We start from the raw sequence: 142,720 nt of genomic DNA on the forward strand, positions 1-142,720 counted from the left end.
TGTTAACATTCACTGTGCCGTTTTTATTATCAGCCTAGTGTTGCCGTACATGCAGCAGGTAGAGGCCTTTTCAGTGTTATGAAGGACTCTTCCCTTGCTGCTCTCGTGTGTTACTCAAGTACTAGTTAGCACTAAGGTGGCAGGAGAGGAGCCCCGAGCTCGTCGACATCAACAACAACAACAACAACATCAACAAACAGGAATTGATGGCGAGTGTTTATTATCTGGTTTAATTGCTCCTCATCTGGAGGATCTGACAGTTGCGGTTAATGAGAGAGGGAGAGGAGGCACGCGCTGTTGGCAGCGAGCTTCATAGTGTAAGACCTGTAAGTGCATGTGTGTGTGCGTGTGTGTGTGTGTGTGTGTGTGTATGCGCGTGTGTGTGTGCGGTGAAAAGAGGATAGACCACATTCCAGCTAAACGGAAGCGACACAGAAGATGTGGGAAATGTCAAATTGTTTATCGAATTACAAAAACAGGCCCCTAAATCAGGAATTTCAAGTCCACCCTCCAGCCTCCTCTCACGGTAACCTGTGTGTCGTTAGCGAGCACGCTCTGCAACAAATAGGCCTACACCTGTGAACCTGTAGACACATGCACACAATCACACACCACACTAGCCCATGTGCAGTCTGTGTACGGTAATTAGATGCCAAGTGAAGACAGGATATCTCTGAAATCGAGCCTCTTCCTCAATTTTTCATCTGGGCTGCAGCAGGCCTGGCACAGGGCCAAGCAGAGACCTCCCTGACATTGTGCAGTGTCACGCACACACATCCAGGCACGGTTTAGCAAAGAAAGCATTAAGAGCAGCGGGCCTTCGAGCAAGCGGGGATGCTCAGAGAAGGCCTGGAGGACAGAAAGAGGCAAACATGATGTAAGAATGAGTGAAATTGTGTATTTACTCATGATATTGCCCCTCCATTGAATGCCATCGGGGCCAGACGCACACATAAACACACATATAAACACACACCACCACAGCCACCATCAGAGGCTCATTGCCCCATTCATAAATTTCTCCCGCTGAGGAACACGGGCATTTCTTAAACAGGGCATACCCGCCCGCCCCTTTTACTACTCACAGCACAGCAGGCCCACATGGGAACAATTAGGGGTGTACGAGAGTTTGGCGAAGGTCCGTAGCAACCAGCTGCATCTGTTTTTATTTACCTTTTGCTCTGGTGCTGGATAATGTCATGAGCACATCTGCTACTGTGCAACGTAACCGTGGTTACATGCGTGGTTGACCCATGATTCTGTAATTACCCGCCGAGCGAGATGAAGAGGCCCAGCAAACCACTCAAAGCCGCACATAGCCTCCTTCCCCCCGTTGCTCCCCGCGTCTCTACAGTGGCATGAAACCCAGCCTGCCACGCCAAAAATGTGGTGCTGAGAGCGAGTAGCTGGAGAGCAGAGGATGCTGAAGTGGCATTTAATGACCAAAAATTGTCCACAATAGTAATTTTGACTTCATTTTGGTGTCTTTAGATAAATTTTCAGTTAATGCCACTCCCTTTCTATTATAAAGGATCATATGGGGTTACTCTCAAATAAGCTGAGGTGAGATACACTTATTAAATTTCCTGATATGATCTGATGGTTTGTTTGTGGTCCAATGGCACAAGCTGTTTGTCTTGTTGTTAGACCACTTTCGGGAGGTCAGACTACACTGAACATTAACTAGAAATATTAAATTTTTGCAGCTTCATGGTGGCGTCTGCAGATAAGTTGAGCGAGATCTAATCATGAGAAACATGTAATCCAAACAATCATTTACTGTAAATGTCTGCACAGAGTGTTCCTTGTTTAAAGAAATGATGTCACCCATACACAACCGGTCACATCAGGAAACTCAGATTAATCACAGGTGGCAAATTCAGTCGCAGGTTTGAGCGAAGGAAGATGTCTACAGCTGTGAATTAAACATCACCAGCGAAAGTTTTCGCTCTCTCCTAAGGTCTTGTCTGTGTTTGAAATTCTGAAAGTTCACATTATTAAGCATCTTTACACAGTAAACCTCAAAGCGGCCAATCAAGACAGGACTTGTTTATAATAATGATGAGTGATTATGAGCAATAACAATGAAGACCATATATGGATCACTTCACAGAAGCAGTGTGAGTGGGGGTTGGGTGCCACCATGCTTAGCATCTCCCAGATGTGCAAACCATATGTTCTGACTGAAATTAAAACAAAAAAGAAACACTGAAACATGAAAGGGATTTTTAACTTTGTAAAGACAGTTAACAGTCGGTACAGATAGAGTAATGGCCGAGAGAGGCCACATGAAAGAAGCGGGGATGTTGGCGTGCTTTTTGCACCAGTTATTCCATTTCCTGCTCATAAGTTCACTGAGCAGATGGGGACCAAAGGCACAAGGAAGTTTAGATTTTCTGCCCCACAGCCCATTGTATATGATGCATGTAACTGCGTAACACTGCACTGTTATCATTTACAGACGCTTGGGTGCATACCAGGAGGTCACAATAACAAAGGTGGAAAAACAGCGGTGGAAACAAAAGTTAAACATCTTCCGTCATTTTAGTCACTAGAATTTTGATCATACCTGTGATTATGTATAGATACATTTAAAGGTAGTAATATTCAAAGCAACTAATTAACTATACTGGCAAAGATGCCTACTAGATTTAAGTGAACTTCCCTCTCTACTACATTTTGCATTGCTTAGGGGTATTTCATGAAAAAGCAACTGAGATTGAAAATAAGTCCACTGAAAAACATGTAAAACTGTTTAATTCAGAAAAAGAGAATTTGCAGGCAGGCTGTCGGCCCATCAAGAGAGTTTTCTGAAAACAAATTCAATAGTGCCCTCTCCTGTTGATTCAGGATACTGCAGCTAAGCGACATAAAGCAATACTACAGTAGCTGAAACACTGTTTAAATTCAGAAACCTTTGTTTTTCTTTTGCAGAAGAAAAAACAAAGCAAAGCATCAGTTTCCCCTTAATAAACATAAAACCTCTGAAAGTGTGAGATTCATCATTCTGTGTTATTGAAAACCTTCATTATGAGCGTCTGTAACACAAGGTTTCTCTAAGAGTTGGCATCAGCTGTAACAACTGCAGGGTCTTCTCTGCATCAGCCTGTTGTGCTGCTCGGATAGAGACGTGTTTATTTAACGCCTGCCTTGTCTGTGTCTGGATAATGTCCACCTGCAGGCAACGGCTGGCAGAGGTCTGGCTGTATTTCTGCTTGTATAATCAATCTTCACAGCACTAACTGACCACCGCATCACCTTTCAAGACTGCAAACAGACGTGCAGCATGTGGTACCAATGAGAATTTTTATAAAAGATGTTAATCAAAAAAGCTGGTGGATTAAAGCATTTGTTCAAAAAGCTGAAACTGTGTTTGAGGTCTAATTTGACAAAAGATAGTGGACATGATGTTGCAGAATTTGGCAAAATACATAAGTTGGATAAACATGTTTCATTTGTGACAGTTATTCATACATTTTCCTCAAATTTTATCTGATTTTTGCTCCTCACAAATCTCAATATTTGCTTTTTTCAATTTATTTACTGTCTAATTTCTATTTATTGCTGGTCACTACTGTGTTGAACTGCTATTGCTCATTTGTTCAGGTGCAACCACTGTGAGGAGAAGTGATGCTGATGACTCAAGAAAATCTGTCTCCGCTGAAGCATTTACGGTTGCATTTTGAAAATAAAAAAAGCTTGTTTCAGACACATTAATAGAAGGAACGGCGTCACTGTCAAACCAGGAAGACAAATTCTCACTTTGACTCTTTGACATCTCATCAATGTGGAAATTAAAACTGCTGGCCTCCGTCTGCGTGTTAGGGGAATTAGTTGTGGAAAACTCAACACTCATCTCTTCGAATGGAGCTGTCTCATTCAGTTTTCCTGCAGGGACGGTGGAGCGGTCCAACGACGGTTGTTCAGAAGTCAAATTCATTACTTTGAAGTTGAGAGTGGATAGGGCTGTAGAGGTATGATTTCACATTTTTATTGAAGGTAAAATCAAAGGTCAAAAGCATCCAAAAGCATCCAAAAGCATCCAAAAGCTGTATTTATGGCCTATTCTTCTAATTTCATGTGGATTTTTAGTTGAAGTAGCTGGGTAACATTATTGGATCATTTTTTACACAATTTTGCACACTCTACCTTCCTGAGTGATATTCAACCAGCTTGACTTGCTATTCAACCCAAACATGTTAACATTTTTATATTTTTGTGACTGTAAAAACTGTGATTGCAAATAGAATCTCAATAATGAGTTAGATAAGATCGCAGGTTATCAAATACCGGTCAAATCGAGATATGTTTTAGTAGTGTTATTAGGTGATATTGAAACTGCAGCTAAAGGATAATACTGTTAAATATGATAAAGGCAAAGTAAAGTTAATATAGAAGTTGATCAATATACTGTTTATATTATAAGCTCAAAATGTTGGGTTTTTTTGGCCTGGCTATTGCTTTTTGTTCTTGATTTTCTTGTGATATACAATATATTTGGGGATTTTTCTGTCAGTCACTTTTCTCTGAACTTCTGTCTCACTTTAAACTGTTTGAAAGGTGGTAAAGTTGAATGATTCATTGACTGACTCAGCAGCAAACAAAAGTAACTGCCTGGTGTGACTACAGTAAAAACCTTTCAATGGCCAGTGGTCAAAATAGCACCCAATAATTAATCACCACTTTAGTTTTACTGTGCTCATCAGCAGGACACTCACCTGTGCATGGCAGTGTGTTCTCCATGGTCCAGTGCATTTTGTGATTCGTCTCTTTGAAGGTGAGCACAACATCCACCCTGTAGAACGGCTGCCAGAGTTGTTTGTTGTCTGCGCAGGCCTGTAAAACAAACCTGGTTTAGATGTTTTACACACATTGTATTTATGCTCTCAACATGTCAGAAACTGACCCAACTGCATTACACAGAATGTACCACCATGATGATTTATCTCTGGTTTGGAAATGTTGTCTCAGCACTAACCTTGGTCTGGAGGATTTGGACTGCAGGAATGATCAGTGTCACAAACTCACTCGTCTCGTGCACAGTGAAATGATCTGTCTGGTTCACTGACACATTACTGACTGTCAGTGTTTCATTTTCATCGCTGCCTCGCTTGGTCAAACCCATGCGGCGTTTGAAAATGTGCAGCACGGTTTCATCTGCTGCAGAAGTCGTCACTGAAATGTACATCATGGATAAAATGTTTTACTGGGATCAGTGGTGGAATAATACATTTATTCAAGTGCTGCACTTAAGTACAATTTTGTGTGTATTTGTACCTTACTTCAGTATGTATTTAAAATGGAAATATTGTGCTTTATTCCACTACATTTATATGACAAATATAGTTACTTTTCAGATTTTACACAATGAAAAACATATGATAAGCTTATGAAAAAACCATTCACTCTTATAGATTAACTGAGTGGTTCCCAACCTTTCTGGCTTATAACCGCTTACAAAGAGCAGTGTCTATAAACTTCTCAGATGGCTCCATTTAAATAACAGTGTGAGGCCCAAAGATATTAAATTATCCAATATTTCACAAAAAGCTATGATTAAAGAGAAGCCAGAATAATAAATACAAATTTAGGCAGCAGGACTTTGTTTTTCCTCTTTCCAAACCTCATTAATCATCTTTTGATGCCTTTTGGAGTTGAAAAATCACTGGGCTAAACTACGGAACTGTATATACAATGTAAACAAGACTCATTTGCGATGTGATTTAGGTGAAACTAAACTAATTAAAACTAGCTACACCTCGGCCCAAACACTAAAATACCACTTTCAAATAAATGCATCACTAGTAAGCTATATGTGATAATAAATCATTTTTACTTTCGCTGTTAATACTTCCCTAAGTATGAGTTTGGATGCAGGACTTTTACTTGTAATGGAGTATGTTTACATTGTTGTATTGGTACTTTTACATGACCCTTACATACTATTCAGGTCAAATTTAACCCATTTTATTTAGGAGCGCAGTAAAAACACTTTTGTTTTCACCTGAAACTTTATGACTTTTCCTACAGTGACCCAGAATATACCAAAGGGGAAATATTTCAACATTTACACATCTTTGCACATGCGTTTGGAGTTAATTTTGACCTGTATTTTTATGACTTGTATTCTTCACATTCAATAAAATTCACTTTAATCATTTTGTTCTGCTGTTCTCTTGTTTTAGGTAATGATATAGTGTGATTTTGATGTTTTTTTCATCATAAACAAATCATGTCAAACGAATAAACTCTCCGAAAGCTTAATTAGGGATGAATCTGACAATCATTAATGACTGATGAGGTATTTATGAATGAAAAATAGATTTGTGGTTCAGAGGTTTGGTATAAAGAATAATTATGAGGAGATACTGTGAAGAGTCAGGTTAAGAACAGTATGTAAGGTTACGTAAAGGATCTGAGTACTTCCTCACCCTTTGACTAGGATAAACCTGTTAAAGCCACATGTCATAATGTGTCAAAGAAAGTAACTTCCAGCTATAATTCTCTGCTTGTTACCCACCTTTTGGACACGTAGCTTCCATACTGTAGGCGTACTGACCACTGACCAGCTTCAAGGCCAAGAATTCACCTTCATTTTCCATCACCTGAGTTAACCAAAGACAGTTCAAAAATACAGTGAATTTCAGTTGTAATGTTGTTAATGGCCACTAGGTGGCAGGATTTGTTGTGCTTTCTTACTTTGACAGGGCTCAAGACTTCTCTCCTTCTGCCTTGAACTGTAATGTCTGGTCCGTTCATGTCGATGTTCAACTGGATCAGACTGACATCCTCCAGAGATACAATCAGGTGATTATTCAGAGACAGTGACCAGTGCAGCTGTAAGACATACAGTACCCAAATATGCACAAAAAGTCAGATACAGATAATCTTTCTCTTTCTCTCCCTCATTCATACACATGCACAAATATATTTGTTTACATTTATAATGTAATTATATTTTTAAGGACTGATTTCAACAAAAAAACTGAATTAAAAAAAAAAAAAATTACTACCTCATTGTTCCAGTTGTCATAAGGAACTTGTCTGGTCACCTGAGAGAACATGTGCAAAACTTATTAGAATAACAAAGACACCAGAAATATTTGGTTGACCTTAATTTTATATCCATATTTGTGATTTTATATCATTATTTGTTATGTGTATTGTCATTTTCTCCAAGTTTTAGTCTTACTATGTTCTCTTATTTTGATCCTGTCAAACACTTTCCTGACATTGTGTTTTAAAAGTGCAACACAAATAAAACTATTATTACTAAATGTAGTCAAATGAAAACAGAGAAAAGTTGATCTATATGCAATGATCTCTAATCAGCAATTACCTGAATGTAGTCTGGGTCACACTGGATGTGCTCTCTGCTGGGTAGAACAGAAACCACGGGACACTTCATCATGAAACTGTGAGGTCTGCCTCCGAACCGACTTATCCTCTTGACCAAATTCAGTGTGAGGACATGGAAGCTGTGCTGAACAGTCAACATATAACCTCTGGTTATTGTCACCACAAAGCCATTAAGGTCAAATGTCAGAATTAGTGCATGTGCATTAAACTTTTGTTTTTAAAAGAGGGACATACTTGTTGCTGGACAAAACATCCGGTGTAACTGACTCTAAAGATAAAGTTCTTGTCAGAGTCTTTGTGCAGTGAGAATCTGCAGGCAGACAGCTGGAGGTTGAGGTGATCCAGAGATGCAAAGTTGACTTGTAGAAAGCAAAAGGAGATTTAGAGACAACACGTTTTATTTCATATTAATTCTCTGTATTTTGTTGCTTCATTGCGTCTGAAGATTTACCTTGAATCCGTAAGGCCCCAGACAGCCAGACCCCCAACCCTTCGATCCTCGCCCTGTGGATCCATATCTCCATGTATTCCGAAAAACATGCGACATCTCCCTCTGAAAAAGCAAGTATTTTGTGACATACCATGTGAAAACACTGTTAAGATTTGCATTTCTAACATAATAACGATTTACCTGTTAATTTTGCTGTTGAGATATCAACCCATTCTCTTTTCTGAATGGAAAGCACAGTGATAAAACACTGGAAAACACTGTTGAAAAGAAGGCAGAGTTTAGCTTATATTTAGAGGACAGTCAATAGTTTAATTCCACATTTGCACAACATTATGTACTCACATAGTTTTAAGCAGGATGCCAAATCTTATCTGACCCATGTCACATCCACTGACATAAACTTGAGTGGGTAGTCTGAGACCAGCCTATTTGTAGGTGAAGTGACTGATGTCACTGGGGAGGTGCAAAACAGGTGTGTTTACTTTAACATGTTAAAAGCAAGTGACAAAAAACTCACAATGATCACTGTTTCCAGCAACAGGGTTTAAGGCAGTTGTAGACATTTAACTTGTAAAGCTTTTTGTCATTTAAGAATTTTTGATGATGATTTTTTAGAAATTAAAGTACAGATTCACAATTTTTAAAGCCTGTCTTAAAACAATAGTCAGGTGTCCAAATGAACATTGAAACAGGTTTTGCTCCTGTGCATACTGACTATTATAAGATCCCCTTCAAATGTGCTTACAATGTAAGTGATGGAGGTTCAACATCTACAGTCCTCATTTTGAGCAAAAATGTAGTCTATCTGAAGATAATATGAGGCTTCAGCAGTCAGTTAGTCAATAAAGTGGATGTCTTCCACAGTTGCAGCCTTTTTATTAAAATTTCCCTTGTTGTGTCTTGACGGAGGCTGTTTCCCTGTTCAGCTGCAGTGGAAGGAAAACAAAAAAGAAAGGAAAAAAACAAAGAGAGGGAACAAAAAAGACTAACTTTGAAAGATATTAACTTGATTTGACTAATGTAGACAGCTTTTAAATACATTTTTGCACAGGAAGGGAACTGTGTTTTTTGTCCCCTGTCAATTACATTTATATAAAGGATCTCTTAATGGTCAATATGAACAGGAGGAATGATTACAGCAAGAAAAACATGTGTCAGTGTTCATTTGGGCACCTGACTATTGTTTTAGGACAGACTTGAAAAATTGTGAACCTTTCCTTTAACTCCTTAACATCCAGAAACACCCATATTCATCTTGATCCTGCTCTTCACTCAAGCTATAGACCTAAACATTTCCTCAGAGTTCAGCCTGACATATTTCAACCACCAATTAATGTTCTGTGGTTTGAACGATGTTTGGCTACACAGAATAAGTTTATGATGGCTGGATCACTGGTGGGTCAGCTGGATGTTGCATTCGCACCCTTTAAACTTCATTTCTGGCCTTCATTTTTGGCCTTTTATGTTTATCATAATCATATTTCATCATAATCATATCTTAATCAAATCGATATAAACGTCAGCGAAATTATCCAAAAAGATAACTGAAACACATATATGACGAAGACATCTACATTTCACATGACAAGTGGTTGCAGGATATAAAATATTGTTTTTTCCCCCCTTCCATATATTTTCTCAGTGCGCACCTTTGTTTGGAGCTTTAAGGTTAATCTTTATGGCCAAACATCAAAGGGTAAACCATGAACTTTTAACATTGCCTATTGCAAGCTATGAAAAACGGCACGATTAATAAAGTTAACCAGATATCATTTAAGAGCATTTTATAAAACGCTAACCGATAACTGGCGATCTTAAGTCAAGCAATTAGCAAAATATATTTAATTGTAATTTTTTTGTATCCCCGTAAAAAACTGAAAAGTGTGCCCTCCCAACTGGATGATGTCATTGCTAGAATGTGACCAGCCATTTTGTTAGCTAGCTTGAGAGGTTAGAGAAAGGTTAGCAGACACGTTTAGTTGCAAATATGTTTATTCTGGACGGTTGACTTCGTACTTAAATTTCACCGAATACGATAACTAGTTGGTGTTGTTATTTACGTACAATTTTCCGGTCACACGGTCGTAGAAAAGAGGGGGACTCGTGCAGTTGTTGACAGTAAACACGGCGCAAAAGTGGATGGTCATTCATTTGAGTTTGCTAGCCTGTTAGCCAGCCAGCTAACTTGTTTTTGCTGTCCAAACGGTCAGCTTTCATGGCCGCCAGCGATTAAATGTTATAGAGTCAGGAGTGGAGAGAGTGTCGTCGTTTCACAGTTTCTGTCTCCATTGCTTTACCCAACCAGGAGAGATAAACTTCACTGAAGATCGATCATCTCTGTTGTTGTGTTTACCAATAACTCTTATCAGCTGACTGCACTCGGACCGGCGCTCAGCCATGTCAGAGTTGTACATTCGGGTGGCTGAGGATGAGAGCGAGGAGCCGATGGAGATCCCCTCAGAAGACGACGGCACTGTGTTGTTGTCGTCGGTGGCGGCTCAGTTTCCAGGGGCATGCGGGCTGCGGTACAGGAACCCGGAGTCCCAGTGCATGCGGGGGGTCCGGCTGGTGGAGGGGGTCCTGCACGCACCCGAGAGCGACTGGGGAAACCTGGTATACGTCGTCAATTACCCCAAAGGTGAGACAGGCTCCCATTATTGTGTTTACTCTCTGTGGCCAACCCTGTCCTCAAACACTCAGCGGCCAGTTATTATGTACACCTAGCTACAACTAATCAACATTATCCACAACTTTATAGACCAAACAACTGACCCAATCAATTAATCGAGAAAATGATCGACAGATTAACACGACGCTGAAATTAGCTTCCGCTTTGGGATTAAGGGGAAAATTAAGGGAAACACAAATATTGATATTTAACGGCTGATTCTCAGTTTTTCACCATTTACACTTATATAAGAGTGTTAGACATTGTCACAAAAGCCTTAATACTTTTTAAACCCACTTTCAGATTTGTGAAACCTTTATTTTGCTTATGAAAAGGTCGATTTCACTGCTTTTTTCCCCCATCCAGACCTCATTAGACCAGGTCCAGATCAAATCTAGTCCATGTCAAATGTGGACTAGATTAACAAGGAGCCTCCAGAGACTCATTAAAACTCACTTTCAGATTTGTGAAACTTTAATTCTATTTGGTCTAAAGTGGTCTGGATGGAGAAATATCTGTGAAATCTTTTTTTTTTTTCATAAAGAGAATTAGGGTTTCACAATTAAAGGTTTCACAAGTCTGAAAGTGAGTTTAAACAGCGTTAATGCTTTTGCTACAATGACTAAGACTTTTTCTCAAGTGTAAGTGGTGAAAAAATGGCGATTCCACTGCTGAATATCAATATTTATGTTTCCCTTAACTTTTCCATTAACCCCAAATTGGAAGCTGCGAATCGGAAGCTAATTTCAGCCTTGTCAGATTAGTCGATAATGAAAATAATTGTTAGTTTCAGCCTCAACGCCTCTCTGCAGGACTGTTGTATTAGTTTTAGCTGGGGGTACCTAATAAACTGGCAACTGAGTGTGTTTTTGGTCTGGCCCAGTGGTTCCAATGAAAGAACATCTTTATGCTGCAACATGCAATGATGTTTCAGACTCTTTCAACTTTTTGGTCACAGTTTCGGGAAGCCCTTTCATGTTTCAACATGAGAAAGCCCCTGTTCACAAAGGGAGGTCCAGAAAGAAATGTTTTTTTCTGAGTTTTCTGTGGAAGAACCACATCCAACACCTTTGGGATGAACTGGAATGACAACAGTAAGACAGTAATGTCTGCAGCCAAGTCCTGTGGAAAGCCTTCGCAGCAGAGTGGAGGCTGTTATAGCGGCATATTAATGTCCATGGTTTTGGAGAGAGATGCACAACAACCACATATGGGTGTAATGCTCATTATCCACATACTTTTGGCCATACATTTTACCATACAATGCCATACATTGACTTGAAATCTCAAAATTGAAGTTAAAACTGATGGTCAGGCCAGTGCCTTGCACGGCAGCTCCACCTTGTTCAGTGTGTGTGTATGAATGTGTGAATGAGAGGCAAAAATTGTGAAGCGCTACTGTTAAAGTAGAAAAATGCTGTATAAGTGCAGTCCATTTATCATGTACTGTATCTTTATTGTTGTGTGTCACAGTCGCCACCAGGCAGCAAAGGGCTCAGAGGGTCAATTGTTTCATCCTCCACCTCATTTCAACAGGATTTGTATTTACATTTGATCAGCTCTTTTTTTACTCATGTAAGGCACCACATCGATTTGTTCTTAACAGATAACAAAAGGAAGATGGATGAAATAGACGCTGCCTCAGCTGTGAAAATCAAAAGGGGCTTTCAGAAGACATCAGATCTCATTGTCCTCGGGCTGCCATGGAAAACAACAGAACAAGACCTGAAAGATTATTTCACTACCTTTGGCGAAGTCATCATGGTGCAGGTATTGACGTCTCATCTGGCTCCAATATGTACCGTCAAATGTATATTTATTTTGCGTTACTATATTTTAATAGCATTTATTCTATTTTCTTCTTAGGTGTGGAGTGTATTAATAATATTTAGATTTCAGTTAAAAGCAGTAATAATGCTCACATTTCCTCTTTGTTAACTCCAGGTCAAGAGAGATGCAAAGACAGGCAACTCAAAAGGATTTGGGTTTGTCCGGTTCACTGACTATGAAACGCAAACCAAAGTGATCGCTCAGAGACACATGATTGATGGACGATGGTGTGACTGCAAACTTCCCAACTCAAAGGTATTGTGGGCGCCCTGATATAAGATTGCCTTTAGATCAATGATCAGTCGATAAGATTTAGGTGGTCGTCTGGATTCCTGCAAGATGTTTTTGTTTAGACTTACTCGTTAATGTTAAGTTCATTTGTTTGTTGGGAAAGTATTAATTGGGGTGGTTAAACAGTTTTGTATTTACAAGTTACTGCATGAAGATAAACTGCAAGCATGGAGGCTGAAAGTTGGTAAAATTGAAAAATTGTTCAGCACCGACAGTTTTTGCTCTCTACCTTCTAATTTGACTGTGAATACTTATAATGATTACAAGTCTATAAGTTTTGAATTGATACATTCATACTATAGCTGTAGCATGGATGAAAAACATCTGCTCTGGTTTTGCAACTTTAATGTATGTCACCAATGATTGTTAGATGTTGGAAAACTAATTTAATTCATCGTGGTGCCTCTTTGTCCTCAGGCATGTCCTGATGAACCCATGCGGAGCCGTAAAATCTTTGTTGGCCGCTGTACAGAGGACATGACCACTGATGAACTGAGGCAGTACTTCATGCAGTACGGCGAAGTCACTGATGTCTTCATCCCCAAACCTTTCCGGGCGTTTGCATTTGTCACGTTCGCTGACGACCAGGTAAGATTCTCCATAAACAGCTGAGTTTGAATATTTTTTTGGTAGCATAATAATGACTGTAGTGACAATCTCCTCCTCGTTGTTATTTCTCAGGTCGCCCAAGCCCTGTGTGGAGAGGACTTGATCATCAAAGGAGTCAGCGTGCACATTTCCAATGCTGAGCCCAAACACAATAATAGTAGGCAAATGATGGATCGCGGGCGGTTTGGGGCTGGTGGGTTCAGTCAGGGTTATGGCAGTAATCGTGGTGGGCTAGGCAGTGGTAGTAGTGGGGTTAACTTTGGGGCTCTTGGTCTTAACCCAGCAATGGTGGCAGCTGCCCAGGCAGCGCTGCAGAGCAGTTGGGGAATGATGGGCATGCTGGCTAACCAGCAGGGTCTGACCACAACGGCAGGCACAGCCACCACAACCCGAGACCAGACCTATAGCTCTGCCAGTGCCAGTTACAGCAGCCCCAGCTCAGCTAGCCTCGGCTGGGCTGCAGGCACTAACACCCCCTCCAACAGTGGCTTCAGCTCCGGCTTTGGCACCTCTATGGAGTCTAAGTCTTCTAGTTGGGGAATGTAGATAGCTTTGAGTTCACCTTTTACTGTTGCTATTAGGCTAATCTGGTAAGTATACCCAGAGGGGAACTGCTCATATCTTATGTTCCTATTGATTAAAAATACACTGCCTTTTATGTTGTTGAAGAGGAAATTTATATTTGCGTGTGACTGATTATGTAGTCCTGCATTGAATGGGTGAAAAGTGTAGTTTGTTAGCGGAAGCTGCCACATCACCTTTTTTGTTTTTGAGAACATGAGATGAGATGTGCATGCAAGATTAATATTTATGAACATGCACGAACATCACAAGAGCCCCCACAGCCCCTTGTAAAAATGGGCTTGAAATATTTATATATCTGTATGCAGTTGATTGCATCTTTTTGTTTGTTTTTGTTTGACGTCTGATGGAAACGCCTTCATGAAAATCTCTTCTGCAGTTCACCAACTCTTTCCCAATTTCCCGGGAGGAAGCGCCTCATTGGCAGCAATGTTCGACCGATCTCAGTATCAATTCCCCTCCTCCCATGTGTAAATGCTTTGCCATCAAAGAACACAGCTTCACTCTGCATATACTGTGTTAGACGGTGGGTGTTGTCTTTTTTCCTCTCCCCTTTTTATGGATATAGAAATCTTGTCTGCTCTTGTCGCTTTCGAGATCAATGAGTGGGATTGATGTTGGACAGAGTGAGACTGAGAGTGAGCGAACGGGAGAGCAAAATGAAAGAAAGCAAGTGTGAGAAGGACTGTTTGTGCAAATTTTTTTTTTTTTTTTTTTTTTTTTAAACGACAAATGCCTGCGAGAGTTGAGAAGAACCTGTGGCTTTGTGCGAGTGTGAGCGGAAGAAGCACGAGTGTGTTCCTAATGGCCATCACAAGGACATTTATTGCATCTCGAGATCCTTAAGGTCTCCTTTCTCTCATCGTTTTCTATCAACTTTAATTCTTTAAAACCACAGTGAAATGTCAAGTGCTATGAGTATTTGTATACTTTCTTAGCTTTCTCTTGCTGTCTGATTTGATGTGAATGCTGTGTCTGGTTGTGTGCTTTTATTTTCTCCTTGTTATCACCCTCTCTGTGTGAAAATGTGCCAGTGAAGTCTGTGTGTTGGGGGGGGGAGAAACACTGTGGGAGCTTGAAAGTGTGTTGAAGTTTGCGAGTGAGCTCAGAGGTTGATGTGGTGAATGTTTGACATGTTCCCATTGAAAGTTTGTGTTTGAAGTAGTTACGAATGCATTTTCTATGTTTTGTGAATCAAAAGGAAGTCTGAAATAAAACTGATTTTGACTAGGTATAATACCCTCTTGACAGTGACTTATTTTTTTGACATTAAATTAATTGAACTGCCAACACTTTAATTCACATGTATAGGGACCTCGGACACGGAACAATGGAATCCAGGTTGGAGTCAGTAATGGAGGAGCTGAAGACATTGTTGGTCGGGCCGGCACAAAAACCAACAATGGAATTGCTGCTTGACCGCCTTAATCCTGAAAAGGATCATCTTCAACCTCACTAGCAAGAAACCTTGGACCATCCCAAAATGAAATTTAGAGCGGACCGCACTCAATTGGGCTGAGGTATTTGTTTATGCCTACAAATGTCACAAATAGGACCAAAAATCACACCTGCAGCTTGGCAATGATCCTACACCTGTGAAACACAAATCCTGCCTTTGATCTCAGATGCACCTCTGTCAGTAAATGCTTCATTCTTTGTCCTCGTGACAGTCACTGATAACAAAATGGGAGTAATTAACTTCTCAATGTCGTCAAGAAGAATTCCAATAAGGCAGGAAGTGTTGTGTGTTTTTCTGTTTACCTTGATTGTAAAATGGTTGGAATGTATGAGCTGAGGATTTTTAAAGGGACACTGACAACTGATTGAACATGCCAGCAAGAATTCACACTTTGTGTATTGAAATATTTTAGTATTGCGGTGCAAAATAAAAGTTTTGAGTTTTTAATCACCTGTCGTCTCTTAATGTAGACAAAATGTGGATTAGTACTTTTAGTATGTTTAGTATGTTGTTGTTTTTTTTTACTGGGCTTCACTTCTAGCTGTTATTGTTTTACAGTAGAATTGGTTATTTTCCGTTGTTAGATTTTATTTAGAAACTTTAGATTTGTATTTGCACTTTGTAATATTGATGCTGGCTGGTTAGTATGTGTGTAGTTTTACCTTTCTGCCTGTTGGTGATGCTGATGTGGCAATTTTTAGACTCCAAACTCACCTTTTATATGTTGTAATCTATTATTGATAACCTCTTGTCTATAAAGGGTTGTGAGAGTTTTTGGCAGCACAATTGAGGGCTTGAAGTTTCTATTAAGACTCATAAAACCCCCTGAAATGAAACCCGTTTTAAAAATGGAAAAAGTGTCTTCCTGAAAAATACTCCAAGGAAGCTTGTACAATATTGGATGCAATGCAAACCTAAAATACATTCCTGCTTAATGTTGTTAACCGTAGATATGAAAAACACCTTTCAGTCGGGATTCAGAAAATAGTGTGAAATCTGTTCCTTGACCTGCCAGCATCTTTTTTTTGTCTTCTAATCTTTGTAGTCTGTTTCATACTGCAAAGTTGAACTTAAAGTTAAAAAAAAATGTCAGTAAAAAGACCTGTACATTATCATCCGTTACTCCAAATTAAATGATAAAAGGTAGAATTTAAAAATGTGAATGGTAAAATACAAAAAACCTTAAACAAAAAATTTAAGCAGGAGCTGTATAAGATATGTTAATCAAACCATTACCAAAAAAATATTTAAATGCAGAGTTTGATTTATTTACAGAAAACATTGTTCTCTCCTCAGACAATTATCAGATCTGTGTAATGGAATTGAAATTGATACAAGGCCTTGAGGGTCGTTAATCACCTACATGCTCAAAGACAAGTTAAAGACCATTATGGGCCACAAACAACCCTTTTATAACTTCAGGCTTGCTGCTGTTAACATGGGAACACAGTGTGAATTGGTTTGCTTTCTCCCACTGCTAGCAGGTTGTGAAGGATTTCCAGAAGAAGATCTTGCAGGGTGGTCTGACCCGGGAAGCGATGTGGTTCCTGAGGGTCCTCTCTGCTCGCTTCTCACTGAGGTACTTCACTGGATCCAGGTACCCGAACCGTAGATCCATCATTCCCGAAAGCATCCTCTGCTCTTTTTGCAGCCTCTAATGAAAGACAAACTCGGGCTCAACCTTATAAAAATTTCCAGCAATGATGCAGATGATGCAGCAGACACATCAACACAGATCAGATCATTGCACTGTCTGATTTTTCTTATAATAGTATAAAAACTGCACAAAAGCTCAGAGAAATCAGCAGATGAAATGTTAATTCAAGTAATAAAGAGAACTATTAATTAAGAGGACTATGAACTCACCTGGTTGCGTAACAATCCTGGGTTGTCATTGGTTGGTTGAGCATGAATTATTTCTCTTAAGGTACACAGCATGAAGACCAGACAAACTACACTTGCAATTGTTCTCATGATGGCTGCTGTGTTCAGTCTGCTGAAGATCAGATTTGAACCACTGCTGCCTGATTTATAGGCCCTCACTCACGACTGTGATTCAGCTGACATCAGAGGTACAATTATCCGAATGAAGCAACTCTCCATGTACCCACGCATAGTTTTGTCATCTCCATATTTATCCTTATTTAAGATTCACAGTTTAGTGGAATCATCTGTTGAAAGTTGTACATGTTTGTTACAGTTGTCATACGGTATATACTTTATACAATATTCAGATCAGAAAAGGGCTCAAACCTGAACATCAGTCACATAAGTTATTTAGTTTTATTCTGTACATTTAAGAAATTAAGAGTACAAGAATACAAAATGTATATTTCTCCCATGTACCTATAGTGAGATCTAGCAATGCAGATAGTTATTGTTTAATTTTCTCAGGTTTTGAGAAAAATATGAGTTGGGGGGGGATACAGTAAAAAGAGTTCCATTTAAAATGTACTTGAAGAAAAACGTGAGAATTTTTTTTGTATGTTTGGAAACCTTAAAATTACAAAATGTTATTGTTTGTTATTCATAGCAACGGTCTGCTAATCAGAAATAACAGACGGTAGAATGGCGGAATTGACCAATCAGAATCGAGTATTCAACAAAGCTGTGTAATAATACCTAAATATAAACTATAAATATTAAAAGTACACTAAAAATCTCCTCGGTTACAGCAAGACTAGTGGAAGTACAGTTGTTGCATTCAGAAATAACAACTGCCAGATATAACCATTAATATTTGGTTCTAGTTAAAACATGTTTTTCCCAATTTTTGGAATTATTTGCCTTTAAATTAAAGTAAGTCCACTGTAACACAACTTCTGTCAGAAGTCTCTATCAGTCTGTATTTCCTTCTACTTCCTGTCACGCAACAAAGTCACATTTTAAGCAACTACATTAAAATTCAGATTCTGATATTCACTGTGTGGCCATTTAGTTTGGTGATCTCGTACAAATCAGAAATCCGGGACGTTGAGAGCTTTTGATCATCATACTGTGGTGTCGCCTTACAGCCTCAGTCTGCAGATGACTCAGCGAGCTCATCCTCCACCTGCACTGCCTTCACTGAGCTCTAATAGCCTCTTGTGCTCTAATGCAACCTCCGTATGGCATCAGGCCTCATTAAGAATACAAGGCCCTAATTGTAGAGAATGTTCTGTCCTTTGGATTAATTAAGCATTAGAGGAAAAGGACAGGAACACAGCCGTTTATTAACCAGTGGGATGAACCCAAATAACAGAGTAGCACTAATTTGATAGAGGGCCTCTCTGAGGGCTGGCAGTAGTGAACCTCACTCTGATAATGGAGCGGCCTGTTTATGGTACTTGAAGAGTATGCACTGTATGTAGCAGGCGTATGAATGACAGTGTTTATAGTGTTTGCTCTGCTGTGTTCCCCCTCAGGATCAAAGCTCTAATATCAAGAGTCAAACGAGGAAGGTTTTTGAAGTGTCCTGGGATTGTTGAATAGGAGAAGCTTGACGTAAACATCAACCTGGCAATCACCAAAGCTGTGGCAGCACAGGTGCACTGAGGTGAGACTTTGTTTACGCTTTAACAGCAGGTGTAATAACAGCTGTAACACACTCCTGTCAGGTACAACATCCTTCACCGCAGTGGAGGTGAAAGCAGCGCTGTTAGCACATTTATCAGAGCCAAGATCAACAACATCCGCTCCCTGATGTCCAGCTCCTCCTCCTCCTGTCATCGACTCTCTGTCTGGGAGCTTGCCGTCTGTACTCCATTTTACTGGCGTCATGCAGAGTCCCATCGAAGAAATCCTCAGTAAGATGAAACCCTGTACCTGTGCCCTGGAACCCATTCCCACAGCTCTGCTCAAATCATTCATCCCTATTATCCCCCACCTTAAACATAACAACCTATTTGAAAAATTCAATTTCAGGTTTTTGTTCAGCACACAGCACTGACAAAGCTCTGCTCAGGGTTTTGAACGATCTGCTGATGGCAGCTGGTCCCCTTCTCTCCTGATTGTCCTTTACCTGAGCTCTGCATCTGACACTGTGGATCACACTATCCTCTTATCTCTTATCTCCACACCACCATCGGACTGTCAGACTCTGCACTTAAGTGGTTTCACTCCTACCTTTCTGGTAGGACTGAGTATGTGAGGATGCAGGTCTAGATCCCTCCCTGTCACCTGTGGTGTTCTGCAAGGGTCGGTTCTCCGGCCCATCCTCTTTACCCTCTATATGCTCTTTCTTTGACGTGTCATCAGCAGACACAGGAGGTCTTTGAATTGATATGTGGATGATACTCAGCTGTACATCAAAACTGCCCTTCTGCAGCCATGTCACGCCTCAGCACCTGTCTTGACGAGATAAAGGACTGGATGAGCACAAACTTCCTCCGGCTCAACAGCAGCAAAACTGGAGCTCTCCTTGTTGGCAATCCCCCCATACCTTGGGGCGGACGACTGACGGCTAGGACATCCCCCTTTCCTCCTCAGTCACTAATCTGGGTGTTTGACCCTCAGCTGACATTTGGAGACCATATAAGACATCTGTGCAAAACCTCTCTCTATCATCTCAAAAACATCTCATTTCAGTGCTGCCAGGATCCTGATGAGAGTGCAAAAACACAAACATATAACACCAATAATTTTGTCATTGCACTGGCTCCCTGTCTCCTTCAGGAACCTCTAAACCTCTGAACCTCACCCTCAGATCTGCCAGCAGCTTGCTCCTTCAGGGCCTCCAGTACTAAGCTCTGCACCACGGTGGGTCAAACCTTCTGCTGCATCACTTGTGAAACAGCCTTCCTAACCATCTGAGGGCAGCACAGACCCTAGACTCTTTTTTTAAAAAAACCTTTCTATTCAGGAAGGCTTTTTCATCTTCTTTATGTTGTGTGTTCTGTACTTTCAGTTTCACTATGAATGAAAAGTGTGGTACAAATTAAATGTATTACTATTATTATTATTATCTCAGCAGCTGACAGCACAGCTGAGAATCCCTTGACAAGGCTTTTTAGAGAGCAGCAGGAGTGCTAAAAGGAGAAAATGAAGGGTTTTTCTTTATACACGCTCCTCTGGGAGCTACCTTTTCTCTGCCTTAACAGACTTTCATCAGTGTGACGATGTTTTCTGTCACCAGCCTCTGAGCTATTCTCATATTATTATTATTATTTACTTTTTTCCCCAAAGTATTACTGCCTGTACATTTATTCTCACTGTCAGAGCAGCCACTCCTCTGACAGCGTAGTTTGTCTTACCTTTCGTTCTTTAGATTGTAATTTGGCATTTTGCCTTTATTTGGATAGTAGAAAGTGCAGAGAAACATGTAACATGGGTAGAGAGAGAGGGGTATGACATGCAACAAAGGTCCATGGCTACTGGGGCTCCCCTTCCTTTTGTTTTGACTAGGCAGACATAATCTAGACCAGTGACTCCTAACCTTTTTAGCCAGTGATCCCTTAAAATGAAGCAAATGTAATGAAGCAAAGCAATGCAAGCAAGTATTTTATGTCTCTATAAGACAGCCAACAGTAGAGAGATGGCAGGAAATGAAGGGAGAAGATGAGCAATGACATTCAGTGAAGGTCTCATCCGGATGCAAACTGGGGACGCTGAGGTTCACAATCAACACCTTAACCCCCAGGCCAAAAGGGCACCCCATGAAGTCTGCTTATGACCCCTCATCACTAGTTGAATATGTCTGAGTTTCAAGCATTTTAACCAAAGACAGATTTTCTTCTCTAAGCCTCTCAGGTTTTTTCATTTGAATAACTGTTATAGGCCTGAAGCAGTAACCTTAGCCACCATTTCAAAAGAAAAAAGTGAAGATCACAGACATGTGAAAGAAATCTATTTTTTCCTGTTCCATGAATCATTTTGCAGCCCCTCAGCTTTACCTTGCCACCCCTTAGTGTGTCCTACCCCGCAGTTTGGAAACCACTGATCTAGACTCACACAGAAATTGAGCAGAGTACTGCATGAATGTAAAGATACATGCTTGACTCCCTTCTTCTTCTATAAAATGTCATAAACAGCTGCTTGAATTTGAAAAATGATACATGAAACAGACCGAAAAGTCTGCACACTGTGACTTGTGACCAAAAAACCCACTGAATGTTATACAATGTCAGCAAATTCACAAAATAGTGTTTACTGGAGGGCTACTTTGATGGTACTGGTGTTCATGTTATTGTGTCCAGCCCCTCTATATTGCCTATATGTGACCAAAACTGTGAAGGGTTTTTCAGTTTCACTCTAATGACTTTACAGCTTGGTCTCTTTGTATAAAGGAACATGTTTCAGGATCTTAGTGCCACCTACTGGACCACCACTGAAATGACACGATTGAGTAAACTCTTCACATTGGGCCATTAGTTGACATTTAGTGTACATTTAGTTTAATTTACTTGAAAATATTTTTTCACTATTTTCTAATGAGCCACTGTATCTTCATGAAGGAAACAAATCTGGCACATGTTATTCACTGACTGTCTGACCATGTTTATTGTGATGAAGATTAACTTTTAAAATATACATATAATTTTTCAGTAACTGAAAACAAATTTATAGGATTGTTCAGCCTTGATGGATGCATGTTAGGCTTTAATGATGATGTCATTATCTGTGTACACACTGAATAGGCCAGTGACTCAAAGTGTTTACCATCAGGCCCTTTAAACCGTAAATCCCGTCTGTGCATCAGACACCTTACATCACCTGTTACCTAATTTAGTTCTACACACAAACACATCTCAATCCTGCTTACAGCACCTGGAGAGTAAGGACCATACAAGCTAATTATAAAGGGATTGAAATCTTTATTTAGCCTAATACAGTACAGTGCAACGGTTCACTTTAATCCAGTGTTAACACTGTGAACCCTGGGCCAAACATGACTGGCAAACATTAGCCTGATAGCCAGTATTATATCCATTGTATCCAGATGGAGTTCACACTTTGTTGCTCCCCCTCTTGTGACCGTGATAAAAGTCGCTAAACCAAAACACACGGGGGGAGAGTTTAAAACACACATAATCTATGATTCCACTTCATGATAAATAAAACTGTAACAACACATCTTTGAGAGGAGTAAAGTCAGATTAAGGTGGTTGTTGGGGTGGGTAGGTCTTAAATAATCAGGCATGGTTATAGAAATGGAATGTGTAACACGTCGTCTTTCACAGGTAACTTCCCCTCGTCCTCTGCCTCCCGTCTTGTTGGTGTTTTAGCGTGTTGTGGAGATGGTTCTTAAGCATTGTAGGATGAAGAAGAAACATTTCCACCGTGGCCTGTCCAGTTGGTGTGGATGAATTTACCCGGGTTTGACAGCAGTTCATATGTGTGGGCTCCAAAGTAATCTCTCTGAGCCTAAAAACAAACAAAACAACAAACAACTTCTGATACCCGAATTTCTAAAAATTTTGAAAAGGGGAGTTCAACTAATTATTAATTTAATTACTATTTAATATGTCAATCTCCAAATTGCTTGCTTTGTTAAAGCAACAGTAATTCAATCTATGAATTACGGAAAATATAAAAAGGGAAAAGCAACAAAAAGCAAATTTGCATGTTTGCATAATAAATGACTTAAACAATTAACTTATCAAAACTGACTGATTGTTTCAAAACATGTTTTATGGTTGTAAAATTAAACTGAGTCCAAGGACAGATGAGCTACAAACACACACTGCACCATGTCAGGGTCTAAAAGCCCCCACATCCCAACACAAACACACGTGATCTCTTCTAATCTGATATACTTCCACACTCGCCCATATGCTCAGTGGGCTTTGCTCTGCAGCTTCTACTGGTGTCTTACCTGGAGGAGGTTGGCTGGCAGCTTGTCATGTCTGTAACCGTCATAGAAGGACAGAGCTGTGGTGAAACAGGGCATGGGGATACCGTGCTGAACTCCAGTGCTGACTGTTCTGCGCCACGACTCCTAAACAAAGAAAGTAAAAAGGTTAATAATTTAGCAAAGTTCTTGTTCATGTGAGGCCGAGAACAAGAGGTCTTCACGAGGCCACGCAATTCTCGGTGACTGAGACAAGACTTGAACCAGCTTGTGTCCGAATTATATTCAGTCTAATCAAGTTCAGTACAGTCCACTTCTATTGCAGTGGGTCTGTGTGATAATATGTCTAAAACTGAGTGGATCAGCTCTGATCACATGCTGCATCTTAATCATCACAGGAGGAATTTTTGTTCAGGTAGGTTTTCTATAGGTTTGTTGATAGGAAGACCTCAACCAGGAGCTCTTAAAAGGTCTTAAAAGGTCTACTATGCAGGATTTGTTGGTTGGTGTTTGTAAACACACAGCATTCAAAGTTGGCCCCTCCTAACCCGGCTCAGAGAGAGAGAGAGAGAGAAAGCAGCAGTGGTTGAGCAAGGTGGGGGGTGAATGAAGGAAGCGAGCGGTACTGACGAGAACAACCGTGAATCAGATCAATAAAATGTTATCTTCTGATTGTTTCACAGCGCCTACGTTGTAAAGCACAAATAAACACACCCACACCTCCACACAACCCTGCAGGAAGGTGCCGCATTGCTGGATTTTTTGTGAATGCAGAGCTTCATCCTGTCTGCTGTGGCCTCTCTGCTCTGCTGTGTGTGTGGAGACAGCGATGTAACCTGGTCACTACACTATGCGCTGTTATTAGCTCGGGGCAACACGCACACTGGCCAAAGGTTGACATCCAGAAGTGTCCTGAACACAGCAAAATAATAAGAAAATACAAGCAGAAGGCAGAGTCTCTGCAGATAAATACACCACTACACACGTCTAGTGGGTCATCAGTTTGTTTTGTTTTGTTTTTTTTTTAAAGGAAAATCCTGCATAGTATACCTTAAAGTAGTCAGCTGTCTTTTTTCCTCAACAATAGGACTAGATTTATGTTTGAAAACTACCTGCCTAAAACAGCATCTAAGATAGCTGACAATTAGAGCTGCAATGATTAGTCAGTTAATCAATTTGTCAATAAACAGAAAATTAATCTGCAACTGTTTTTCAAGTTAAAATACGAAACATTCGCTGTTTTAGACTCTCAAATGTGAGAGTTTGTTGCTTAATTTGGGGTTTTGAACTGTCGGTTGGACAAAATAAGAAATTTAAGGATGGATCCAGGATGGGTGTTTTTCACCATTTTCTGATGTTTTATTGACTAAATGATTAATTGAAAATAATCGACAGATTACTTGATAATAAAAATTCTCACTAGTTCGAGCCCTACTGATGATTAAGTCAACAAGTGGTTCTGTTGCATCACTCCATTTCTTTGTAAAAGAGGAAATAACTTGTTTTGTGTGTCTTTGTCAATGCTGCCATTGCAGGTTGGTCTTGTGTCATTTCCTTGTTCCTCATACCTGACAGTCCTGCACAGCATTACTGAAGAAAGAGTCCAGCAGCAAGTTCTGCAGCTTAGCGTCTCTGTCAAATGCCTCTTTGATTTTACCCAGGAAGACACTAGTGGGGAAGAGAAAGAGAAGAAATAACTACTTAGATTCTGCTCAAAGTAAAGGGACATTTCATTAGATAACTTAAATTTAAAAAAAATCAATTAATTTTATCCCTACATAGTGTAACCAAGCTTCCATTCAAATAAGCACAATGACCTTTTGAAACTTGTTTCCACTGGTCTGCTGGAGGCTACACACCGCAAGTCGTACTGAGTGTATTTGATTTAAGTTTATGCAACGTCTTTGTCAGATTGCACACAGCAAACCAATGTCACAACTTTTATTTCCTCATTCTTCTCTCAATCTGATTTAACAGGAAGGATCATATTTTCTTTGATGTGCATTTCTCACTCCAGTATTACAACACAGGACAGTGATAAAGAAAGTTCATAACTTCCTTTATGGGACTACATGACTCCCATCCCTCCTGACCTAGAATTGTCTTAAAGTTACAATGAAAACTTTCTAAACTATTACAAATTGACTTGCATCAATAAAAAACTTCTCCATTTTATTCTTCTCTCTTTCTGAAGTTCTCTATTTCACCATGTAACCACTTTTTTCACCATCAATGTGAAACACCCCTGTTGACAGAATGTTGCAAAAGGCAGCAGTGAGGCAAACTTGTGACATGAGGACACATGAGTTCAAATGTACCTTCGGATGATGCAGCCTCCTCTCCACATCAGTGCGATAGCGCCGTAGTTGAGGGTCCAGCCGAACTCGATGGCTGCCTCTCGCAGCAGCATGAAGCCCTGAGCGTAGGAAATGATCTTGGAGGCGTAGAGGGCCTGGAGAAAAAACAATTTATTTACTCTGATATATCTGATATAGTGACAGTGACGGTAAAAAGGGCATACTTTACATTTATAAATGATCAGATGTAGCTAAAACTTGCATGTTGGCAGAGTGGTTGCATGTGTTTGTAGTCAGCTGTAAACTAAGAGCATCATTGTTTCGTGCATCTACAGCACAGATGCAGATCACACAGTACTCCTACTACTACTCATTTCACTACAACCAAATTTCGAGTGCTGCTGCAGTAGTTTATTTTTATGCATCACCTCCAGAGGTTGTGTGCATCCTAACAGGAATAGTTTAAAATTAAAAGAATTATGAATACAGATGCAATCTTTCAATGCAATGTCACCAGCATCAGTCCACCATGTCTTGAGCTAAACTGCAGTTCTGCAGATCTTTACAAGCTGACAGAGGGGTAATATCATGAGTGATAAATGGGATCATTTTATTTATTGAGTACAAAAAAAAATCCAATCCAAATTAAAACCTTTGTGAAGAAACTTCTGGAACATGAGTTTCTTAGTAAAGCTTCTCAGTAACTGTGACACTGACGGTTTTCCTGGTCTGCCATGATACAGTAATAACACTTTTCATTGCATCTCTGGCACTCTAACAATATCAGTTTCATATTTCGGCCAGTCAACCCTTCTCTCGCCAGATTTTGTGCTTTTAACTGTTCCACATACTCTCCTACGCTGTGTGTTGTACCTTTCTGATGTCCTCCAGGAAGGCAGCCTTGTCACCACTGAATTTGACCCCCTGTGGCCCTGAGAGGCTGCGGCTGGCCTCCACTCTCTCATCCTTTAGAGAGGACAGGCATCTGGCAAAGACAGCCTCCCCTGAGACACAGAGATAGAGGGAGAGAGAGAGAGGAATAGAGAGGGACAACAAGGTTAGCTCCCTGAACATTATTCGTCACACAAAAACAGAGCTCTCTGAACATGAATAGAGGAGAAAACTGTTATTTAGACTCGCCTAAACCTTGCAAAACAAACGAGTTTGCAGGCTACACTGTATACACTAATAAGCTGAACTGGTCACCGGCTCACAGCTATGCTGCAATCAACAACATGCTAAGATAAACACGATGACCAAGCATCTGCATGACTCAGTACAGTAATAATACTGCTGTAAAAGCAGGACTTGAGATCACTACTGTACAAAAAAAGAGAAAGAAAAAACAAGGCTTGCCAGTTGGCAAATTAAACAACTAGAGTTGCATTACTACAAGGAAAGAGCAAAAAAAAAAAACAACAAAAAAAAAAACTGCTGGGTGAGCATGACTTGCTAAAAGCTGCAGAGCTCAGTGATGCAACCCACAGCCAGAGAGGGAGGGACAGACAGAAAGACATACATTGAGAGAAAATGTGTCCAGTGAACTATCCTGGTGTGGAATGTGATCCCTGTTGGGTGCAAAAATCCACCCGAGCATACTGTACCGGCCTGTTGGACTGCTACACACACACACACACACACACACACACACACACACACACACAGGCTCAGCTCTCACACAATGAAGCCTTTTGTACTGCCTCTATCTCTCTCTATCACAAGAGCATCTACAGCACTGACAGGGATTAAAAAAAAACAAAAACAATTAAAAAAAAATGAATTTGAACAACAGTTGCAGGGGTTTGGTAAGTTTCTGTTGCTTAATATCGATGCTACATTGTTGAACTCTTACTTAAAAGTTCATGTACGTTCCTTTTAAATTCAACTATTCACTTTAAAAACTGTCTCTTTAGAGGAGCATCCACTCTGTAGAGCTAATATAATGACACCTATTGTGTTGGATTATAATGTTGCTCCCTGACCTCGAGCTTGTCCACGGCTGTTTATGAAATACGCTGTCATACAGTCAGAGCAAAGAGCAAAGCTGCAGAGAGTATCACAAATCCCCCTTATGTCACTTCAGATGAGCAGGCCACCAGAAAAGCCCTCAATCTTCTTAGAGTCAGCCGCATATCGAGCTCACTCCCTTAGAGGAAACTACCTGGCAAAGCTGAACATGATCATTAGTCCTACTGACTCTTAATTTGTTGACGCCATGGTGAAACTTTAACAGGTGTGACGTAATGCCTTTTGCCTCGAAGGAAATCAGATACTTCCTTGTCTACAATCTCCTTTCTTCCTCTTACCGATCAGAGTGACAGGTGTGCCGTACTCCAGGGCTGAAATGGCCGTCCACTTCCCTGTGCCTTTCTGTCCGGCGCTGTCACGGATCTTGGGCAGCAGATGTTTACCATCAGAGTCCTTGTATTTTAAGATGTTGGCCGTGATCTCGATCAGGAAAGAGTCCAGTTCTGTCTTGTTCCAGTTGTTGAAAACCTGAGTGTTTCAACCAGAAGGTGATGAAATACAGTCGGCCACGTTGTTTCATCATGATTTTACAGAAGTGTCACAGAAAGTTCTTGTGAAGATTAATAATAGTCAAGCTCACCTGTGCCATCTCATCATGTTCCATACCCAGAACATCCTTCATCAGGTGATAGGCCTCACAAATTAGCTGCATGTCGCCGTACTCGATGCCATTATGGACCATTTTTACAAAATGACCTGCACCCTCATCTCCGACCTGCCAAAGCAAGCCAGACAGTCAGATTATTGTGAGATGAGTTAACATCATAATAGCTGCTACATCCTAACTAATCAGTGTAGTAAACGTTACATACACAGCATTAAAAAAAACAAAACCCTCCACTCACCCAGTCACAACATGGTTCTCCTGTTCCAACCTTGGCAGCGATGCTCTGGAAAATGTCTTTTATGTGTGGCCTTACAAATAAAGAAACAAGTGTTCAGTGTGATGACCTTCATGAATGTGGGCAATACAACACACTGAATGTGATGGATACATTTTGTGAAAATGTAGAAATATCCACAGTTTTAACATGTTGAGTGTCCCACACTATCCAGTGTTCTCAGTAGTAACTGTGTGTGTGTGTATGTTTTCGTATGACTGTGTCCCTGTGTCTGTAATCTACTGTGCAGCAGACAGTGTGAGGAGTTATGAAATGTCACATGGAGTTTGTGATGTCTCACCAGGCCTCTTTATGTCCTCCTGGCATGAGTGAGGGTCCATAACGTGCCCCTTCCTCTCCACCACTGACTCCACTGCCAACAAACAGCAAGCCCTTCTCTTTCAGACTCTTACACCGCCGCTGTATGACAGAAACAAATAAAAGCGCTGTGAGAATATCCTCAGTTAGAAATAAAGATTTACTGCTAAACAGTGATTCTCATCTACTTACTGTTGTGTCTCTGTATTCAGAGTTGCCACCATCGATGATGATATCCCCGGCCTCGAGAAGAGGAACCTGAGGAAGAAGAAATGCAGAAATCTTAAAACACAAACCAGGCAGGACTCCACCCTCCACAGCTGATATCAGGTGGTTTTAACACAGTTCAGATCATCAGTTACAACTAAAGTCACCAACCAGCTTGTCGATGAAGTCGTCCACAGCCTGTCCAGCCTTGACCAGCAGGATGATCCTCCTGGGCTTCTTCAGCTTGGACACCATGTCCTCAAGAGACTCGGCTCCAATGACTTTGGAGCCCTTTGCCTCGTTGTTCAGGAAGTCATGCACCTTGGACACGGTACGGTTGAAGGCACAGACCTGTTTCAGAGGCATCGTGATTATTTATTTAAAATAATAAGGCCAGTGGAACAGGTTTTACTGCCAGGAGTGGTGGAAATAAACAAGTCATCATCTTACCACAAAGCCATGGTCATTCATGTTCATGATGAGGTTCTGGCCCATGACAGCCAAACCAATCAGTGCAATGTCTGCTCTGTGAGGAGAGGAGTAATCATATTAATGAAAGGTCTCAAGCCGAACATCAGCAATAAAGACCTCTATAAACTATCCACTACATAGTCAAAAACATTTCTGACTTTGTTTATATCTTCTTAATAATGGAATTTAAAGGACGGGTTCATAATTTTTCAAGTCTGTCTGAAATGCATTTAAAAGTATATCTGAAGCTTATATGAGGCTTCAGCAGTCTGAGTTAGTCATATCATCTTTTTAGCATAAATTCCCTCTTTGTATTTCCTCAGACAGTGTTTCCCTGTTCAGCTGCGGTGGAAGTATAGTCACAAAAAGAGGGACCTTGGCACTAAAAAGACTGTAACGTTGAAAGATATCTACTTTAATTGACTCATTTAGACGGCTGAAGCTTCATATTAGCTTAAGATAAACTTTTAAATACATTTTTTGCACAGAAGGAAGACTATGGATTTTGGCCTCCATCACTTAGAAGGGATCTTCTAATGGTCAGTATGAACAGGAAGAATAATTATGACATGATAAACGTATTTCATGTTCATTTGGGCGCCTGACTGTTGTGTTAAGACAGACTTGAAAAACTGTGAGCCTGTCCTTTAAATTTATCTATTTCTTCCACAAGGAAATGAAAACATGGACTAAAAAACCACGAAGACATAACAGCACTTGTGATTTCAAGGCTCCGTCATCTCAACCGTTATCTCGGTCAAACCGTTCAAGTTTCACGTTAAATGTCTTGCCACATTTATTTCTAAACACTGCAGCTGACCCTCTAGCTAACAAGCTAACAGCTCCGTTTACACAAGAAGATTACTTTCAGCATAAAGAGAGAAGAAACGACTAGAAAGTCTGCAGCAATTTAACCACACACATCAACCAACCTTCCCACCTTACCGGCTTTCTAAATAAGTGAAAACTTGAGTAAAAACTTACTTAGCCATGGTGCTCTGCGGGTAACGTTAACCGTGAAGTCTGCGGATGACAGTCGGGCTCTCACACTGATCCACCTCACTTCAGATTTCCTCCTCTCTCGTTTTTTAACTTCCTCGTTCTCTCAACGTGACGGAGCGAGGAGAAGCTGGCTCACGTACACCAACGCAGATTATCCACCAATCAGATGACGTCCAGCCAACTGAAACGATGTTTGTCGAGAATTCTGATTGGTCCAGAATCCTGAGCAGAGGTATCTGTGCTCCTATTGGCTGCTCCGGCCGTCACTCATATTACGTAAGCGCACACCCACAATGGGACTGGGTGCTGGTTATTATAATAGACTAGTTTTTTTGTTTCATATATGACAATTTATTGCATATTTATTTGCAGACATTTTCTTCTTTAAGAAATATATACACTATATGATAGTAGTATAGCCTCGAAAACACACCATTTTATTGTGCTTTATTATAATTTTTATATGACTAGATGTAGAAAAACCACATATCTCTCCAAAGTAGCACTCAAAAATGTGTTTTGCTTATTGCTACTTAACTTTGACACTAGAGGGCTGTTTTCACATAAATACAAGCATTATTTTGTGACATGATAAACACTGAGAATGGACTTTGAATTAGTGAAGCAGGAGGCATTATGTGTCCAGCAATTAAACATTTGAAAGGAAACATATTTGTATATTTATAGCTTCAAGGTTATTAAATTACAGGGAAGGAGTAGATGCAATTTTTAGAATTTTGATTTGGTAATTTAACTTTTATGGAAAAACCTTATTACATACAAAGTATTATTGAAAGCAGAATATTTTTATATGTCTTAAAATATGTTTGGAGGGGATTTAAATTATACTAAGAGTCCCTCTCTTCCTTGCAGTGCAGTATGGGATTTCACACGGTTAATAAACCATGCTTCATTTCTTCTAGTAATTACTGTTAATCTGTGGCAGATCACAGGAAAATGACTTTACATTAAACCGGTTTAGTGTCAGCATGTCTTTACATGCATGAGAGGCAGGAAGGAGTAGTACCTACCAGAGTAAAGGTAAAAATATTGTGTAAATGTGTTCTTATAATCTGTGGAATGAAAGTCTATTTAAGCATTTTAATTGGTCAGATATTGCACTGAACTTATTTTTTAAGTCAAAATGATGATTTACTATCTCATAATTTGACTTTTTATGTTATAACTGACTTAAAATGTGTAACTGACTTAACACAAGTATATTTGTGTCTTTCATTTGTAACATTATATCTCTTTTTTTCCAGCAGAAATGGTCTTCTTCATATATACTATATAAACTCACTATATAAAGCAGGCGTGACATGTAAAAGCATGTGAGGACGAGAGTGGAGCTCTAAACAAGGGAGACGACAAACAGGCATCACTTGTTCTGCTAATGCACAGTTTGCACTTTTATTGTTGCCTCATTCACTAAACAGTTCAATGGTGCAAGATTACCATACACAGAATTAGGATATCTGCATGACACATCTATGCTATACAGCGAATGGATTATAATTATTACAAATACAGTAAACATATTTACATTTTAATTCAAGCTCCATACAACACAGATATTTACAAAATAAGTATGAAAATGAAACCAGTCTGACAAATAATGTACAGTGTTAATGTCATGGTTTGTCTTGTTTTCTTCTGGCGAACAAATCCAAAGGGAACGCAGTAAAACTGATAATTAATTGTCAGAGGGGAAGATGGAAAATATCATGGCTAGTTTTGTTTGAAAGGCATCAACGGAAAAGTGTTGAGGTGAAGAAAGACACCAGCACAAACAATGGTATACTGTCATCTTAGATATCACTAGCTACTTTGTATTATATTCCCTGATATTAGAAGAAATGAGTTAAAAACCACCTTCATTATGTTAGAATTCAGATGGCTGGCTAGAGCATGAGTCGTGAGTTAATATTCTTCCAATCAAAAGCAGACTTTCACTCAAACCGCTTTCTGATAAAAAAGGAAGCACTAATTCAACCCACCTCCCTTCGAGAAGGTGCAGTGGGTTACATTTTAGTTCTCTCTTTTTCCCCCCCGTTTTTTTTTTTTTTTCAAATGATGGAAAAACAAAAACATCTTCATATTACATTCAACTCTCTCCCTGTTCAGACAGGAAGAGGCTGCCACACCCTCATTTGGTTCATTCTGAGTAGAACAACTAAACCGCACAGACTTTATTTGATCAGTTAGTTGAACATTTTATTAATATGTGCAAAGAGCTGCAAACTAATATATACATTGCAAACAATAAATACACAATCCAAAATAATATACCTCTGCAAATTAGTCGCTGAAATGAAAATGTTTGCTCTGAAGTGTTCGTATCAATGTGCATCTCCTACACGCCACTGTTGAGTGTGCTGAGGTTCATCGCACTTTGAGCGTTGGTCAGTGCATAGATCATTTTTTTTCATTTTTTTTTTCTTCCTGTAAGGGAACTTTGACAGACAAAACATTTTCTCAGAAACTAACAATCCAACAGGTTTTGTCTCTCTGACCAGCACGCTGGTTGACCTGAGGACAGAGATGTTTGGGAGTTTTTATTCATTCTGACTTCTGAGATGAATGTTTTCTGTCTTTACATCACCAATAATTCCACTGATACTTCCTGATAACAGGAAATGGGTACCTCTGTTTCAACACATTTAGCCTTTATGTCCCTTTCATACGTTACAGCAGGCATGCTACTACTGGTTGGTTGGCCAGAGTTTATTAACCCATCTGTACCCATCACAGTTCTACCGTCTGTAGAGACAGAGGCACCAGAAATGTCATAATTTACCAGGAGCCAAATATAGCAGCCGTAGTATGATGTACAGAGCAAATATTTTCATGAACAATATCAAGAAATAAAACCTTTTGAGTATATTTTGTCCCTTTAATATCACTTCTTTCTAGTAAACCTTTTGAGTAACAGCTATCCAGTGTAGCCTTGATATGTGCTCATATCAGTGTTCCTGATACTCAGATGATGTTCAAAAATAATCTTGGACTCAACATGTGTGATCTGCCCTTGTCTTGCTATAGATATGTGTTAATGTGCAAAACAACCAATACAGCTGGTTAAAAATTAAGAAATAAATGCCCTCTGTTACATTTCATATAAAACATCACTATGGAATGATTAAAAGCATAATAGAAAAAAAAAACAATCAACAATGTTAATAAAATTAAAAAGAAAAAAAAACTATGTCAACCCAATGAGAGTTAGATGAGTTAAGAGGTTTAAATTCAAACGTGTGGTGCGTCTCTGCTGAACAGTAAGCACTTCACTTCAGAGATTTAACCGCACACTGGCGTGACAGCGAGGGGAGTCACGGGGTCGACTGTATCACTATCGGCCCGGCAGCCAATGTGCTCGCGGCTTCATCAATTAACGACTGGCGTCAAGGCTTAGAGAACTTCATTCTCTTGTCTTTACTTCCTTCTCCCATTTCACCATGTTCTGTTTTGTCTTCATCAGTATGTGATGGTTTAAATAAAACAAAAGCACATGTTGAGACTCTCTTGAGGTCTGAGGCTCAACATGTTTGTGTGAGGAAAAAAAAAAAAACGCAAGAGGAGCTGAGAGGAATGTCTTAAATGAGAGTGAACTGATCCCAGAACAGACTGTATGTACAAATGATCTTCTCTCTTTTTAGACTACTGTTCATCTTCTTCCTCCTCCTCCTCCTCCTCCTCCCCTTGAAACCCTGTTTGAAACCATTTGAGATGAAGGAGCAAAAGGACAGGGACAAATATCTACTCCTGCAGGAGCGAAAAAAATAAATCCTTTGTCATGTTTTCAACTGCTGAGATGTGAAATTCATCCATTTTTGCATGTTTCATTCAGTTAAGCGTGTGTTTTTGATGTTGACACAAATGCATGATTGTAAGTAATCACTCACTGACTGACGGCACTATCGGGGCGGGGGGAGGGGGGTCGGAGTTGGTGTATGTACACGGACTGAGGAGTGGGATCTAAATATCACATGGATGACGGTGGAGATCCAGTGCTGCCCTTCTGTCTGGCTGAGTTGGGATGTTGACAAATTTTTCAGTGTTGACATGTTTGTGTTTGTTTCTAAAAGGCTGTTCAGGAGACGTAACAGACGGGGGAGCTAGAGTCTACTTTAGGAAGAGGCAGCGGCCTGATGCAAATCTCATAAAGAGAGGAAAAAAAACCTATGAATTCATTAGCAGCAATAGTTCTTGAAGTAGCCTTGCTTTCCGTAGCAGAGCGTTAACCGATATATCACTTGGAGATATTTGTATATTTTCCCTTCATGATTTCAACTGTAGTTTATCAGATTTTTTTTTTGTTGTTTTTAAGTAAGCAAATATGGTCTTCTCCTGAGGACTGCTGCAGTCATCATGCGGGCATATTAATGGAAAACAAACAAACAAAAAAAACCCAAAAAATAAAATTCTACTTAGGAGACAAATAACACTGATAAAGACGATTTTCTTTTTTACAGATGATTGGCAAACTGAAAATTAGTGGCCAGAAAGAACAGTTTCTGAAGAATCGTGCACACACAAGTAGACTATTACAACATGCTACTAGTTAGGGAGTTAGGGGAATGACGACGAAGCGGAACAAAATTAGACCCAAACATTGTCATAAAAACAAAAACACAAAAAGCTGAGGAGGGAGGGGAGGGGAGAAATAGAGAGGAGGGAAGCTAAAGTTGGCAGAGGGTTGTTGGAGGGAGAGGGGAGGCAAATGTTTCTGGAACTGAAAATTTTAGTCGCATGAAAGGAGACTTAAGCCACAAGTCTACTTACAAGAGAAAACCGTCAAGAATCACAATGATTAATAAGTGTTAACACTTGGTATGTTCAAATGCTTTTTCAGAAAGAATGGAAGCCGTGGTCTCCTGTGTGCCAGTCAACTCACTCAGTTCTTCATTAGGCCACTGCGCCTCCTCGCCAACTTAGATCTGTGGAAATGACACGATTTACATTGTGATCAGACTGAATGTGGAGCTGCTTCATGTGAAGTGTAGATGAAGAGAAGTGTGTGTACCTTATCGTTCCTGCTAGCAGAGGGTTAAACGCGTACAGCCAGTCGTTCATGTCTTTCTCGTTGTTGGCCTGCAGGAGGATTCCTCTGTGTTTCGTGCACACAGCAAATGTGTTGGGAGTCTGAAAAGAAAACAGCAGATTTTTCTCATATTGCACATGGAACTGCAGGCAGTAAGACTGTAAGTTAAGATTTTGAGATGATTTGAAACTCTACCTTGAGCATGGCCTGCTGGTCTTCACTGTATTCCACCTGTGCTGTGGAGAGGTTGAGGACGCCCCGCTCCACCGGGTCCTTGTCGCTGTTGTAGATGAAGACGTAAGGCCGGCGCACAACTACGAAGTGCTTCACCCATGAGTTGGAGCGTGGCTCCATGAAGCTTAGGAAACCCTTCTTTGACACTACCGATCTGATATGGAGCAAAAAAAAAACAAATTCAGTTGAAATCATCCAGGTTTAGCAGCAAAAACAGAAAAGGAAGCAAAAGCATTAAGGCTAAAATAACAGAAAAAGAGCTAATATGGCGGTCCTCACCCTGGCCTCATTTCTTCAATATCAGGCACCAAGTTAAGGAACTCGTTCTTCCCAGCACGCGCAAGGTAGGAGGTCTCCAGGCTGGGAACCATTGGGAAGTTTTCATAGTCTGAGCAGGAGGGGCTGGAGGCACGGGAGCTGTTCTCTGGGGTCCTTAGGAAGAGAAGCAAAGTTAGTTACAACCTGTCAATAAATGTAAAGTAAGCCTGGCCCTGCTTGCAACATTTTATACAGATGCTGATTGAAATTAAACACCAGCTGTCTACAGTGACATACAGAAAAAAAATATGAAAGGATAAGCTGGTACAGATAATTTAAATGAAAGAGAAGATTTACTTCTGGTCTACGGAGCCGCAGCGGGAATCGGACAGAGAAGGGCAGGTGGAGGAGGGGGTGAGGGTGGCGCTGCTGAAGCTGGTCACTGATGGGTCACGTCCGATTGGTGAGATGTCGGAGAGCTGAGGAGAAGAAGAGTAGAGAGATAGAGACAGACGTTCAACACATTGTTTATGTCTGTTAAGCTCACATGATTATATTTGGATAGAGTTATGTTCAAGTAACCAACAAGTTAAGACATTTATTTAAGACTAAACTTCAATATCTCACCTTGCAGTCACTGATACTGTTGACCACCTGGTTGTATTCACTGTTGAAGGTGTGTGTCATGAGGCGCAGGCACTACAAGAGAACAGGAGATAAGACGGATCAGTTCGTAGCGCAGTAGGAGAGGCTGCTGCTGTTAATTATGCAACGAAGCATAAATTGTCGCTGTGAATATCCCATCCTGTCCCGTGTTACAGAACTTCCTCTCACCTTAGTGGCCAGCTCCTTCTCACGATCCACCAGGCTCTCGATGTCGGTGGAGTCGTAGCCACTGCTCTCGCTGGGCGTGATGGCGCTTTCAAAGGTGGTGCTGGAGATCTGTGAGGAGATGGAGGTGGAGGTGGACAGGGTGCCTGAGCTCATGCTGGGCGACAGGGACTCGCTCAGGGACTTGGTGGTGGGAGCCGTTCCCACCGGAGCAGCCTCACCCAGCTTCTCCCTCAGCAGGAGCAGGTGACGGGTCTTCTCCACCTGGACGAATGGAAAGGAGCAGGGTGAAGTTTACAGTTAATTTGATTTAGCATGTATTAGTTTACTTTTTTTGTGAGTGAGATATAAAACAGGCATATATTTTTTATATTAAGATTTTTTTTAAGCACCCACCTCATGCAGCTGCTCCATTTTCTCCAGCTCCCATTGGTGCTCCAGGATGAGACTGTCTCCTCTGGGCCTCCAGCCAGCCAGGTTCTCTTCTCCACGCACATAAGCCACTGATGTATCCAGGACCTTCCTCCTCCTCCTCTGCATGCCTGCTCAGAACAAAGCTCTTGTTAGGATAAAGCTCTCAGAGGATTCATGGTGAACCAGCAGCTTGTCTTAAAACATTTCTTTCAATGATGTCGTAGATTTTCGGACTGCTCACCTGGGCTTCCAGTGTCAGACATCTTGCACAAGCTCAACTCGTAGATGCCAGTGACCCGATTGCTGTGAGAAAGAAGAGGAAGTTTTATTGAAGTAAACTGTGTATGGATGTAACCTGATCAAACTGAATAGAAATGTCCACAATAAAGCAGCCTGCAACCTTACCAGTCAGGTGTTTTAGCGTATCCGCTCCCAAAGAGGTTCCTGAGGGACCGGGGAGGGGAGATCTTTGCGTCTCGTGAGTAGAAGACCATGCAGATGTCTTTGGTAATAATGGCAGGCTGGATGCAATGGTCAAGCTGTGAAGAGGAGACACAGTTTGTTAGTCATGTTAACATCAAAATTGGTAAAATATAGAGCTCAACGAAAGAAGATACAACAGCGAAGAGAAGTGACGGACCTCCAGATATGCAGACAGAGTCATGTAGATCTTCTCTCCATAAGGAGTGACTCGGTTTAGCAGGAGGGAGTTGTGCAGGGAGCTGTCCCACACCGCCTCGAAGCGGTAGAAGGTCCTGAACAAGAACAAAAACAACCTTCAGCTCTCAACAAAAACACAGAGATATCAGTTCACACATTATTTTCTAAGTCTAAGTTAGTCAGTGCTTTACAAACTATAGCGTTTGTAGGATCTGTATGGGTACAGCTGCAGTGCATTTAACTATAGGACAAGCTAATTTTGTAAAAGAACGTGTAAATAACCACAGAGAGAGAGTCAGACATCATTCTTTTGTAGACAACGTGAGCACAACGCTGACAGATTAAGCAGTCAGCGCTGTGAAGTGACTGAAGTGGCCCTCACACTTATCCCTAGTCATGACAAGATGTGAGGAAACACACTGAGGTGAGACCTTGACACAACGTGAGCAGGAGCCACGCTAGTTAACAGAGTGTCGGGAATGTGCAGAGAGTGCGGCAAGCTTTGAGAGACAGGTGGCATGCAGAATGTAAGGTTGATATGTTCTGCATGATATAATTAATATACTATATAGCAACAAACAGTTACTGATATTATGTGAACTGATCTAAGCGGCTGGCATGAAGAATCCTCCTTGATTTCTCTTCTTCTTTACAGATATAAAAACTATATTTTAAATGTATTTACCGCTTTCTTCCTTTATAGATTTGTGCCTGCCTGCTTTCTAAGATGACTCATTTATACTGTTCCTGTCTTTGGCAGCAGGGGGCACTCTTACCTACAGACTGAGAGCCAGACTGACTGCCCTGTTGGTGCCTCTCTGGCCTTTGTTGTTATTGAGTTAAGACTCAGTGAATAACAGCCTTGACGAAAGCATTCATTTTTAATCTGAGCGCCACTGTGAGTGAGTGAGTGTCACAAAATCACAAACTAATACCAAAAAAGGGGGGTTGCAGTTGCATTTACCAGATCGCCTTTACTTGCCCATTAAATACTTGGTATGCAAATCTGTTTTCAGACACTAAATATTGAAGCAGATAAAGGCAAACTGAATGCAACACGCCAACAAAAAACACAAACGGTGGAGAACTTATTTCTATGACTCTATGGGGCTAAAAGAGAAGCATAAAGGTCTTTCACAGAAGGAGCCTTATGTTCTCTGGTCAATGGTACCTATCAATATCCTTATCAATAGAAAGCCTGAGCACAATCAAGAGTCCAGCCGCAGCAGGAGGAGAGAGTGCACGGAAAAAAAACAGAGAGAAGCACAAAGAGTCAGGCAACAGAGACAATGGAGCAAATTAACAGGAAAATTAACAGCAGTGAAAATGGAAATGCTCATGCAATGATTTCAATGTAGCTTCAGCAAATAATAAAGGCAAGAACACATATTGTACACATGGGTCTAATGGGTATTCCCACATATTGTTCATAAACTGTGACTGTTTTTAAGAGTAAGGAACCAGCTACAATATGTGACAATAATGCCGTAGCAGTAATATTACTGATATAAGTTTGCTGCATTTTTAAAAGATGTGCGTCAAAATAAGCCAAAACAGAAAATAAGCAGAATGTCATCAACAAACCTTCATTCAGTGCCCACATATAGATGTATTTACACCATCAAGTGTTGTCTTTATTAAGTTAAGTTGGATTTAAAGTATTCAGAGTCAAACTATCTCAGAGTGGACCTACCTGTTGGAGTTGTGGGATGACTTGATGTTTTTGGCAGAAATGATGTTGAGGGACAGGACAGCGTCAGCAGCGCCGTCGTCCACTTCAGCCTTGTTTCTGATGCGACCTGGTGAGGCACAGAACAGCAACGACAGATCAAACATCCCTGCCATCAAAAGAGCTTCTTTTGAGGGAATATAAATTCTTAACAGAAGAACAGGGTGGCTTCATAGCTGAGAACACTGCAGCCAGTATGTCCATTAACAACCATACTGTCACAGTGTCCAGGAGCGAGACTCCAAACACATGCCTCCTCACTCATGAGTCTCCCTGAATAAGAGTGTCAGCAGCTGAAAGCATAAAATGTGAAATGTAATTATTTGGTCCATCAGCTACAGCTACAGTATAAACTGCTTTAAGAGAGAAGCAGCCTGAGGCGAAGCAGACGCAACTCCCCAGACTGAAATCATGACTGAGGAAACTGTGTGAAACATTTTCAGTGCGGCCTCACAAACCGAGCTTCCTTTAAGATGATAAAAAAGTATTGTATCATATTTTCAGAGTATCCGCTGACACTGCTGTGTGAATGAGGAAACAATCACACAGCAACACCCTCTTATCTTCTACTGTGACAGTGTGGCGTGTTTCAGTGGTGTTTTGTCTGTAGCAAAGTAGAACTAGTAATCCCTGAGGGGAACATTGCTCACCCACGACCAGCTCACGAACGTCCTTCCAGTGCAGCTCGCTACCCTTCTCATGGATGAGAGTCACTGTGATCCTCCGCTGGATCCCCTGCAGCAAAGATGACAGGAGCTTAGGATCAGAGGAGACCCAGCTAGAACAAAATTAAGCTTCTAAATGATGTTTATAAAAAAAGAAATATCATCTATCATGCGATTTTTGCTTTCGTAGGTTGACAGGAAAAAGGTCAAATCTGATTTTTTTTGTGTGTGTGTGACTCTTAGGAGAGGTGTGGATCTCCAGTACCTGGTGCAGTAGGTAGGTGCCATGGCAAGGCAGTCCTCCACTGTGATCCACTACAGCTGGGATGTACCTGAGGAGGGAGGACATCCACAGGTTAGAACATCACATCTCATGGTGGTTTTTTTAATGAGGATTTGAAGAATTGCTTTCAAAACTTGTCTACCGTTTGAAAAATGGGATGCTTGCGCCAGAAATATTTGTGTTCAAGGTCAAGTCTTTTAAATCTTTTCATGGATCTTATCATCATTGTTTAAACTGTTTATATGCTGCTCAAATATGCCCTTTGATCAACAGACACTCTGACCTACACTTCTGCTTACATTGTTTTTTCATCTTTTCTTATCTCTTTCGGTGTGAAGTAAATGTTGAAAGGTTTGCTTTGTTTTTAATATTAATGAGACGGGGGCACTTTGAGTTGCATTTGAGATATCACATCATGTATCTCTTTAAAAATGACACATAAAGAACATAAAAATATACACATATTTACTGCTGTATGTGAATATAAGATACATGTCTAGACACTCACTCTCCGGTGGGCTCCAGCTCGCTGATCTCAAACCAGACCAGCAGGTCGTACTTGCTGACACACTGACCCAGGTTGGACTTGGTGATGGTGTTAAGCTTGGTGGCTGGAACTGACACACACACACAAACACACAAACACACAAGTGGAAAATTAAAAATTGGAATCTGAATAAAAATAAGGGATAAATTTTAACAATATAAATATGATTAGTAAATGGAGGCTGGATATGTGATGTGAACACACTGCAGACCCTGGATACTGAGCCATTAACCCCCCCCACCACCCACACACATAATACCAATATTTAAAGGATGCGTTAATTATAAAATCCATTATAAGTGAAATAAAGGTAAAAAGGAACTACAACACATTGTATTCAAACAAACAGTTGCACACACTGAGATGCTTGAGGAGCTAAATCACAGATTACACCACCACTGACAGCACCCTGCTGTCTGACACATCAGGATTATGTTCCTGTTGAAACAGGCTAATCTCTGAGGCACACAGCTACAGATTAATTTGTGTTCAATATGGTTGAAATGAACATTATTCCTCATGAAAACTACCCTAATTGGACCGCAGCTGAACCTATAAAGGCTTAAGCCTCTGGATTCTGATTTATGCTGTGAAAGCTGTGTCGGTGATCTTCTATGATAAGGATTAATACTTATTTTATTATGCGGTTTAAGATTCAGCGCATGTGGCAGATTTACCTGGAGGTGTGAGCTCAGGACAGTTTGTAAGCGACAGGAGGAAGGTTGGACTGTGCTGACAGGACCTAAATAGACCTGCAGCAAGGTGCAGCAGCACATACAACCACTGCAGAGTTTTATCGTGCTATAGCCTGCAGTCACAGAGCACCACAAGAGCAAAGCACAGGACTAGTCTAATCACTACAACACAGGTGCATCTAATGCCTGGTCTGTTTGCTACTACAGTGTCCGCTGTACCAACCATGGTGCCTGGGCACGATTAGCACAGGGTCATTGGGCACTGTGAGGAAGGGGAAGTGAGAGAGCTGGTCAGCCTCGTCCTCCAGGCTGGCCACGGCGGCGGACGCCAGGTCGTTGGCGTGCTCGGACAGCGTGTCCAGCACCTTGCCGTTCACATATCCGCTCACCAGGTAGCGGATCAACTCTATCTTACGGGTATGGTCTGGGGTTGGTTTGCAATGTGTGATATTGTGTGAGTGATGAGAAAGTTTGTAGAGGATGAGTGAAAAAAAAAAAACAGATGTGGAGGAGGACAGACAGAGTTAGGTAAGAGGATTATGGATAGAGGGGGAATGATTAAATATGAGACAAAAAAATCCAGAGGAAGCGAGAAATGAAAGAAAAGTGGAAGGAAATATGAGGCATGCTGATATCACCATAACAGAAAAAATAAGCTTTAATGGTGGTGACAGTTGCTGTTTCGGTACACAGTGTACTGACATTGAAATCCTTACCTGGTTTAGACAGAGGCATAGGAATAGGATAGTATTTCCTTGACGGTGTAGGAGGACTGTTAAGACAAAATAGAAGAATATGTATTTCTAACGAAATCTAGCGTTCCAAATATGAATAATCACTGCATCAGTAAAACATTTTTTTAAGGTGATTAAGCAGAAAAAGAGTTTCTTTCTTAGCTCCACCAACCTGATCAGGTCCTGGCCATGAAGATGCAGCGGGTGTTGCTGGTAGTGGCCGAACACTTCAAACACGATGGGCTTGCTCTTGATGTACTCAATAAAAGACTCCGTCACTTCTACAGAAATCTGCTCCAACGGGGAAAAGAAAGGAGTTGTCAGAAGGAATTTACATAAAGTGGGTTAAAGTTAAGCTTGCTTGCTTGTGTGTGTTTGTGTGTTTGTGTGTATACACTCACATTCTGGACGTGATAAAAGCCCAGGGGTGCTCCTTTGCCGGTGTTCTTCAGTGGCTCGGTGGAAAAAGCCTCGTCATGACGATGCAAGAAACTGAAGAAACAAACACGAATGAGTGTCAGTGTGTCACATTTATATTTGTAAACAATATGAGGATGTTTCTGCAAATTCAGCATTTTCTTTTATAATGCAAAAGTCGACTGAACTAATCAACCATTAAAATTTAACTAGAACTTGTCACTGCTCTTGTTATTCTGTGCTGTGTTGTGGACAGTTATGGTAAAGATAAAGCTGAATCATTCAATCTTTTTTATTTTTATTTGATTGGTGATCTCAAATCAAAGGACACTTTCATGTAAGTGTGTTTTGTTGTACTAATAACTACTACTGTATTGCATTTGTCCCTCAGTACAGCTATTTTTGCTGTTGTAACTTTTTCGCAAAATTTAAATATAGATATAATTATTACATATACAATATCACTACTATATCTTAATAGTTAGATGTAAGACACCACAGGGGACATTGGGACATGTATGATTGTGAAGCTCTTACATTAACACTGAGGTTACCAGAGACTCTTTTTTTGAGGATTGTGAACTTACTTGAATTGGCAGAAGATATCGGCATACTCAGGCGGGACGCCGTTGGCCTGAAGCACGGTAACACGGAAGGTGAAGATGCTCCCCACCTCCAGCTGGCCTGCCAGACCATCACCACAACCCAGCTTGGTCTCTGCAATGTTACCCAGCTTGAGATCTGAAGAGAGCCACAGGGGGAAGGTTAGAACTTGTGCTGTGATTTATTGAAGCTGCACATGTGATCACAGGTTGCAGCCTTGCATACAAATTCTAAGCTCTGCACAGTTGCACGTTCTAAAGCTCATGATTTGTAGAGCGGATTCTGCTGTTCGTGCATCAAACAGCCTTTGTACACATTCCTTCACAAAACAAGACAAAGTGCATCGGTCTCATTTCCATAACTAAACATTTTCAGTCCTCCTTTGCGTTCAACAGGACCATCTGCCAAGTTTGTGTTTCCCAGTGGGCTGAGAGGTCAAAGTGTACGAGTGGAGAAGTGTAGGTCTGGTAGCCGTACCCATGTCATTGATTCTGTTGAGCTCTTCTGAGGGTGTGATGACCTCTGAACTTTGACCCTGACCCTCCACAATGCGCAGCTCTTCCAGGGACAAGCCGGAACGGGTCATGACCGTGGAAGGGAAGTCGTTCTGATTGGTCAGAGATGCAAGAGGGGAAGGAGGAAGACATTAGCATATAGCTGGTAGAGAGAAATGGAATAAACAAACCTCCACCTGTGTGAGTGCTTTTATATTTTATTTGCATAATACTGAATGAATGAAAGCTACGTTTGTCATTCCTTCTTTGTTTAAGAAAACAAACAGGCAATGAAGGAACACTCTCCAACAAATCACAACTTTCTCTGCTGACTTCATAATCAAAATATTACACAACCGCTCTCTGTCTTTAAGTTTAAAACAACTTTTATCTGACTCAGGGCTTACCTTTTTGAAGTACTCATCATCAAAAGAAATCTTGGCGGTTCCCGACTGTCTAACTCCTGACCCGTAGTCTGGGGCTTCTTCGTCAGCTACAAAGAGACAAATCAGCCTCTTATCAGGATCTATCAAAGACGCAGCTGACTTAAACTGTCAAAGTACATCAAAAGGAATACACAGAGACTCTGAAGGAATTTTCTTTTCGCCACTTGATCAGTGGCTCGGAATGCCCTTCAAACATGTTTTTGCACTGATATCAAAAAAAGAAGTTACAACCTTACATCTATCCAGTTATTTGGCAATTTATATACATTAAGGTGAAATAAGTATGTATTTCAACTGCTACATTATTACCATGTTATAAAAGTTTGACAAATACTAATATCACATAAACGAGTGATTAACCAGATAAAACCTGAGTATAAAGACCCGGACAGTCTTGCTCATTAGAGAATCTCATTAATTACTCACCAGCTATAGCCTGAACCCCCACGCGCAGGAAACCGCGCACCTCGCCCTTCTCTGTTACTATGGCAACACGGTGAACCAGTGGTACAGGGTACAGCAGGTTGCTCAGGTACACGAAAGCTCTGAGAGTAAGAGGGAGGAGAGAGACATGAAAACCTGATCCTAGTGCAGAGTGGAACAGCTGCTGCAGTATGATTTTTTTTTTTGTTACATAACTGCCATGTTATCTGTTGCATTTAATTAAGCTTATAAAAAGATAACTGAATATCCTCTTACTGAAATATATGAGTACTATAGTCACATAGACGATTTTCTGATAGCTCTACATTCTACACACTGACAAATATGTGCACAGACATTTCCAGTGTTTAGCATATATTAATAACTACCATTACAAACATATTAGTGAAAATTATGTTAAGGGACGAGCAAAAACAAAACGAAGAAAAAGAAATTTGAACATAAAATCATACAGTACATGCTTAAGGGCACTGAAATCAGCAGCAGCTTAAACCCTCCACTTTATTTTTAAAGTGCGTGACAGAGGTGATGACAGATCGCCTGGGATGCAGCAGTAGCAGAGTGGTTTATTGTGTCGTGTTATGGTGATGTTTAGTCTCTCACTCGCTGACATTTTGTTTTGTGGGACTTGATTTGTTTTGCTGCACCCACGGTGACCTCCTCTCTCTCTGTCCCCCCCCCCCCCTCCCCTCCTCCCACTCCACTCTCCTCTGCTCCTTCCCTCCCACCTCCCCTTTGCAGGGAGACTCAAGGCCAAGGCGGAGGAGAGATATCAATCTACAAAATCTCTGAAGTCACGGTGACGCAGGTAGCTGAGCTACGGCTGCTGCAGAGTCTGGCTGGCTCACAGTCTGCATCGATCTGTCGTCTTATTCTGAGATTGGCACTCTGTGTTTATTACAGCTCTGAGGCTGCAGCCTCGGTACAACGTGTGCTGTGATTTCATGTGCTGCTGCAGCATATCATTCCATCCTAACATTGTATTAAAACAAACATATTACAAGCAAGCATTATTATGAACGTGACTGCCAACTACCATTGTGTTAATATTACCTACTATACATTCAGAGAAAAATGTTAAAACAAACAAAGGTTATAAAAACAAATGTTTCAACCACAACTTAATACATGAAATTAAAAAAAATTTAAAAACTCAAACAGGATTTAAGGGATTAAAAAAAAAACATAAAATGACAGACCGCAAATCAACTTAGACACAGCAAATACATGTAATTCACACACAGATGGGAGTTAATACAGTCAGTGCTGCGATGGTGGCGGGGGATGAGACATCACGCTGGGAGGAGGTGGAGAGAAAAGGATGGTGGCTTTTCAATTTTTGGGACTGAGTCTAAATTAAAAGCAGTTATTACAAAGCAGGCCTGTGCGGCACAGAAGTATGACTAATCGTGTTAAATTCAAAACTGGTCCATTTTATCTTTGCAAAGCTGCTATGAATACATGATCTGATTCTGAAATGATTCTTTCACCAGCAAGGGTTTTTATGATAATTAATAAGTGATATACTTACAGTATATACTCACATTTTTTAAGATTCTGACTTGTCAGACGCTAAAATAATACATAAAATGATGGTACATCTAATATGCTGTTACTTTTGTATGTATTTCAACATCTTTCCAGACATCTACTGTACTTAAAATAACTTATTTAGTTTTCTTATCTACACTGAGTAAATGTTTATTTGCCCTTTTACAAAAAACAAAAAAAATCACTAAACCAAGCCAGCACCCCCCAAACTCCAGTCCCAGCTTGTGTATGGAGGACGTGGGAAAGCCACTGCCAGTCACCAACCTTCCCACCAGGATGAACCAGGGGGAGCGGTCGTAGAAGGGGTCCTGGCCGTCGCTGAAGATGTCCGAGCCCTCCTCTGTGCCGGCGTCCGAGCTGGTGTCGTCCACAAACGCCTCATCGTCGATCAAGTCAGACATCTCGCTCTGGCGCTCGTCCGCCAGCTCGGTGATCTCGGAGTCGGTGGTGGAGAAGGTGGGCGAGGGCGTGCGGTCGGCGAGGTGCTCGTTAACGCAACCGTGGAAGATGGGGGAGCTGAGAGGGTTGGTGGTTTGGGAACAGTGGCGAGAACCAAGGAAAGGTAACAATGATGTAAGAGTTAAACAGGCCACTGCAGCTCATTGAACATGGCTGATATGTGATATTTCACTTTGGCATGATAATCACTTTTTCCTCATAAACGGTGTATTATTTGGTAGTTTACTATCACAAATAACATAAAACCATACACAGATATAATGGAGATAAACAAGTTTTTTTCCCGTATGATTTGCCTAGTAATCAACCATGAACCACAGTTATACGTTAATCAGTCAAGATGGCACACGCTAACTTAGCTAAACCAAATCAATTGAGATTTTTTCTTTCTATGTATGCTGGCATCACTCGCTCAAGAATTAATTCTCCACACTTTGAAGCTATTACAAATGTAACAGAAGGGTTCATGTCTTAAAGAGCAGGTATTACAAAAAGCTGCAAGGTGTCACACCAGTTTATAGAAAACATGACCATTTTATACCAAAATGAAACGTCACTTTAAAAGGATTAACGTGTAAATCTTCTAACGTACGCTGTCTGAAAGAGGATAGAATACAAAATGCCACAAATTTCCACATTATCCAAATCCACTATGTTAACAAGCTTTTGTATGAACTGGATGTCAACGTGAGAATGGCAACAGACACAGTAAAATGACATAAAGGATGTATGAAAATGACAATTTATGACTTTGAAAAAAAAAAAAAAAAACAATTTCAATGCATGATGTCAAGTAAAAATGAATAAATACACAACGCAATATTGATAAGTGACATGGAATCAAAAGCATCAAATGAAACCACAGATGTGACATCAAACTATGAAAACAACTTGAGTGAAAAAAAAAAAAAAAACATAAAAGGATTTGCGTTAGAAAACAAAACAACAGATATAAATGATAAAACGTGGTGCCAAAACATGTGACATCACTGATACATATGCCTGTAATGACAGAAAATGAATCTGTGTAACAGAATTTGACCATGAAAGTGAAAAATGGAATGGAAATAAACCCATTTTAAATAAATGGATCACAAAAGCTGCCTGACTGAAGCCATATTGAATTAATTAGCCACAAAAACATTTATTTTTTACATGTGTTTCTCCTGCCGTTGCATTACATACCTCCCCACAAGTTTAAACCAATGGAAGCGGTCGTAGAAGGGGTCATTTCCTGTCAGAGAGCCCTCGCCGTCCTCCTGGTTATTGGAGGCCATTTCTCCAGCGCGGTCATACATCTCTCTCATCTGGTCCAGCCTCTGCCTGCAAATGACGCACAGAAGTGCACTCAACATTAATGAGAAGCAGAAAGAGAACATACAGTACAGCTCACCTAATGGCTGGAAAGAAATGATACTGTACAGATGTCAGTCTCATTATTCATGAAATGTTTTCTGTACTGTAAGTATCATGTTGCTCCTGTTTGGCACTGAAACCATGAGAAATGTTAACAAATCTTCACAACATTCGAGGAAAAGCACTGAAGGTGTATAATAAATAACATGCTGCACGTCTATGAATAAGTATCTAATTTTTACACAAATCTAATTAAAACAATAATTAGTTTAATGTATGCTACGGTCATTACTTGAGTTTATCAAGGGACCAGTAGTGTGTGGCTCCGTTCTTAAGGTCCTGAACCTCTACGGCCACCACGGTGCGGGGGAAAGGCCTGGAGTCACGTTCTTTCTCAGGCTCTGGCGGCAGGAGCTCAGGGGGTAGTGGAGAGTAAAGAGTGTCTGTCAACAAGACAAACTGGAACTGGACCTGAAGGATAGGAGACACAAGTGGGAAAGGAAGAATAAAAGAAGAGTAAGTCGACAAAAAACAAGCACATGGATCCATTCTGAATTAAAGCACAGAACCTTTCTTCATAACTGTGATTAAGATTTGTTTGTAGTATGGCTCCATTTTACTGGAGACATTGGAAGGTTGAAAGGTCAAACAAATCCATACCACCCACCATTTTGTGCCTTCCTCTTCTCAGAACTCTCTGGTGGCAATATGCTAAACCAATTAGCAACACTGGACATAAATTACAGACAGGCAGATAACTCAAAGATATGCAAGACTCCTCTGAAAATGTCTTTGTGAGAGATGAGCCATTTCCAGTATCAATCATTCAGCGCCTAGAACTGGGTGAGAATATAAATCACACTGGTCATCCTGATGAGGAAGGTGGACCACAGCGGACCAGCTTTTGATTTGTAACAAATTCAATTTGTCTGTGACAGTAAGTCGACGCCCTACCAAGGATGATTTAAAGGATCGGCTTGTACGTTATCTCAAACATACACTATGTTTTAAGTTGTGTATCCATTTAAATAAATCACAAGCATCAGTGCGGAATAAAAAGAAATCTTAAATCAATCTGACGGCGCCTTTCTTGACATCATGTGGGTTTGTGTAAAGACATCTGGTCAGTAGATCATGTTTTCAGTCCTCTTGCTTCACAGTCAAACATCCAAGAAGCTGATGTTTAATGGCTGATTCATCTCTGTAGGTTTGGCTGCCAGGTGAGTACATTAATGGAGGACAATTAGGTCTTTAACCACATTTTGGATCAATGATTTTGTATCATCCTTTACACACGCTTTTCATTTAACATTAATATCACCTCTTTAGCGGGTGCCACATGTATTTTTTTCTTCATATTTTAATATTTTTAGGCCTTTCAGTAAAGCAGGTTAAAAACTCAAATTAAGTTTATTCTTCCATCACTGTCAGAGCTGGAAAACTTTGTCCTGTCAGGAAGCAACCTGAAATGTAATTTTACTTACTCTCTTCTTTAGTTCCACACTAATGGCGTTGGCCTCTTTCAGGTAAACGGCGTTTCCCCACAGCTGGTCACGGAGGGAGGTGAACTGATGATACCTCCACTTCCTGAAGGCCCACTGAGCCAGCTCAAACTCATGCTGAGTCCACGGCACTGTAGGCAGACAGAGGACATAGGTGAAGTTAACATGATGTCTATGCACGCGCACACACACGCACACACACGCACGCACACGCACATGCACACACACACACACACACACACACACACACATAATGTAGATGCACATCAAGCCCAAAAGGACCATACCAGTGGCTTTTCTTGCTTTAGCTCAACAACAGATCCATTGTACTTTACTGCCCACAATTCTGGGTAATCCATCTATATTTCATCACTTAAGTCATTGCTTCTGTTTATCTTGTATGAGAAAGATGTCTTAAGTTCAGTCCCATCAACAAAAATACAAAACATAGGTCAAGAAGCTGCTATCACTCTTAATTTCATTATTAATTCTGATGCTTTGAATGGTTTGTTCAATTGAATAATGTTTAAAAACAGGAGTAAATTGGGGATATATTGTAAATTAGTTCAAACAGACAAAAAGCTTATTTTCCTCTTTCAGTCAAAATGTGTCAGTCATACTGTACTGAAAAATACTGCTTGGAAGGTACATTTATATTGATAAAAACCTTGATTTGGAACGTTGTTGCCAGTAAAATTAAGGCAATTTGTAGCTGATGAGCTAAAACATGAAAAACTACGCATATGGTCCTTTAGACTTCAAGTAATGGTTTATATTACATTAGTAGTACGTTTTATTCCAAAGGGATTAGCGGATATATGATTTATCAATTGTTCTGACTTAATACCTTGAATGGGTAATTAGTATGGACATATTAACACATTTTCATTAATCTGAATGAAGTTGACATTATGTTCTTTTGATTATGAGACAGAAAATACTGTACGCACATCCCAGTAGTTTAGGCTCTAGACAGAAAATGTGGAAGAAAACAGATTTTATTTTTTGGGGGCTTAAATACGGTATGTAAAGAAATATCTGCAAGACTGAAGATTTACAGTACATACCCTCCTCTTCCTCCTCCTCCTCCAGCTCTTCTTCATCGGGTGTCTCCGCTACTAGCGAACGAGTCTCAACCTGTTTCTGAAGTTCCTGCAATTTGCTCTCGTAAACCTGGACACCAACATAGGGAAGAGGAGAGAGAACATGGACAACTGTCCATCAGCCGCAACAACAGGTGAGCTCAGCTAGCCATCGGAACCGCATTTCACATTTCAACCCAAAATACACTCGGCCCCTTCTTATATGATTACTACTTATTTTCTGTTTTGAAATTCCACAACACAACCAGAGTTATATTTCGACACTAAAGACAAGAGCTGAAGACTTTGATTATTTGACTTTGTTTAAATGTATGATGTCATAAAATGTGCAATGAGATGTAAACAAGGACTTTGGATCGTTTTTCCTCATGCTGTATGTTTCCAGACCTGTATCGAAACCCTACATGTTATGGACTTACTATGGACATCGTGTATGCATGTGAAACATTAGCAGTTGAAAGCTACTAATGTTTACTTGAAAATCTGTGATGATAAAATATGTTACACAACCAATAATCACATGTCCACTGTCCATAATAAGATGTAACCCCAAACTAAAAAGCAGATATAATTGAGGAGTTCTGTTCCAAAAAGAGAAGTTAAATTTAAATTTTCTATATACAGTACTAAAGAATAGTGGGTAGCTCAAGTCCAAAGACAAAGTAATGAATAAAAAACTTTCACCTTTTGCAGTGATTTCTTTTTTGTGTGTGTGCAATGGGTATACAATGTTCTGGAAATGAAACTCCATGAAAAAAAAAAAGAAACATCATCATATATTCAGAGAGAAATAGCTGGAGTAGTAGAGGTGAGGTGCTGGTGGAAGCTGAGTCAACTGTAATCCAATGAGGGGCGCCATCATCATCAGAGCAGGACAGGCTGTGGGCCCGATGACCTCATCCTGTTTGTTCAGTGTCTTCTGGGAAGACAATGCAGCCTTTTCATTTGTCAGTAACCTCCTCCCTGCTGAAATCCTACCAACAAGCTAGAATTTGAATTTTCTCCCAATTCAAGCAACCTATGGAAACCCAATAATCAAGTTTTTTCTGAAGCTGCTATTATAACACAATGTTTAACATAATGAACCATTTGAAGCAGTATTTGAGGCAGCTTCAATGCATGGATATCTAAATTCCCAAGTAGGTTTAATGATGGCTAAATGTGATGAACAACAAGGACATTCCAACAAATTCAACTTTCACCTCAATCCCATGTTTTAAAGTGTATATGTGGGAGATTGTCATAATGTAGTTAATAAGAAATAACACCAGAGATAAATCTGCAGATGACAGATACTACTTTTAAATGTAATATTGTAGAAACAATAACAATATAGTGTCTAAAATGGTTTAGTCTTTTCTGCTGTGGTGCATGTAAGTAAAGATCTGATTCTGTCCCTAAACTGGCTTATTGGCTGTGAAAAAACCCACCCATATATAACAGATAACCGCACTTGGAGCATGTCATTTTATTTCAGTCATACTTTGAAAATAAACCTCCAACATCACAGGGATTCAGTATATCCTCTTTAAACCTGTGTGTTCCAACAGGTAGGCCTACTATATGTTTGCACAAAGTGCATGATTAAGGAGCAACACAACTTGGTAGCCACAATGAGGCACTTGATATTGCAGAGTCAAAACAGCAGATAGACGTACAACACTCAACAGACACTTTGAAATGAGACCTAACACAGACATATATGTATATTTCAAAAGAACAGTACACTGTACATTGTCCATTTGATGTTGTATACTTTCCAGCTTACCTGGTAGCCATAAGCACCAGTGCATACGTTAAATAACATTCTTCAATGGAGCATTTATTAGAGATGTAAGCTTTTGCATGCAAAGATAGTCATGAAGACACAAGGTCATGATGCTAAACAGCGCAGGGTGGGGACACTAGACTTGCATATGTCATTATATCATTTGGTTTTTGTTACAGCATAGTTAAGGCAGAGTATATACTGTCAAAACTTAGTATAAAACACAGAAAATCATTTAATCATTCTGAACCCAAGTTCAACATTTTGATAGTCCTTAAATGTCTCTCCCATGCTGCTGAGTGTCATGGTTTCTCTAAAATGATTCGAAGGCCATCGGGTATTGAAATGTAATAATTATTGGGTTCTTTTAAAGCTACCAATGCAGCAAGGAAAAGACAGATTGACAGGCAGATTTGCTGCTTATTCAAATAAGCATCAGCTAAAGCACAGAGGCAAAAAAAAAAACTGACATCAACGACTGATTTCATAGACCATCACTGAAAGTTCTATCCAGGTTGCATGAATGTGGGATGTGAAGGAGCAAGGCAGAAACAAGGCAGTCCTCAAAATCTCATTTGACATGGATAGTTCTCCCAAATAACATTATGCAAACACTTCAATTCTTTGTCTTCCTTCCAACATTTTTTAAGGCGAGTCTTTGGGAACCATGACAACACTCTGTAGGACATCCATTCGAAAGACGGTGAACTCTGTGCTTACTCAGTGAACCACAAACCCAAGATGTAATTTTAAGAAGGCATGAGATGGAAATAAGAGCTCAGATGTGTGGTTTATATAGTAAGAGAGGGGAAATTATTTTGAACATTCTGGACTGGTTAGAGTGAAACTTTCAAATAGATTTAATTCTCTTTTTTTTTGGATTGTGTCGTCCTGTGTACGATTAGGTCCAAGCATTTCAGCATAGTGGTTCTTACATTTGATAGGGTCTTTAGTAAACTCCAGGATTCAGAGAACATAGTATTTTTTAATGAAAACATCCTGGGGGCAAATATACTAATATGTGAAATGTGGGTAGTTTGTACTGTGAAGTATAAAAAAATACATTTTTGGGAATAGAGTAACTTATTGCTTAACATTAAGATTTGTGTATTTAGTAACTAATTATACAGCTTATGCATGACTTGAAGAAGTGCAAAGTACTGTCATACAAGTAGGCAGCAATTACATATTTGAAATAAATCCAAAAAAAATCAAGTCTGGGATCAAGCAATCAAGTGGCTTACTAAAAAATTTGAATAAATCAGTACATTATTACTATAAGGTTAGTTTTGGTTAGGTTTGTTATTATAGTTTGCGAAATTTAGCTGCAAACCACTGAATTAAAAGGAAGGGAAAGTAAATACTTGACTGTAAATGCACAGCAGGATTAATAAAGTTAGTGCGTAAAAAGGCACTTTTTGAATACCACTTTCTTTAACCACTATTTCAGTCTCTATTTAATTGGCAGTCACACCATCGACTAGTGCATCAAGTTATTCCATAATTAATGTTAAAATATCCAACATACTGGTCTTTAGATTCCAGATCTAAGCTAATGAGGATTTACGACAGAAAATGTTTTATGGAGGTACAACACAAAATGTAAAATTGCAAAGAGAAGTGATTCTTCAATCCTAACATTCAATTACATGGTACACAGGAAGAAATAAATACAGGGTGTTTTCGGTTTGGGCTACAACAACATAAATCTTGATTAAAACACATCAATGTGTTCATACTGTAGTGGCTAAAACCATTCAGGATAAAACAATACTAAAATGGCAAATATGTAAACTCAGAAATTCAGCCATGAAGATAATTTTGGCAAATCAAAGCATGATGGATGAATTGTCACACATGCTGAAAAATGAACAGAGTAAGCATGGCATGCATCTTCCGAAAAAACAGTCCTCTTATTGTCTGTTGGCTTCAATTCCTTATGACAGCTCTCCCTATGCTAGTGATGACAGCTCACACAATGCAGCAAAAACTTTTAAAACGGCATATATTATGACGATGATAAAATGTCTTTTTATAATACATACAATACTTTTGGATCAACCAATAACATACTGATCAAGTGCAAAAGTCACAGTTTTAGCTGTTTGACTCACATGATACTGAGCTGTTGTGATCTGTAATGTGTTTGCCTACTAAAAGTATATCAAACTAGTTCCTCATTCCACAAGTCCCACTCAGACTGCTGTCTCTCTGCTGGCTTTTAGATTTGGAGCAGACATCTGCCTGCGCATTCGCGGAGGTGCCTGAAAGTTGATTGGATGATTAGCATGGTCAGTGTGATGGTACTGCTGGTAGCCATTGAAGCTTCCATCTGTATACATCATGCTATTATAGTGGCAAGGTCGTTGATGGTGTGGCTGGGGATGTGCTGGCTGGTTCTGATGCTGGCGGGGCTGGTAGAGAGACTGCGAATGCCTCCTGTTAGGTTCAGACTGCTGCAGTGACTCCATGGAGCCAGAGGGCCGCTGGCGGTGATTCAAAGAGTTGCTGCGACCTCGTTCATGGGGCTGCTGGTGTTGGTTGTTCCTATAGTTATGTCTGTGACCCTGGCTTAATCCTTGCTCCAAGTCTTTGCTTCTGCGCTGGACTGATGGGCTTGGCAATGGAGGACTGATTTGGATAACTGAAGCAGCCATCTTTTCTCTAGACTGTACTCCTTCCGCAGCCTGGCTTTCTCCCTCTTCTTCCTCTACAGCTTCTTTGGGCACCTTTAGCTCAATGACCTGCTCATCTGTAATGATGATATGGGTACCTGGGCTCCAAGAGTTGCGGTGCTTAGGGTTACTTTTGAAGGGGAAGCGGAGCTTGCGGTCTTCTGGGGGTATAAAGCGGTGTGGCCCTGTTTGCCGGCGGAGCTGCTTGGAGATCTCTTGTTGCTGAAGGTTCTTAAGGCGTAACTGCTCTTGGCGCATCCAGCGCATGTGGCCTCGCTTAAGGGTCGAGTCATCTCCTGTACTTTGGCCTGTTTGTGAATCTGTGTCCTCTGGATCAGGCTTTTCAGGCACAGGAGGTTTTCCTTCTAGAGGGCTTGGAGTTCTGGCTGCGCTAGTAGAACTAGAAGTAGAAGTAGAAGTAGAAGTGGGTACGCTGGGAGGCTTTTCTTGGGTCTCTGGGGTGATGAGTGGAAGAACCTTTTCCATTTTGACCATTTTATTCCTTAGAGCTCGGATCTCCTCATCCTTCATGTTATTCTGTTTCTTAACCTCTTGCAAGATGTCCTCGAGTTTATCAATGTGCACCTTTAGTTCATCCATAACAACACCTCCTGGTCGAGACAGAGTGGTAATGACATCTTCAATCCGCTCATCACCAACCCCTACAGTGTCCCAAACATCCCGAGCCACCGCCCTCCAAGAGTCCCGCTCATTGGGGTCCTTCTTGCTGTAGCTAGCGCAAAGCTCCTTCATCTTTACAATGGCCAGTGCCTCAATTTCCTGCCGTGTGTGGCGGAAATCATTGAGCGCTACTTCATAACAGATTTCTTTGACTGCCTGGATCTTCAGATCGGAGATGGTCACCCACTTGGAGTCCTTGGTGATGCGGCGCCGCTGAGGGATCTGGTACATTTTGACTGGCTCTCTTCTCTTTCCGCTGCTGGGTAATCCACACTTTTTCACTATGGTTTGTAGCTTGCTGGGGGGCAGCTTTTCCCTCAAGGAAGTGATCAGCCTCCAGCTTTCTTCACAAGACCTCTTATCTGAGTCATCCCCACTATCAGAGTCGCCATCCTTGAGAAAACAACACAGGAAACAAACCAAATGGTTCCCAAAAAAAAGGAGAAATTACAATGGGAAATCAAAGAGAGGATGAAAGGATGACTTTTAAAAAAGAATGAATAAAGGTACGAATATGCAACACGGGAACTTCAACCATGAGCCAAGTGGAAGTTAAATCAGAGTCTAATACTTCAGCTTGGTCAGAATTTTGATGTTCTGATTTTCAAGACTTAGGATTAGGATATTTACCATGGAGGACTATTACATTTTGATAATGTTGTCTAAATATTTTGCATACATCATTACTATACAAGATGTATGGCAACATGCGGTATCATTCACAGAATTATGTTCAAATTAAAGATAGAAAAACAAAGAAATGAAAATCCAACAAACAGTGGCTTCCATTGACTTTCTTGTTCAATTCGTCTTTCTTATATTCTCTCTGGTGAAATGGTGATGGGGATATGAATATTCATTAAAACATTCACTCGATATAAAAATAAGTCTGTTCCCATCTCAGAAAGCTCAGCTTTAACGATATTGTTCCCAATGTTGCATATTGATATTAAAAGTAAAAGGTAAAGCATGTCTATCATGATTAGAAAAGAAATATCAATAGAGGATAGTTGCTGATTGGAGCACTTCTGTATCGTTTTGTGATAATCCTCTTCGTAAATGAAAATTTAGTGATTTGAAAGCTGGATCCCAAACATGCTACCGTGGCATGCATGGCATGCATGTAGATGGATTTTGGAGCTTTCCCCCCTTTAGTCCAGAAGGTTTGAGTGGCTTTAGTATTAGCGGTGAGTTAGAAGACAAGAGTGTTCTTGCAGTTGATCAGAAAGCCAGTAGAGAGAGGAGAGGCAGAGGTGAGGGTAAGTGTTAATCCACTACAAGAAAGATTAGTTAGTTGGAAAAAAATGCAGTTTCTCATTTTTTTTGTAGACAAAGTACATTACAGATCACAACCAGTGGGTACAGATATTTCAGGTCTTGTGTATGAAACTTTATCTATGGCTAGAATTGGACATGTTATGTCGTTGGGAGTCTGAACCCTATGCCTGTAGCTCTGCAAATAAAACCATGAGTATGGAAGAGGTCTGTGATTCACTGATTCAACTTTGAGCAGTGATACTGTAACTCTGTTGTTGAGCCGTGCCCTCAGTGCGCTACACAGACGCCAGATAAGGCTAGCGAAGAGAGGTAGCCAAAGAAGTCAATGAGAAACCACATTGTCACTATCCATCAAAAACTACAGCAGGAATTTTTGTTATCACAATGCATTGTACATGTCAGCAACTGCATTGAAGAGATGAAACTCAAGACAAAACAGAGCAAGAAAACTAGAGTAGAAATCTAATCAAAGCAAATCAACAGCCACCTTAAAGTTGACCAGCTCAACGGCAAACACTGCAACTTAGTCCAGAACCAGTACTGAATGAGTTAAGAAAACATGCTATTAACATGAACCATGCAAAAGCAGCAACACTTTATAAAAACAAGAATATGCATTTCAATACTGACCAGTATTCAATCAGTTTTGTTTTAATTCAATTTTGATCTTGATGTTGAATCAAATTTAGCTGTAAACTGCTGTTTTGCAAGATTCAAATACACTATAGAAGACACAAGAAAAGTGAAAACGGGGATTCTGAAAAGGGGAAAGCTTTACAATCTAATTCTCGCTCAACCAAATTGCTACAGAAAAATCAGTTAAACTCAAGAGGAAGACGATTAAAAGCTCATCTGTCTCAAACCAGAAAAACTTCCATGCAAGAAGAACAGACATGCGCTAGGAGTAAAAGTGTGATTGACACACACATATCTCAAAAGTGTCAGCTCAGAGTGAGAATTAGTACTAGTCAGATTTAAATAGACCAAGTGAAATTATCATCCAAAAAACAAAACTAGCTTTCCAATTGTAATTGACCGTAGAAAACCATGCTTTAACTTTGTATCCCGCTTATGACACTCAAGTACATTTCACTCAAAATCACACACAAAATCACACACTAGCTCATCTATATCACTCAAGAAGCTGCCTTTAATTATGATATAGCTCACTTGCAGAAAGCATCATATAAGTTATTGTTTAACACCTATTAAACCCACTCTGCAGTTATTGCTAACCTGTCTACAACTTCTAGCATGATTACAGAAAACACTCACAAAGTGGGTTTGATTAAATTCCAGCTCATTTGAACTCACCAGTCTTTGTTGCTCCAGAAGTTGGTCTGCTTCCTCCTTCTCCTTTTTGTACAGGATTTCCATCTCAGTGAGTCTACGTAAAAGTGCAAAATATATTGTGAGATACATCAATTTAAGGCATACTGTACAATCCACAAATCAGACTACTGACACCTTTTGAAAATTCATCTGAATAACACTAACAGGATGGATTGCATACCTTTTCTCCATCTCCTGCTTCATGTCGATGCCCTGCTTTTCCAGAAGCTCTCTCTGAGCAAAGGTCCAATCCACTGGTTCAACTGGGGTTTCAGCAGATGGCGTTTTCTCTCTTTCAGCCCTGGCCTGTTCTGGGTGGTTGAAGCGGAACACGTGGTTCTTTCCCATAATGATACGGTTTCCTGAAAAAAGGTAGAGCACATGTGTGGCAGGAATAAGCATCGAAAGCATGAAACTTGCAAGACATTGCTCCATCTGTGCTGTAACCAATGGAACAACAATTTTAAGTAGAACATCTAAGAAGGCATTATGAACCACATTTTATTACTGAGATTCATGAAGTCCAAGGAATAACCAATTATATGAAGTCAATAATCTATGTTATTATTTACAAGTTTCCAAAAATGAGATATGTACCTGAACGAAGCTGGATTGCACCCTCAACACGCTTGCCATTGACGTAAGTTTCTGATCCCTCGCAGGGCACAAGCATGACGATCACTTCAGCAAAGACACACCAACCAATAATCAGTCAAACATTCTGAAAAGCTCATCATTGTTCATTTTTAGATGGTAAAGGACAAATAGCTCATCCAGTGTATGTAGTGATTACTGTCATTTAGGACATAATGTTTTACATTAGCACAGAAAATGAATTGGAGTCTATATTTATGCACCAATTTCATCCATTGATAAAGTGCCTAATGTTGCTTCTGCAGGTATTTAGGGACTATAGGTATTGGCCTTTTAATCAGAACTTTCTTCCGATCAACTCTTCTTTATTCATAAGAATCCAGATATTTAATACACATGCATACATGCACAAGCAAGAAAACTCATAACCATCTCACCATCTCCATTGGCATTCCTCTCACTGCGGAAGATGCAGTGCTCTTCCTTGATGTGAGCACCACTTAAGACGATGTCCTGACGTCTTTCGGCATCAGCCTGACCCACCCTGCAACAATCGTAGAGGCCATTTTGAGAGAGTGAACAGTGCTCTCTCACTGGATTGGCAGCCATTTGGGCAAAAAGTCAGCAGCAGAAGTTAAATGGGACCTTTAAAGCATTACTCAAGAGAAGGCAGCACTTCTAAAGTACTTTGGGTTCTTTCATCTGTGATTCTGTCATCCATTATTGTCCCCCTGGGGCATGACTGTAACAAAATACTCAACAGGAATGGTCTATAGAGGAGTCCAAAAGGACCGGAAAGAGGGAAGGAAAGTAGTTTTGCACAGTCATTTTTTTTTTTTTGGATCTGTGGTAGATATTAGGGCAGTTTCTTCTGACTCTGAAAGTTTCTCTTTCATAACATAAAAAGAGGAAAAATTAAAAAAGTAGTCTTTCAGAGACCCTGCCTGGGAGGAATTCCAAACTTTTCCACATCCTCTGCAGCACTTCAATGTCATCAATCAAGTTTTGGTTACCTTGTAATTCCGTCTTTGATGTAGTAGAGCAGACACTCTGACATGAGAGGATCCTCATTCAGGTTAACCAGGTGAGGAGTCTATGGATGAAACATAAGAGGTAGACAGTTTAATACGAAAAAAGTTCAGGAATTTTCACTTTTTCCATCAGAATTCTACATCTAGGATACGAGAAATGTCAACCAAGTGGGTATAGTTTCATATCAAACACTGTCTTCAGTGGCCTTGAGTGATACATGAACAGAAATGGTCACATTGACACAATGCTGACACCTCTACAGTCTGACGCATCACAACACTACGACTCAAACAGTGCTAGCAAGTACTCATCAAAACCACCAACCTTCTTTGGGGAAAAGACCCCATTAAAGTCTGTATAGAGATCACAAGGCTTCTCAGCGAAATGCTAACCCATGGAGTGGCAGTGCGTGAGAGAAAAAAATGAATGGAAGAAAAATGGATGTGAACAAAAAAAAAACTAAACTAAAGCAACAATTAGCAGCAGAGGAAGGGGGTCAAAACCTGCCTAGAAAAAGATTTATTTCAAAGAGAGGAATTTTCTGAAACCAAAGCTGATCTAGTGACAGCTGGCGCTGAAAAGTCGATGTTTAGAAGATCACAAATATTTCTCTGTCGCAATTGTGATTCTTCTGACAAGCCCATACTAACACATCTACTGGACTTATTGTTACTGACACGCAGCAGTGCCTCTACTGAAAGATGCTGGAGAGGTAAGGAGAGTCAGGGGAATGTACGACTGCCTGTTATTCAATATGCCTCATGACAGCACTAATAGCTCTAAGCAACTAAAGGAAAGGTTTGAATACTCTATTACCTCAGTGCCAAGTATTATACTTAAACATAAACCTTTGTTAAGTGGTTGATGTGAAATTTAATGTCAAAGTAGCTTACGTGCATAATCACTTGTCAAAATCTTAATACATTAGGCAGTCAATCAAACATGGTGGAGAAAAGGGAACAATAGATGTTCCACAGAGTAGTTAAAAAGATGTAAACACCTGACCAGAAATACATTAAGTTCAGATCTGTGCATGGGATGCAGTAACTATGAGAACTGCTCTTACTATGGACATTAGGATGGTAAAACACAACTAAAAACTTAACTAAACTGTCAGTTATGGGGCTACATCTAGTGCAGGAAAGGCACTTTGTCTGCCGATATTATTCAACAAACCTTCTTGGTGGGAAAACAATCAAACTGGTCGTCAGCATGGCTAAGCTGAGTACACGGAGGAGGCAAATAAAGGGTAAAAATGGAAAGAAAGACAGAATGATAAAGAGAGCAGTTGAGAAAAACCAGCGACGGTACAGGGAGGGTTCTCATGGAAAAGATAACATGGGAAACAGAACTAAGGAAGTGATGGTGGAAGGGCGTGCATCACCACCACCCATGGGAAATTTGACACAGTCTGCCGCCTGGCGCCTTCAGTGTCTATGCATGTGTCTCATGTCTGCCCTACCTTTTTAGGAGAGAAGACCCCCAAAGTGCCTCCATCTTCACGGATTGCAACACCCATCTCTGCAAGCAAGGCCTCCCTGTAGTGAAGGAAAGACATTTGTAGGCTTAGGAATAATAGTTAAATCTGATGGCTTTTGTGGCTACTCTTCTATATACATGTATAGTATATTATATAAAAACACACACTATACCATCTATATACAATACATTTATTTTCAGCAAAGTGCCTTTGTGTTTATAAGAGTAAGAGGATGAGAAGTGATGGTGTGCAACATTACAGCAAGTGATTTGTGGTATGACAACAGGCAGAGAATGGTACCACTGAGACTCAATGGGTAGACAGTAACATGGTTGATGTCTGCAGTCACAGATGAGTGGGTAAAGGGGGAGAAAGGGTGCGAGATGGGTGTGTGTGCAGCAGAGTGTGACGACAGAGAGAGAGGAAGGGAAGTGGACAGAATGAGCGCAGATGAAATGAGACACATACAGTAGGTGTGGGAAAGTGAGACAGACAGCTCAGAGGGGAACAGAGTTATTGAGGGTTGTTTAACGCTGACAGGACACAGACGAATTGAGGGAGGGTTGTGGAAACGAACGGACTTGGTCTGCCAATACTGACCTCTCCATGCGGATTGCCTCCGTCTTTCGCAGTTTCTCTTCCCAGGTCTCATTGAGCTCTGCAATGATCTTTTCTGATTCCTGAACACAGATGGGAAAAATGTGAGAAAAAAATTGTTATTGTAATTATAAACAGTGCAGTGGAGGCTGCACATTTAGCTCAGTAACAATATGTCCACCCAGTCTCTGGATTTATGAGAATTAGTTTGGCTCAATAGAGACAAACCTGCTTTCTTGGTCAAGTTTCTTTATTAACTAATTAAAGCTCATTGGAAATTTGTCTGTTGTTCTGGACATTGATATCTTCTGAGACATGCCACATTTGTTACTGCAAAGGTTTAATAATGCAGCACACAGTCATCTTTGATTAACATCATAATACATTGCTATGCAGGGCAGTACTGACAATGGTGTTATGTTTTGTAAGGATTGTAAACCTTCACTGTAACCTTTATTTCTTAACTAAAATAGCTGCCACACCTTTGAAGAACAAAGAATGTGAATAGTACAAGCTCACTATTACAGCTAAAAGCCAATAAGACTGGATCTATTTTGGTCCAATTTCCTCCGTATCTGCGTTGGTGCTTGACGTCATTGGATGACAGACAGACTGGGCACCATGGTTGCCATGGAAACTGCAGCTCCTCATAGTTGGTTGTTGCAATCCTATGTGCTCCTTTATCAACAGAGTGAGAGGTCTGCTGTGAGTGTGAGAGATACGAAGCTCACAGGCCTCATGAGAACTGATAGATTGATTAAAGGCTATGTGTGGGCTAAAATGAAACAGCCATATTAACATTAAATGAACTTCTAATTTACTGAACGTTACGCTGCATGTGCTTTGATTTTACATTGCTTTGAATTTTTTGACTTTCACTCAGCATACCAATCTATTCAGAGATATTTTAATATTTTGAAAAGATGCACCTCCTACAGACACCGAAAGATACTTCAACCTGTACTGTATTTAATGAAGTATCCTCAATACTTGTTCAAATCAAACAATTACATATATATATGTATGTATTAAGATATATTTTGATTAACAATTATTGTTTATTAGTAGTATATAGTTTATGGTTTATTATTATAATATCCAACAACAAACACTAAGGGAAGCTCCTCCTGTGCCACACACTTGTGGTAAATACACATTTATCAATGCAGAAGGTGGAGAAAACAATATTTTGGTGGCAGATACAGAACAAGAGCCACTGGAAGAAACGAAAGATAATCATTGATTTATGATCATCAATAATTAATAATGTGTTTTAAGTATGTTTTAAAAGTGTCTTTACCCAATAATTAATTAGATATTACAGCACGTGCCTTGCATAAACATTTACAATCTAGCCTGTTGCCACACATAGCACCACTGGGTCAGCTTTTAGCTCCATCGAGGGCACAGCTGGAGGGCAAAAAGAAAAAATTGTGCTATTTTTTTCAAATCTTTAGTGAGTAAAAAAAAAAAGCCTTGAAGTTGGAGATTAAAGTAGCCAGAGTTGATGGTTTTAGCAGAGTGGGAGATAGCTGTGGGACACCGTAGCGGCCTACACAGGACCACTTTACCTTGAGTCTTTCGATAGCCTCCTCTCCTCCAGGTGTGGACATGATGCGCTCCTGTATGCTGGTAACCGACTGCAGGCCCCCCTGGCTGCACAGTGAGCCAGAGGATGGAGAGGCTGTCAGGGAACCAATAGGGGCTGTGGAGAAATGGCCAGGGCGTTGGTTCTCTGAGGCTATCAAGTATCTATTCTTATTGTTCTGAATGTCTTTGAGGTCTGAGCCAACAGCAAGAGAGAAAGAGGGAAAGCAAAAACAGAGAAAGGTGGGATAGGTTCGGGACAGGATAGGGGGAATAAACCACATAAAATGGAGGAATAAAATTCCAGATAGGAGGAAGATAGAAACAATAGAAGGAAATGGGGAAAGAGAAAAGGACAAAGGGAAGGGAAGACCAGTGTAAGACAAATGTTGTACGTCAAAGGGTTAAGACAAACACCCAGCATAATGGTCAGCTACAGAGAGCAGCAGATTTCACTCCAGATTGCTTTCAAGAGTAATGTTTGCAACCATTCAGCTTTCAGAGAAGAGATTTCAGCTTGTACTAGAGATTTTCCAGAAGCCCGTTTTTATGTGGGCCAGAATTACAGTGCAGAGCAATTAACACTGAACACTTAATTTCCAGTGTGTACAATAAGGTGATGTCACAGTGTTGCTTTTGTCTTGAACTCTAGTGTGAATGGGAACATACTGTGTGAAAACTGCTATCAGTGTTATCAACTACAGGATGGGGGGGGGGGGGGGGGGAGACTGAGAGTCGTTGACACATGCTGCCAAAGTTCAGCCCGCAGTTGAGCAGTATGATTCACAGCACACACGTGTGTGCTCGCTCACACACACACACACACATACACACACACACACACACACACACACACACCATAACAGAGCCACAGCAGCCTCTGTAAAGGTCAGGCAGCTCATGTCAATCTAATGGCCTCAAGGACATCTGAGGTAACAGACACTGTGTCCGTTAAAAACCAAACTAAAAATGAATGGCCAATAGAAGTAGACTTTAAATGATTTTAGGAGGTGCTGACACTTTGGAAATAAAAATGAGAACGGTTGCTGACACGGGAAATATAGGCTTTTCTTATCTCCAAAAAAGGGAATGCATCAAGGCCCACTGATGGAGCCATTTGACTTTACTTGTACACGGTCTGTGGGATAAGAGACGCAAAAGGTGAACATCTACTTTTGGTCAGGATCACCTCACAGTTTAGGAGCAGTAAGACTATTATAGGACAGGGCAGGAGAGGAGATGAGTTAGGGATTTGTGAGAATAGCAGAGAGTGCACTAGCAAACTAACTATTCAATACAAACTATCATAACACACCAAGTTGGTCAACTCTGTATATATACACCTCTGATGTGGCTACTTAGAAATTTTAAATTATGCACCTTTCTGTCTGTAGCTCTGAGCCTCAGTTTGAGAACTGAGAAGTTGCACTCTAAGGCTTTGAGCATTGTCACCTGCAGCGGATGATTAGTAAAACAAAAGAAAATGAACAGGAAGACAGCTGGCAAGAAAAGAAGCTTGAGAGAGTTAAAGGCTGACATGGTAAGAAAACGATGCAGGTGAGTTGGGGGTGGGGGAGACGGACGAGCTAGTCTAAAAGTAATGTTTCTAAAAGGGATACTCCAATATTAACTTGTGATAGTTGGATTTGAGCTTGCAAATAGCTGCCTCACCCCCATCATTATGAAAAATAACAGGAACACAAGCGCAAAGCAAGCTAACCTACTAGCATGCTAACCCTCGCCAGATCAGCACACCTATGGAAGCCTTGCATTTCTCATACTATAAAGCTTTAGCTTTTTTTTTAGCATTTACATGCAAAGCTGGTAGCAGATTTCATATATAGGTAATGGGGGGCATAAGCAATGTTAGCTATTATCAATAGCGCAAATAGTGATAGACAATGCATGACTACCACACATATACACACATTTGACTCCACTTCCCGGGCAATCATCCCCCATAGGATCAACTGGGGGGGAAGCAGGAAAAGATGAGAAGGGTCAGAGGTCAGCACCAGTAGAATGGAAGGAAAAGGTTACAGACATTTCTTAGTGAGAAGAATGAGAATGATAACGAGGATGAGAAGAAATGGCATGGATTGACTTCTTAAATGAAGTGCCATGTCATTAGGCATGATCTAAGCTAGCTCCAGTTTGTGTCTCTAAAGTTACATTCAAGTCACAGAGTTAAGAATCTATTTCTCTAAAAGATAAATACACTGCAATGTTTGAAAAACCCAGAAGGTTGTATAACAACACTTATTGTTTTTCTGAAGGTATTTCCAGAATCTGTTTCTTAATCCAAACAGAGATGGTAGAAACAGAGTCGTAATTTGGGAAAAGGGTTAGAAATTTTTTTTATCATGCGGCGCACAGAATATGTTTCCATCCAGATGGTTAGAAGAATCTTTGAAAAACCCAGAACTTACTGCTGTCCTAAAGGTATTTCAAAAATCTTCAAACATCGCCAAGTATTTATTTCTTTTAAGGATGCTTTGCTCCATGACTCAAACAAGCTAATACATGAGAGGAACAAACTGGGGCTAGATCTAAGCAGGCATTAGCAAGTAGTCAGGTTATTAATCAGAACAGATATTAGAAGTTATTAACGAGTGTATTATGTCTCTAATTGACTAGGCTATGAGCCATTACTCTTGTGTACAGCAAATGAAGTGTGATATTTTAATGTAGCTTTAAACTACCATTTGTGTTGTCAGTCACAGTTAGCCACATGTGACCATATGAACTTTCATTAAGTGATTTAGAAATACTCTTTAACTATTCTATGCATTTAGTGTTATATAGTACATATTATACATATTACAAAATACACATTATACATTTCACTTTGTAAACAGGCAAAATAATCCAGTATAGAGGTAAATAGATTTCAAAAAGCTGTTGAAGTCTTTTTAGTTTTATACTAGGCACAAGTACAGGCACTGCAATGGAAACAAAGCTGAATGGATGAAAGAAATGAGACAATGAAGAAGACAGAAAATGTTGCCAGTTTGTGCTTGGCCCTGAGAGAGGAGGTAGATGCTGCGCGGCTGCAGATATGGCCTGCTGTGATAGCATAAAACTCACTGTCCAGGATGTCTCCCAGGCCCTGGGCACGGAGCAGCTCCTTCAGTCGAGCCACTTCGTCCTTCAAATCACGCACCAGCTTATTGTTGGGATCCTCATTGATGACAGCATTGCATTTGATGTTCTTAGCTCGGTCAGCATAGCTAAAAATAAAAATAGACTCTATTTGTAAGGGGGTTTTGAAAATTGAGATAAACTGTAATGAAAACAATTAACTGGGATTCATTTGTAAGCCATTATCTACACCCTGGATGGAAACCTTACCGCAGTGTGCTGAGAGTTTCGTCATAGTTGATATCTGCAGGACTGAGGGCAGCTACCATAGCTGTTCTGGAGTTTCCACCTGTGATTATCAAAGATCAGGAAAGAGGTGAATTATGTGACAATGTGCGTAAAAGATCATTTGTCTGACATAATATATATGGACCTAAACAAGATAGATCAGTATTAGATTTATTTAAAAATAAAACAGGATTTCCACTGCACTTTAAAACGCTTATTTATTCCACTGAACTGCTACTTAGAACACGTGACAGCTTAGATTGAAGATAACTGTACACTCTGCTTGCTTTACGTGTCTGAAATAAGCAGATGGGTGTGCTTGTCTAGTTAAGTTGAAATACAGTCTGCTGACAGTGTTCTGCTTAAATTAGCAGAGAGTAATGTACACTAGCTCTATTTTTTTTAATCCCCCCTTCCTCCGTAATACAGGATACAGATGGTTCAATTTTTCCTGCTATCAGGGTATAAGGATTTTGCTACACAGTATACATACATAAATTCCACCGGCAAAGGATGTTTATCAAACAATATTAATGTTCATACCGAGGTTCTCCCTCAGCAGCCATGTCAGAACTGAGTCTCTGTACGGGATGAAGTCGCTCTTCTTCTTCTTCTTGCTCTGCAATAAACCAAATATTAATTTGGCTGGCTAGAAAAAAATGCTGCTGTAAGGCTTTCTGTTTAAACACTGAAAATTAGTGATGGCAGGTAAGACTGGACAATATGATGTACCATAGCAAAAACCTTATATGTATGTAAGGGACAAGTGATCAGGTAAAATGAGTAGAGGCTTGATTTGATGCCCTTTTGCTCATGTGCAAGAAATGTTGGCATTATTGTGCATGATGCCTAAATGCACAGCACTTGATAAAAATGATAAAAAATTGTTGTGGCAGAACACTGTGCAACAACGTTAACAATGCACATGGCAAAGGGCTGTCAAATCTGGCTCATGGGAAGAGTCAGAGGTTAGTGGTTGAGCTGTCAAAGGGTTTACCTTGCTGGTACAGTTATCCTGTATAAGCAGGCATTGCAAGGACAAGAGAAGAGAAAACAGACAAGACATTACAGCATGCCAGGCTACAAATATTAATTCCTTGAGAGGACAAGGTCAAGTTGTAGAGGGTAAGAGAAAAGGCTCAAGAGGAGGAGGAGAAGGATAGAGAAAAAAAAAAAGAAATAGAAATGGACATAGAACACTCACCACTTCGGCCAAGGCGGAGATAACCTTTCCTAATGTGGTGAGGGATTTATTGATGTTTGCTCCTTCCTGCAACCGCAGATGAAAAAAATTTTATTCAAGTTGATCCAAGTTTCTAACTGTTTATATTGTTGCTGGGTCTCAGTAATAACGGGAGTCTTACCTTTAGCCTGGTACCTTTAGCGCCAGTGGAATCTGCTCGTTCACTCCCTGCCAAGTCTACCAGACTAATTTTACTGACCTGAAGAGGGAGGAAATACATTTTAAATTCCATAAAGTTTATGAATAATTTATATTTGAATAACAAACTGGGAACAGATGAGAATACTACTGAAACGATAATGACTGCATACTAAGTACCGAATACTAAGTTCAAGATATTTTCAGAAACCAAAACAAACTAAAACATCTAAAATCTTTCAAAGTCACATGCATAGGAAGTGTAAACATTCTTAACATTTCAACATTACTGTCGAGTGAGATGCAGCTAGGCACTAAAATCTGATAGAGTGGTTAAAGACAATAGGCATTGTGTTTACAATAACACAGAGGTCTTTGTCTCTCCACAGTCAGAGGAAACGCTACAAGTCAAATCTAAAATGGCTTTCTTCTTCCTTCCCCCATCACCATAAACTTAAAGAACCATAGGAGACATCTTGGCGAAACTATATATAGACAAACTTTATAAATGGGCTCTAAATAAAAACCAGTATGAAGAAATGCGCTCCCAACAGCATGGAATCATAATCACAATCTGTGCTTCACAGTCCAATTAAAGAATCAGAAGGTAGGCTGTCTGTCTTGTCTGCTGACCTTTTCTGTGGAAAGGTCTGTCTCGCTGTCGTGTCTCCTCTGTGTGAAGACGATGGTGAAAACAGCGTGAGACCTGCTGCTGGTCTCATTCATGTTGGTGGCAGCCACAGTTCTGTATGTTGACAAAACGAAACAGAAAACAATATGGATATTAGACATTTTCTGAGTACTTTAATCACTTTTCTTTTAAATTACTCAGTATTATTAACACTAAATTCATGGTCTTGGCTATTACTTGAGCTATCATCGCTGGGTTTTACGCCTATTAGGGTGAATTGAGTCTAAGGGATTATTTTGTGTGGCGGAGGTGGATAATACTGTGAGGACACCAAACACAAATACATAGGCGTACTCAGAGGGATAGTCACAGGGGAGATACGGGCTTTACACGCCATGTTCTAGAAATAAGCCTTCTGAGTCAGCACAGGAAGATTAAGGCAGGGTTTACTCCTCCCCACAGGAGCTCTCGTGACACACACACACACACACACGCCCGCGCACAAATTGCATGCACTGAAGTATATACACATATTTTAATGAGAAATACTACCTGCAATTAGAGAAAGGTTCTATTTCTAAGGAGTCTCAGTCATCCAGGTCATAATGGACTTACGGTTTTATTAAAACCTCTAGATAAGCAGGGTTCTGGTGTTCTGAATGTACAGTAACTAGCCGTTCCTTGAACAACACTGACGGTCAAGCTTGGCTCACCTGGCCTTATTGCCTGCATCCATTAGGTCAGCGATGTCTGTGTAGGAGGTGACAGCTAGTTTGGAGAGGTCCTCCACGTAGGGGCCGAGTAGAGGATGTTCTCGCACTCGCAGGTTCCCTTTGTTCTTGGGGTTGAGCAAATCTCGCACACGCTCACAGTAGATCTCCATGTAAGCGACCTAGTAGCGAGTAGCAGAATATCAGTTCACGTGCTGCAGTGAAACAAGCAGTAAGATGAAGCTGAATGCAAAATAATATATTACAGATCATAATGATGTAGGTATATTTATGTGTAGGATATTTGTTCATTTTTAACTATTAGACTCACATTAGAATCATTTGCTCTGTGAGACTTTCATTTATTTTTCAGTTTGAGAAAAAATGTGCAATTTAACTAAATAATGGGAAGGAATGTGCAGAGGCAAACCAGCATCTCTGAAGCTTCAGCCAGCATGTGATTGATACCTGACTATTGCCAGAGACACTCGTAGGAGAAGACTAGGAACAGTTCATTAGAGACGAGCCAACACAAGAATCAGAGGCAGGAGTTGAGAATGGGGATTACAGATGCCAAAGAAGTCTGAGACTCACCTCTACTGAGTAGGAGAGGTCCTCTTCTTTGTTGTCATTGATTTTCTCAAATAGATCTTCACAGAGCTGAGAGGCAGAGAAAGAAGACATTTTAGTGCACATTAACAGCATGTGCAGAGGTTAAAGGGAGGATGAATAGAGAGGAGATCTGTGGACCCCATAAACAAAATACTAACAATCCATTCATTTGCATATATAGAAAATTATTTAGCAATAAAACAGGCAACCATAAAATCTAGACATGAGATTTAACACTTGGTGGTTATTATCGAGTAACATACACTATAGCTGCTAGAATGAGACAAAAGACAAAAACATTGTAGGAACATTTTTGACAAGACAGATTTTGACATTGTTTTGGAGGAGGGATTGGACTATAGTTTCCATTCGTGTTGAATCTTAGCTGTAGAAAGCCCCACAAAGGCAGGATCAATGATTTTGTCCTTAATTTTAGGGGACAGATAGTTTTTACTACGTTATTCTTGAAGTAGTTTTCATCCACAATTTAGTTTCCAGAAGACAGATTGTGAGAGAAGATTTATATAGAGTTTGGAGTCATCAGCATAGAGATGATGGGGGGTGGGGAGGGGTCACCTTTGATACCAAGTCTAGGTCACACTCTGAAAACTTGCATATACAAATGCCATTATAGTGTGTATATATATATAGATGAAAAAGGTCCAAATTAACATCATAAAAACTACACTTTGTATAACAAATCACTGGCATTTAGTCACATTTCAAAAGAATAAATATAATTCATGCTGGGCGCTGGTGGCACATGTACCATGTTAATATTGCTTCCTGGGTTTCAATCTGGCCCATGTCACCCTGTCTATCCCCGTGTCCCTAAACCAGGAGGTGTAACATAAGACAGGGAAGGACCCAAATAGCTGTCTGACTATGTGAAATGCTGAACTGAGATCAATGAGGACAAGGATATTAAGCAATCCGAAATTTCCTGAAGACAAAGGGCTATCTCATTACAACAAAGGTAAAAAAAATTCTCTTTAGTCGACTTGCAGTCTCAATATTTCTGTGGTGGATTGATTTGGTTTAGAATTATGACAGGAGGGAATGACGAAAGCACAGCCAGTACTTAAAATACAAAGGACAAAGTCTGTCTTAATCTCTGCAGTCAGGCTAAAATCAGAAAGTTGTATTGTAGAACAAACCATGGGAATTATTCCCTCCTGCCCCTCCTCCTGCTTGCCCATCATGGTGTAGGATTTGCCAGCTCCTGTCTGGCCATAAGCAAAGATGCAGACGTTGTAGCCCTCAAAAGCATGCTGCAGCATTTCCTTGCCAATGTCATTGTATACAAGGTTCTGTGATGCAAAGCTGGGGTCTTCCGGCTGTGGGAAAGACAGAGAAATGACTTAAAATGTACAGAATTTCAATAAACTCAAGATATTTCAAATTGGCAATATATGAATAAGTATATTTATATCTTATATTTCTTATTGGCCATTATGCTGGACACTGGAAAATGTTAAAGCTCACCGTAGTGTGCGACCAGTAGGAATAATCAAAACTGAAGGTCTTTGCTGGTTCCTTTGGGGCTTTGGGGTTGAGAATAGCTGTGGAGGGGAAACAAAATTAGTAACATGGTTGATAACATCTGGTTTGAATGTGAATATGAGACAACAACTACTCCCACGTTCTTGTATTTTCATTTTAAGGGCTTCCTAAAGTTAATTAATTTGTGAAACGTCAGTGACTCAATTTACTGAATGAAGATTTTTATTATTTCACTCTGACGACATCACAGCACCTAAAGTAAGAAAGCAGCAAGTGTACAGTGACTTTGAATGATGGCTGGGAATTCTGACTGCAACACTGGTTCATTACTTAGTCAAATTTAAAAACACAAGTGATTCAAATGACAGTAGGTGCTTTGGCTTAGCACTTCTCAAATGAGAACAGAGATTATCCACGAATACCTGATGCTATGGCAGTTGGCCTGGTGTTTTCTTTGCAAACCTACTGCCTTTGTGCCTACTGAATGTGTCCTTTTTCTGCTTTAAAAACGTTTCGGTTCCAGTTTCCTTTTTTTTTTTTTTCCCTTTGCTGGCACATTATCTCTTGCTTGCACACTTGCTTCATCTCACTCTTAAAAAAGTCAGGGAAGCTGATTACATAAATGTTTTTAAACATCAAACTTACATCCCTAATTTATGTGTGCTTCATTTATGTAATTCTTCTAGTCCTTCATTTCACAAATAATTACTTAAACAGATACAGTCATGCGCTCAATTTATATAAATTATTTTTATCCTAGTTGGCAAAAAGTGGATCTCCCAAGATCCTGTTCTGCAATCAAGAGCACCATCAGTGATATATTTGGAACTGAAAGTCACATGAACCAGTGACGGATTATGAGCTGTTGGCTTTTTTGAGAACCACAGCAAGTTTCACCAAACACGTCATCTTTAATCAGTGTTTTGATTAAATCACATGCACTAATAACACAGCAAGAACATGAACAATAAAGAGGTTGAGTCATAACACATGTCGATTACGCCTACTAAACAATCTTCACCTGTTGTATCTGAAAAAGGCATGGTGACACAATATTTCCGCACACCCGACCGTTCCCTATGGCCACACAGACATTTCTTAATGAACAAGAATCTGCAGCCATGCCTGGCATTTCATCCCTCTCAACCATGCTTGCTGGTACCCCTGGGACTAGTGTTCAAGCGTTCCACACTGCACTGGATATGTGACAGAGAGAGAGGAGGAGATTAAGAATTTACTGCAGGATATTTGTAGATATCGGTACCCCAATTGTTAATCCCCTTATAAGAAAAACTGCACTTTTATTGACTAAAGCTGCCATGTGTTGGGGTCAGTGCAGAGAGTTTGCTAAGGCCAAACAGACAAACGCATAGCTTCACCATTAGAACTAAGGGGGGGAGGTGGTGAGGTAGGAACGAGAAACAGGCGAGTGAAAAAAAAAAAAAAAAAGGTTTGAGAGACTAAAAGTAACGGGTGTGCACAAAGACCTAGCAACAATCCAAACAGAGCAACAATAGAAACCAAAAGGCAGTACGAAAGGAAAAACTGCATCTGTATCTTAGTAGGTGCAATACTAATCTGTGTATTGAGAGCATTTCACTCTTTCCAAACAAATCTCCAGTGAGAGCTACAAAGCAGTAATTATCTTGGTTTCATGCAAATTCTGTGCTTCGCTAATGGGCAAATTAAAGGCAGGTCTGGCTCCTCGACATGAGGGTGCTTGAGAGGCTTTTGCATCAAGATGTCCCCGGCAGAGTGCCTTATGTGTTCAGAGGATTTCAGCACACTTATCAATAATGCAGGAGATGTGGAGAGACGGGGATTGCATATCGCCCTCCGTGGGTCACATGCTGACAGAAAAGCACAACGTGTCCTTAGAAACCAGAACACTAACTGCTTCATGCTAAATATGTGATGATTATAGCAGCTGCCGTTGCACTAAAACTCAGGTAGCCACAGCCTAGCACAGGTAAAAACAATGCATCTGTGTGCACCCCCTACGATCTTCAAACAGGTTAAGGTGCACTGGTAGAGCAGCAGCTTCCATTTTGGGCACTGGAAGAGGATACAGTGAGACAGGTGGCTAAATAAAGCCCAATTTCACCTTTGACCTGCCTCCAAAGAGAAATTGGAGCCAGGGCAGAAAGAAACGAAGGGGGATTTACGTTACCAGTGCCCCTGTTCGCCTTTCCTGGAACAATCTACAGTGGCTATTAACAAGGGGGCAGCCTAAGCTCTGATTCAGTGCCAACGAGGCACCTTAGCGGTAAAAACAGAATGATGATGAGACAGTGCCACATGTGTGCTCATGACAGGCCAGGAAACTGACAGAGACAAACTAGCCTTACTGGGAATCACAGGTGTGTTCTGGCAAGACAAGACATGATGTGAGCTTTCTATTCTTTACCGAGTCTGTCAACGTCCCTGATTCAGATCTTGTCATAGATGAGAGACGATGTAGGGGTGTAAAAAATGTATCTAAGCAAAGCAAAGCAACATGGCATCAGCTAGTGGGAGACTGTTCAACTCCTGAGGGTGAATCATGCTCACGACGTGGCATAGACGTCTTTGCCCACTTCACTGCTCTCAGAACAGATAGCTACCTCACCCATGTGGTCCTGCCAGTGCGTCATAAGAGAGGATCTCTCATGTAAGTCTACAAATAGTGTATTGAGGGCACGGATGAAACAAACTACCACACAAATGGAGCTGTAACCAAGATAACATCTGCCATCTCCCAGTAAGGAACAGATATGGCAACGGGGATGTGTGTGTAGTCCAATTTCTTATTATTTGTACTCTATGTGAAAGAATGAATATATCGTTTGTTTCTCATATACAGTGTATCCACCCCACGTCATCACACACACATCTAAAGTCAAACTGTAGCATCTTTATGTTGAAGAGTGATGCATAGGGAGGTGGGTTTTATCCCCGCCATCTGAGATGAAGTAAATCTGACAGGAGTGCCCCATATACTGCCAGAGTGTGACTCACTTCACTTTTTTACACCTGCACATGTGCATCACACTTATCTATGTGAGCACGGGTGCATGTATTAATAGTCACAAACCAGGATGTCAATGAGGAATTCCTCTGCTTTCCATTTATAGTAAATATTCCCACCAGAGTCACATCGTGTACTTAAAATGGCAGACGCATTCTGCTGCCTAATAAACAACGTCATCACTCTGTCTTTCTCAACCATGGCAACAGGTATAGGACCAGATTCTGGTTGCCATAACAACCTCAACTTGGCACACAAGGGGAGGATGCGGCACATTGCGTTCTGTTTTCTCTCTCCTCAAGCATTCCCCATTCTGGCTTTGTAGAAATTATATAGAGTAACTTAAACACAGGTTTATTGATTATTTATCAAACATGTGATTTCAGGATTCTAATCATTTAAAAACCCTGAAACATGCAAAAAATCACTGTGTGAGAAACTGTAGGATTCGTAAGAGATTAAGCTACTTATCATGTCAGACTCCATATGCAATACCAGAAACAACTTTTACTTGACAAAAAGCTTTTAGATACTTTTTATTTGGAAAATCTAATAACAGGAATATATAAAAAGACAAACAGTTAATCATTTAAAAATAAACAACCTTTTGAGCACTGAGGCACTTCTCTTGGTGACACAGAAGGTATGCATTGATTGGCTGCGTACCAGGAAACACTAAACGCAATGTCCTCAGACACAAGGTCAGAAATTCAACATTATCGATAAAAGAGTGACACAGAGGACTGTCTAATCATTACTGTGTCATCATCTGGCCATCAAACAACACTAAATTTACATAACATAAACTGATGGTATGCAAATCTTGTGTGGGAGACACTGCAGGAGACACGATTCTCTCAACATAGAGAAATTCATTCAGATAGAGAACGCCCATGTTCAGTGAACAGACGAGCTACTGGGTGGCATGTGAGGGCACGTCAGATGTTTATTTTCCCAAAATGCCACAGCTCTGCATTTTCAGTTCCCCCGTTGTGCAGTATATAGGACCGATAGGATGCCGGCTTCTCCACAGGAGCTCTCCATTTCAAGGCAGGGTGGATACCAGTTAACTAACCACATCCTGCTATCCAAAGAACATCACTCAGCTGGTTGTAGCCGGCAGACATTTTGTGCTCCAGTAGTCAACATGGGGCCCATAATCCGGCCAGGAAAGCAGAGACACCCCCAGTAATTAGGTTGTTAGGAGGTCTCCGAGCACCAGATGGGGACTAAAAGCTAGCCCCATTCACCTGAGTCTAGCAGACAAGCAGGGACTAAAATGGCTGAATGTATATCTGCCTCTGTCTTTCAGTAACCCTCTATGGATCCTGCTAGCTGTTAATTCAAGCTGATTGATGACTGTCCAGGATAACAGGAAGGAGATGAGGGCATTAAATAAATGTATATGAAAAAAAATAAAAATGAAAACAAATAAATGAACTGCTAAGGTGAATCCAAGCATTCAGAGAATTAATATCTGTGCAGAATTGTTATTACCACATGTGCTTCTTTCAGCAGGAATGAGGAATTTTAATAGCATCCCTGAGGTGTGTGTGCATGTGGGCAGCGGTGTGATGTAACTGAAGAATATTATTGCATTTAATTCACTCATAAGATTACAGTCATTTTCCACTAAATTAAAGTGTTGTTTTAGCACCAAATTGCATCAACCATATGCACTTAACATATAAGGTATCAGACAAGTGGACCTACTGTACTGTACTGTATGATCATTTTGTCATGAGAGAATTCAATCAATTAAAATAGATTATGATTTATCATCGTTTTTGTTGTTTTTTCATTTTGGGCGACAAGCCTAAAGGCGGTAATGGACCTGAACAGTTTAGAATGATTGTAACAGACTGGATGGAAAATCTACAGCAAAGGTGTGTTCATCTTCCAAATAACGTGATACTCCACCAAGGAGACCTATGAGCTGTAGGTCAGAGAAAAAGTAGCTCTGAATGAAGTCAAGTTATCTCATATTAAAATGGACTAACACTAGCTTAGATTAGAGCTGCAATTAAAGACTTTCACTGTTGTTTAATCTGCTTAATTTTTCAGTTGCATGATTAAGAAACCTCCAAATGGGTCACTAAGGCAAGTGACACATTTCCCCATGCGGTTCCTGTTGTGTGGTAAAGCATCACAGGCACTAATCACAGTAGCTCATGAGAGGCTGCAGTGCAGTTCCTGCATGTGCAAACTTCAGCGTACATGGTCAAAAATAATAACATAAGAAGTGGGGTTGTAAATATATAGTGTATACTGTTTATACAGGATTTATATTGTTACTTAACCGCCCAACAGCTGATGTGCCCATTTCTACAGCTCTAAAGCTATATATGTCTATAAAATATTACAACTGCACACCTGTGTCACACTTTGTGCATGTGTGGTGAAGCAAAGCAGCTGTCGACATGAGCCGATGGTTTGAGCAGCACCACAGTAACACTAACATGGCTGTTCAGCCTTACATAGGGAGCATAAAGACTGTATGGAGCACACACACACACACACACGCACACAGAAATGCTCTGCGTGTTGTATCCAGTATCTTTGGAAGAGAGTGTGTGATGGCTCGGTTGCCGGGGCTGCAGCACAGGTGACAGAGTTGTCACTGGATGCAGCTCAAAGCTGAGAGCTAAAAGTAGTCTCTGAGCACTGCTGTGCACATTCGACTAACAGCTGAGCTTGTCGCAGCCACAACACAGGACGTACAACAACTCCAAAACAGAAACTAACATGTGGTATCTTGATTACTCCTTTAGATACAGTGCACTTTCACGTCAGGTCAAGGAGATGCCATGTAGCCTTTAATTAAAAAATATCCACACAGCAATACTTCTCTGTCGGGTACTCTTGCCAAAAAAGCCTGGAACTTTCCGAGTTCATCTAGCCACAGACGGGCCCCTTTCACACCAGAATCCACATCACCATCACTGACACAGACACATCATTTTCAAAAGACTGCAACAAACTTTCTATTTATTTTAAGATCACATTTTTATTTCATTAGATGGGCCACTAGATCAAAGTAATTACTGCAACTGTAAAGAAAGGCAATGCATTCTCCCCTATTTCTACTTAAAAGTTTGATCACGTCATTTTTCTCTTTCCACTGAGAGAGAGGAGAGGGGAAAAAAGCACAGGAAGACACCAGAACAATGCACTGAATACGGGGTATTGCAGTTGACAACAGAGCCTGCAAAACATGTTAGGTAATCTGTTATGACAAGGCTTTATGTGCCCAGTCCCCTCTATCACAATGACCCTTTTCACACTGCCTTACACCCCCCACCCCTAACCCCCCCTCCCCCTCCCCTTTTAGAAAAAAATATTGCCACATTTAGAAAAAAAGAAAATCAATGTTTCTGTCGGAAAGTGTCTGACGTTAGCTAAATGTAAATTAAACTTTAAAAGCAACTGGACTGCATTGAAAAAATGTTCATCTTTCTATTATTATTTAAAAAACTTTAGAGATTTAATTAATTCAGTGACTGTGTTTACATGCACACAAGAAACCAGGTTAATTGAAGAAATCTGGTTTGGGCAGGAAATCAGTGTGTTTACACGCACTGCAATTAAACGTTTTAATGCAGCTGGTTGGCAATCAGATTTAGTCCCTGCCACCTGCCTATTTTCTCAGAGCATTTGGAGTGATAGTTGCAGTGAAAAGACAAGTAATATACTGGGAGTGGATGTCTTTTTGGTTATGCACATACGCTTTATTTGACAACAGGATTTCTCTCCAATTCAGGAAGCTGGATTTCTTGTTAACATGACGTTTAAATAATTTCAAAACATCTAAAAATTGAAATTAACAAGGTTAAATAAGTGCATTTATACACACAAATAGGCTTTGTCTAATAACCTGAAAATCAGAGGTTTGTTCAGGATTGTTCTAGTAAGTGCGGTTTAGTTTTACCGACTCCATGCCAAAAAGTGAAAAAAAAGGTTATGGCTTTAGGTGGGTTTGCCTGTCTAGCTGGAAAGCAGTGGGAAAGGGTGCAGTCCTGGTCCATGTGCCAGCTGTTCCAGCTCTGACTACTGTCTATTTATACAGCAGCAGATGGCAGCTAGTGCTTTGCATGCCGACAGACTGTCAGTGACAGGAAGGAATGGACAGATTTCAGCCGCCCAACCTTTTCCGCTGAACTCATAGCCAAACCATACATTGCTGCCAGCCCACAGACACTGATAGCTAGCGAGGACTGCGAGTGCCTTTTGATATTAGCAGCTCACGCAGGCTTACTGAGTCCAGGATAACAGAGACTAAAGAGAGGCTTCTAGAAACCACCAGACAGAGAAAACATGCCAAGCCAGCAGGACTCCATTCAGAAGCTAAACAAACACAGAACTACAACAAAGAGCGAGGGATATCAGGCATCCTCTCAGGTGATGACATGGGGGGGTTAAAACATAAAAAGCACACAGGATTGAAATCAGAGCTGAAATTACAAGAAATCTCTAAATGACATTCCAGTGGCTCGCAAGTCTAATGCCGGGTGCGTCTCGCCAAAGTGTGAACTTGTTTAATGAACATGTTTGTTGTTTTCACCTAAATGTTAATATTAACACGATGATGCAGGATCCTCAGAGTTTTCAGCTGTTTTCGCAGCTCAAAGAGGCAATGTTTCTCATGGATCAGGTCCAAGAAGGATATTCTCCTCCTTGCAGGTGCTGTCTCAAAGGTCAGAGGTCTTTCCAAACACATCCTGTGTCATGGAAAGCTATAGTAATGCATCCACAGCTTTAGACAAGTCTGGAATTTTCCAGTTTAAAAATAGCACTTAATCTATTGACAATTCAAACTCGCCTGTGTCAACTTCATACAAAAACTTGAGTGTTTCTGCATGCATCAAAAACTGTAAAGGATTAAAAATAAAGCACTTCTTAGAAAGTTTGTATTTTGGAAAAGTTTCTTCTCAGCCCAACCTTGGTTACCAACATCATCGGTAACTGTACTAATAAACGAATAGCATCACCATGAATAAGCCGGCATAAAATTATCAGCCTGCAATGAGAACAGTAATAAAACTTATCTGCCGCTGGAGGAATGCTGATTCCAACACCAGCAATTTGTCACTTTAAAATTAGTGCCTTGTCCCGGATAACCTTTCCAAATATCAGCCAATGCTGGTTAAACTGTCCATCAGCATACAGTAGGTCAAAGGCAAGAGCTCTCATTCCTAAAAAGAGAACTGAAAGTAGAAATAAACTAAATTATTATTATGATTTTAACATCTTGCATCATGACTGAACAGTGTCCCGAAATTGTCTCTTAACTACATGCAGATCATCATGTGATCCAGGCAGAGTGGTTGGACAACAGTGTGCAGACAAGGGAAATACAGAGCCCCTTACATTCACTGTTCACCACAGGCGCCCATTTTACAGAGCAGTGACCTGGATTTCCTCAACTAGCCTCCACTCTGAGACTGAAGTCTCTCTTTAAATGCTTTCTGGCTTTATGTAAGCATTATGACATCATGAAAACAACTCTGACACATGAATCTGTGAAATTCTCACATCTTTTTGTAATATCCCCCATCTTAAAAAAAAAAAAAAAAGATATGATAAGAAGAAGCAACGCCACTGGTTTGACAAGTTCTGTGAAGCCAATAAAACAAAGGATAAACACTGACTGATGCCTCAAGCTAACGTCAGATGACTAACACCTTTTATCTAGTATTTTCTCTGAAGGACAGTTATGATGCGTGAAACTGTTTGTCTGCGTGTGTACTACTGATCTCAATTAGCTGCACAGTCTTCAACAGCAGCATGAGCCAACCAGATTGAAGGTCAGCTCTCTCATCTTATTCAGTAAGGTTTCAAAAATATTATACAGCCAAACTCTCTACTTCTTACTCATGAATAATACAAAGTAAGCATCATGCCCACCACCAAGCTACCCGTGCCTGGACTGCAAAGCTCTCTAGTTTGCCTCTGAATTCAGCCCTCAGACTGTGGGAGGAAACCAAACAATACAGTCTGGAAAGAGAGAGCAGTGTCGGTTTTGGGCACAAAAAAACTAAAAAACACATTCACTTTCTTGAATGTGGGAAAGTCCAGCCATTTCACCCAACTCAGGCAGTGAACCAAAGTGTAGGTAAGAGGAGAAAGCCAGGAGTGCCATAACCTCAAAACAAACACACCATTATCTGCCATTTATCCCACTGCTTGCATCATCGAGCTGGAGATCTGTATTCGGCCACACAGACCCAAACTGAGTATGAACTTGGTTAGCAAGTCAGACTCAAGTGAATGGTTGCATAGAGTCTTCTAAAAGAAAATTAAATCTCATTATACTAATATGCCTGGTGCAGGTATCTTTCAGCTGGGACTTTTTGTTTGGATGACATTTAATTGCATGTTAACATACTTTATGGCCCAACTACATCCCTTATTTCCTCACTTCCTATTGCCCTGTCCACACACACACACACAAAAAGATGTGTGGGCACACACAGACGCGCACAAACATTCCTAATTCCCCCTCATCTGTGCACAAAATGGGCAAGTGACCCTTTTGTTGTACAGACAATCTCTACCACCCTTCAATTGATCGGGTGCCGCTGTAAAACTGGGACACATTTTAGGATTTGGCTGGGCGACTAATTTCGCATTGTGTTGTTCCACCTTGTAATGTGAGGGAGGGCAGGGAGTTGGCCTTTTATCTCTGGTTGTATTACTAACATTAATGGATTTGTTTGGTCTGGAGTCCAGCGGCCAATCGAAGCAAAGCCATCTAGGAACAGCCTCATACAAGCATCCGTCCTTGGTGTTTTTTCTGAAGGGTTCTGTGCTGCCAATAAGCTTTATCTTTTTTTAAGATAGCAATGCTTTTCTGTAGAAAACTCCTACATCAAGTAAAACAGAATTAGCAATATTATCTCATGCCATTCCTCCCTGTTTCAACAACAACAAAAAAATCATGAAAACAACCAGCCTTTTCTGCAGTGTAAGCACAAACTGCTGGACAATGACCACACATCAGCAGACTCAAATATAATAGCTTTGCCTTTTCTTTAGTTACAGCTCAAGTGTATAAATATCATGCATTTCCTATCCTACACCAATATGACTGAAAATCTTATCATCCTTAGCTGGGAGACTGTATGTGATGCTGCCTCACGCTGTCCTACACGTGAATAGTGCTCGTGCACGACTTTCACTGTCTCTGCTGCTGTGGCTGCCTTTACATCTCCCCTCCCCCCTCTCGAGTCAGCTCCACTCAGCTTCCGCTCAGCCCCATCACAGGCTGGAACTAACAGTGAGCTAAAAAACAATGAGCTGAAAAACAAGGAGGTGAACAAAATTAAGCTAAGCTGACGTATTCTTTGGCATTAAGTCAATACTGAATCACTAATGCTTGTTCACCGTTGTAGTTACTATGCTACAATATGTGAGATCCTGTGTAAAAAAAAAATGTGCCACAGATCTGACAGACGGTCATCTTCTACATAAGCGTACAATGTGGCAAACCAGGTCTCATGAGATCATGACACTGGTTTTCCAGACCTTCTTTTCATCATTAGTAATACCTTTTGTTTAAAGACATCTGGAGCTGATCCCCAGGCCCTATGATGTTAACAGGGGGGACAACGCCAACAAATTCACTCATTATAAACCCTGATGGTGACATCATCGCTGGGTCAACTGTTAGGTTTTTAATCTATGTCTGATGTCTCCAGATGTTTTAATGCAAAAACTTTAGATTTTAAAGAAACATACTGTTGTTAGATTCATTTATATAGACTTTAAGAGCCTAATTTAGGCAAATTTGTTACAAACATGCTAACCTAGAAATATTTTACAGTCTGACAATTAGATGCCATGGGTTACTGTTTTAAATAAACTGACTCAGCACTAAAGCAGAGAGGCATCAAGACTAATTTTAAAATACTGGCACACTGAACGCAGTCAACGTAACTTTTGGCTTGGTCAGCTAAATAACTGAAACCATAATTAAGTAAGAGAAGGTATTTATCACTTTCCTTTTCTGACCTCTGCCACGTAAACTACATTCCTGCATTCAGCCTGCTCCTGATATGCAATGCCATACTGTGGTTTGTTATTCATTTCAAATGAATGGATAGAGTTTCCTCACCAATGGGAACAGCTTAGAGCTGCCCCCTAGTAGTCGACCGACTGTTAGTCGATGAGAAGAGTCTTAGTCAACCAAGTTTTCACTGGTAGGTTGGTTGCAGAAATAAATAAAAAAACCTCAAACTCCACGCCAGAGCTGCGCCTTGCCAAAATTAGGTCAAAACCTAGTATGGCCGGACTGTGTATGAAACCCCAGAGGGCTTTTAATTTGAAGCGATGGATGCAGGAAAGTGGTGACACGTGGCGACAACCCGGTGGAGGCGACCAATCACTCAGTCAGTGACCCTGTCTGCTGTGATAACAGAAGTATAGATTCCTCTGGAAATATCTGTCAGCTTCGACTATTTCCTGCAGGGAAACCCTCTAAAATGACAGATGGGATGATTTAACGGAACTAACTGACCCATGGGACTGAAAGAGGTAACTCAGTCTCCTCGCTGGTTGTGCCGACACATTCATTGTTGTTAACAGGAGGCTCGCTTCGTACATGCGCTTGTAAAATTGATATTTTAAAGGCTCATTATTACAGTTTTGTATTTCTTTGTAACGTAGCACAGTGTTAATATTCTGTCTCAACCCTGAAACTCAAACCATTTTCTGATGCCCCCAAAATATATATATTTAAATAATGAAATTAATATCATACACATGCGACGACTAGTTGACTAATGGCTTGAACTAACGAATATTAGGCTAGGCAAATCTTTTGTTGGGGGCAGCCCTTGAGAGGCCACAGTGGTTCTGTGTGACAATTTGTTTGAAATGTAAATATCAGTAATACTACTGGATTTTAAAGCTCAATACACATAATACTGCAGGACTGATTGCTCGAACAGGATTTCACCAAAGTAATTGTTAATTCTTAACACATACTCTTATGCCGGTTTTATTTTCAGTGAAGATTTCAATCATCAATAAATTGAAAAGAGTCAAGTTGTCAAACTGAAGAGTTATAGAAAACCTGACACTAAGACTTGTCATTCAAATTGTATCAAATATTGTGGAAATTGTGTCGGACATACACCTTGACCCAGACTGTCCCAAACAATTACAACCACTGCTGTCTACTATTCAATTTCAAAACTGCCAAACCGCATCACACAACACTTTGCGACACTTAGACCAAACCTTAAGTGGGTTGTTAAGACAGAAATGCAACACACTTGTGTGCAAAAGCAAACAAGAGAGCATGATGTTATAAAGAAGGAAATGTACATGGAAGAAGTATGACACTCGCATTCATTCAGTCAGGATGTTTTTGCAGCGGAAGAAAACTGCTGCTGTTGCCTTGACTACCCAGCACAGAAAAAGACCACAGGAGATATGACAGCGATAGGAACATGAGATACAATCCTCACACTATGACTCGTTACATTAGTGTTTCTTTATGGGTGTAATTATGCAAAAGTTTCACAGAAGTAAACTTTGTGTGTAAAAAAAAAAAAAAAAAAAAAAAAACTTTCAGAATTTCAAGACAGTGTAATCCACTTTCTGTTACATAGAAAGTACAGGTAGGTGTTGAAAACCGACTGAGCTCTGCAACATACATTTGTGTTTCAGGCCTGACAGTCCTGTGACACAGCATGAGCTGATAACAGATACAGACATCTGCCTGTCCTCCCTCCTCATTAGGAGGTCAGTCTGGAATGACAGGCTGCTCTGAGGCGATGAGGAATGTAACACCCTGAGTGGGTGTGTCTGTGTATGTGTACACCTACAAGGGTCACAGGGATTACAGCCTCAGGGCATGGTGACCTGAAGAAAGCCTGTGGATTACTGCTCCTAATCAGGTCTGCAGAAGCTTCAGCAGCAAGATGACCATCCCTCATCCAAACCCATGCTCCCCACCTTACTCCGCCACTCGTCCTGCCAGCTCTCTCCTCAATGACCACGATTCATTCATATGAGATGGGTTCATTGTCATTTCTGCTGTGGTGATAGCCTCCTCTTATGTGTAACTGACACAAGGGCTCAGCTGATTCCTCCCTGCAGGGATTTGTAAGGTCAACATCCACTTAGTTGATTGTGAGAGGACACTCGGGAGAATTGTAACTGAAAGGTGAAGGTTTAATTGATATGTTGACCTTTAGTTTGTTCTATCAGTTTGTCAATTAGTTTACTCTTAGCTTAGGGAGTGATATTGTGTGACATCCAGCTCTGGAAAACATGGATTGCGTAGGCTGGTATCTTCTGATATTGCATTAGAAATACCATTCTTAACACTGGATATCTCCCATAATGGAAGGAATTGATCTGAACGCTGGTTTGTTCCAATGAAAATCAACCTTATGCTCTGAAATAACACAAGAGTCTGATTCTCTGCATGCACTGTGCAACATTTATCAAACATCTTTGGCCATACAAACATACATACATACATACATGAGAGGCTGCTCAGTAGCCGAGGGGTAACATAGCAAGTAACACGGGTTACATAACAAGACAGAGACTGATGTGGAGAACACATCAGGTTCGTAATGAAGGCAAGCTTTGGGTGTCCTGGTGTTATTCAACATTTGGAGCACCAACACTAACTAATGCAACAGCCCATCGCGTCACCCCTTTATAATTACATTAGCTCTGGTATGTTTAAGAGCTTCTACTGAAAGAGGCCTTTACTTGTTTCCAGCCAGCCTGCAGAGGCCTTGGACACATTTCCTGCACACTGGATAATCAATTTGCTGCCCCTCTGCCTGCACTCTATCCTTGACAACCCTCCATGCATGGTGAAAAGGAGAGAGAGAGACACAGAGAGAGAGAGAGAGAGAGAGAGAGAGAGGAGACGGCATATCCTGCCCTTGCCCCTGAGCTCTCTCTTTCTCTGTGTTGTTGACATACGCGCACACCCCAACACATGTGCCCTTGAGCGAGTGACAACAATAAGGGGAGTGTCATGGCCTCATCCACACATCTGCCAAACACCTACAAACTGACCAAGCAGCTCCAGAAAAACATCCCATTTCTGTCAAGTAGCTCTCGAGTCCCGTTTTGATGTTAGCCATCAGCAAAACACCATGAAATAATAGGAATACACGGTTATCGCAGACATGGTGAGGATACACCACCGTCTGATCATAAAAGTGTATTAAAACATATTTTGACAAAGTATGAAAACTAAAAAATTACAAGTCTATTATGCTGCAGTAGTGGCTTGAGACACTTTTTTCTGATGTGAGAAATTGTCACCATTGGAATTCGTCGTGGCAGAATATGAGCTGATTAATAATCAAGCAAACTACACTTTTCAAGCCTATTGGTGCATATTTTGTGAATTATCACATAAAGTTGTGATGAGTCATGGATATACTGCCTTTGATAGGGGAACAAATAAACAAGTCCATCTGTTTTTGGCTGATGTGGTTTAATTTTTAACTGAATTAGATAATTATACACATTTGGTAGTAATGAAAACCAACCATAAGGGATAAAATTGGACATTGGTTTGCTTTGAAGTTTTGTTTTAAAATTCAAACAAGGACTCTTGTTACTGTTACATACTTTAATCACACAAAAATCCTAACCAGTATGGCATCTCTTGGCTTCCCAAATGAAACACTGCTGAATTGTTTAGACTAAAAATTGAAAGTGGCTGACTATGGTAAACAGTGATAGATATAAAATGTGAGGAAATCCAGCAAACTACAGAAAGGTCAGATTTTCACACTGCATGTAAAATAATCTTGACAGGATGTATGAACGTGTGCATGTTTTGAGCCACTAGCCACCGTTCAACCTCTCAGCATCCTAATAAGACAGCGTTCTCAGCATACCATCTGCAATGAAGTCCTGATGAAGGGAGAGTATGGCTGCCTGCCAGCCTTCCTTTCTGCTCTGCAATCTGCCCATGTGATAGGAGGTAGAGTAGGCAGTACTGCAGCCTCCTCCTCTCCCTCGCTCACAGACGCACTGACTAACCCCCCAAAACACTGCATATTCCACTGCAGTTCTGCTACAAACCACGGGTCACCCTCCAGCACCTCCGAGTGACATTGGCATAATGAAAACCCAAGGATATGGAGTACAAATACTAGGGATTTGACACAAAGCTTCTCTTTGGTAGAGTGTAAAAGATAAAGAGTAAGTGAGCCATAACTGGAAGGGACACTTGATCTTATGGAAGATTCATATAGGCTTAGTCTGATGAGCCTGAAAAGACTGACAGACAAAACTCCAGGCAAATAGGAGAGCCTGCAGGAAGAACAGGTTCCTGACATCACACGCTGTTGTGTTACTGGGTAAGTAAATGTTTCCATGTAAATATCAGGGTGATTGTGTTCATCTGTCAGCTGGAATGGGATATACAGCATGAGGCCGCTAGCACTTCACAGTACCTGATGACTCACAGTCACAAGTAAGCAGGTTGAATCACAAGACTATAAAACACATTCGGGTTTTCTCTTCCTTTCTTCCTCTTGCTCTGCTATTGTCTATCATTTCATATCCTTTCATATATTTTCATAGATTCCACAATGACAGCATGCAAGCAGGGTGTCATCACAGTTTTACACAAACAAGTTCAATATGTTTTTAGACTTATAAAATTAGATTTTAGAATATAGCTTATTCCAATTTTAAATTTGAAGGAATTTTGCGTCTCTATTTTCCAATATTTTCACATTAAACTAAAGGCTTTGGGAAGCATGTTAATTGCATTTGTACAACAGCCTTCTTAATCACTGAACCCAATAATATGTCGTTAAAAGGTGACAAAAATTACAAACAAATCTGCAGAAACTTCAACTTAACAGAAATGAAGGTCATTTTTACTCAACGTTACTTTCTCTTTCTAACTTTAACATCACTTTGCCTTCCAGCCACTTCAAATTTAGTGAAATGTGCGGCAAAATAAAAAGCAGATTATCTGGTGTATGTTTAACTTGAGGCCATAACATTTTATATGCCTCTACAATCTCGTCTGTGTTTATACTATAAGATAACATAACTATAAACTACAAAGTAACACATATATCCATTCTAAAACAAAAACTGCGTGATAAAGCTCTGATGAATTGGGGGTGTTGGCAGGCCAGGCTGTGTAGCGACCCCTGGGTGTCCCAATATAAACCAACTCAGCGTTTCTCACATAGAAACTCTTCAGGCATGCAGGCCCCTTCAGAGGAGGAGGAATTTCACTCAGTAAGCCTTTTATTCTCTTTCAGGCTGTTTGTCCCCAACCGTTCCACTATTCAGTTTGCTCATTCTGCTGTTCTATGCTAAGACCCCTGAAGGAAGACCACGCGGGAGCATGTGTGATATACCAAACTTCCCCCAGCAGACATTCCTGCAGGAATTTAAGATATGGCGTGCATCCTTGTGTGTGCATGCCAGTGGGCTACTTACTTGTAGTGTTGCCTTGCATCTGAATGATACATTTTGACTCCTTGCTTGTCTCCCTGGAGTTGAAGGGTCGAACCCGAACAGCGACTTTTACAGACGCCCCAGACATGTTTGCAGTATAGGACTGTGTCCCAGTACGATTTGTTGTATGTCCCTCCTAAAGGAAAAAACAGAAAAAGAGTTGTTTGCATCTGCTTTGTAAAAAGAATATCTGTGCAAAAAAAACAACAAAACAAGCAAGACTGTGTTTATCTCCTGATTTTTAAAAAAAAATCTGAACTGCAAGCACGCAATAATGCAGAACTCACTATCATTAAATGTAAATCAAACACAATGAAAGTCCACCCCCCCTCCCAATTTCCAGTCATAACAGCTTACAACAAATATGGCCGACCTAAGCCACTGAAGCAAATATTTTGTAAACAGCATCCAATCACATACTGTATTAAACCCCCGAATAAAGGATACAAGGTGATGCATTTAAATCATAAATCCGTAGTGTATATGAAATTAGCTTTAGCTAGATACAAAATATGAATACTGCATATAATTAAGCCGCATAAACAACAAACTATACATTTTTTAATTACGACAGAACTTTCCAGTGTGTTTGCAATCACTAATAGCTATACATCCCGCGCCCCGTGATTACATAGGCCAAATATCTCATGTTTTTCCATGTCCTTGCAGTCAGCCATACTTGCTAAAGCATACGCCCATGAAATTCTATCTACCCTATTTGGTGTAGGCTACAGCGGGACAGTGAGCTGGGCCTGTCTGCTTCATCCAGCAGTGTTGACTCCGTGCAGACAACGAGAGCTTAAAATTTTCCAATTTTTTTTAAACAATATTAAATTCACCGATGTGAGGAAGTAGGCTAATCCTCCGCTGCTGTATGTTGTGGAACAGTGCAAGGAGGAGTTGCATGCTGATTTTAGCAGCACAGACTCGACACATTGTCCCCGATGAACCCTTGCATGGGAGGGTTAAAGGAATTTAACATTAATTTAACTGTTTTATTTATTATTGTGAGACAGCGTCAAACCACGTTAGCGGCTGTGACTTCAGTCTCTGCGGTGCGAGACGGAACTGACCTCCGATATATGTCTGACGGAAATGGCCGTAACGTTAAGTTGCAAACATAGACAAATACTGAGGTAATGAACAATTACGGTTGTATAGTTTTCAAGTAAAATGTGATTTTAAAACTGTTGTCGGAACCAGGACTGTGTACCGGTCCAAAGACGCTGCCGTCAGTGACTAACTTAGCTAACTAATGCAGGCAACTGCTCACCAGCAACCAACAACTACCAGGAATTAATCTGTAATAACAACCTCTTGTACTATACACATTTAAGAATAAAAATAAACAACTTAATTCAACGTTTATACTCACGTTTTTAGACTCTCACCACGACAACACCGACACCATAGGACGGCGGCGAGAACTAACGTTAGCTAGCGGGCGTCAAAATGTGTTGTTTTTTTTCTATCAGAATCTGCGAGCAGGAAAACTGTTATAAAGTCCACTTTCGTGAAAAACACCCATTATAGCGGTATCCTCCACCGGATGGACCTGTGATTGCAACCGGTGGCTCCTTGGCGAGTTTATTTTCCAGTAGAGATGAAAGGCGGACGTCTATCTGCACACAAGCGGAGAGAAGAATTGATGGATTGCCTTGATTTACCGAAGAGATTACGTCAACTCCCTCTCGGCCACGCTAACTGACAGCCTGACGGACCAATGAACGAACAGATATCGATGACTACTGCCTCGCACAGCCAATGGCGATCCTTGAAATCGGAAAGGGGAAAGGAGTGGGTGGGGTCCAGTGGGGTCTCTCTTTTTTTTTCCTCGCCCGTGACGCCACACTGCAGGATTTCTACCCACCGCTCCCCGCACCGCTGTCACCGCAACACCCAGGGTCACCGCAAAGAGCGCCGTCTAGCGAACAATAGGATCCCTGCATCACATAAGCAGACGGTACTGTACATTTCATAAACTTAACAATGCCTACAATCCCATTCAGTTTCTTTTAAAGGAAAAAGCATAGTCACACACGTGCTATTTGTTAAAGATGTAGGCCATTTTACTTGCAGATAGGCAGAAAGATTAATGTTGAATAAATAAAAAATAAAATAAAAATTTCTGCTCAGTTTTATATATATTTGACGCAATTCACAACCATCCTTACATATATTTTTTGCAGATTTCGATGCTATGCAACAAATGTTTACATCTTAAAGTCTTTGACTGGCTAATTATGCTAATCATCATTTCAGGATATATTTATTATGCACTAAATCTTGCCAATGAAATGGGGACAGTTGCCAAGTTTAATCCATTAGTTTATAACATTTACAGCAGAATGACTAAGCGTATGCGTTTAGGAAACCTCATTCCAAAAGAACTGCTTTTGTGGTGCCAGGAATTGAAATAAGTTACTTTTGCACATGTAAACAAATAAATAACCACAATTTTGATTATGGTTTAAGAGAAACTTTGGTATCATCCGAGTTATAACATGTATGTTTTGCTTTTCACTTAATTTTGGTATGTATTGTATTTGTTGATGTCACCTGGATTCCTTCCTGATTACTCTTTTTACATTGATGACCATGAGAGAAACTAGTTTGTGTGATTTTATGTTTTTTCATATCAAATAAACTTAACTAAAAACTAACCGAAGGCCCAATCAAAACCACTACGACATCAATATTGGGACAAAACAATGACGAGTAATGAAATAATGTGCATCATCATTTATTTCAGTTCAAAATCCTAGCTTCCAAAACAGGTATGTGGTTAAAGGAAATCCATTTCCTGTACAGTTAAGGTCAGCAAGGTCAAGTTAGGTACAGTGCGACTTGAAAGAGATCATCTTGAGGTGAGATGTCAGTGGTTCTGAACAGACTTTTAATGGTGTGCTCCTACAACGATGTTTCTGGTGGTCATGCTACAGTACATTCTCTCATGTTCCTTCCACTTTGCCTAAAAGAGGGTTATTTGTCCATGAGGCGCTTTGAGGAGGTTCTGGGCTTGAGGCCATGCACACACACAAGAAGTAAATTCAGTCTATCAAAGTCAGCAAGGAAAAATGTGACTAAAAAGGAACTGAACATACTGTATTTTGGTAAACCACTGCTTAACTTCCTACTGTACTCAAAAGGAAGCTGACATTTAGGATTAGTTTACGTTAAGCTACATCCTTTATGGATACTCCCAGTTCTGAACTCCGCCTACAACAAGCACAAACTGTGCATGTGTTTGTTAGCTCTGGGACACCAGCATACATTATACGGACTCAAGTTTGTCATTGTCACAGTCTTGATCATAAGAACTCAGGGCTAGCAATTTTATCAGAACCCACCCCAACTCTCCCAAATGTATTGCCCTCCCCCTCTCCCTCAAATAATTAGAAGTCTTTAATGAAGCCAACATACACATTATGACAAAACAAATGAGAACTGTAAAGTAAAATGATCAATGAAGTGACTGTTTGCACCTCGCTGGTAAACCTGTTGGTGGTGGAAACTTATTCTTGCAGCATTATAATGCATCAACTAACTCTTGTTAAATATATGTATATATTTTGATATATATATACACAAACTCATGAGAAAAAACTTAAACGTCTTAACTTTATTATGTTTTGTTTTTAGAACCATGATAATGGTTTGAGACAAAAAGGGTAAATGCGAATAAAAATCAAATCAGGTCTCCTTTTTTTTTTTTTCCATTCAAAAATGTTTTTGTCGTCGTCGGTAGCAGTGACACTGAATTCAGGCGATTTGGACAGATCCCTTAATGATGGCTGGGGGGCCAGACGTTGGTGACATGAAGTCCTTACAGAGGCCGTCCGCCCTGTTTCTCTCTCATCCACGCATGGATCCTCTCCTTTAGTTCAGGGACTGTAAAATTAACAACAGACTGTGAGGAGGCGCATAGTAACATTCACAATCTATCAAGTGGTAATTTAATTTGACATTTAGTGTCCTGAAACCGCTTGCCTTGAATCTAAAACTAGATAATTGCTTTGCTGTTTCTAGTAAGCTCTTTATTGCATGCCTACCTTGAACAGAAACTCTCGCTTTACATGTAATTATTGCTGAAAAAGTCATGATGGTGTGGTTACCTGACTCCAGCATGCTCTCTGTGAGAGGCTGCCTGTTGAAGGGATCAGTGGGGGAGTTGAGCAGGTGGCGCAGGATGATGGATCGATCCATGATGTTCCCCGAAGGCAGAATCACAGGGTCAGTCATCAGCGTGTCCATCAGAGGGTCTGTTATAACACAGTCACATGACATTCTCACAAAAGGATCAACACGCACACACACACACAGCACTGGCAACTTTGTTTCATCACAGTGAGAGCAAGCTATACATCCATGTAGCGAACACATGATCGTGTGAGCCGGTGACATGTGTCGAGTGTGAATGTGTTTACAACAGAAATATTGGTGCACCTATCAAAACACCAGTAAAGAAAACATCCAAAAAATACTCATTAAGAGCATTCGATTAGGGGTGTGCCCCATATTGAAATGTCACAGGGTTGTTCCAGCAGGACTTGTGCGTTACTAAAATAAAACCTTGGCCTGGAAGATTCTAACCGCACAGAAAGCCGACACCTCAGCCTCTTGTACGGCACACTCCCGTCGACTGTGGTGGGTTGGCTGGCGTATCTGGGAATCAAAGGAGGTATGTGGGCCACGTTCACTTTCTAGATTATATTAAGTGTGTGGTTATAGGATAGCCTTGCTCTAAGCTGTCTATATGACCTCCATGAGCTGCAAAAATCCCCTGCAAATGTCTGGAATTCAACAGTGACAGAGGCTGCTGAAGATCCTGTCTGTCTGCACTGGCTGACCTGAGGTCACACCAGATTTCGAAGCAAGTGACTTTTTTCTACTTGGAGCAAAAAAAATAAATGAATCGTGTTACTGGATGTTCAGTACAGTAATCACAAGAAAACTTTTGTTTCATTTAAACTTTACAACTTCTATTTTAAATCTGTATTTTAAGACACAAGAAGCTACAAGAAGCAGAGTTATTACATTTTTTTCAATGTGGCTATTCTTTACAATATATCATGAGATTTCATCATGATAGTCCCTCAACAAGACATTACATTTTTAACATCTTTTTAAGACTAGGAGATGTTTAAGATCATTATCTAAATAAGCTGGGGGCTCTGTAATATTGAGAACCACACAGAAAAATAAGAAATGTGGGGCTTGAGTACAGAATTTAGTGGGAAGAGTCTGCAATGCTCCTCGAGTCAATTTACCTCTAACTGGTTATACAGATGTAAAAGTTGCAGTTATGCTGCTTCAACACAGACACACACAAACCTTTGAACTCATCAGGTGCATCACTGTAGTCCATTTCAGACTGGGAGTTCTTGGCGACTATTTCCTCCACCTTCTCAGATAGCAGCTTGAATTTTTCAATGGCTATGGAGGATTTAATACCAGCCTTCCTCATCTTTGAGATCACCTCTTCAAAGAGCTCTCGGCTGTACGATCGCTGCACAGAGACCAAAAACAGGGGAAATTTATTAGAGCAGTCTCTTTGAGATGATGCTGGTATTCGGTGCCTTCACTGTGTGTTATTGTCATCATAATTCGAGACTTAAAACACAGTCAGGATGAAACACTGTATTACATTCACAAGGTACAATAGAGAACTCATGCTGATGTCTTGCAGGCGTTGAGACCATGACTGTGATGATCTACCACAACTGCCTGCAGCCTTTTCTCATGACTAATATTCATCATAACAAACTCCAACTTGTGTTTTCTCATTGCAGTCACCAACTATATATTACACCAACTAAAGCTTCTACATCTAGAGTGAAAACGCTCTATCTGCAATGATTTGCAAATTTTATCTCGATCAGTGCCAACCTGGTCATCTGCAATTGCTTTAGCAAAGCGGGCACAGTCTAGCTGCAGGTAGATGTCAGTCAGCTGGTCTAAGAGCTTCTTGGGCTCAAAGCCGTACTTCTCGGGGTTCTCCACCTTCAGGTCCCGACACTTGGGCCCACAGAGCTGCTGGAGGTTAAAGTTTAGCATGGCAGCTAAACGAGGCCCCAGTTCCTGTATGAAGAAGACGGCGTTGTTAAGAGTAGCTTCTTATTGAGAATACGTTTCCTCTTATAGCACAGAGAATATATCAAGTGCAAAATGTTGTAGAGGGGAAGCAACACTTACAGGCCTGAGGAAAGGCTTCTGGACCTGCTTGGTGAGGATGTGGAACATTTCAACCGTCTCTGTGGCCAGGGCCAGATAGGAGCGAGACACCCGCTCATCCTGAGTCAGCTGGGACTGGCGGCTCTGCTGCTGCTCCTGTAAGTTAGCAGGAAAACACATAAACAATATTATTCTGGTTTATTCTGCACCAGTTACCTTCTGCTCAAGTTTCATGACTGAGCACAAGACTCTGATCGAGTTACAGTGATACAAGTTCAAACTTGTCTCCTTCCTTAAACGTTTTGGCATTTTGAGTCACAGCAGGTTTTTATTGCTTTGATTCTGTGTTACTTTGCTGAAATAATTTAGGCTTAAACATGACAGCTTTGTCTGAATAAATGGTAAATAAATATGAAACCCTACTGAGGCGAGCACTAACCCTTGGCAGCTGATCCCACTGCTCCTTATTCTTCATCTCTTCTTGAACTTCATGGATACGCTTCAGGGACTCAAGGCTCTCGTCTAACAAGAAGGTGGTGTCGTTAATCAGCATGTTGATGTAGCGCACAAACTGCTTGCCAGAGCTAAAGGGGAGTAAGCAGGAAATAAGACAGACGAGGAGGTCAGGTTGGAACTGATCCGAGTCAGACAGACACTGACTCAAACTTAAATTGTTTCGTTTTTTTTTGTCTGGACCAAAACTGTGCCTTGAAATCAAACTCACTTGAACTCCTCCATGAAGGTACCATGGTGGGCAATGTTTTGCCACAGACTCTTGAAGATAGTGCTGATATGGTACCGTATAGTGAACTTATCGTAGAACTCGCTGGTGGCACCGGTATGCTCAACATCTGACAAGAGAGGAAAGTTTTTTTTAAAGTGAAAAAGAGAAAGATAGATTTCAGACAATCTAAAGTATATCCCATTTACTACTGCAACAGCTCAAAATAACAGTGTTCAGTAAAACTCACCAGTGTAGAACTTCATGAGGGCAGGGACCAGCTGTTTGACAGACAACGGGTGGTTCTCCATCATTTCAGAGAATCGCTGAGTGCGAGGCTGTACAGCAGGGTTGGTGACAAACAGCACCTCCACCAACTTGGCGATAAGGTAGGGGTTCCTGATGTAGTTTTGACTGCAGATGAACACCACCAAAAAGGTGACAATGTCTTGGACACATGGCTCATATAAAACCTGGGGAGAATACCTGGAAGAGAAGGAGGAGATGGAGGAAGGGATGAAACAAGCAACACTGAAAACTGCTTACATTGAAACAGCTGAAATGATATAGGGCACAAGGAACCAAATACATCACATGTTGTGGATTAAGAAACATCACTTGTGTCCAAGTTTTGTCTCTACATTTTAGATCTATATTTTTCTTTTATAGTATAATTTCTTTAAACAGACATGTTGAGGTGTGAACATTTTATTGCTCCCATTCATAGGAAATCCTTTGCTAAGACATGACCAATGAGAAAAATGTGTAAGACTGAACTGTGAACTTACTGCACGACAAAAAGCAAAAACTCAGCCACATCTTCAATGTAGAACTCGGGGAGAGCAGCAAAGCTTTTGGGAATCTCAGGGTTCAGTGGCAGAGTGATGCTGTGAAAGGGATGAAGGAATAAACATGATACTTACATCTTGATTTATAATATATTCTGAAGTGAAACAGCATGACAGACAGCAAAAAACTTAAAACAATGCCCTTTTGTGTGTGTGTGTGTGTGTGTGTGTGTGTGTGTGTGTGTGTGATGCCACATCTGTTCCATTTACATCAATATCACAACAAACAGCAAAATATTTTGTCAGTGGCAGGCCGACTCACTTGGGGTAGGCAGGGTCCACCATGCGAAGAATGAGCTGAATGACTGTGCTGTAGAACTGCAGACATCTGCGGAGCAGGTTCTCATCCAGAAGGCCCACGTCAGCACAAGCTTTGGCTCGCACCAGTTTCTGACAGGACAAAGTCACACAGGATAAGGATCACATCTCTGTAAATATGCTCTATCGCAGAATTCTGCATGTTTCAGCGTTTAACGATAGTCCGGGACACAACACCTCTAATATCCAGATACAGTAAACTGAGAAATGAGTCTCTGCGTATCTGCACCTGTACAGTGTCCAAGGTTTAATCAGTCAAAGAAGGAGAGAGAGTTGCTGCATCCGCAAGGATGTTAAACAGACCTTGAGCTGGGTTTTGCATCGCTTGAGCATCTCTCTGTGTCTGCTGGCCAGGGGAGAGTCTTTCCATTGGCTTTCACTGTTTTTCAGCTCCTCTACAGTCCTAACATGGGAAACAACACTATTAATACAAAAAAAAAAAAAAACTGAGCATGCTATAATTATTACCCATGTGTATGTGTTTATGTGTACCTGTTGAGTTCACGGATGGCCCGCAACCTGCGGATGTAGCGCCTGCAGCCAGGCAGGATGGACAAATGGTGGGTGTGCAGCGTCAAGAAGAAACACTCGGTGGGGAACTTGGGTTCGGAGAACTTGGCGGGGTCTTCATCTGTCCATGTGAACAGATCAAATTCATGATTTCCAATATGGAAACAAGCACCATCGGTCAGAACAGTCTGCCAGGACCATTTATCAGTTTAACTGCCTATACAAACTTATGTTAGTGAGTCATGTGCCAAAGGTTTTTATGAATCATTTCAATTCTTGTAGATGATTGCAAATAAGTTAGAGGTAGAAGGAACAGAGAAAGTACACAAGGAATGAATCATCTGTGATTAATTGGATCACATCTGATAAAACTCACATATCTGGCAAGCTGATGAATCACTGAGAACTAATAAGTATGCAAAATGGCTCCTTTCTATGCAATCAACAGATTTCTGAAAATGGCAGCAGTTTAAGGCTCAAAAAGACTCATTTCAAACTTTAACACAAAATCACTTTATAAAAACTAATTATGATTTTGCCCAGACCCCTCACAATCAAAAATCATTTTCATTCAGGGCAACTTACGCAGTTCAGTCAGCCAGCTCTTGAGCTCCTCCATAGTGGCCTTCAGACGCGTCTCCTCCAGGCTGACTACAAGGCGACACCGTGGGTGGAAAATGTAGTAGGGGTCCACCGTCTCCAGCTTGATCTTCATGCTCAACTGTTGCAGCACCCATAAGAAGTTGAGCATAAAGCCGTCTGTTGACACCAGCTTGTCATCCGTCTGGAAGAAAAGGAGGGTGAATATTAATGTTCAAAAGCTGTAGATGCAACCTGAACGTGACAACAATTCTGCAAAAAAAACTGACATTTGGCTGTGTTAGTGACAAGTACACTATGTCCCAATGACACAATGGCTGAATTTTATATACTTATTTCAAATGTCAAACATATTATTTAGTAAAAAATATTTATATTTTTTTATATTTATATTTTTGTTGAATGTGAACTTCTGAAACTCACCTGCATCTGGGCCTTCTTCACATTGTAGTTGACTAAAGCTGCCATGTAATTAAGAGCTAACTCGCGTGTCTCTCCATTTAGTAGGATGTTATGGAGAACTTTGAACAAGTCACCCTGCAAAAGATGAAAAAAAATATTTTAACACATTCCTTTATACTGATACAAAAGCATTGCTATGAAATAAAAAAAACAGTATGAAGCGGAGACTCACCCTTGCTGACTCCAGATAGTGCTGCAAGGACTGGCTGACCACTCGCGTGTTCTCCATGGTGATGGCTGGGCCAGAGAAATACTTGTCTCCTACTTTGGTCTACAGGAAAAGAAAAGCATTGAGTTCAGTCATAAAAATGATCTGTACATTAAACATCTTGCCAGTTGTTCTTCATTCTCTGACAATTTTTAGCAGGACCTTCAAGTAGAGAATGTTCTGCAGTTTGACCAGTATTTGATGCTACTAAGTCAAGAATATAAAAGAAAAGACGGAGCTGAGTGAACATCAGCAGTGTGACTCACATCATCCTCAGCAAACACAGAGAGGTTGAAGAAGGCTCCCAGGTAGGACAGTCTCTGGATCTCTCTGCCACAACCAGGGCTCAGAGGTTTGGGACACCATAGAGGCAGCGACGTTACCTGCACGCAGGAGCCATGACAGACACGCATATTACACAGGAGGATAAACGGGTTCATGTGTCAGCAATTCATTATCATTCACAGGACTGTTTTACTTGTCCCAACCTCCACCATAAAACACTATACGTCTTTCATCCACAACCATGGTAACTTATAACTCAAACCAGTGAGTGAAGCTAAAAGCCTAAATGTGGCTTGAGATGAATATGCAGTAGTTATGAAACGGATTCATTAACACACAGTTGCCAAGCAACTAAATTAGCTTAATATAAACATAAAGATCCCCTCTAGACATGTTTAAGACAAATATAAATACTCTGTATTGAATAATTATTTGTGCCTGCTGTGCTTTTTCACAGCAGAAACTGATAATCTAATTAAAAAATACAGAATATATGAAAAGGCAAATATTTTTTTTTAATCAAACGTTTAACTGCTGGACACAAGATGTCTCCTACTCCTGAAAAGTCTGTTCTCAATGTTTGTGCACTGGAGGCTTGAAGTTTCCACATCACACTTGTGCAATTTCCAAACTGGACCACGACCGCCTTGTGCGCAAGCTGTGATATCACAAATCATGCTTGTAGGTGCACGTCTTAAACTAAGATTTAAGGTGAGCACAGAGAATCTTTCCACTTCAGCAGATGAACGTGAAAACAGCCTTCGTGTGCAAAACTCTGCACATATATCATTCAGCTCACAGCTCAAACGTTCACAAAGCGAAGAAACAAAGCACAACACATATGTGAGCGGTGTTGGACTCACGAATGTGTTGTGAAGTCTGATTTGACATTTTTAAGTTGCTAGATAAAGGGAAAGTCCTCTCCCATGCAAAGGGGAATTTCCTTTGTCTTTGGAACAGGGAAAAGTATTTGTGTCATGATTAGAAGTAAGTAGAGCACATTTCTCTGTACTGATGTCAATTGAAAATGAAAGTATGAGGAGAGTATAAACAACAAAGACAATAGCCGGTCACGTCTGAGGGAAATACGGGATGAAATTAAATTGTTTGGTGACTTGAGAAATAAGCCTTAATAAATGAGCCGTGAAGACATAATGATGAACCCCTAAGTGCCATAATATAACGTTGGCTTGACCAACTGTTTACTTACCAAACTGCACACTGGGTGAGTTTTTCCAAACTTGATTTCACAAAGCTCAGCTAATGCCTGTAAAACAAATAAAACACAATTGAAACAAATCTTAAATCGAGATCATGTTTTATTCACAAAGAAATCAGGTAAGATGGTAACATGTACTTAAATAACCCCGGAACAATACATATTGTTTTTCTTGACTTTGATGGGTAACAATTGCCAGTTAGAGATTATCTGATTTAAGATCAGACTGTCTGAGGCTGTCTGACAGGCTACCAACAACTCATTAAGCCCTGATGTGTATATCTGTATATCAGCTGTCAATGCAACTACATTCATTCTGATCTCCTGCCTATTACTACGGGTCGGGCCAGGACGACATCTCCTTACCATGAGGGGGAATTTAAAGTTGTCGCTGTCAAAGGAACATTCTTTCACTGCAAGAGCCAGCCCATGAAGGATAGGAATGAAGATCTGAAAAAAAAAACAAGAGAAAAACAACAAAAAAACCTGTCATTCATCAGCGTCATATCAACTATTGTAAATATGTTTTCAGCTCACAGAAAAAAAAACTCAAGTTGTGTATTTTTGCCAGAATTATTGCGATTTCTTCATCACCGTGAAGGTGTTTTAGCATGTTCGCTCGAAAACGTGGTATCTATCACACATAGTTAAACCCACCTGTCTGAACACTTCTTCCTCCTGGTGGGTAATGCGCACCAGTTCCTGAATAAAGCCGTATGGGAGGTTCCGACACAGCATATAAGGTACCAGCAGAGACTGATGGAGAGGGCTCCTACATGTAACAGACAGACAGAAGAAGAATTGAACCGAAAAGAAATAAATAAATCGTGTGTCTGAAGGGAAGGTGAAAGAGTAGTTGCTATGGAGACCCAGAAAAAGGAAGGAAAAGGAACAGAACGTACACAAACATAATGACAGATAAAAAAATATATAAATAAATAACCCAAAGATTGCCACGTCATCTTGCGGGCTTGCTTACCGAGGCTGGGTCAGGGTGCCTTGCAGGACCAGGGCAACGTGGGAAATACACTGAGAGCGAATGTTGCTGAGAAGCTGGCTGACATTTGGTTGGCTGCACATCTGAGAGCGGAACGGAAATGAGAGGAGGAGAGAGAAAATGGTTAAAAGGTGTGATAAAAATGTATGCTGTCAATTTCACACGGTGTCTCTCTCCAAGACCCGACTGAATCACAATGTTCTTGGAAGAGCGAAGCCTCCACTTATTTCCAGACTGACTGGCCTGCAGCTAGTCTCTGAAGGACAGGCTGTTCTTCTGTCTTAAGGACGTTTTGTAGCACACTCGGTTGTTATTATCAGTGAGGTCATCAGGACAGGAATTATATCAGTCTTAATGCTTCAATTAAATGTATGAATAGATTTTCTTCTTTAGTATAAAATTAAAAATAATACTATTAGTGTCAATCATCTGAATAAGACGGCTGCCTTGTTGAAACATTTTTGTCTTGCAGATTGACCGCTACCTTGGGAGCTTTCCTCTCCTCCATGCCAACACTGTCAAAACGCTCAATGAGGTAGTTCAGCATCTCTGTCTCTTTGCATGCTTCAATGGTGAAGCGGTCGCTGGCTGAATCGCAGGACATCCCCCCTCCACATGCACCAAGACTATAAAAAAACAAACAAACACAGGAACAAGGACAAAGAGGGGCTCATTAAATAACAGAAAACAATCACAGAGCAGAGAGATGTACTGTTAGCATCAAACATTTACGTATATATATGGTTAACAAGCTCAAACTCTCTTTCAAGGGTCCTGAAAGAAACATATTATAGGGCATTAGTGGCTGGCTTTTGAAAAGGAAACAAGATTTCAGATAAAATAGTCACGAGCTGCTTGCAGCAATTATTTTAAGCTGGTATTAGGATTCTCCTTCCCACATTTAACTGACAAATGTGGTGACATTTTAATTTGCGGTTAGTGGTCAAACCTGTCTGTGAGCTGCTTCAAAGCACAACAACTCTCAAGAGGTAATAACATTACACTTGTTATTTGCCCATTAGACACAGGCAATGTACAAATATCACCTCTGCCCTGAGTCACAATTGTTCTCAATGCTAAAAAAAAAATGAAATCAGCACATCAGATTACATTGTTAAATAACAATGTAAAACTTTATTCGTATCAATTTTTCAAGATGAGATGCAAGTTGAACTAAACAGCAACAACAAACGCGCTAAATCACCTATGCACTTTACTCAATAACAGTGCAAATGTCCATAGAGTCACGAATCACCTACTTCCCATGCATGAAACTAGTAAGACACAGGTCTAACATATGCATAACAGTCTCATGCTGTACTAAATGGGTTAAATGATATTGAAAAAACTTCCCTTTAAGTTAACATGCGCTGTCAGGGTTGAGGATCATTTCTGTTGGATGTGCAAGATCATCTTGTACATACATATACTGCAAATGCTCATATTCATGTACATAAAAATGGAAACAAATCAACTTTACCCGATAATTAGGACCCATTTGGTCATGAATTGACTTAAGAAATACAGTATTAATAAGGTAGATGGTAACAGAAATGCAGGTAATATCAGTAACTATGAAAGTGGATGAATTCAAGGTTGTTTCTAAAGCTCTGTAGAAACTGTATTTGATACTTACCGCCACAAGATACACTAAAAGTTAGTTACTGGACCTTACGTCTAATACTGCCAATGACCAAAACAGTTTAAGCACTCTTAAAGACGTCTGAGCCTACGTCCGTTTATCTTTCACCACTCTGCTCTGGTGTGTTTGTGCGCCGTTAGTGGTAAGCCTCTCGGGCCCACTGGATGCATGCAGTGGGCCCATCGCTGAGCAAGCACGCACACACAAACACACACACCGTGCAGCGGTGTACCTGGACCCAAACTGAACCCGCGCAAAATCCTCCTCCTCCTCAGAATCTTCATCACTGCTGTCCTGAGACATGTCAGAGAGGGCAAACAACAGGAACGACAAGGGGCTAACATGACGAGGAAAAACAGAAGGAGTGAGGTCGGGAGGGGAAAAAAAAAAAAAAAAAAGAAAGAGGATGTAGTGCTAGTGGGGGAAGACAGAGGGGGAGGTGAAAAACATGAAGACAAATGTGGAGCGGTAACACGCAAGAAAACCGGACAGGGAAGAAGGAAGCAGTACGGAGAGAACGCTAGAGGGTTGCATGCCTGCTTGAAGACCACTTCTTGTGCTTTTTTTTAAAATATTCATTAATGCCATTTTGTCTGCTGCTTTAACACACTGTCAGAACATTTTTTCAACTGATAACTCAGCTGAGTCACCATCACTCAGGAAGCTTGTCTTGAGCAAGCCAATGCAAAGAGGAGTAAGCTGTTTTTTTTTATTATTATTATTTGCTTGAGAATTTTAAAGCAATGTATTACCTATAAAACATGTTTGTTAAACTGGTTATTAGTTATTTGCAAAAGGGTTAGGCTTTGTAACATGACACATGTAAGCAACAAGCATCCTTAATACTACGATAATGCTGTTAAATCTAAAGTAATGTAACTGAAAATTCAATGAAAATATATGGACTATAAAGTGCTTGATAATATTTTATTTCAGTTTCCTTTGATCTTAATCATTTGTAACTGATGACATACTGCATATTTTTTAAACTGATGCTGGAACTGTTTATTTCATTTTAACTTAAGACTTGAAAATATAGAAATGTATAAAAATCAGGTTGTTTAGCAACCTCTGACTAGCAGTTTAAATCGAACTCAGTTGAGATTATTTTAAGCCTGTTAAGATGAGAACTGGCTGCATGAAATGGAAGTTTATATAAGAATTAATGTAGATAAAAATGATCTGACCACAGATTTAGTTTGAAGACTTTTGGGTCACACCCAACCTCAAGTCTGGTGGGACACAAAAAGTTAAGCTTTTAGTATTGTTGTTTGCGTGTGCACCACACACTGACATGCAAATGGCAGATGAGATACCTAGACGGCGGGATCCTGGCAGCAAAGGCAGCCTGTCGGGTGTTCGATCTGGGAGAAGGGGGCACCATAGGAAGGGGTGTGGAGGAGGGTTGGCTGCGAGCTACAGGTGAGCTCAGGGGGAGGGACTGGGGGCTAGGTGGTGGCAGAGGAACCGGGGTATTGGGAGGAACAGAGGGCCCAGCGGAGCCGGGAGGGGGTCCAAAGAAACTGAATCCTCTGTGGCCTGGGCTCGATGGGGAAAGTGCCCCCCAAGGAGAGGTGACAGAGTAAGGACGATAGCGCTGGGAGATGGGCATGGGGGCAGATGGAGGATTGAGAGCGTGTCTCGGAGTAGCGGTGGTGGGTGGGCTGGGTGGAACAATAAATTGTGGGGTAGAGGGTGTAGAGGGTGCAGAAGGTGTAGCAGGGGTGGGGAGAGATGGGGAGGTCCTCTTGGCTGCGTCCAGAGCCATTGGGTGAGGGCTACCACACCCATACAGACTGTGGACAACATTGATGAGATGATGATTGGCAAAACTTCATCGAGAAGAAAAAATTTTTAAAAAATAATTTATCAAAGCAAAATCTGAAAAACTAGGGCGGAAAAACACGTCAGTTTCAAATCACATTATTAAAAGATCAATCAAGTACACTTTTGAGGAGAAGTGGGGGTGACCGATCCAGAGCCTTGATATGTCTCTGGAGGTTATTTTGTCAGAGCTCATAATACTGAGTCGGGGTACTTGCCTGGACAGAGAGCTGGCTCCAAAGGACCCTGCACCGGGGCCCATAGGGCTGCCACCTTGGCTGGAGGGCTGCACCAGCGTCAGATGGTGGTCGGGGGATTTGGCTGCTGCAATTGGCTGAGAGGTGGCGGTCAAGCTGGCGAAGGGGTTGTGCACACGTGACTGAGTGGACATCATTAAGACCTCCATCAGGATCTGGCCGATCAGGTCTTTGAAGTCAGAGTATGCTACGGGAGAAAAGATCGATAACAGCCTAGTTATCAAATGCTGAAATCTGTCGGTTGTGAACAAAACTTTGCCTTTTCAGAGCGCCGGGTCATTCAGCATGTTGACAGAGATAAAGACGTACCATCTTTAGGGTTCTGCTGAAACTCTGCAGCCAGTGAAGGGAGAAAGATGACATCTCTATCCTGCTCCTTCCACGATACGCGGAGGATCTTACAAACGAGCTGCAGAGCCTGTTCTTCTGAGACATCTGAGTTTGCAGAGGTTTCCTGAGGAGCAGACAAAGGAGGACGACAGCAGAAGTTTGATCACAGTCCAGTGCCATTAAACGAGTAAAAACCAAATAAAGTAGATACTCATAATACTCATTATCTCATGATCACTCTGGTCTATCAAGTGACAGGTATTAGATTAAAATAGATAATTAAAATAACAGTTAGTTGCAGCCCTAATCTGTGTATTAATATAAGTGAAAATGAAACCAAGAAGAGCGTCAATGGAAAGTCCCAAACTACCTTCCAGTAAACACACAGATCACTCACACACCCTTTTGTTGCCTAATTTCAAAAACACGCTTGATCTCTAGTGGGGCATGATCAAAGTCAAGCAGGCTAAGTAATTAATTAAAGATAAAAAGACCCCGAGTGCTGAGTAATGTTCTCTGCTGCCGGTTACCTTTTCAGTCAAGTTCCTCTTCTCCCTGCGGTCGCTGTCCTCCACCTCCATGTTCTCTATCCCTGAGTCCACATCCACCTGGGACATGCTGGAATAAAACAGAGGCACAGTGATTAGGAAGTCTCTTCATCCCCGATGAGACCATGTAAACACTCGAGGCTCAATGCGAAGTGTCACATGTGTCTTGAAAGAGCAAAAACCGAAATGAGGCCATGCTGTGAAACACTATGGTTTTCATTAGTTTGCTACAATCAATCAAGAGAGAAAAAAAACTTTCTGAAGTAACTTCAAAAAGGAACAAGTCACTATTCATTAATGTTACGCTTTTATGTAAAAGCGACCACTGATATTCAGCACATTACTGAGCAACACACCTTTTGATGTGAAACACTTGCCACCAGAGGAATCTACGGTAGCTAACATAATTGAAGAAGAAAACTACATATATTTTAACAGCCACCTATCAAATCTACAGGATTTAAGTATTTAAGACTCATAATATTTCATTCATGTTTCATTTCATTCACTGTGTTTTTAAAGCCTTGGAACAAGGCGGTACAATGTGCCGTGTGCGAGGAAAAACTCTCACCTCTTTTCACAGGAGGCAGTGTCGATGTCCATGCTCTGCGATCGGGACAAACTCTGGGACTGTGTCTCAAGGCTGTTGGAGGGGGAGCTGGAGAGGGAGCTCACGCCCTCGCTGCTTTGACTACCATATGCCACCCCTGCAAAAGCAAAAACACATCACCTGAGCACCTCTAAAGCACCAAAAACAAATAATGTAACATGTTACATGTCGTAACATTATGATTGAGGTATTTATGAGCATTTTACTTTTTGAAACTGGAATAGGTGATATATATCATGGTGCAGGATACAAAATAGGTTTCACACAGTTTGACTCCATATGAATGTGCAGTAAATGCTTCTCAGGTTGTTCTATAAGTCTAAACAGCTCGATCATCTGCAATCGAAGGCAGACTTCTGAAAACTACCAGAGACGGTTATGTCTTAAATATGAAGGCCTATTTATATTTTTACTCTTTACTATTTGGCCTTGGGTTTCATTGTGTTATGTCCCACCTGGTTTTTAATTCAATTTCATCCTGCTTTAATGCATCTAATTTAGTTTATGCACAGTATAGTATTGTAGTAATACTGTGTTTATTGTCATTATTGTTGTTGCTATTAAATCAAACTGACACCAGTCTCCAGTGTGAATAAACAGTGGAGCTGAAGTGTTTACTGCCTTTTCAAACTGATCACATCCCCAAAGGGCACCCCGAACAATTATGTAAGAACCAAGAACAGTATATAGATTAGACATGATGCAACAGCTCTGTCAAGTTTTACATTTCATGTCGGGACTATTCTTTAGAGAAAAACCAACTGTTTAGCTACATTGGCTTCAGCAAAGGCTCAAATTGTTTTTTTTAAGCTCAACGTGGTGCGCCATACCGTTACGAGCCCTGATTACCGCACACAGGTAGAGAGAAAGCTGATTAACACCAAGGATCTTACTGTGGATGAAGGGCTGGAATTAACAACTCTCTCCTGGTTACACAACAATCATCCATCATTAGTAACTGTTAAGTCAAATAAACGAAAACACTGTAAACAGAGGTAGCATCAGGGAGAATATTCATAAATACATTGACATGCAACAAAGGTTTGTGTAACTGCTGAGAATAAATTCAAAAATATTAACCAATTGTGCGAAGTACAATTGTAAAGCAGTCCTAAAAAGGCAGCCTTGTATAGTAACAACACCACATCAATGCATACCAACAAACAATGCCAGGAGACTGTCATACAAGGCTCGCTAGTACATTTTCTAGAGCAGTGCATGGGTGAAAGCATCAATTCTCACTCTGTACAGCAGGGCCTACGCTCGATGTCAAACAGGGACGCTGGTGATCACAGCAAGCTGCTGCTGTTCGTGTTGATGTCATTCAGGGTGCATGTTTGCTTCTTGCTGTTCAAATATCGAGGTCAAAAATATAAAAGGTCCCTTTCAGTGTGGCTCTCAAACTCATATCACCTTCCAGCTACGCTTCAGACAATGTGTCACAGGACCGTTTCGGTAGGATGATAAGGTTTAGGTTATAGATCACACAAGAAGTCAACAACGATAACTATGGCAACAACTGAAGAAAGCTGACTAGACCCTGATCTGTTGACGTCAAAACCTAAAACACACGATTCAACCAAATCTACTTCAATAACACTGACTGTTAAAAACAAGCTAAACGCATCCTGGTACTTCTTATTCAGGTCTTACCAGAGGTGCCCATAGGGGATGTGGCAGGGGTACCACTGTGAACATTAAGCCCCAATGATTGAGAGGCAGCTGGTGGCAGGGGCTGGGGTGCGGCACCTGAGGATCCAGGGAGGGGTCCAGGTGGAGTCTCTCTCTGTGGGGATGTCAGGGGTGTGCTGAGAGGGGTGCAAGGCTGTGACGTCTGTCCCCCTGCCAGTCGTGCCAGACGTCTTCTGCGAATCTGGAACAAATATACCCACACTTAACAAAAGGTGATTGTGCCTTTTGAAGCTGTGGCTTTGACACTATGGAACGCTCTTCCTATAGACGTCGATCTGCGGTCTCTGTTGACACCTTTAAAAATAAACTGAATACTCATTTATTCAAACTGGCCTTTGTCTCACGAGCTGTCTGGTGTTTGTAATTCTGTGTGTTTATAAGGTCTTTTATTGCTTGTGTTGAATTGTTTGGGGGTTTTTTTTTTACTGTTTTCATGGTCTAATTTTTAACATTTTTTCTCTTGTGAAGCACTTTATGACCTTGCTCTGTGAAAGGTACTACACTAAATATAGTTTATTTACTTTACATATTCACTGTACAGCCCTATATAATATGTGCTTGCATATGTGCATATATGTATGACAGGGCTGTGGAAATCTGTATTTATGATAATAGTAATCAGCCATATTTTAATCTGGATAACTGATTAGCACAATCAGACCTGACAACAAACGAAATATAAGGCGATATATTCACTTTGACTTTATCCATCTTAAGACAATTAGTGATCGGTTTTCATTCATCGGGTTTGTAGTACAATGGTTTAAATTCAAGTCTTGCCGAATGGATATAACCCTAGCTGCATTAAGGACAAAGTCAGATGTGCACTAATCGTCACAACTCAGCTGGAGGGTTAAACAGTAGTAATACGTCAACTGCACACTCGAGTTGATCGAGTAGCTAAATGCAGACACAACAGCGAGACAATGAAATAACACTTTGTAAAAAGGTTGTGTGTGTGATTCAAGAGGAATGGCCCAGTGGCCACATATTCGGCCCACAGTAGCTTACACAATGGTGGCCCGGTGTGTTTTTTATGCTGAGTCGTCTCGTAGGCTAATTTTTTTTTTTTTTTGGCTGTTAGCAAAACAACGTTAGCAAATGTCAGCTAGCTTGGCGCAAAAAGAGGAAGATGTCAAATCAACTCGGGAAAAATGTAACATGTACAAAATGAAAAATGATTCAGTATATTTACATGCATTCGTTTGTTTGTTTTTTCAATTGAAAACAGTGTTACCCGTGCACAGCCTCTAGCCTTAACTGTTACGTTAGCTGGCTAGTTAGCATTGTGCTCCGACTACATTAAATTCACGAACTGGCGATGACAGAAACATTTGACCCACATCCGCTTCTTGTTCCTTTATTCCAATATATTAACGGATTAAATAACCTTAATAAACCTCTCATGGTTCGTGCTACGTAACACATACTTATATAAATATATGTTAATGTGAGGATTTTATCGCGGATGCTTTTCTTCAGTAAAGACTATGATAGCCTTGTAGCTAGCAGTGATAGCACGCAGGCTAGTAAGATCATTTGAAAGGAAGGGAAGTAGATTGTAGCGTTAGTAAAAAAAATACAAATATGTCAATTCTCGGTTTTTCCATTCGTATCTTACCTCATCTGCGCTCAACTCCTCCATCGCAGCTAAGTTAGCCAGCTATTTCACTTTCAACTGTTTCAGTGTGTGCCAGCTAGCCAGCTAGCCTGTAGAAGAGCTAAATATGCATAGTCTAACTCCTTTAACTAATATATGTGTCAGTCTGGATTGTCTTCAGATTTTTTTTTTTAAAAAAACTTGGACACCGCTGTGTGAAAGATGGCAAGATACAGCCCCTCCAAAAAAGTCTATCGTTTGCTAGTTTTCTATCCAGAATTAAACAAAAAGAAAAGTTGCTAGCTATTACACGTCAAAATACAACAGCGGCCATTTTGGTTCTATATGCTGTCACGTGATTCAAGAGCCTACAGGAGGAGGTGTGTGAGGCTCCACTGTGCCGCACAGATTAATGTTACATTTTGCCTGTTGTATGTTTATATTTTATTCACTGTTCTAGGCGTCTATCACATTCACGCTGACGCTTCCCACTCTCCCTTAAAAATAAATAAATAAACAGCACAGCCAGTTTTTAAATCCCAGTAGACAGTCAGTGGGGCACAAGGTCACTACAAGGTTTTATTGGACTCATAAGTGCCAGTCGAAACACTGGCAGCCAGATGGTACAATTCAATTTAGCTACAATAAGCAGTATATATTTATAAGCTCCATTTTTATTGTATTACAGATTTATTAAATGGCAGCTCCTATCATCGCCTGTGTGCTTGTGAGAATGATGAGACAGACCAGCCTGGTGGTATGCAATTGAAAAAACATTGGTTAAGAGTTTATTTTACTAAAGAAAGAATGGCAGAAATGAATAATTCAACAAACAAAGGACGCCACTTCTGATTTCCATTTTATTTCACAAAATACACATAAAACACAGCTGTATACCAAATATCTTACACCTCACTGTCTGTCATACATATTTGGGTATAAAAGAATGAGGCTTTTTATTTTTACAAATATCAACCAAATGTCAACAGCACAGTGGACAGCACAAGCCGGTACAACAAAAAACAACCACATGATATCTTGAATTTGTCCTCTCAGACAGTAGAGATTTAAAGGAAACAATAATTTTGCACTAAACATAGTCTGCATAGACATTTTTCAGCCTGCTGAAAGAAGCCATATACATGCTTGATGTTCAGTGTATTTTATCACATCACCAAACTACAGACCAGTGTAGACTAGATTTCACAAAAGTAATCCAGTAATGCCATCTAGTGGTGTAAATCCATACCCCGAGAGGAAAGATATTTTCTCATGGACTGAGTATTGAAGTCACATTACAGAGAAAACACCACAAACTTAACATGTAGTTTGGTTTTGTTATTAATGGTGAATCTCACACACGATGCCCTTCATCATGGAGTAACTTCTCTTCTCCAGAGATAAAATTTTCATTCCTCTTCACTCATTCATGTTCTTCTTAAAAACCTGCTTGCACACCTCTCCTTCGCAGTACAGCTCCTGAAGATAAAAGGTCACAGAAATACCAAGTAAATAAAATGTAATTGAAAATCACAAGCATACAAATTGTGGGAAAGTGAATCAATTCAGTGTAAAATGTCCATATTCATATTCCTACCAGATGTAGTTTGTCCTCTTCAATCCAGTGAGCCCAGCCCCGGTTCTTCTTCTCTCCAATCTGCTCACACACCAGTTTATTTCCCTCCCATTTCACCAGTGACTGCACAGAAGAAAAAAAATAAATCAGAACACTTAAAAAAATCTCATAGCTCACATAAAATGCAAAACACATCAAATAATCTACAAAAGGTCACAATCATCTTCACCTTGACGTGTCTGTTGTCTAGTCCCTTGGTAAACTCCTCAAACTCCTGACCCACTCTGAAGGAGACGGTGTAGTTTCGGAAGGTGCTGGACGTTTTGATGATGAACTGGTCCCCCTGCTGCTCAATCACCTTCCTCATCTTCAGCCTCAGAGCAATCTTTCGTAAGTAAGCACTGACACCTGAAGAGGTAGACAAATATTTTCCCTGAGTACAAATCTGGTGGACAAACTCACCCTCAGGCAAGAAATACATTCACTCACTCAGTCCCATGCATACCGTAAATAGTATTGTTACAAAAGCACAGCTGAATGTTTATTTTTCCACCGTGGCTATGTTATATCTGCATGCATTTTACAGCACAATTAAAGTTTGAATGACAGAAATGCAGACATCTCAAGGCTATTCAACTATATTTGATGTTAGAGAATAGTGTTGGATTAAAACATGTTTAGTACAACTTACCCAGTGCAATCATGTAGCCCTCAAAGTTGTGATTGCTGATCATGTCCCATGTACCACAGAGGCTGGCTGGCATTTTGAGCACCTTTTTTGCACTCTTTATGTGTGTGAGAAGAAAAAAAAAAAGGTGATCCTCACACTGCCGGGCTGCTGAATTGTCCCAGGAGGCTGAAGACAATGCTGTTCTGTGAGAGACGTGGAGGTATAAAGGGGAGGTGTGCCCTCACCTCATTCGCTGTCACCTGAGGACCATGTGAGGATGAGGGAGGTGCTCTCATCAGTGCCGAGGAAGACAGACGTGTCTGACTGGTCCCACCGTGCAGGTCATTGAATCATAAACTGTCAAATTTGCCCCAAGTGTCACAAGATTAAGTGTACATGCATACACAACAGGGAAATATTTTGCTCTTAATGATTAGAGGAAGGCTCTTTTGGTTAATTATGATCCTTTTTTGTTTGGTAGTTTCTTCCTTTTACTCAAATCATTACAAGAAATGTTGGACAGATTTGCAATACACAGTGAATATGCAGTAATTTAAAGATTTTCTAAACAAAGAAAAATCTCAAAGTCCATCATTCCTACAGCAGTAGTTTTGTTTTTTGGTTAATGTTAGTCATATCAGTGTAAAAGATATTGATATAGATTTGTACTTTTTTTCAATTGTGCAAATCTAACTGTGGAATAAACCTCCTCTGGTTTCAAAGCTTTGTTATGTTATGTTAAACGTGACGCACCTTTCTATGCAATGAGGAAAATAATATTGACGTTAGTTACTCTGGCATGTAGTTTTGAGGAATTGACGCAAACCCAGTTTAAAAGAAAATAAAACACATGAACCTCGTGACTTCCTCGTGATCACATGTGCATATCACATGTGTCACAGGTACCTGACACTGACATAGTAATGAACTGTTTAATAGGATAAACATGACTTTGTGATGTAATGAAATCATTACTTTAAAGTTTGAATAACCAGGTGTTTGCTGTGATTTCTTTTGATAACTTTAATATCATTACTCTACCGTTAAAAGTAAATCAATCAGATACAAATGTGATATAATGTAATCAGTTATACTTCAAGAAACAATTGAAGATCTCATTTCAACACTGTGTTATCACAATGAGTGTTTAGTTGGCTGCAATTAGCTATTTCAGCTGCAATCTTCTTCAGATGATGAGTACCTGAAACATAGACTAACCCCCCCACCCCCCAACAAACAGGTGTCAATTTGAAACTTCCTTAACTGAGGATATTAGGAGTTTCTTATCTGTGTGATAATGACATTGTAACAGCAATGAAAAGCTTCCGAGGTGAAAAACAAAAGAGGATTGTTTATTTCATTTCCAGTCAATACAAATCACACTTTCACTCTGAAATCTGCAGCACTGAGTGATTAAAGGCTGTGTTTGCCTGAGGGAGCGCATGGAAAAACCTGCTCTAGGTACAAAACATGAGGTGAGTCTGGAGGTGAATACTGAAGCAAGTGAAACAAGAAACCGTGATAAAGCAAGTAGAGATTCATCTGTTGCTGATCATATTTCATGCAAGATCAAACATGATGTATGCCGACTATTCCGCACAAAACTGTGAATCTCTAGTTCAGTAACCACACACCAGATTGTAGCAATGACATTTAGATGATCTGAGAGCCGGTTGAACTGCTGCTAAGTTATTCTGTTTCTGACTCATGAACTTTCCCACACACACACACACGTAATAATTCATCATCAATTACAACTAATTACATAACAGTTACTAAATCACCTCACACTGGAAAGTCTATGCAAGGTTATCTTCTTAAAAAACAAACACACATTTTAAAAAATGACTAATCTGTAGAGCAGGCACTGGTGGAAACTTAAATTAACTTTCTTGAGGTGTGTTTCATTTGTTTTCAGTTCACTGTAAACTCACAACACTCAGTGCAGACAGATTACGCTTCTGTTTTTGAAGCCGCAGCAGTTAAACATCCTCAGCTTGAGGACGCACCCGTGTATCTCTGAAGGGGAGCTAGAACCACGTCGGCATTTTTCTGCTCGCTCTCTGCAGTGTAGAGGCCGTGCTCTTTAATGTAGTCGACCACGCTGTCTGGCAGCAGGTACCTGACGCTCTGACCTCGACGAAGCGCCCGGCGCACGTGAGTGGCCGAGATCTCGTTGGTCACCCATTCGCGGACCACGTGGATGTTCTTGCGATACTTCCACAGCATGTCTGACTGGTGGATGAACTTGTGGGGGTCGTTGCCGCTGCGGGAGATGCAAACCAAACCGTAACGGCCCACAATCTCGGTGATATCCTCCTGCTTCCACAGATTGGGGGTCCCGAAGGACTCCAGGACATCGGCCCCGCACAGCAGCATCAGATGAGGGTTGTCTGAGTGAAGAGAAGACAGTTTAGTTAAGGTGGAAGAGGTCATAACTCTGTCAGTAGGCAATGCTGGGACACTAATACAACTACATTCAAGTGATTTACTCCTTTGTGACTAATCAATGCTGTGCAGACTCTTTTAAAAGCGTATTGTAATTAAGTATCAATAACTGTTGTGACTTAATATATCATATTAGGAGATATCTTATTATATCTTTTATCTTATTCTATTTTAGCTTGTTTTAATTTCTCATGTAACTCTTTTAAATTCTATTTAAATGTGTCTTTTTATAATGTCTTGTGTTTCTTTTACATTTTGTCTCACTGCCTTATATGTTTTATGTGCTTTGTTGTTGAAAAGTGCTATACAAATATACTTGCCTGGCCTTAATAACATCTCCATTATGATAAGAGACTCTTAGCACATAATACATGACACTGTATGCGCTTCTCCTGCTAGTGTTTATCATCTTATGTAGTGCGGTTACATGTGGATTCATATAGTCTGACATTCTTGTCACTAGTGTGAAGAATGTTGTAATACTGATCGCTTGGGCGTGATGTTCCAACTTTGTCACTGATGCATGCATCTGTCCTTTACTGTAGGTGGTGTGACTGGGTGTCACTCACCACACCTTGAGTATCTGCATCATTCAAGCATTGTCTCCTAATAATGAGTTAAGCTGAATACAGTAAACCATGAATACAGTGGAAGCAGGATCAGACTTGTTGCCTGCGTGGAATCAGGGGTTTGGAAAAGGGAGGAGATGAAAACAAAGCAATCGTACATAGCTGCATGTGACCCACCTCTCCTTTTGTGCTCAGATGTACCCTCACAATTCTCCTGTATGCGTCTCTTTTTTGTATACTTGACAGTGTCCACATCATCATTGTTCTGCTCTGTTGTAAGCAGTTCCTCATAGTGATGCCTGAGTAGATACAAACAAATTAATTTAGCTTTAAATACAGTAATCAGATCTTTGATACATCAAAACTTAAAGAGCAGGAGGAAAAACACAGTAGGGCTGACTGTATTGCATACAGGTTCCCATACAAGCAATGTTAGTTGCAGTATATTGACAATATATCAGTTAGTATACAGCAAACACACTGGTCCATTCAATAATGTGGAGTAAAATGTGGAGCCATTTTTGTAATTACACTTTGCACTAATTTATGGCCTTTGTTTATCATCTAAAAATTATTTCCTTTTAGTGTAAAGTACATTTTTAATCAAATACAACTTTAAATTTGGCAGTTTTCTTTTGTATGTCTGCAGTTTGGATACTTATTCAGAATTGTTTTTACCATCAACATCAAATGATTAAACTTTAAATATCAAATTATAAAACTTGTATTATTATAGATTTATTATTGATGTCTATGTTTACTAATATGTTATAGATAATTGCTCAGTAGTCTACAGAATTTAATGTGGTTTTGATTGAAACTTCAGAATCAGAGACTTCTGACAGATTTCCCCAAACAACAAATCACCTGTTTGTGACTCTATGTCAGTGATACTTTAGTCTGTTAGTCTGTTATTTTGACCATATCAAAGCAGTGATTTCTCATCTGGATTACAGGGTTAAGGACAATGATTCTTACTAAGAATTATTTTGGCAGCCCCTCACAGCTGTGCCGCTTTGTTTACAGATACATTTTATTCTTTACAGCAACAAGTCAGAACCTGTCAGATGAAATACAACTGAAAGCACACAAAGGTTTAGTCTTTTCTAAACCTTCTTACAAAATTACAAACCTTTCAACTGGATATTGAACAATTTTTTTGCTAAATACAGTAGTTCCTGTTCAAAATCTGGAACCCTCTTGCCACATTGTGGTAGAAACTGTCAACTGTGTCAACATTTCTCAACATCAACACTCTGGCTCAGGCATTTGTTTCCTATTTAAAAAATGATAAAAGCTGTTAATATATAAAACAGAAACTATTATTTGATGGAAAAATGGCCAAGAAAGATACTTCTGCAACAGTTATAAATAAATGATATTCTTATTTATTTAAACATAACAAGCTAAATAATGAAACATGTCAGGTCCGAAGTTTGATTTAAAGCTTTCACTTTTAATACATTTGTGATAATTGATTGAGAACCAGATTATTCTGTTTATATTTCTGCAGAATGCAAAGATAAGCCTGATGCCAGATTTCTGAATCGCTGCCCAGATCTCAGATTCCTTCAGTGAATGAATGAATGAAGAGAAACCAAACAGAAATTCAGTCTGTTAATCAGGTTATGCAGTTATGGAACTTTCTACCCTAAAGTCACAGTGCTTCAAGAGTCAATCATCAAGTGGAAGGAACTCTGTGATAACTTGTGACAACTGTGTGTTGTTTTGTTTTTTTTACTTTTAACAACTTTATGACTGAAATAAATAAAAGCATATATTGTTCATTGTCACCTCCTCAGTGTCTGACACGCCAAGGGTTTAACATACTGTATGTGTGAACAGCACAGATGACATGATACAAGAGTTATTAGCATGCCTAGAGAATTCAGCTAACACCACTAAGAACCTATAATTTGTTAACATTTGTGCCAAATTAATACCACCATCTCAAACAGCTAGAGGGGCTGCTTGTAAATCATCGCTTTAATAGTCATTACTACTTGCGGTGTAGTCATTGACAAAGAAGAAGAATAGAGAGAGTGATTAAGGTTAAAAGGTCTGACAGGTAGTGTGTTACTTCTATAATGATGACTCAAGGTGAAAAAAAAAACACTGCAGCAAGAACAGGCACTGCCAGTAACAAGACATAAAGAATGTAAACTTACCGAACCACTTTAGCTGTCTCCACCCACTCAGGCTGCAAGCTCTCCCACGAATCTACTGTGATCCAGTCAGAGTTCTCTGTGGCCAGTCTGGCCATCTCCAGACGGTGACGAGCCTCGATCAAACCCTTCTTCTTATAGCCATCACCCACTGCGGAGATGATGCCTTTCACCACCCTGTACTGACCTTTTGACATTAAGGAAATAGAGTGAATAAACAGATGATTTAGGGCAACAGCACAAAATTTGCACAGAAGTGTTAAGCAGTAAACTGGGAAACTGATGCTCTTTTTTTATTCACACATCATGCACATAAACTCATATGATAAACTGAAAAGAATACTCTTAAATGGTTGCTTCACTTAAACTACACATTAACACATTTTCTTACTTACCTCCATTGGAAACTAGAAGTGGTGGAATATAACTAAGTACATTTACTCCATTACTGTACTTGTGTACAATTTTGAGTTACTGTACCTGCAAATCTCAATTTTCTGCTACTTTAAACTTGTACTCCACTACATTTCAAAGTGAAACATTATACAGTATATAACAAAACTGAGTACACCCCTGTGCAATATCACTAAAATGTTAAATGTTAAATTAAATTCAAAATTGTATCATCTTACAATAACTGTAGTATTTTTAGGGTGAAGTGTCGGGTATTTGATCTTATTTGTAATTAAAAACAAACAGGTTAGATAGACTTCATTGAAAATACAGGCCTCAAAGTACAACCTCAATGCAACAAAAGTGAATACACCTGTGACCACCAAATCAAAAATAATTACACCTGTGTCTTTCAATTAAGACTAATTGCCCGAACAATGTTATAAAAGAACCTGTGAACACCACAACTTTCTCACTTTTGGTCTGAGTTGTGTCTAATGCAACATGGCTCCATATGGTGAGGAATTAAAACAAAACAAGTAAGAAACCAGATTGTGAGACTTCATAAAGATGAGAGAGGGTACAAGATCATCAGTGAACAGAAGCCAAAACACAGTTGCAGCAGCAGTTAGGAGGTACAGGAAAACCCAAACTACCAATAACAGAAGGTGCAGTGGCCGTCCTCGAAAAATGACAGCATGCACAATTGCTATTATGTAACCTTGCATTGTAAAACAGAAGAGCAAGAGCTTCTGACTCAGCACAAGGATTATCTGTGGAAAGCGGTGTTTCAGTGACTGCTCAGACAGTGCGAAGCGAAGGATATTGCATGAAGGCGACCTCTAAAATGCTCACAAAACGGCACAAAACTGCAAGATTAAACTTTGCCAAACAACACGAACAGAAGCCTGATAAATGCTGGCAGCACATTCTTTGATTACATGAAACCAAAATAAATTTGTTTGGATCAGATGGGGTCCAGCATGTTTGGGGTGGACCTGGCCAGGACTGCATAGTGCCGACCGTGAAACATGGATGTGGAAGTGTGCTGATATGGGGGCTGCATGAGTACAAAAGGTGTAGGGAGATGACATTTATAGATGGGATTATGAATGCAAGTTTATATACCCAAATACTGAATGAAAAGATGACTCCCAGTCTCAAGAAGCTTGGCAGGAGAGGAATTTTCCAACATGACAATGATCCCAAACACACTGCAAAAATCACACAAGAGTTTTTAAACAAGACTAGGTGAAAACCTAGTATATGGCTGGACCGTGTATGGTCAATGTGCAAAATTGTGGTCAATATGTTACAAGGATAGTCAGTGGTAGTGTCTATAATGTTCCTGGATATTAAATGTTCATCTGTAGTGGTCCCAGTAATATTTGCTGTTCAAGTGTACTGAAGTAGTATCACATGACATGGTTAAGCTACATTTGAGTAAAAAAAAAAAAGAAAAAGGTTATAAATGCAGTTGAAAGAACAATATTTTCCACTCATATCTTGGGATGTTTGATTAGAAAGAGAACTTATTTTAATTCTAATTATAACTATTCTAATTATCTGTTAACTCCTCCTGCTCTTTCATCTGTCTCTCATTTTTCACTCTGCATTGAGTGTTTTGTCAGAGTGATTTGGGGTGTTTTAAGTGTTCATACGCCTTATTTCTGCCTCTTTCCCTGTTGATGATCATGGAGGTTCCGGTGGAGATTGTAAATGAAAGTTTTGACAGCATTTTGGTGCAAATTCAGGAGGCTTATCTCCACCCAGTTACCGCAGTTACAGTCAATTCAAACGCACCTGCAGAGCAGCCGCCCACACTTAACTGATATAACCACTATATGAGTGTCATGTTTTACCTGCAGGACTCATGTTTTAATGCTGTTGTTCATGTTGCTGTTGCTGTGATGTGAAAATGTCAGAAATAAAAAGCTTGTGTCCTGGTATTAGTTCAGTTATAACATCCAAAGGCACCGCAGAGCATCTCTCCTGCTGGCTGCTGACAGCGCTTTCACCTGGAGAGTCGATCACACTGGACGGTAGAGGAAGAGACATTAGAAATGCTGGTACACGTCTGTTTCAACAGGAGTTTAGCCGACTTCTCTGTATTTAACACTGGAGCTCAGAGCGTCATGCTGCTGTCCTCCGCTTCCATTATCTTGCACCGATTCATTATGAAAGAGCAACAGCCAATGAGGAAACTCCAATACTCGGCTGGCTGACCAATGGTGAAACTTCATCACTCAGTGACTCACAGACAACCGCGGTTATAGGGCTAGTCCGTGGCCGGTCAAGCCAAAAAATGAAAACTATGACCTTGCCAAGTATGTCCCCTGACTTGAACCCAATCATCTGAATCATCTGTGAAGAATGACAGAACATCTCTCCACAGATTTGGGCAAGACTGGTATGCCCGGGAGGATTGAATCTGTCATCAAAAACAAAGGCGGGCATACAAAATATAAAAAAATAAAAGAATGGAGTCTCACTATTGAGGGGTATGCTGAATTTCGTTGCAGTTTGTTCTTAAATATGGACCTTTTATAATAGTTTAATTAGTCAAACATTCTGTTTTTCAAGTGAATTGTCTTAATGCTTCTTGAGTATTGTATAAAACCTAATAAAATTGTATTAAATGGAAAGGATTTGTTATTACTTAACATTTTAGTGATACTGACCAGGGGTGTACACAGTTTCATTATATACTGTACTTTTCACTTCACTACATTTATTTGACAGGTACAGATTTGCATATTAAGATATCAGTTCATAAAACATGATGCGTTGTTACTGTTCAAACTACCCCACAGTATATAAAGTAGTTAAAATGAACTCAACTCAGACCAGCTACTATATTAAAATCTACAATATTCAAATCTTTATGCATCAATAATAATAATCCAGTAAAGTACAGGTTACCGTTGCATCACTAAACGTATTTTTTGTCAATGCTGTGTACACTGCATATATTCCCTTCACCTCCTGGTGAATAATTTAAAACCTGAGCAAATTAAATCTAAACTATCTAAATGTGAGTGAAAAAAAGTGTTATTGCATAGTGTATAGTAAACCAGCCCTTTAAAGAAGAATCTTTCTGGGGGGAAAAAAGACCCCAAAAAGAAAAGGGGTCCTTTTTTTTTACTTTACCTGTGTCTTCTAGATGATCTCGAGCTAGTTCAAACATCCTCAGGTGTAGGTTGGTGATAGGATTGAAGGACCCACAGGCCAGCAGGACCACGCTAGTTTTATGACCCTCCATGCCTGCTACTGGAGCTGGGTTCACACTTATAACAGCAGATAGGGAAGGGGAAACAAAGGCTGGTAGTAAGTAAACAGTAATTGTTTTCGAGGATCACATGTCAAAGACCTTTCTGGATAGTAAATGATGTGGTACTCTATCATCAAATGGCGTTGATAGCGCTGTCAGTGATTGTAAACAGTAGCTAAACGTTAGCTTTGTTGGTAACCAGGCAACGCGAGCTGGGAAGACGCTCCAACTGACAAAACACAGTTTAAACCCGGAACAGAAGTTACATAAAATGAAAGCGTCTTCTCACTTTAAGTAAAATAATGAAAAAACTCATTGTAGTACCGGTGAGAAACGACGGCAGTCAGCTGCTCTGTAAGGCGTCATTTGCTTCCTGTGCGGCCGTTATGGACAACATTAATATCAAGAAACATGATTGGACAGAACAACCAGGAAGCAGAAGAAGAGCCGCACCCACAGATTATGAGCTACGTTCACAACCACATCGGCAAACACTCAACACTCCCAAACCCCTATTTAAAAGTAGTTGTTTTAGCGGATTCCCGTGCAGTGATCCAGTTGGTTTTACGGCACATTCGTCAAGCTTATGCGAACATTTGACTCACTGATTTGAGCACAATCGCCAACTGTTTACAAAGAGAGTCCAGGTGAGAATGTCTATTAGCATGCTAGCTAGCCACCAAGCTAACTAACTAACTAAACTTTCACTGTTGTTAACATAACAAGGCCCGAGCAAAGAGACTTTAATAGTTCGTCAGTGTCAGTTGTGTCTCGCTAAATATTTAACATATTTGTCGTGATTCTTGCTTCAGCAACGCCATTTCAAGACAGTCTCCAGATAGCATGCTAGGTTGTTTGTAGCATACTTAGGTAAGAATGCCCAGTAATAAGTAATAATAATGCATTTGATTTGTACTGCACTTTTCATTCGCAGTGAATCTCAAAGTGTTACAGAATTAAACACTTATAACCTAAATAAAATAACAAAGAGATAAGATGAAAAGGTCTTCCTGAATAAAAAAGGTTTTAAGTGAGATTCTTGTCTGTTTTTCTGTTTTATTCTCTGCTTTAGCTTTTCCATAGATTGGAAATATAACTTGAACTAAGGATGGCTTCCCGCGGGAAATCAGAAACTGGGAAATTGAGACAAAATATGGAAGAGCAGCTTGACAGACTGATGCAGCAGCTCCAGGATTTGGAGGAATGCAGGTGCAGTATAGGAGAAATACATTAAATACATGAGGCTCTTAACTGAATGAGCAATTTATCTAGAACATGCGTGATGATGCCAGAAAATACTATATAGGCTTCCATCTATTTTTCCTGTGTCTCTGTAAGTTTCTCATCCAATCTTTATTCTAGAGAAGAGCTGGATGAAGAAGAATACGAGGAGACCAAGAAGGAAACCTTGGAACAGTTGAGTGAATTCAACGACTCTCTGAAGAAGATCATGACAGGAGACATGACACTTGTGGATGAGCTCAGTGGAATGCAGCTGGTATGGACGACAGTGGAACTACAGTGTTGTAACAGTGATTTAAGGATGTTAGGGCTTATAGAAGAAATAATCCAGTGTGAACAATGATTGGTGAAATGTTAATTTTTATCTGATATCTCTATTGTTTTCAGGCAATCCAGGCTGCCATCAGCCAAGCGTTCAAAACCCCAGAGGTGATCCGACTTTTTGCTAAGAAGCAGCCAGGACAGCTGAGAACCAGACTAGCAGAGGTTTGGATTGCATATGTCTAGGATATGATGTTTTATGTTTGTTTAATGTGCAGTTGTGGTCCTCAGTGTTTATCTGTGTGTTGCTTGGCCTGAAAAATTTGTCCAACTGATGTGTGACATTCTGCGCAGATGGACCGAGATGTTATTGTGGGGAAACTGTCGCGGGATCTGTACACGCAGCAGAAAATGGAAATCCTCACAGCCTTGAGAAAACTGGGGGAGAAGGTGAGTAACACTCACAGCAGAGATGTGGTGTTTTTTTTTCCACGGGTTCATGGATGATTCAGTGGCTTGTGCTCGAGTCCACATGAACTCTTAAAGCTGCACTGACTTATTTTTAGTCACGTAGCTGTCGGGTGTAATAACAGGCTGAATACTCACCACAGAAGAAGCTGTAACATTTTACAAATGTTTGTGTGTTTGATGAAACCCTGAATTAAAAACACTTTTTCTTTTTGCTTCTGGTCATTTTGACAGCTTACTATAGAGGATGAGACTTTTCTGGCAGAAAACGCTACAGCTACTCTGAGCCAGTTTGAAAAAGTGACTGCAAACTCAGGTGAGCATAAACACCAGCTTTCACTGAAGTGTTTAATTTCACAAATCGCTGTGTGAACACTCATATTTACCTTGTTTTGCCTTCTTTTCCAGGGTCCGAAGATAAAATTATGGCTTTAGCTAGCTCTGGTGTGAAAACCAAGGCATAGTAATTATACAAAATGTTGATTTTAAGTCGACTTTGTTATCACCAAGACAGAAAATGTGCCAATTGATGGTTGATTTTGTAAATAATCAGTGCACTTCTAGGTGTTGCTGTAGATGCTAACACTTTTTAACAGTATTGTTTTATACCCCTCAACGTCTTTTATTTGTTCAGATAAGTGTATATTGTATTATAGATACAAGCATGTGATTTCTTAAATATGAAGACATGTACATGAATGTGAAGGATATTCCAGGCAGTTCATGAGAAATAATTCTGTTGTGATTTGTGTTATATTTCTTATTGGGTTGCTGTGTCTATCTGTCTAAAAACCTAAAAATTCAATGGTGTTTTTAAAGATGTTGAATCCCTGTATGAGTGCTGCAAGTGTTGTATTATTATAAAGATGTCATATTATTTTAATTCAACTGTGCTGTCTACAGGACTTTGGACAAAATAACAGAAATACAACATGAAACAGAACTTTGAAGTGACTAAATTACACTACAAAGACAGTAACACTAGAAAGTGATACTGTATGCAATATGCATACAGTAAGACTTGACAATATGCAGCAGTGTGTCAGCTCTAAGATGTGTGAAAAACACTCCTCTCAGTTTTCAAAGCAATCAAGCAATAAACATCCGAACAGTAAGTGCATGAATCACAGGTTGTCACAAAAGGTTTTAAAATAGCGAATGACTCAAAAATGATGCAAAATATGATATTTAGGAGGCTTTGAGAGCTTACATGTATAGTTATTACTACCATCTGGAAACTGCCATTTTGTATTAAGATGTGAAACCAGACTGGACGTCTGGGAAAAATATAGTCCAATGAATCTTTGACCAGTTTGCCTGGAATTGGATAAGAAATCCATTGGATGGATTTGTTGCTATTGTGAAGAGTCTGTGATGGTTTCAGCAGCTACTGTATCTCACGGGAGTCATTCAGTTTGATTAATGTGGTCGTTTAACAGCCGAGGAACAGGAGGTCACCTTACAGTACCAGATGCTCCTACACTGTTCTTCATGCTGTCCTCATGCTGCAAGATAATTCAAGAAAAGGGTTACAACAAAAAGCCCTGAATAAAAACAAACGTGACTGAACAGGTTTTGGGAGCATACTGGAGGGGAGAATACGAAGTATAGTTCAGACTCCTCTACCTTTAAAAGACCTGGAAGATAATTATGAAAAAAGAGTCACTACATACAGTTGGAGCACATTTGAGAATTTACATTTAGGAGTGAAGTTGTTCTGGAGGCGGAGAGGCGGCCTCACACATTATTTGGTTCTGGATATTTATGTTCTGTCCAGTGTTTACATTATTTTGTCCACCCCCTGTACACTCACAGAATGTCAAATATTTCAAATAGTGCTTCAGTTGACCACTATTGTCTTAAATTAACAATAATCAACTTCAATTTTGCATTATATTTCATCTTCAATATGACTGAAATTATTTTATATTGTCAGTTTACAGCTTCAACTTCAGCTATACGTATATATAGCTTTGTATCTATTGTTTTGAATGGAAGTAAATCAAAAATTGTTACTAATTATGTTTGTGAAGTTCTGTTCCACGTATATTTTTGGGCTTTACAGAGGTTTTCATTTTCACCACCAGATGGCAGTAACGCTCAACACTTTGAGCAGCAATACCCACAGTATCCAGGGCGTGTACTCACACTACACACCAACACCATGTCTAGTGATACCCTTACAGTATGAGCGATGATTGAAGGAAAACAACAGACAGCAGTTATACCCCATCTCATTATCCTTTATTTTTGTTTACGAGCAAGCATCACCTTCACTACAATTTGCCTTTCAATTGGTAGAAAAGTGAGAGCAGCTCCAACAAGCACAAAGGAAGCATCCAACTGTTCCGAAAACATCGTCACCTTTCCATTTTTGAGCAAATTTTTAAAAGAAAAAAAAAAAAAAGAAAACAAAAAATATATATATCTGGAGTGTCGTGGACGTGTGAAACAGACAATCTGAGAATCAGTAGTGTATCACGTCTCCTTCCTCACTCCAGTCTCACAACCCCCACATGGAACGTACACAAACTTGTGGTTCATGCAAAGTAAATTCCCCTTACATCTTAGTGTTATTACAGTATGGCTGCGTTTCAGTTTGTTAGGCAGTGACATTCAATTCAACCAACTCACACTTTTAGCTCGGGGGGCTGATCGGAAAGCATAAAACCCAGAAAATTGGAGATGGTGGAGTCACCGAGGAGACTTGACCGCAGAGTCAGTGTGCACGATTCAGTGACCCTTGGTACTGTACTTTTGTAGATGAAATGTGGACATTAAGTGTCAGACATAATGAAACCGTGAGAGTCGACAGGATTATAACTCTTGTGAATTTCATGCTGCCCTCGAAATCATTTTCTCAACAACTCAGGCAATAGGACACTGTTCTAAATTACCTGCCACTATACACAAATAGGCCAATTAACAGTATACCCATGTATGCTGCCAAAGCAATTTCATAATGTACTGTACATCTTGTTAAAGGTGGATTCCGTCAATATGATTTAGTACAATATCTATAGAAGATACAATATGGATCTACTTCGTCTACACATCAACATGGACACATGACATCTATGTAAAACTGTTTTCACTTTTAATAAAACTAGCGGTGGACTATTGTTACGACAAACTGAAAGAAAACGTAATAAATCCACAGCTCTGTAAGAAATCTAGCTGTTTACAGTTACAAATTAAAAAAAAAGAAAAGAAAAACAAAATTGCCACAAATAAAAGAGCATGGATGAGTGTTTTTGTTAGATCTGCTAATTGCGCTATGATCGGCAAAAGGCACTCCCATCTCAGCCGGCTCAGACCTGGCCCCCATTTTTTACAAGTCCAAGTCTTCATGGAGGGGAGACTGTTCACAACATTTTCCACCACAGACCACTAAAAAAAAATAAAAATCATAAATTAACCTAAGAAACACAACTGTGCGACTCTAACTCTCAAAAGTAGCCTGGAAACTGCCTCCAAAAAAGAGCCTTGTATGTGTTTTTTTTTCTTTTTTCTCAAAATTCAATTTTGGCATCTGAAAACAGATTTGCATGCAAAATATCAAACTTGCAACACCTGCATTTCTAATCCTGATAACGCCGCACTCTGCTCACTGCAGTGCCCTAAATCTGGTCTTAATTAATGCAGGTGTGAGAAATGTTTACATTTTACTTGGTGCCCAAAAACATGAGGCAAACACTACATAGTTAAGCGTGACGGTACATTTGTATCTGGTTTTTGTGAAAGATATATATATATACAACAGTGATGAACAACAGTGTCTGAGAGGAGATAAGAGGTTGGACACATTTTTCCCAATCAATTGTATAAGCTTGATACTAATACCAGAAAGAAAATAAGTTTACCAAATGTAAACAAGTATCTTAGAACAACTCTACAGTACAGTTCCATGTACAATAAAATCTAGTGGTCTACTGCAAAAAATATTTCATTTTAAGATTCAAACAAGAGGAAGATCCATTTTTAAATTGTTTTCTTATTGTAAACTATGCAGTCGTTCCCTCAGTTGTTATTCCTTAAACTACAATAAAGACGGTGCTTGTTTTGCAATAGGAAACCAATTTAAAATTGCATCTAATATATGTATTATTATTCCAAGTTAAATAGCTGTGCCATGGAAAATAAACTTGCAACAGATCAATTCTGAAGAGTACTTTCATTTCACTGTTCTCCCCAAATAAACAATGCCAGCATCTTCACTGTTCAGCCAGGTCCCACTAAAGCTAGTCTGTCATAAATCTGATCCTTCAGTGGTTTGAAGGTTTTTTGTTTTGTTTTTTTCCTTTCCCACTTCTGTCAGCACAGCAGGACTGTGATACGGACGAAAGGCTTTTTAAAGCTGCTGAGGAAATCTCTCGATTTGTCCAAATGCACTGGCAGAAACGTTAGTACCCATATTTGAAGATCGACAGCACCACAGAACCCCGGGCCTGCTGTTTGTACCGTTCCACGCGAAAATGTCGATTTTTGTACATTAGCTTTTCTCTGAGCGTGATTTACTCTGAACAAAAAGAAAATCCCTTCTGTACAACAGTGAGATCTATTGGGAATGAAATACACTGACGCTTGGAGTAGAGCATTGCCACCTGTGCAAGCAAAGCAAAGCATGTATGAAGCTGAGCCCCATCGACCAGTCCTGTCTAGCAGAAAGCAAAAGAAATTATTATAAAGGAGACAAAATGGACACCACTTTGTCATGGAAACCTCTGCTTAACAGTCCTGGGTTTCTCATCATGAAGCAGACATTTTTGTACAAGCATGATGGAACAGCTTTTGCGGAAATTTAGCGACATGCTACAGCCTCTGTGACACAAATATTCTACATTACGTACTGCGTCATTTTAGATATTGGACCCCGTTGAGCAGGCCTTCACTAACACATCAACTAATTACATGGTTTCTTTATATTTACAAAATCTTTAAAAAGCAATTTATTTCTCTACACATATGACTTCTCAAATATCCTCATGCACTAAAAGAACAAAAAAAAAAAAGAACAAAAAAAAAAAAAAGAGAAAATGCGGTCTACTTGTTAAAAGCATTTCATTTCACTGTGGACTACAAGTCAAGGAACTCAAGTCAAAGCTATACGTGATTTTAGCGGCAAACAAATCTAAAAGCAAAGAATAAAATTAGGAAAAAAAAAAAAATTATTCTCCATTTTGAAAGCCTTACGTCTGAGAGAAAACAAAAAGTGCAGGGTTGGCTTCCTCACGCAGTTCAAAACAAATGTTGGCCAAGTTTTCCTGGGAATTAAAATATAATAAATAAAAAAATAAACAGTAAAAATCAGCAATCTGGTGATGACTACACTACACTGAGTACCACCACTAAGATAACAACAGGAAAATCTTGACCATATATATGCTGAAGGGATTTTTTTTCCTTTTTTTTTTTTTTTTTTTTTTTTTACATCATGGCTCCTCGGACATGAAACTGGGGGAGTGTGTGTGTGTGTGTGTGTGCGTGTGTGTGTGTAGCAATGAGTATGAGCATCTGAGTGTGTGTGAATTGGCGATGTGTGTGTGTTTAAGGAGCTTGTGTTGCGTGTGTGTGTGTGTGTGTATGTGTGTGTCGTTCTAGTAGGTGAGGGTGGAGTCGTCCCACTCCAGCTGCTGCTGTCTGCTGGTCCCCTGCTGGTCCTCCGGCTCCCCGCCCTCCTCGTCTTCGCTACTCTCTGACTCAGCGCTTGTGATGTCATCTTCCTCCTCTCCATCCTCGCTCTCCTCCTCCTCTTCCTCCTCCTCCTCGCTGCTGTGCTGGTCCTCGTACGTCTGCATTAAAGAGACACGGGGAGAGAGAGAGAGGGAGGGAGGGGGTTGTTTGTAGAGACGTTCTGATTTATACATTTTAATCATCTAAATTGCTCCTGATCCTCCTCATGTGTTATAGCGTCACCCATACTGACTAACTGTGTGAGCTGGTAGGAAGAGCTGCATGCTCATGTATCATGGACACTTCCTACTTATATCTCTCAGACAGGGCGTGCCCTGGTAGGTAGCCTACTGATTAAGTCGCATGCCACATGTTTCTTGTCATCTCTCAATTGTCGCTGTCCAATAAAGGCATAAAATGTGAAAAAATTTACAATTTCAAGGTGTCTGGGATTTGGGTCCTGAGTAGGTTTATGGGTTCAAGTCACTTTTCCTCACAGGGTTAAGTTGAGAGATGGCAGAGGGGATGAAAGAGTTTTTTCTATCTATTAGTTTTTGCTAATGGGACTCTAAAAAGACAACCAGAAGATAAGATCTGGATGTAGCGGATGGGAGATGTCACCCTGAATGGACTCAGACAGACAGCGATTTTGCTGCAGACATTTTACACACAGGGTTGCAACATCTGCCATTAACATGACATGTACTGATACTGGAAAAAATCTTTATTTATGTTGTGGTAATACTGTTGATATTGTCAACAACATCATCCCCATGTAGTGAAAGACCATTTTAAATTTGACTTCAATAGCTGGAGGTCATGTAACAAGATGCCAGTGAACACAGTGCACACAGTCTATTCATGTTAACCAACCCAACTGGTTTGTGATACTAAGGACAAGAGACAAAAAAGATCCAACACTGATCCAACACTGATCCAACATCCTGTGGTTTAAAGTGCCCATACCCCCCACCAGAATGTTTATAGATCGACAGAGTCTCAATTAGTAGGGATGTAATGCTCTTTTATATTTCAATCAAACTTTTGACTTGGGCTAAGACAGCTGTATTTCTTCAGCTGTGAACACTGCAGCTACATGAGCAGCAGCTCTTAAAAGATGGTAGTTAAGATGCTGGTGACTGGGGCATTGTGACCAGCTATCAGCAAAGAGAAAAATGATAAATTAAATTAGTTGTAAGCCCACATAACAGCTTAGCAAGGCATGAATTCATATTACTGATATTAACATCCTGCCCACAAGCTGACTCATTAATTGAAAGAGAAAAATGCTCATTTTTTTGTCTGAGGCACCAAAAATTATCTAGATCTCTGTGAGTCTTATACAAAAATAATCTGAAGTGATTCTTTTATTCTAATTAAGCGAGGTAACACTACAATAAAGTCTCTCCCCCATCCCCGCAGGACTGTCAATCATGAGAGATCAGATAAAACTACGGTTCAGTCGCAGCATTAGCAGGTGAAAAGCTGCCTCGGCTATAACTCGACCACGTTGGTTGAGCTTTCTGGCTCATCACCAGAGATGTCCACTCGTTTTCCTCTGTGGGTATACTCGGTGTGTTTTTACCTCCATGGGGTTGACAGTGATGGTAAGGGCTGAGTCATCCCAGTCCATCTCGTTCTCCTTGCCGTTCTCCTGGTCTCTCATGGTGCGCTGGTGTGCGGCTCGGATACGGAACACGCCCAGGATGATCATGAACACCAGGAAACTGACACACACGACGATGACGATAGTGGCGGCGCTGGGAACCACTGTGAAGGAGCAAAAACACACACACACAGACATAAACATAAAATTACAGGTTCGATGGAAAATTATGTCCCATTTGCACATGGGCACTTAAAAACCAAGTTACAGCCAATTGGGAAGCTCAGGGTCTGAAAAGTGAAGCAAACGTTAAGTGACATAAACCTGGATTCTCTCGTGCGACTCCACTGGCTCCAAAAGGAAGTCAGATTGTATGTAAGTCTATGAGAAAATGACCCTTCTTCTCACTTAATTTATGTTTGTTAGGTAACGTAACCATGGCGTAGATGGCCCAGATTCACAGAGAATAGGCGTAACCGTCGCTATTTCAGCGTGTTTTCAGTTTATGAAAGTTAATTGTAACATTTTGGTCGCCTAAAAAAGTCTTGGTCACCATTTGGTTGTAATAAAAACCCTCTACGGAGTCAGATGTTCAGTTTTTTCCGGCAAGTACATTTCATTTTAATGGTTTTAAGTCTGTTTTTTGCCAGCAAAAATTAGCATTAGCATTATCACAGTTAACCATAGACTGTAAATGCACCGTGCTAACCAAACTAGCAGCTAGCGTTAGGGTCAGCTCCGCCCTCTCATCCAAATATGGCCACTTCTGGCTCAAAAAAATCTAAGATGGCGATGGTCAAAGCTCAAGGCTTTAAAAAATGGGAGTCCACAAACCAGTGGGTGACGTCACAGTGACTAAGTCCATTATTTTTATACTGTCTATGGTTAAAGTTTTATGTGAGGAGACACTGTCTGAGAGCATTTCATGAGCTTAATTTGTTGGTGTGCCTGTGCTGATGTTAATGGGCTCTGAGCAAACTGCAGATGAATGCTTTCGGCAGCTCTAGGTGTGTCTCTTTCTTTAAATAGCTTTGCCCGTCTCCCTCTAACCTGCTCCACTTTGCCCCATATTTGCAGTAAAGGGCCTCTCCTGTGCGGTGGCAGGCTTAGTAAGCCTGACTGCACAGAAGATTACTGAAGCCAGGAAATAAAAGGTTGTGCTCAGAGCACCGCCTGTACAGATGTCACAGGCAGCACTCAAGTGTAATCCCTAAACTTGTGCCATTTAAAAAAAAAAAAAAAAAGCGAACCAGTGCTTCATACGTGCCCTATTTCTGGTTAATAGACTGTAATCCATCTGCAGTAATGCTTGCCATATCAGACGCCAAATATTTTTTCTAAAGCATAACAATTAAGCAGATTACTGGTTTGATTATGACATTTCCAGTATTAATTTTAACTGAACAGCAACCTCTTGCAGTTCCTTGAATGGCCACTTGAGGCTGGCTCCAAAAGCCAGTCAATCCCCATAGACCCCCTTGTTAAAATGCCCAACTTTACAGCAGAAATAAACATGTTTACAGCCTGGTACAAAAAACTAATTTCTCCGTTCAGGACAACTGTACAGAAGTGAATTTTTATATAACTAACCTGTTTAAATTTTATTAAAGCTTGAAGTTACGCATAATTAAAGGTGTGGCCGCTTTAGGTGACAGGTGGGTGCCATCACAGGCAAGTCGCTGCCATGGCGACAACATTGGTTAGGTAACGTAACCATGGTGTAGCACCAGATTCACAGTATAGGTATAGGTATAGGCGTAGCCGTAGCTACTTCAGTGTGTTTTCAGTTCATGAAAGTTAAGTGTAACATTTTGGTCGCCTAAAAAAAAGTCTTGTTCAGCATTTGATTGTACTAAAAGACCCCCTTTTTTTTTTTTAGCCTGTTTTTCCCTCGCGAAAATTAGCGTTATCATTAGCATTATCACAGTTAACCATAGACTGTAAATGCACCGTGCTAATCAAGCTAGCAGCTAGCCATTAGCGTTAGGGTCAGCTCCACCTCTCATCCAAATATGATCACTTCTGGTTCCAAAAATCCAAGATGGCGACAGTCAAAATACAAACTCAAGGCTTGAAAATGGGAGTCCAAAAAAAAATGGGTGACATCAAGGTGGTTACGTCCATTTTTTTTTTTTTTTAACAGTTTATGAGTTTAACAAGTAAGTAAAATACTGCAACTGGGGGACGTTCCAGCAGGGTTTCTTTTAAGTGCAAATAAAAAACAAGCTGAATCAGTACTCATCAAGTGATTGTAAAACTGGGTTAAACTGGGTTTCTGGAATGTATTATGATGCCTGGAATTTTGTTTTAGGACGAAGTGGACACATGTATGAACTAAAATAGTCAGGATGTGTGGAGTCAAACTGACACTGAAATTTGTTTTTGTGTTGTTAAACTTTTTCATTTTGTTAGATGTTTATAGAAGACTACTGGTAGCTTCAGCACAGGTCCTATCTAGGTGCTACAAGCAACCTGGGAGAAAAAAGGTTGGTTTGTGTAACGTAAAGGACAAAGAAAATAACATATTGTATTTGAAGCCTAAATTTTCAAATGTTGCAGTACCTGAGGCCTGGTGAGCGTTGACCAGGTTGTGACCAGACAGATCCACAGAGGCGTGATGGACAGGGTTGATGAAGTTGGGCTGCACCATGGCATTGTTAACATGCTCCATGGGATTAGCTGTGTGGATTACATTCACCTAGAGAGAATTAAAAAAAACACACACACGTAAACCATCACAGAATCATGTCAACAGATTTTTATTTTAGATGTACACATGACACAAGAATGCTTCAGCAACACTGGGGCGTTAGATGCGTCACCTTTATGTGACGTCACTGACAAACGCTCAGTCATACCTCAACTTTGAAGTCATTGCTGATGTAGCGACCGTTGAGTTCAGAGCAGACCAGTTTGAACTTCCTGTCAAAGAGAGCCTCTGTGTGCCAGTTCTTGTAATGGATCAGATGCAGGACCTGCTCATAGTTGGCCATGGTGTTCACGCCTGGAACATACAGAGGGGAGCTTGTGTCAACATGAAATTCGAGCAGAAAGTGTAAAAACTCAATGTATTAGTAGGAAAACAGTGAAAAAAATGTAGTTTTAAGATGATTTAGAAATATATTCTTAAAAATGGACTCGTACACTAACACACTCTGGTTAACAGTGTGAGCTTTGTGCTTACATTTAAATACCTGCAGTTGCATATTTTTATTTGTTCACATGTAAAGACTCCACATTATACAGATTTTAAAGAGTTCATCATAATCCAGCTCAGTAGTCTGTACCGGTGATGACGAGGCCGAGGTTAGAAGAGCTCATCTCCAGGCCGCGCTGCTGCAGCTGAGACATGTCCACCTCCAGGCTCTCGTGCTCCCCGTCCAGTTCGTCTCCCACCACGGTCACTTCACACGTGTCCAGGTTGTGCATGATCTCCTCCGACACCACTGTCTCTTGGACTGAATGAACAATGTAGAAAAGAGATTGAGAATGAAGAGTTGTAAGGCTCTGCTCAAATGTGTTTTAATCCTCATGTTTTCATCATACAACAGACAATCCTTCATCATGAACTAGTGTTAAAAGCCGCATAGTACCACTTTGTTATTTTATTTTACTGAATTTGTACATTTTACAGAACAGATGTTTAAAACGAACAACTCACATAAACTAATTTGAAATTATTTAAATAGCCCCATTAAAGTAGCCTGTGTTCTACATTTTGCTTGTGAAAAAAATAACATTTCATGCACATTCAGTTTACACTTCTGTGGAAGCTCTATTAAGTGATTCTTAGTCTTCTACTGTCATCTACTACTCTTGTTTGCTTGTTAGGTGATAGCAACTGATCTCTGGTAAGCCCTTTTGTCCCACATGCCCTGCTGTTCACCACAGGACATCAAATCTTCCTGTATCTGTGTCAACCTCAGGGCATGTCTATTGTCTCTCCTTCTCTTATATATATATATATAAGCCTAACAGATGGCGCAGCTAGTCAACTGACCCCTCCCATAAAGTAGTAAACAACTTATCTCTCTTCTGGCTCCCTCCCTCTCGCTCTGTCTATCCAATCCTTTCAGCTTGCAGGCGTAATCCTGCCCAGTTACTGTATATCAACACGGCTTTTTAACTGCACATTCGCTGTATCTATGGACCTGTTCAGTTTCTGAGGTGATTCAACCGAGGTAAAAGATGAAGTATCACTTTGTATCACACTGCTTCAGGAGGTGCAAGACTAATATTACACATGTGACAGTGTTAAAGTAGAAAATCAGTGTATATAACTCAAGAGGATGAGCCGGCTGTTACATGAACAACACCAATAATCCGCTGAAAAAATGGGTTGGCTTTATCCACTAATTCTCTATAACATTACCAGGGGTTATGTAGGGGTCTGATGTGCATTTCCTCTTACCTGTGGGGTCATCGTCAGCTCCCTCTGCGGCTTCAGACTCGGCGTCGGCTTCTACTTCGCGGGTGATGGTGCTCACGATGCGCAGCTCAGGGAACAGCGTCACACCTTCCTGGCTTTCGAATTCGGCGGCGCTGCGGGCAAAGTGGTCAATTCCGCTCAGGCTGATCTTGGGCTCTTCGGGCTGCAGCACCATCACGTAACCTTCAGCATCCGGCACTGTTACGCAGGACTCCTCGTTGAAGCATCTGGGGAAAGATTTAATTTTGAATACCTGGAATCCTGGATCTTTTATCAGGTTTTCATGTAGTTGCTGTTTTATCCTTTTGCTTTTAAAGACACCAGTGGAGTTTTGAATGTGCCCTGTTTCTATTATCTAATTATGCATGGAAAGACATAACACAAAGATTGGCTGTTACTAGCTCATAACAAACATGAGAATGACCCAATAAGGCCAATGTAAGTGAATAAATTTAAGCAACAATGGTGCTAAATCAGTGGTGAACTCCCAAATTTGTCTGATCGACAAGACTGAGGATAAATGATGTGAAACTGTATTCAGGAGTTATTGTGAGCACCAACTGGCCTGATGTGTTGTAACGACTAAAAATACTACATGCTCTTTTCCAGGAAGTAAGAGAAACATTTTTTTGTAAACAGGTGTAGTTAATGATGTGGAGAAAAAGCTTACAAGGGGAGAAAAAGGTCATTTTTCATTTCACTGTGACTGCAAACAGCAACTCAACATATAAAATGCTTATTCTAGCGCTTCCTCTACATTCATTTAGATGTAATGGCACCAACAGGTGGAAAGTTGCTCTAACAGGTAGGAACTGTATATGTATATGTATATGTATATATACATATATATACATATATATATACACACACACACACACATAGGGAAAAATGTGTTCTCTGGTGTAATTACTTAGCTGGTGATTTGTGCGTATGCAAATAAGACCAAATGTTTAACTGCAACACTACCTGGAAGCAGGCTCAGCAGAAACCTGAGAGTCCTAATACATTTTCATCCATCATCTGCACATGTAGTGCTGTTTTGTTATTCACATTTCAGTCTCTGAATACATCCGTTAAAAAAAAAAAGTCAACATCAAAGAGAACAAGAAAACAAAACAACCATACAGCTCTTCTGCCTCCGTCGTTCTCCAACCCTAAAACTGTTTGTTTATTGCCTTTTTTATGGAAATCGGGTAAAACTCTTGACCTCTATTTCACCACAACAAACCATCCTTACATTTCAAGTAGAACGATGAGCCCTCTCTGAATGTTTATTAGGCGGAAAGAACCTCTTTCACAAACATTCGGCTGCCGCTGGCTGACAGAAAAGCAGCACAGAAGATAAATAACTGGTGAAGTGTTCTTGGCTTCTGCTACTTACTTGACGGTGGTGGAGATGCGAAGGTGCCTGATGCCGGGGGTCGGGAACTGGCGGGAGTTCAAGTAGGAGATGTGCTGCATGACCTTGTCAAAAGCATCAATGTCGTCGCCTTCAACGGTCAGGGAGGACTGGTTGGGGTTGAACTCCACCTGAGAGAAGAAACAAGGTGAGAAACTGTGAGGTTTGATTCTTTGTCACTTAAAGCTGTTACTTACACCAAAGATGTGTTCTCGGGCTGATAGTAAGCATACAAAGCATTTGTACCCATGTTTGTACAGCTGAAACGATCCATCATTGGCTGATATACTGTCCTAATTTTATTTTTGAAAACTGTTAATTAATACTCTTTCAGGGCAGCAAAGTGTTCAAATCACTTTTTGGTTCCACTGCTCACAATTCACACATAAATGCTTCCTGGGAGAAACAGCTGAGAGTAGGTTTTCTTCCCCTTAAAGGGTCACAAGCCAAAAACATTGGGAACCACTGAGTTAGACTGTCTTCTTGATGCACAAATATACTCAGCCTGACCGAGGTTGAGTGTGTTTTATGTAAGTCTCTAAAGCACATTGCCCTCCTCACCTTGACAGTCGAAGCTACCTCCTCGGGCAGCTGCACATCCAGGCCCTCCTTGCAGGTGTACAAACAGTCGATCACCTTCTTGTTCTCCAGCTTGCCAGAGCGGATCATCAGCCCTGCAAGGTTCCCCCGGAAAAACTGAGCCATTCGAGCGTTTCCGCCTGGGTACGCCAGGATGGAGATGAGGAGAAGAAGACAGTAACACACACACACAGACAAAATAGTTACTCAAGTGTACTTTACACAGACTTCACCTTTTCTGGGCTGACGACTCAAGCATGCCGTCTCAATCTGCAAAGCCGACGTGAATGGTGTTCATGCAAGTTAGTATGTGTGCCCTTACAAGGCCTGAGGCCCATAGAGCAAGACAGGAGAACGATGGATGAGATTAAAAACGTCTTAGGCACATGCAACATCTGCATTAACAAGGTGGACTGCTGCATGCTTACTGTGGGGAAAAAAATGGCATCAACAAAAAAAAAAGGAAACTCAAAGAAGGGATTATCTTAGATAGCGATGAAATCAATCCTCTTTAGTCACCTTATTTTTACAAAATAATGGAACCATCTTGAGGATTGCAAAATTCTCAAAATATGCAAAAAACGATCAGAAGTTTGGAGCCTTGAAATAACAATAAAACTGTATTTCAATATTTCTGTGAGATGCATCAATTCTGCTGAATGTGAGGTGAGAGAATCGTGTCGTGTTTCTACTAATCCATACTGAGCAGAATCTGCACCGTTGCAGAGACGAACCTGGATCTCCACATCTCAAGGTCACACAGTAATTCAGTGGTGTGTGTGTGTGTGTGTGTGTGTGTGTGTGTGTGTGTGCTGCTGTAGCTTTGTTATCTGATACGGAGGAGCTACTGCTTCTGACCCCAAGGTCATGTTCTGAAAGAAGAGCCTGCACGGCCAAAATACTGCAGCCAGGTCAGAGTTTTGTGCTCGTTATGTGTCTATTTCTGTTCTGCTTGTGTATCAGGTTGTGGTGGAAAAACAACTGTCAAATAGCTGCAGTGAGAACAGTGTATGAATGGAGGATGAGGAGGACGCAAAAGAAAGTCAGGCAGCATTAAAAAAATCACACCGGTTTGATTCATACTGCATCATGCTCGAAATAGTAAAAAGAGATCATCTAGAATGAATGTATGGAAGTCATTCTAGTCGAAATGGCGTGAGGATGCGGTTAGCGTGGTGGGACATTGTAGACACATGGACATATCTGAGGAATGAGGGAAAGACTTGAGCAACCTGAGGTGGGCTCAGAGACTGTCTCAGTGTCATTGTCATGTCCTGAGTTTTCTGTAGAGGACAGAAACAAGAGAGCAGGAGGAGACAGGGAAGAGGGTTGAGGATCTGTGGGAGAGATTCAGATGCTACATACGAGGTCATGGTCCATCATTTGGGAACTAATGTTGTATAAAATAACATGCCGACTACGTTTTAAACAAGCTCTAATCAACAGGAATAAAAGATAATCAGGTAGCATTAAAAACAGTCATATGTTACAGAAGCAGAATGAACATGTGTTCCTTTAAAAATATATCTGTACTTCATACTCACTTGTAAATTAATACATTTTGTCATATGAGAGAGTTCTACCTGATTTTGCAGCATTTCTCAAAAAATTAAAGGATGTACCTTGCCAGCAGGCACCAATGGTGAGCTGAGTTTCGATCTTGGAGGTGTGCAGCGGGTAGTCCTCTGTAACTAGGAAGGGCTCAAAGGTAGTCCCGTCCACAAACAGCGACACAGTGGGGAACTCCACATTCAGCACGTAATGATGCCACTCTTTGTCGCACACCTGTAAAGACCAACAGGAGGAATGAAATGGTGAAAACAGCACTATGAAAGTTAAATAGCACGCTGTGACTAACTCTAGGTTTGAAAAACATGCCGTCACAGGCCGTCATTCTCTGAACTTTGGCGTGCTTTAAGTTTGGTAGTAGAAGCAGCTGACCTGGTCGAGTTTCCAGTGAAACTCTGCTGGTTTGTAGTTCTCAGTCTCTGATGGATCCTGGCGGAGGAGAAGGATCAGCCTGCAGTTGTGCACGTAGAGCGAGTAATGGTGTCTGTTCATCTCTGCACGGGAGAATATGAGAGAGGAATAGGAAACTGTTAGTTAAAAATATTTTGAGGATGAGTGACGACATTTATTAGCATTTTTAAATCAACTACTAAACAACTGCTGTTTATAAATGCTGCAAGAAGCAAATAAGCAACTATGACAGTAAGGTAATAAAACATTATAGAGGAAAAATTCTGAAATCTTGTGTGGTTTATGGTAATACTTTTTTATATTTACAGCTGATGACTATACAAAAGTGTGCAGTAAGTTACCTGCAAGCACGAGCTTGCTGGCAACGTTCCTGATGTTTAAAAAACAAACGACCTTTGACATATATAACTACTCTTACTGGGATTTCTCATCAGCACATGACTATTCCATGAACAGCATTTCTTGTTCTTATAATTTATAACATGACTTAACAAGTTCTCAAAAACTTGTTTTTGAAACGGGTTCCTCAGCCAACTCCCAAAAAAGTTATTATTCTTTTATAACGGCTCTTTAATATTTTCTTGGGAGGAGGCCGGCAAATATCAACAGAATTTTAAAAAGTCAGGATTCATCTGCACATGTAAACTTCACACCAAACACCAACTGGTTTTTAATCTTTGAAAAGATTCAAAGGTTTATAATAATTTTCCAAATATAGACACAGTCTATAACAACCGACTAGAATCTGTCATGTGAGGTCATGTGATATGTTTCTTAGGAGAGTATCAGGATGTAGGTGCAGATCATTTAAACAGAAAGTGAAGTTATCATCCCTCAACAGACCACAAAAGCTGCGTCTTCCTCTTGCTTGAGTAGCATGATCACCAACAGCGGGACACACTTAAAGGAATACAGTAACAGCCTTCTGGACTCAAGCCTGATAATAATTTTATGAACATTTATATACTTTAGATTATTCATACTAAGGGACAATCATGACTATGGTAACATCCCTGCCTTGGGAGAAACTAAAGACCTTGCCAAAGGAGAAATGACTGGTGTTTACTACTATAATTGTCAGGAAGTCAATTCAATTTTCATCTTGAAATATTATTTTTATGTAAAAACTTGCTGGTAGTATATTAACAGATTTGTCTGCTTGCTTTTTTTTTATAACTCCAATACTTTGGATTTATGATGCCACTCAGACTATGAAACACATTTTAAGATGATGACTTGTAATGTTCATTTCAGAGATTCATTTGATAATTAACATAATTGTTCCAACCCTTCTGTCGTCACATTGGTGCACCAGAAATGTAAAGTCCATGTTTTACAGTTTTAGTCTTTAATATGTATTTTCAGTATTAAGAATTTAAGACTGACAAATGAGCAAGAATGTGAGATGTTCATGTTTCTGTGAAGCAGACACTGTGCTGAATGGAGGTCATGAATAGTGCTGAGATCATGGGTCTGGGAGCTTCCTGTCCAGGGCACAGCCGTTCTGATGTAATCCTTCTTATATAAGCAGTGAGACAGAAGCTGATGAACAGCCCCCCTTCACGGGCCACGGCAGAGACTTTATAGTCAATAAGATCAAGGAGCTCGAGACCACAGGCAAAATTTACAACTAGTGACAAAAACGGAGAGGTCAGCGAGCACTCGGCAGAGGTGAAGAAGAAAATATAAAAGGAAGTGTGCTTCCATGTGTTAGCCAGCCAGCTGAGCACAAACTGGTTATAGCCTCAAGTTACAATGTTTTTATTAGAGGCATATTTTCAGACACCATATGTGTGGCAATAATGAGTACGTAACTTTGATGCCAGGATAATTGAAAGCAGGTTTTATATCTGTTAGTAGACACAGATATTTTAATGTAATGCAGTTTGCTGAAATCATTTCTGATCATAACAATGATTAATACTTGTATGGTACAAGTCATAGTATGATATGGTTTTGTGTATTTTTCATGCTGCTTTATGTGTTTTTACTGGAATTAATTACTGTATAAATAAGTATATTCCCATTGAACTTCAGAATTTGACTTAGAAATGAAAAATAACAATTTTATTTGTTTCTTAAATGAACAGGCCTTTTGTTTAACAGAGTTTTACAAACTGTACTGACGTGAACAACCCTTAACGACACCTGAAACATGAACAACTTTAGTGAATAACTATTAGTCGTCATTTAAGTTTAGTCTATGTGTTAGAAAACCTGCCAATAAAAGTGGTTTATATCCATATTTTGGTGGGTTGGCTACCCTTGCGGTTACATTTGGATCATGAACTATATCTTAAATTATGCATGTTTATCGAGTGGTTTTAAAAATGGCTACCAGCAATCCAATCCTTTTACAGTCCAGGTGCAGCTAAAATATTTATTCCAGTCAACTGTGAAATGATTCGACTCTTTTCATACCTGTCTTGTCAGAGTTGCAGAGGATGGTCTCCTTCTCATGGGCCCCGGGGCCGTGTCTCATCCAAACAGAGATGGTGAACGGCTCCTTCAGGCTGGTGCTCACCATGCCGTCAGGAACCTTGATGGCCTGGGTGCCATTGAACTCAAACACCTGGTCGCTGTCGTGCCCGTTATCAGTGGGCAGCCCTACTGTCCAGTTGGCAGAGCTGCTGGGTGCGGGCAGGAGCTCCACGGTGCCGGAGCTGGCTCCTAAAAAAATACAATCAACAAGTACAAAAGCGATTGGATTGGACGACTTTGATACCAACTACTGACGAGGGTTTCCAGTGGATTCTCCCACTACGTTCATTAAAATTCTGCCAATACGTTAAGTATTGTTGGCTAGCAGTTACTTACCACAAAGCTTGTGCAGGGACTTCTCAGAGTAGGTGTCACGGTCACATCCCTTTCCAATATGGTTGGTTTCCAGTTCAATACTGGCTTGGATGGAGGTGATTGGCTCGTCACAGGTCTCTAAGTGCATGCTGGGGAAAAGGGCCAGACTGCCTGTGCCAGGTTCGTATTCAATCCTCTTATTGAAACCTGAGAAGAGAAGAATGAAAAGATGTCCTTCAGCACAGCACCGATAACAGCCGAGCAGTCAATACTGGGCCTGTCAATAGTAATTACTCATTAAGAAGTACTTCAGTGCTTTCAAATATAATGAAAGGCCTTATGGCTTAAATAACCTTATAGACAATGGCGGTCTGTGTGGACTTTGCATTGGTGGATTGCTTTTGTTCACCACAGACGCACCTGAACAATGATGGTTGGCGAGCTACAGCGATTAGAGGAGAGCTTTGATACCTTGCCAGCTGGGTTTGCAGGTTGGCTTGACGCTGATCTTGACCAAAACGTCCTCAGAGGCGCGGTTCTTTCCACAGTCGTAGGCCGTCACGGTCAGCTTATACATGCGCTCTTTGCCGTAGCTCAGTTTCTCCGTGTTCTTGATGAAGCCTGAGCAAAGCAGGAAAAAAACAAAGGCAGTATAAGTGCCTGTGCTGCTCTTTGTTTGATTTCAAAGCTGCAGCAATTCTAGGAAATAGTCAAACTGTCAAACTTAAGTAAAAGCATAATAATTTGACATCTCTTAGGGCTACATTGTAATATTTTAACTTCCATCATTCATCATTAGCAAGCTAATGTATATACAGAGTCTGATTGGCATGTAAGAGATTAAAAAGAAACTGATGGAATTTGTCTGACTAAGTTCTCATCTCAGGTTCTTTTCATATTTCCCACTGAAACACTAATTATTTATCACAGTTGAGCAACATTATGTATCCTCACACTGATCGTTGTTCTCACATTGTCACCTTTTTACCGCAGCCAGAGGCCATGTCAGCTGAAACTGGATATCTGATATTGTTTTTTTTGTTTTTTGTACAAGATCTTTCATTTTGTTTTATGAGACACAAAGATAAATAATCCTACAATCCGATATGAGCGGCTGACCGACTCCGATGACATTTCAGGGGGCTATCATTATCTCGCACTGCAACAAGCTGCGGTGAATTCTAAATGACGGTCTCGCAGCACCATTGTTTTCACAGATCAATAGACAATGTGATGTGTGTCAATAAAATTGTGGCTCTTAGGCATGTGCTGCAGCTTTTTCCGCCAGGCCCTATGACACGGCTGCTTGGTTGAAGGTCCTTACCGTCTTTGTCGATGGTGAAGGGCACATCAGGGGTGACGATCTCGTAATTGCAGATTTGGCTAAACTGGAAAGAGCAGTCGGCGTCGACCGCCTCCACCTTCAGGATGCTGTCATACTTCTTTCCCTCGATAACGGTGGCTTTGTAGGACTTCTCCTTGAACACTGGTGAATACTCATTGATGTCGTTCACCTGGATGTGGACAGTGGCCCTGATAGAGACAAAGTCAAGGTAGGACACTTTGTCAGCTGGGAATGTTCAAACAGATAGTCAGCAGCAAGAGAGAATTTTAACCAAAGCATAATATTCTATTGTCTAGAACAGAGGGAGAGATGTGAGGCAAATATACTGCTGGAGGTGAAAGGGACAGGTGCATGCAGGTGTTCTGAAAACAACAGGAAGTCAGTTATTGTAGTTTGGCCCATTTAGCAGCAGCGGCTGTGAAACACAGCTTATGAAGGCAATTTAAGTACTTTAAATAGCAAAGTGGGACTCTTTTTGATATCAAGAGCATTGTAGCCTGAAACTACATGAGCTACATCAAAACATCACAAATACAATGGACAGTACCTCCAGCTGGGTTTACTGATATGACTCGAGAGACTCACCGCGGCCTCAGTGTGTGATTTGT

The 142,720-nt window shown here is 40.4% G+C and overlaps 8 protein-coding genes across 26 annotated transcripts in view; 2 read left to right on the forward strand and 6 right to left on the reverse strand.

Moving 5' to 3' along the window:
- Positions 1-2,212: 2,212 nt before the first annotated feature.
- On the reverse strand, positions 2,213-8,259 carry c5h1orf127 (chromosome 5 C1orf127 homolog). The gene is made up of 11 exons (XM_044350886.1): positions 8,153-8,259; positions 7,991-8,067; positions 7,811-7,912; positions 7,594-7,718; positions 7,340-7,483; positions 7,014-7,052; positions 6,700-6,837; positions 6,521-6,605; positions 4,979-5,175; positions 4,719-4,836; positions 2,213-3,966 (listed from the first exon to the last, which is right to left on the reverse strand). Exons 1-11 carry the CDS (start codon positions 8,188-8,190, stop codon positions 3,572-3,574), a joined length of 1,458 nt encoding a protein of 485 aa, XP_044206821.1. The 5' UTR covers positions 8,191-8,259; the 3' UTR covers positions 2,213-3,571.
- A 1,470-nt stretch (positions 8,260-9,729) lies between these two features.
- tardbpa (TAR DNA binding protein a) lies at positions 9,730-15,696 on the forward strand. Of its 3 annotated transcripts, XR_006403366.1 has the most exons (7): positions 9,730-10,448; positions 12,085-12,248; positions 12,423-12,563; positions 13,017-13,187; positions 13,281-13,365; positions 14,170-14,316; positions 15,102-15,696. XR_006403366.1 is itself a non-coding variant. In XM_044350900.1 (6 exons), the coding sequence occupies exons 1-6, from the start codon at positions 10,208-10,210 to the stop codon at positions 14,262-14,264; spliced, it is 897 nt and encodes a 298-aa protein (XP_044206835.1). In that variant the 5' UTR covers positions 9,730-10,207; the 3' UTR covers positions 14,265-15,029. The 3 variants fall into 3 exon arrangements, 2 of the variants coding, with proteins under 2 accessions (XP_044206835.1, XP_044206834.1); XM_044350900.1 differs by lacking the exon at positions 15,102-15,696 and having other exon boundaries at positions 14,170-15,029; XM_044350899.1 differs by lacking the exon at positions 15,102-15,696 and having other exon boundaries at positions 13,281-15,029.
- Positions 15,697-22,020: 6,324 nt separating this feature from the next.
- On the reverse strand, positions 22,021-30,336 carry pgd (phosphogluconate dehydrogenase). The gene is made up of 13 exons (XM_044350898.1): positions 30,204-30,336; positions 29,199-29,274; positions 28,920-29,099; positions 28,734-28,799; positions 28,525-28,643; positions 28,188-28,257; positions 27,923-28,057; positions 27,621-27,810; positions 26,188-26,318; positions 25,336-25,469; positions 24,586-24,685; positions 23,042-23,164; positions 22,021-22,590 (listed from the first exon to the last, which is right to left on the reverse strand). The coding sequence occupies exons 1-13, from the start codon at positions 30,209-30,211 to the stop codon at positions 22,471-22,473; spliced, it is 1,452 nt and encodes a 483-aa protein (XP_044206833.1). The 5' UTR covers positions 30,212-30,336; the 3' UTR covers positions 22,021-22,470.
- Positions 30,337-31,602: 1,266 nt separating this feature from the next.
- Positions 31,603-90,059, reverse strand: kif1b (kinesin family member 1B). Of its 10 annotated transcripts, XM_044350887.1 has the most exons (49): positions 89,773-90,059; positions 88,380-88,533; positions 71,903-71,979; positions 71,575-71,754; positions 70,400-70,465; positions 69,809-69,987; positions 69,098-69,209; positions 68,448-68,525; positions 68,288-68,353; positions 67,627-67,702; positions 67,066-67,144; positions 66,802-66,944; positions 65,643-65,684; positions 63,699-63,910; positions 62,131-62,210; positions 61,513-61,588; positions 60,032-60,111; positions 59,456-59,562; positions 59,022-59,105; positions 58,606-58,786; positions 58,407-58,479; positions 50,655-50,760; positions 50,538-50,555; positions 49,570-49,718; positions 48,378-48,556; positions 47,915-48,052; positions 46,535-46,786; positions 44,702-44,820; positions 44,237-44,322; positions 43,813-43,942; positions 43,320-43,473; positions 42,717-42,807; positions 42,488-42,606; positions 42,298-42,353; positions 40,848-40,956; positions 40,322-40,388; positions 40,042-40,126; positions 39,356-39,461; positions 37,643-37,757; positions 37,408-37,541; positions 37,244-37,305; positions 36,985-37,130; positions 36,592-36,852; positions 36,385-36,456; positions 36,115-36,236; positions 35,779-35,931; positions 35,461-35,653; positions 35,248-35,366; positions 31,603-35,161 (listed from the first exon to the last, which is right to left on the reverse strand). In XM_044350887.1, the coding sequence occupies exons 2-49, from the start codon at positions 88,483-88,485 to the stop codon at positions 35,119-35,121; spliced, it is 5,481 nt and encodes a 1,826-aa protein (XP_044206822.1). In that variant the 5' UTR covers positions 88,486-88,533; positions 89,773-90,059; the 3' UTR covers positions 31,603-35,118. The 10 variants fall into 10 exon arrangements, with proteins under 10 accessions (XP_044206822.1, XP_044206823.1, XP_044206825.1 ...); XM_044350888.1 differs by lacking the exon at positions 65,643-65,684; XM_044350890.1 differs by lacking the exon at positions 65,643-65,684 and having other exon boundaries at positions 63,699-63,832; positions 89,773-90,058.
- Positions 90,060-91,124: 1,065 nt separating this feature from the next.
- On the reverse strand, positions 91,125-109,610 carry ube4b (ubiquitination factor E4B, UFD2 homolog (S. cerevisiae)). Of its 4 annotated transcripts, none has more exons than XM_044351360.1 (29): positions 109,264-109,610; positions 107,700-107,823; positions 105,912-106,047; positions 105,323-105,410; positions 104,772-104,916; positions 104,424-104,649; positions 103,698-104,177; positions 102,614-102,718; positions 101,224-101,365; positions 100,722-100,822; positions 100,400-100,514; positions 100,109-100,192; positions 99,734-99,790; positions 98,505-98,621; positions 98,203-98,301; positions 97,992-98,105; positions 97,554-97,752; positions 96,951-97,089; positions 96,762-96,861; positions 96,403-96,530; positions 96,081-96,179; positions 95,543-95,778; positions 95,296-95,422; positions 95,011-95,155; positions 94,593-94,727; positions 94,287-94,478; positions 93,732-93,906; positions 92,513-92,659; positions 91,125-92,288 (listed from the first exon to the last, which is right to left on the reverse strand). In XM_044351360.1, exons 1-29 carry the CDS (start codon positions 109,285-109,287, stop codon positions 92,224-92,226), a joined length of 4,044 nt encoding a protein of 1,347 aa, XP_044207295.1. In that variant the 5' UTR covers positions 109,288-109,610; the 3' UTR covers positions 91,125-92,223. The 4 variants fall into 4 exon arrangements, with proteins under 4 accessions (XP_044207295.1, XP_044207294.1, XP_044207296.1 ...); XM_044351359.1 differs by having other exon boundaries at positions 107,604-107,823; XM_044351361.1 differs by lacking the exon at positions 102,614-102,718 and having other exon boundaries at positions 107,604-107,823; positions 109,264-109,609.
- A 475-nt stretch (positions 109,611-110,085) lies between these two features.
- LOC122982268 (nicotinamide/nicotinic acid mononucleotide adenylyltransferase 1-like) lies at positions 110,086-120,759 on the reverse strand. The gene is made up of 9 exons (XM_044351455.1): positions 120,659-120,759; positions 120,214-120,350; positions 116,674-116,857; positions 114,683-114,804; positions 113,498-113,881; positions 111,510-111,728; positions 111,048-111,226; positions 110,840-110,941; positions 110,086-110,721 (listed from the first exon to the last, which is right to left on the reverse strand). The coding sequence occupies exons 2-9, from the start codon at positions 120,323-120,325 to the stop codon at positions 110,662-110,664; spliced, it is 1,362 nt and encodes a 453-aa protein (XP_044207390.1). The 5' UTR covers positions 120,326-120,350; positions 120,659-120,759; the 3' UTR covers positions 110,086-110,661.
- Positions 120,299-124,752, forward strand: lzic (leucine zipper and CTNNBIP1 domain containing). 2 transcript variants are annotated; one of them, XM_044350371.1, is made up of 7 exons: positions 120,299-120,390; positions 121,407-121,543; positions 121,697-121,832; positions 121,964-122,062; positions 122,192-122,287; positions 122,540-122,621; positions 122,714-124,752. In XM_044350371.1, the coding sequence occupies exons 2-7, from the start codon at positions 121,443-121,445 to the stop codon at positions 122,767-122,769; spliced, it is 570 nt and encodes a 189-aa protein (XP_044206306.1). In that variant the 5' UTR covers positions 120,299-120,390; positions 121,407-121,442; the 3' UTR covers positions 122,770-124,752. The 2 variants fall into 2 exon arrangements, with proteins under 2 accessions (XP_044206306.1, XP_044206305.1); XM_044350370.1 differs by lacking the exon at positions 120,299-120,390 and adding an exon at positions 120,761-120,981.
- Positions 124,528-142,720, reverse strand: part of clstn1 (calsyntenin 1) — a 39,424-nt gene continuing 21,231 nt past the window's right edge. For 2 of the 4 annotated variants that reach the window (XM_044350366.1, XM_044350365.1), the window contains 15 exons: positions 142,092-142,300; positions 141,239-141,388; positions 140,789-140,974; positions 140,393-140,641; positions 137,933-138,054; positions 137,614-137,776; positions 137,224-137,274; positions 135,974-136,131; positions 135,395-135,543; positions 133,996-134,240; positions 132,872-133,042; positions 132,443-132,588; positions 132,147-132,282; positions 129,564-129,748; positions 124,528-128,097 (listed from right to left, as the gene is read on the reverse strand). In XM_044350366.1, the coding sequence (XP_044206301.1) occupies positions 127,903-128,097; positions 129,564-129,748; positions 132,147-132,282; positions 132,443-132,588; positions 132,872-133,042; positions 133,996-134,240; positions 135,395-135,543; positions 135,974-136,131; positions 137,224-137,274; positions 137,614-137,776; positions 137,933-138,054; positions 140,393-140,641; positions 140,789-140,974; positions 141,239-141,388; positions 142,092-142,300 (2,515 nt within the window). In that variant the 3' untranslated portion in view covers positions 124,528-127,902. The remainder of the gene's footprint in view (positions 128,098-129,563; positions 129,749-132,146; positions 132,283-132,442; positions 132,589-132,871; positions 133,043-133,995; positions 134,241-135,394; positions 135,544-135,973; positions 136,132-137,223; positions 137,275-137,613; positions 137,777-137,932; positions 138,055-140,392; positions 140,642-140,788; positions 140,975-141,238; positions 141,389-142,091; positions 142,301-142,720) is intronic. The other 2 variants (XM_044350369.1, XM_044350367.1) reach the window with 1 other exon arrangement.

This window comes from Thunnus albacares, chromosome 5 (assembly GCF_914725855.1).
Source record: "Thunnus albacares chromosome 5, fThuAlb1.1, whole genome shotgun sequence".
Taxonomy (NCBI): Eukaryota; Metazoa; Chordata; class Actinopteri; order Scombriformes; family Scombridae; genus Thunnus; species Thunnus albacares.

Bases quoted from the DNA above. Each gene is read 5' to 3' on its own strand.
- tardbpa (XM_044350899.1), top strand. From the start codon at position 10,208: ATGTCAGAGTTGTACATTCGGGTGGCTGAGGATGAGAGCGAGGAGCCG. The intron at 10,449-12,084 runs GTGAGACAGGCT...TGTTCTTAACAG, and splicing joins CGTCGTCAATTACCCCAAAG to ATAACAAAAGGAAGATGGAT. The intron at 12,564-13,016 runs GTATTGTGGGCG...CTTTGTCCTCAG, and splicing joins GCAAACTTCCCAACTCAAAG to GCATGTCCTGATGAACCCAT.
- LOC122982268 (XM_044351455.1), bottom strand. From the start codon at position 120,325: ATGGAGGGTCATAAAACTAGCGTGGTCCTGCTGGCCTGTGGGTCCTTC. The intron at 114,805-116,673 runs GTAAGTTTACAT...GTATCTACTCAG, and splicing joins GAGACAGCTAAAGTGGTTCG to GCATCACTATGAGGAACTGC. The intron at 110,942-111,047 runs GTGAAGATGATT...TCTTCTGTGCAG, and splicing joins TAGACAACAGACACGTCAAG to TCACTGGTGAAATGGGAGGG.
- ube4b (XM_044351359.1), bottom strand. From the start codon at position 109,287: ATGGAGGAGTTGAGCGCAGATGAG. The intron at 95,156-95,295 runs GTGAGTTTGATT...ACTCCCCTTTAG, and splicing joins ACCTTCATGGAGGAGTTCAA to CTCTGGCAAGCAGTTTGTGC. The intron at 93,907-94,286 runs GTTGGCACTGAT...GTCTCTGTGCAG, and splicing joins AAGCAATTGCAGATGACCAG to CGATCGTACAGCCGAGAGCT.
- lzic (XM_044350371.1), top strand. From the start codon at position 121,443: ATGGCTTCCCGCGGGAAATCAGAAACTGGGAAATTGAGACAAAATATG. The intron at 121,544-121,696 runs GTGCAGTATAGG...TCTTTATTCTAG, and splicing joins CAGGATTTGGAGGAATGCAG to AGAAGAGCTGGATGAAGAAG. The intron at 121,833-121,963 runs GTATGGACGACA...TATTGTTTTCAG, and splicing joins AGCTCAGTGGAATGCAGCTG to GCAATCCAGGCTGCCATCAG.
- kif1b (XM_044350887.1), bottom strand. From the start codon at position 88,485: ATGTCTGGGGCGTCTGTAAAAGTCGCTGTTCGGGTTCGACCCTTCAAC. The intron at 37,131-37,243 runs GTGAGCAGTCCG...TGTTCTGAGCAG, and splicing joins GTCTGACACTGGAAGCCCAG to GCATGCAGAGGAGGAGGAGG. The intron at 35,932-36,114 runs GTAAATCTTCTC...TCTCTTCCTAAG, and splicing joins TGCGGCTCCGTAGACCAGAA to GACCCCAGAGAACAGCTCCC.
- pgd (XM_044350898.1), bottom strand. The intron at 28,644-28,733 runs GTAAGTAGATGA...TCTGTCATACAG, and splicing joins CTGAATACAGAGACACAACA to CGGCGGTGTAAGAGTCTGAA. The intron at 27,811-27,922 runs GTGAGCTTGACT...TGAAACACTCAG, and splicing joins AACATGATGAGATGGCACAG to GTTTTCAACAACTGGAACAA.
- c5h1orf127 (XM_044350886.1), bottom strand. From the start codon at position 8,190: ATGGGTCAGATAAGATTTGGCATCCTGCTTAAAACTAT. The intron at 8,068-8,152 runs GTGAGTACATAA...TCTTTTCAACAG, and splicing joins GGCATCCTGCTTAAAACTAT to TGTTTTCCAGTGTTTTATCA. The intron at 3,967-4,718 runs GTGAGTGTCCTG...ATACCTCTACAG, and splicing joins GAACACACTGCCATGCACAG to CCCTATCCACTCTCAACTTC.